General features: G+C 26.2%; 11 protein-coding genes, 1 long non-coding RNA gene and 1 pseudogene across 23 annotated transcripts; 7 read left to right on the top strand and 6 right to left on the bottom strand.

The window, feature by feature from the left end:
* Positions 1-5,118: 5,118 nt before the first annotated feature.
* On the bottom strand, positions 5,119-12,276 carry LOC113549656 (E3 ubiquitin-protein ligase Mdm2-like). 2 transcript variants are annotated; one of them, XM_026951053.1, is made up of 6 exons: positions 11,919-12,276; positions 9,911-10,003; positions 9,653-9,805; positions 8,150-8,271; positions 7,371-7,544; positions 5,119-5,594 (listed from the first exon to the last, which is right to left on the bottom strand). In XM_026951053.1, the coding sequence occupies exons 2-6, from the start codon at positions 9,960-9,962 to the stop codon at positions 5,208-5,210; spliced, it is 888 nt and encodes a 295-aa protein (XP_026806854.1). In that variant the 5' UTR covers positions 9,963-10,003; positions 11,919-12,276; the 3' UTR covers positions 5,119-5,207. The 2 variants fall into 2 exon arrangements, with proteins under 2 accessions (XP_026806854.1, XP_026806853.1); XM_026951052.1 differs by having other exon boundaries at positions 9,911-9,964; positions 11,919-12,275.
* Positions 12,277-16,131: 3,855 nt separating this feature from the next.
* On the top strand, positions 16,132-17,624 carry LOC113560942. Its single transcript, XM_026967081.1, has 2 exons — positions 16,132-16,213; positions 16,308-17,624. The coding sequence occupies exons 1-2, from the start codon at positions 16,157-16,159 to the stop codon at positions 17,622-17,624; spliced, it is 1,374 nt and encodes a 457-aa protein (XP_026822882.1). The 5' UTR covers positions 16,132-16,156.
* Positions 17,625-18,107: 483 nt separating this feature from the next.
* Positions 18,108-20,382, top strand: LOC113560952 (annotated as a pseudogene).
* A 3,961-nt stretch (positions 20,383-24,343) lies between these two features.
* On the top strand, positions 24,344-32,908 carry LOC113560669 (probable cyclin-dependent serine/threonine-protein kinase DDB_G0292550). Of its 4 annotated transcripts, none has more exons than XM_026966686.1 (8): positions 24,344-24,401; positions 24,731-24,893; positions 25,286-25,413; positions 26,322-26,473; positions 29,629-29,703; positions 29,774-31,846; positions 31,923-32,037; positions 32,736-32,908. In XM_026966686.1, exons 2-7 carry the CDS (start codon positions 24,771-24,773, stop codon positions 31,961-31,963), a joined length of 2,592 nt encoding a protein of 863 aa, XP_026822487.1. In that variant the 5' UTR covers positions 24,344-24,401; positions 24,731-24,770; the 3' UTR covers positions 31,964-32,037; positions 32,736-32,908. The 4 variants fall into 4 exon arrangements, with proteins under 4 accessions (XP_026822487.1, XP_026822485.1, XP_026822486.1 ...); XM_026966684.1 differs by lacking the exon at positions 24,344-24,401 and adding an exon at positions 24,461-24,649; XM_026966685.1 differs by lacking the exon at positions 24,344-24,401 and adding an exon at positions 24,461-24,640.
* Positions 32,909-35,219: 2,311 nt separating this feature from the next.
* Positions 35,220-36,041, bottom strand: LOC113550128. Its single transcript, XR_003404998.1, has 3 exons — positions 35,950-36,041; positions 35,432-35,530; positions 35,220-35,364 (listed from the first exon to the last, which is right to left on the bottom strand). It is a non-coding gene; the product is annotated as an uncharacterized LOC113550128 (long non-coding RNA).
* Positions 36,042-37,850: 1,809 nt separating this feature from the next.
* Positions 37,851-42,675, top strand: LOC113548395. Of its 2 annotated transcripts, XM_026949259.1 has the most exons (5): positions 37,851-38,204; positions 38,348-38,493; positions 38,584-38,682; positions 39,460-40,441; positions 42,452-42,675. In XM_026949259.1, exons 2-5 carry the CDS (start codon positions 38,353-38,355, stop codon positions 42,538-42,540), a joined length of 1,311 nt encoding a protein of 436 aa, XP_026805060.1. In that variant the 5' UTR covers positions 37,851-38,204; positions 38,348-38,352; the 3' UTR covers positions 42,541-42,675. The 2 variants fall into 2 exon arrangements, with proteins under 2 accessions (XP_026805060.1, XP_026805059.1); XM_026949258.1 differs by having other exon boundaries at positions 37,853-38,204; positions 38,348-38,682.
* A 3,076-nt stretch (positions 42,676-45,751) lies between these two features.
* On the top strand, positions 45,752-52,223 carry LOC113549434 (glutamate [NMDA] receptor subunit 1). The gene is made up of 15 exons (XM_026950733.1): positions 45,752-45,970; positions 47,592-47,843; positions 47,945-48,037; positions 48,173-48,274; positions 48,693-48,967; positions 49,075-49,188; positions 49,256-49,403; positions 49,482-49,698; positions 49,769-49,903; positions 49,978-50,135; positions 50,339-50,722; positions 50,811-50,968; positions 51,029-51,201; positions 51,294-51,547; positions 51,650-52,223. The coding sequence occupies exons 1-15, from the start codon at positions 45,773-45,775 to the stop codon at positions 51,911-51,913; spliced, it is 2,925 nt and encodes a 974-aa protein (XP_026806534.1). The 5' UTR covers positions 45,752-45,772; the 3' UTR covers positions 51,914-52,223.
* A 2,184-nt stretch (positions 52,224-54,407) lies between these two features.
* LOC113549334 (phospholipid phosphatase 6) lies at positions 54,408-56,270 on the top strand. The gene is made up of 3 exons (XM_026950585.1): positions 54,408-54,764; positions 54,843-54,942; positions 55,747-56,270. The coding sequence occupies exons 1-3, from the start codon at positions 54,627-54,629 to the stop codon at positions 56,145-56,147; spliced, it is 639 nt and encodes a 212-aa protein (XP_026806386.1). The 5' UTR covers positions 54,408-54,626; the 3' UTR covers positions 56,148-56,270.
* LOC113549333 (alpha-tubulin N-acetyltransferase-like) lies at positions 56,227-62,153 on the bottom strand. 3 transcript variants are annotated; one of them, XM_026950584.1, is made up of 9 exons: positions 61,719-62,153; positions 60,515-60,661; positions 60,271-60,439; positions 60,063-60,207; positions 59,969-59,999; positions 59,833-59,905; positions 59,704-59,765; positions 59,483-59,629; positions 56,227-56,360 (listed from the first exon to the last, which is right to left on the bottom strand). In XM_026950584.1, coding segments are annotated over exons 1-9 (873 nt in total). In that variant the 5' UTR covers positions 61,817-62,153; the 3' UTR covers positions 56,227-56,359. The 3 variants fall into 3 exon arrangements, with proteins under 3 accessions (XP_026806385.1, XP_026806384.1, XP_026806383.1); XM_026950583.1 differs by lacking the exon at positions 56,227-56,360 and having other exon boundaries at positions 58,917-59,629; positions 61,719-61,845; positions 61,935-62,153; XM_026950582.1 differs by lacking the exon at positions 56,227-56,360 and having other exon boundaries at positions 58,918-59,629.
* A 4,457-nt stretch (positions 62,154-66,610) lies between these two features.
* On the bottom strand, positions 66,611-70,073 carry LOC113548079 (alpha-tubulin N-acetyltransferase 1-like). 2 transcript variants are annotated; one of them, XM_026948746.1, is made up of 9 exons: positions 69,930-70,073; positions 69,679-69,795; positions 69,421-69,567; positions 68,808-68,976; positions 68,598-68,742; positions 68,480-68,510; positions 68,234-68,306; positions 67,418-67,479; positions 66,611-67,300 (listed from the first exon to the last, which is right to left on the bottom strand). In XM_026948746.1, the coding sequence occupies exons 2-9, from the start codon at positions 69,771-69,773 to the stop codon at positions 67,159-67,161; spliced, it is 864 nt and encodes a 287-aa protein (XP_026804547.1). In that variant the 5' UTR covers positions 69,774-69,795; positions 69,930-70,073; the 3' UTR covers positions 66,611-67,158. The 2 variants fall into 2 exon arrangements, with proteins under 2 accessions (XP_026804547.1, XP_026804548.1); XM_026948747.1 differs by having other exon boundaries at positions 67,159-67,300; positions 69,964-70,054.
* Positions 70,074-74,986: 4,913 nt separating this feature from the next.
* Positions 74,987-77,139, bottom strand: LOC113548208 (coiled-coil domain-containing protein 51-like). 4 transcript variants are annotated; one of them, XM_026948966.1, is made up of 2 exons: positions 76,960-77,139; positions 74,987-76,103 (listed from the first exon to the last, which is right to left on the bottom strand). In XM_026948966.1, exon 2 carries the CDS (start codon positions 76,028-76,030, stop codon positions 75,203-75,205), a length of 828 nt encoding a protein of 275 aa, XP_026804767.1. In that variant the 5' UTR covers positions 76,031-76,103; positions 76,960-77,139; the 3' UTR covers positions 74,987-75,202. The 4 variants fall into 4 exon arrangements, with proteins under 4 accessions (XP_026804767.1, XP_026804766.1, XP_026804764.1 ...); XM_026948965.1 differs by lacking the exon at positions 76,960-77,139 and adding an exon at positions 76,576-76,680; XM_026948963.1 differs by having other exon boundaries at positions 74,988-76,103; positions 76,846-77,139.
* Positions 77,140-77,433: 294 nt separating this feature from the next.
* Positions 77,434-81,697, top strand: LOC113549306 (apoptotic chromatin condensation inducer in the nucleus). Its single transcript, XM_026950540.1, has 2 exons — positions 77,434-78,260; positions 79,381-81,697. Exons 1-2 carry the CDS (start codon positions 77,771-77,773, stop codon positions 81,279-81,281), a joined length of 2,391 nt encoding a protein of 796 aa, XP_026806341.1. The 5' UTR covers positions 77,434-77,770; the 3' UTR covers positions 81,282-81,697.
* A 1,866-nt stretch (positions 81,698-83,563) lies between these two features.
* On the bottom strand, positions 83,564-85,113 carry LOC113548224 (thyroid transcription factor 1-associated protein 26). Its single transcript, XM_026948990.1, has 3 exons — positions 84,803-85,113; positions 84,201-84,333; positions 83,564-83,901 (listed from the first exon to the last, which is right to left on the bottom strand). Exons 1-3 carry the CDS (start codon positions 84,882-84,884, stop codon positions 83,664-83,666), a joined length of 453 nt encoding a protein of 150 aa, XP_026804791.1. The 5' UTR covers positions 84,885-85,113; the 3' UTR covers positions 83,564-83,663.
* Between the last annotated feature and the right edge of the window lie 20,220 nt (positions 85,114-105,333).

Raw genomic sequence — 105,333 nt, forward strand, 5'->3', positions numbered from 1 at the left:
ATTGTATATTATAATTTCATTAGTTATTGTAGTCGTTAATTTTACAATTATTATAGTGTAAAAAATAATTTGTAACAATATAAAATTTTAAAATCAAGAATATTAATTTCATAATTCTAATTACTGTAGGTACACACATCATTTTAACTTTGTATTGCACACTCAAGACTCAAAATTTAATAATACAAACAATTTTAGTCCCTGAAATATACAAACAGCAACAACTAACTACAGTATATTTAGCAATGGAACATACTAAACTCTAGTAAGAACTAAGAACAGTAAGGTGCCACTCGCAGTATAGATTAAATTAATGATTAGAAACAGTACATTTTCAATTTTCTATCGTAATTTTGACGAATATACAAATTAAACATTAGTACATTACACATTTTTATATTTTATGCAGTGCTGGACTTGGAAGAAAAGTAGAAGAGGTAAGTACTCCAGCTACTTTTAAAAAAGTAGCGTCCCTAGAATTTTAATATAACTTACATAACCATGGGGTGTTCACCCTAGAAAGAAGGTTGAAATAAAAAAAATATATAAGTTGAGGTCTCTAGACCTCCCTCAAGACAAGCACTGCAGATTTTATGTACCTACCAATTATATTTACTTAAACATAATATAAAGAAGGTATACGCTTTAATATAATTACTAAAATTAATAATTAGTATTATTTTAAATTTAATTACCTACAGGTAATCGTTAAACCAGTGATCAACTAAAAACAAATTACCATATAATATTATTTAAGTATTTAATATGAATAATAAATAAGTATAGGTATATTTTATTAAGAAAAAAATCGGGGGTACCAGGGCAACTAAAAATCATTATTTTTCATTTAAATATGAAATTTCTATAAAATTGAGCATTTATATTTATGACATTTATATGTTTCTGTTGTAACAACTTACGAGTAACCTACTAACCTTGTATTAAATGATTAAGCGTTAACTATTAAAAATGAAAATATTATATACATTTTTACTTTTCCTAGTTTTAAAAATGTTGATATTTTATTTTCGAATATTTATAAAAATTGATATATATATATAGATATGTATTTTTAATATTTTTAAATTGCTAAATGCTATTATATAGAATAATTAAAATGGGATCTTTTATTATTAAACTTAGAAAAAAATTCTAGTAATTAAAAATTTAAAACACGTTTATAAATATTTGTGGTGAAAAATTCGAGTATCTATCTTTAAAACAAAAAAAAAAAAAACATCAAAATAGTAAAGACTGGTTTGTATACAAATTTCCGTTTTCCCCAATTTCTTTTTGTTTTTTTTCTGATTTTTTTCGACAAACGGGTACTGGGAATTTATATTTTCAATTCTTATTTCTTAATAAGTAACAACTACATTATAAGCTTTAACCTCATCGACACTTCTCTTTATACGTAAATAGGAGGTACGTCATCATGTGACGAATTGTGATCTAGCACTCTATATATGGCTAAGTATTACAACTTTTGTGTTTGTCTGTCCATTCATTTTTTGCATGCAGCTAACGGTCAATTTATTGACCTTCTTACCTATGGTATTTGCACCACAAATCGATGCCTTGGAAGAATAACCGTTAGAAAGATAGCGCGAAGCAATTTATTTTAGTAGATCAATAATCCAGCTTTAAGCTTTGTACTTTGTATATAGGTATAGGGGACGAAAAGGATTTTGTCATGTTTTTTGTTTTTTAATGACATATTTCAATTTTCTTCTACATTCAAACATTTCAAATCCATAGTTACGCGCAAATGCCACATTTATTTTGCATTTTTTTTTTTTTTATTGCCGAAAACTATAAATATAATAAATGGAAATAAACGCATATACACATAGCAATATAGGTACTTTAGTGCCTAATTGCAAGCTATATAGCACACCACCCTGACTATTTTGTGACGCTACTCTATAATTTGACTAACCGAAATACAAGCGTCGTGTTCAATAAAACACGCAACAAAATCAAACCATACCTAATGTTACAATTACGTCATTTCTGTGATCTCTGTAGTTACTCGATTTGTACTTGGGTACCTACTACCTACACATTTTTGGTATCCAATACTGTTTGGCAGTAGATACCTGTATTTAACTTTGTATAATGATATAATAACGTATTGCTCGTTATTAATTAATGTGTTAAAAAAAAATTAATTTAAATTCATTCGACTACGATTGTCATTAATTATTGTACGAATATAATATAATATGTTGGCAGTTTTATATACATCCTGCAAGCGCCTTAAATTATTTGCACGTACAATTAACACAGTAATAGTATTATATCGTATTACCAAATATGATTATCTACATGAATGCGTAAAGGATTAAATTAGCTACTGCGAAAAGCTACGCAATCCTTGATTACAACAACACATAAACGTAGGTCGGGACTGGCTGAGGAGTGAATATTCGCGGACTAGTTGCACGTGCTTAGCAGCTTGGCTCGGGCTGTAGAAAGGGCGTGTTTCCCAGGGTCATTATTGTTTTTCTTTTCACGGTGATAATCAAATAGGTATGGGACATTGCAGGTCTGCATGAATAATATAATAGAACGCAGTTGTTTAAATGAAAATAAATATTAAGCGATTAAAGCAAACAAATTAACATATTTTATTTTTTGTAGATATCTATACCGGCTATACATTAATATATTATACATATTACTATATTAGCGTGTATTGAATTACAGACTATATATTATGTAGATTTTTAGGTATTATTTTATTTTTAACGTTTTCACTCGATTTCGACCAATTAATATTTCTATTCATGTAGAATTAAAAAACTGATTGTTGATTGGGTACATTCAATTTACACGTCATGAATATTTAAAATACCTACATAATATATTGTTATTTGTTGCTATAGCCTATACTCCTATAGCGGCTATAATATTCTGTCTGTACACCAACGTTGCGAAAAGCACTGACACAATTCAATTATATATATATATGTGGCCATATGGATACAAATTCATGGCAATATGGCATGTTTGAATACTTAAGTATACAATATAATTATAAATTATAATGCATAGTGATGGGTAGAGAGCCTTTATTATTATCAAGGCTCTCTAGTGCTGGGTGTTGCGAGCATTGATCTCGTTTCGCACACCCGCTCAGCAAACTTTTATAATATAACATAATTATTATTTGTTATTACAAATTTTATTATTTTAATATTGAACGCAATGATAAATTAATAATTAAATGATTAGAAATTATTGAAAAAAAAATGTTTACTGAGTGGAGTTTAATTTGGTTTAAAACATTTCAAACACTCGATTTTGATTCAAGATGTTTTTTAAACTAATTTTATAAACATATATCTACCTAATAGATTTTCTATGGATAGAAACGTAGAGTAGGGTATATTAGAGTATTTTAGTGTTTATACATTCAAGTATTATACAAAAAGATTTTAAAATTTAATTATAGGCATATTAACACAATTGTTAATACATAATTAATAGTCCAGTTTTTAATTTCAATAAATTTTATCGAAATTCATAATGAACATAAGTATTTTTATATATTATACAAACAATTAATTGTTGATACATATAATGTAATATACCATGTTTATACACAGCAGTTAATGTGCATTAACTCAATAGTATATAATATGAATTTTCATTAGACAATATCATTGTCATTAATGATAATATAAATTTATATTGGTAATAAAATATAGCTATTAAAATGTTGAATTATATTTTATTAATTCATAACTGCATAACCACTATATAGTTACCATTTTATCCATAAGGGCAAATTGGTAAATATTAAAGCTACCCATCTACCCACACATAAAAATAAAACCAGCCTTTGTATAATATTATTTTACAATATCAGTTAACATAAATATAACAGGTTATTATACAGGTCTTCCAAACCTCCAATATTTCAAGAAGCAGTTGCAAATAAACAAACAAAGAATTAGAAAAATTCTTTTATTTTTTACTAATAAATATGCCATTTTGAATTATTTAGTTTAAACATTATGTCGGTTAAGTGGTGTCTTCAATTGTTAATACATTCACGAAGCCTTTCCCGATAGTTGTCTATAACTTTTCAAGTCATTTTTGGTATAATGGCTGTCAATGCCTGGTGATTGGTTCATTAAGTGCTTGCAAGGATGCGGGATGATGATCGTACACTGTGCATTTAAATATCTCTAAAGAACTTAATCATAGGGTGATCATGTTAAAAAAATTTAATTAATTTTTTTTTTTAATCACGTTTTATTTTATTTATTTTTTGTTCCTTGCCATTATTAAAAATAGCATGTATACCACTATCCATTGATACCTTCTTCATTGTTGTACCACCACTACAACTCACTAAGCGCTATCTCTAAATACAGGAGGTTTTTTTGCTGGACCCTGTACCTATGTTGTATTACTTAACTTATACTACTTACTTATAGGTAACTTCTTATATTTAAAAACCCTATGCTAATATTTAATATTATCTTCCCAGTTCCCATATTATACATAACAATAAACAATATAGGCATACAAAATGCATTTTGTTACCTATGTGCTGACTCTTAAAATTAAATCTGTAAACATATCTATTATATAATAATAATTTATCATACTGAATTAATATCAAAATTTAATTTATTCAATAATAATAGTTAAATATAAAAATATTTTTATATCCTAACTGTAATTTGTAAAATTATTGTCATATTTAAAATTATATAGGGCCACTGCCATAGAAACTATGTTTGTTGCACAACTGATCATTTTAACTGATAAAAATAATTTTTCATATGCAATGATAAATCAATGAATTTAAATTTAACACATCCACAATAGTGACTCATTTGACACCTAATTTACAGAAAAGTTGTATTTCTACTTGCCTATCTTTTTTTGGTCATTGCATCAAATCTACATTAATATTTGTTTAATAGTAACGTTGTTATATAAAATAAACTTTAAAATCTTTATTTTCTGGTTAAAAAAACATTAAGATTAAACTTATTAAAAAATTATATCACTAATGAATAAATATTCAGAAATAACACTTCAATTTTACAAATTATAATATATTCAAAAAATAGTTTTTAAGTATATAATATAGTAGTTATTAAAAGTATAAAATACATTAAATTATGTAAGCACATTAATATATTTATAAAAACATACATAGGTAATACAATTAAATTAAAATAACATTAAGCATGGACGGCTTTTGTAACATATCTAATTTTTAAATTGCAAATTGGACATTTACCCGATCTACTCCATATATGTTTGGCACATGTATAACAACAATATACATGTGCTGTCTTACCATGGTTGAAAATACCGTTTTTGGGTTTCAAAAAACAAATATTACAAGTGTTTGTGGTGTTTTCAAATGCATTAGATGTATTATCTTGAGATAAACATAAGGTAGAAATACCCAAAGAATTTAATGACTCTTGAGAATTTGAGGTTGAAGATGATTCTTGACAATCTCTAGGTAAATAATTTTCTACTGTGCGGTTGGTCATGTTATACAAACGTTTGATGCTCTTTGGTTTAGGATTTGGTGTACTCTCAAAGAATTGCATTCGATGCTAAAAAAATAATAAAAGTGGAAAATTTAATTAAATATTTTGTTTAAAATTAAAATGTTATTTTAATTTTTGTCTCATAAATTAATATTAATACAATAAGACCCCAATACTCAATAATATCCAATAAATTAGCTATTTAATTTAACTGAATGTTAAACCTAAAACTTGAAATTTAATGAGTGATAAATATATTTTTTGATAGCATTTCATTATGAGATAAATGATGGTCATAAACAGTTATTAAAATTTGAGGGTGGTTTCTGGTAGCAAAGTGGATCTAGTTGGTACTTATATTATGAATTTGTTTAGTATCTTTATAGAAATTTATCATAAAGCTTAGCTTAAAGAAGATAGATAATCAATAAAATGTTATATATATTTTTGTTAAAATAATTATGTATATTATATTCTTTTTCGTTCAATAAAAAAAAAAATTTTAAATTTAGTTTTTTTATTCTATAAATATTGATAAAACAAAATTTCACCCAGTTAAAAATCTTGAAAATTTAATACGTTTTAGGTAATGATACCAAAAATAAAAAACACAATTTTTTAAATTTAAATAAAATTAGATATTTAAATGAAGAATAACAATTTCAGTTATTTTGTTATAATTTAAAATTATTATTTATATAAACATTTTTACAAATACAGTAGATCCTTGATATTCTGGTACATTTTTAAAATATCTAGTAATAATTTTATAGTTGGATTATCACTAAAATATTAATAATTCAGTGAATTTTTATATTTACATTGTACAAGCATAGTTTAATAAAAGTGTAATGAAAATAAATACATTTTTATTTTTGTACAATTTATATTTAATCATACATTTTTTTTCAATTATTTGGCAGTACATATACAAAGAAACAATTTTTGCAAAAATTAATTCAACCTACTATATTACTTACAATAAAATAAATAAATTAATAGCAATAAAAATATATCATAAAATATAGACTAACCAACTGTATTTGCTCAGAAAAATGTTACATGTACAATGATTTATCATTAATTTCAATTCTAATTACAATGGCTTTCTCAATGATGAGGATAGTTAGGGTTACCAAACGCCCGGATTTTACAAACTGTTTAACATGGTTGAAATAAACATGATACAAAAAATAATGTCAAATGATAGATTTTCGTGTTCATTCAGTATAAATGTATGATCTGTAATTTCTATTTTAGTTCATATTTTTTCCCGGAATGTCACAATAAGCGACTAGGTACCCATTATTATCGCAAAAAAATTGTTAAAATAACACATTTAACCTAATAACTCTTATGTAGATATTTTATTCATAGATCTAAATAATAGATCTTCAATTCACCCCCCTCCTCTGAAACAGAATTAATGCCCAGATTTGGTTTAATAACATTATAGTAACCCTAGGTATAATGTAGCAGTTACCAATTCCCCCTTTTTAGCATGCAATTTTTTGTTTGTTGAATATTTTGAGTATGAGTTTTTTCCTAGAGCCTATTATAATTCATAATTATTTTTTTTAAGTTTATTTATCTTCAAGTATTAATAAATTAATCATATTTTCTTCTCATTCCAGCCCTTCTTATATCAAACCTAGCCACTCTTACAATTCCTGGAAATCCCCCACAACAATTACAGAAAAACAAAACAAAAGGTAGTGTTATAACTGAGTGGTTAATTCTCCAATTAACATAAAAATAATCTTGTATCACCAATTTTTATTATACTGTAGGACTGTAAATTTAAAAAAATATATAAATTTTAAATTTCATAATATAACTTACCTTAAAACACTGATTACAATATTGAAAATAATAGTTAGAATTTGGTTTTTGGCATATACAGCATTTTTTAAAAATTACTGGGAATTTAAAATCTGTTTCTGGAATAAATACTTTTACATCTGTATCAGGAATATAACCATTGTCTATGTTCAGAAAGATATCGTTATCTGAAACCTAAAAATTAACAAAGTTATTAAAATAATTAGTTATAAGGCATATTTAAAAATATTTTAGTAGACATAAAAATAAATAATCTTTTTAGAAAAATCATTCAAACTAATAATATTTAGTTAAAAAAAAAAAATGTATACAATTTCAAATTGTTAATGAAACAAATTAAATTTTAAAGAATCCTGTAATATGTATACTTATGAATAGGGCTCAGATTTCAATACATTTGCATCTTTTTTTTTTGGAATCTTACATGATCGCTTAAAAAAAAAATTTGTTAAAATGTATTTTTTAAAGGAATTTTCCTTGTATTTTAAAGAATTTAAGTTCATTCCCTACATATGAGTTATGTAAACTCAAAACTATTAGGCGCCCAGACAATTATTTTGCCACTTTCTATTACATATATCTATGGATCTGTGTTCTCTGATTACAAGATAATATTGTATACTGTGATAGAATAACAATGTTAAATTTCAATATTAGAGATGTATATTATGATAAATATAAATTATTTTTAATTATATCTCATAGTTGCTATTTAATAATGCAGGCAAATTTTAAGAATAAAAATAGTTGTAACTATTACAATAAGAACTAATACTTACTACTTCACTTTCTGATTGACTAGAACTTTTAGAGTCACAATCACTTTGACTAGAATCTTGACTATCACAATCACAGTCACTGGGACAATTTGATGAAAAATCAAGAATATCTGCTACTTCAACTAAAAAAAGGTTGAGTTAATTAAAACTTAAAAACAAAATACATTAAGTTAAGTTAAAAATTGACGTGGTGCATGAATTGTCTATTTTGATGAGCTGTAGTGAATTAATACATGTTAATTCTTATTTGATACAGAAAATACAACCAAGTTTCATTCTTCATCATATCAAATCTATACTTATTGAAATTAATTATAAATTATAAACATTTATAATTAGTTCTTTATTTAGAAATTATTGTTCAATACTAAAAAAAAATAAAAAAAATTGAGCATATTATTTTTGCATTCACAAACATTGAGTAGATAATAGTATATTAATAAAAATTGTATAAATATAATATTATTATTACAATTTCCAGTTAATTATAATAATGTGAATAAAAAAAACACAAGTTTTGAAGATAAAATGTATACAGTTATATTAGTTAAATGATCAATATGATCAATCATAGTTTATAGAATTCAATATTTTTTTTTCAATAGGTTAACTAATATTGAAATAATACTTAAAATAATAATAATACAAATTACAGACAATTAAAAAATAATCCATGTATTGCCAATATAATATTCTCATAAATAATGTATATAACACACATACATAAATATATGTATACATATAAATGTGCATAGATAAAGTTTAAATCAATATGAATTTAAATATTTTGAGCATTAAACCTAATACCAATCTTATTTTATTATTAATTATCATAATATATTATTAATGTTAATAGGTTAAAGCCCGGATTAAGACTATTTATCATAGAAGGCTTATTTCTTCAAATCAATGATTACTATTAAAAATCTATGTGTAAAAAAATATTGAGGTGGAAGTTTGTGAAATTATTATTACTTTATAAAATCTAAAATTATTTAAATATTTTAAATGATGAAACTTTAAGTAGTCAATAGTATTTAAAAGATAGTCCTACTATTTGTTTATTAATTTATTTTAAATCTTAAAAGTTGTAAACTTAATAGTAAATACATATTTCCATAGCCTTAAGATTTTCAAGTTATAGTAACATTAGATACTTTAAATAATCATTAGTAAAATTAAGTATTTCAACAAATAAATAAAAAATTAAACTTCTGTTTTATTACACCCATAAACCATAACAATTAATTGTTTATAAACCCAACTATAAATATTTTTGATTCTGTTTTTATTCTATTATCAAATCCCCTTCACTTAATCCGGGCTATAGGTTAGTTAATTAAAATAATAATTTTTTTATTTAATATCTAAAATTATTTACTACAACTTAAATAGGTGATATAATTTATCTTAAATCACACAATTGTAACACTTCACGTCAAATATAAAAGTTAAATTTAGGACTTTAGAAGTCAACTAAAAAATTTCTATAAAAATTATTACTTGTAGCTTTGGATTGGGTACTATCAATACTTTCAGATTGATCTGAATCATTTATATTTTCAAATAAATCATCGGGTGATTTTAATTTGTATGTATACAAATATCTTGACTTTTTTTTGTTAACCCATGTATCACCCATGTCATACTCATCATCTATAAGTAAATTGAAACAAATTATATTATACTTAAACTAAATAACTCTAATATAAACTTATTCCTGGGAAATTACACTCTTTTCAGATTGTACAATGTACGTACCACCACTACTATAAACATCTTCTGTTGGTCTTTTAAGTGTTTGGGGATTCATATCTGAAATTAATTTTAATTTAAGAAAATTACTTGAGTTTTCTGCAAATGACAAAAAATACATTACTAAAAGTTTACAGAATAAAATATGTCATAAAATCTTTTTTGTAGATGCAAATTTTCTAGGAATATTCAATTAACTCTCAAGTAATCTGAAAACATTCTGATATATACAAACTGATCTAACTCTTTTATTCCTAACTGAATGTTACTAAGATATTATCGGATATTAATGATATTATATTCATATCAACTAAAAATATTTTATGTACATCCGACAATATATTTCTTCCTTTAATTCAACATATCTGCACAGTAACTCTGGTAACTTCTATAACTCCAATCAATAAATTATATCTATTATGTTGAAAACAATAAGCCGGTAAAAATACTGCTGTTCACAATCAAAACTCAGTAGTCATTAGAGATGAAATTTTAATGAACAAACTAGAAAAGTTTTTTATTTTTTCATTTAATTTTATGATTAAGCCTATAAATTAATAACCTGGAGGTTTTTTTAAAAAAAAAATACCAAAGATAACATCTAGATAAAATTGGAAAATAAAAATGAATTGCCTTTTAAAATGTGTAAAATTATTAAATTAATCTCGAAATTAATTGAACAAAACCAAATGATTATAAGGCTTAAAACTCCAATAATAAAAAATTAAAGTTGTAACATTACATAGAGCATTACATTCTACATTTGAAAACCAAATCTGACTGAAAATATTAATTGATTAATAGAAAATAAGAACTATTAAACCATATATGGTATAAATTATGAGGATGGTGATTTATATCTCATGTTCTTAGCACACGTTTCTAATTTCACTAACTTTCATAATTCTGCATTAACTCTTTATCAATGTATCAAGTTCAACTACGAGTACTTTTCAACATCTAAATTTTTAAAACTTTTGTTCGCTTTATGATTATTTTTTTGTTTTTTCACTTTTCCACCACCCTATTTCTGTATCTTAAATAAAACTATTCTACCTATCTACTATAAATTAATGAATTTCCTTAATGCAAATTATCTCCTTAAACACCAATATGAGCTTTATCACCTAAAAATTATAATCTAAGTTAAAATTTAATTAATTCAACCTCGTAATTATAATTTTTTTTATACATATAAACATAAAGAAATATTAAAAACAATTATTATTGAATTCAAACTATTATTAAAAGAATAAATTGATAAAATGTAAAGGCCAAACATTTTTAAATTTAAAAACCTATATGAAGGATGGAATGCCAAATACATTTTTGTTTTTATTTTCTTATATAACTTAACAAAATTATTTACAATATTATGTGTCAAATATTTTTCAAAATGTAATAACTAATGACTAATTACTAAAATGGAATAGTTAATATTATATATTTAATGATAACATAAATCATTAAGTTTATGAAAATGTGGAATAAGGCATGTGAAATTTATGTGTCTAAAAATTATTAAATAAATACAATATAACTTAAGTCTTAATCATTTATCAATAAAATAAATATCTTTATATCACGGACTACTAGTAGTAGTCCGTGCTTTGTATTTTAATAATTGTTAACAGTACCACACTGTATGATAAATTATTGAAATAATGTTTGCTTAAACGAATAGTAGGTATTCTAAATAGTAAATATCTTATTATATTTTAATAGCTACATTTAAGGGTAGTAGTTTAATCCATCCGTACTTAATTAAACAAATATATAGTTGGTAAATACATATTCTACTAATGAACTAATATTGTATAAATTAATTGAACATCTATACTAATATATTTATATATGTCAATACATTATTTCAAATATTTTTAGACATACTTCATTATACTGCAAACATTCATAAATAATTTAGAATAAAGTATATAATTTACTAATGGTTCACACAGGAACCAAATACAATACCTTATAATAACATTAATGTAAATAAGTAAACAAGACTTACCTCAGAGAATATTACCTACAAATTAAGCAGTACAATAAATCTAATCAATCATTCTAGTAATTAAAGATTTTTACTGTGGGCAGCATAACACAATACGAAATAACATAATATTTACAGCACGATTTACTACATAACGTGGAAAGTGGGATACAGTAGATCATAGTTCAAACAGAAGATTAACCATTAATAACAACCAATAATACAACGATCATTGATGACAGCAAATATTAAATCTAACATATTCCTATAGCACTTGCTGAGAAGTAAGAGTAAAGACTAAGAAAGTAAGAAATACAACGTTACGATATAGTGTATACTGAAGAGTTACCAAAGACTCACGGCGGATGTGCAGATGGACCCTGAGATAACAGCCAGATTTATTATCACGGATTAAACGCATAAATCGGAGCCGACCTTAAATGTAAATGTACCAACTCTGCAATATAAAAATTCCCATTATATTACCAAATTTACGTATTTTAAAATCGTTAATTGAAAAATATTTCGTAAACGAGCTGTTTTCTGGAAAAACCGTGAGAGACAGGACGAAAGACGTTAGGGATTAAATTTATGCTCGTAACAAGCTACATACTTTGTACAATTTTCATTTTTCAAAAACGTGGTATTTAGATTTTTTTTAAAAAACATCGTAGATCAAATACTCAAATAGTTTTAAAAGAACTAAAAATTTTAGAAAATAATTTTTTGAAATAATTTAAAACGGTTCCTATTGTAAATTCTTTGTAGAACGATTTGACATAAACGGAAAATGTTTATTCCACTATCAGATGACTCATAAAACGCGAATGAAAAATGAAAATTTTGAAAATCTTGTTTATAAGTTGTACCTATTCATTAGTATAGAGTTTATACCATGATATAATGTTATCATAGTCTATATTATATGTAGACATTTGATAGATTTGAGGATCTTCTAGAAAATTCTAGCATGGGTAGGGGCGGCTCGTAGATCGTGGAGATGCAGCGATGGTGGGGCAGGGGGGAAGTTCCCTCCCCTTGAATTCCAAACTAAATTATATTTCTTACACCTTATAAATTGAGTTTTAATGATTTAAAATTGGCTACCTCCCAGTGGCGCAACTATGGAGATGCTGAAGCATCCCTAGCTTTACTTTAAGTACCCCCAAGTTCCACGTCTTTGTAATTTCAAACATCTATAGTTCTAACAATGTAGTTTATTCTATGATTTTATGACATAATAAATTCAAACACAGAGTTCTTAAAAACAGAAATGCATCAAAGAACAGTTTAAAAAACAGGTTAGATGACATAAAAAAAAATTCTAAATAATGAAGTATTTTCAAATTTATACAAGTTGATGCAATTCGCATTAACCATACCTCTTGTCAGTTCTGCAACATGCGAACGAAGTTTTTCCTCAATGAGGAAGTTGGAAAATTGGTTGCGAAGCAATATGTTACAGCAGTGCTTTTATGTATTTATGTATGCAAATATGCACTAAATATGTTTTTTTTTTTTTACATTAAGATTTTTCGTTTTTGGTTAAAATAATATTTAAAAGATAGGAAAAATATGTACAATTTCGATATGATATAATATATTAGGTATATTTACTTCAAGAATTAAAATTTACCACTAGGGATTTTGAATATTTTGATAGGTTTTCTATTACAAATGAACGACAATTATTAGCCCAACTAAGCAAAGATCTTTAATTTTTATCAGGTATTTATTTTATATTGACAACGTTTTTATAAGAACACATTTTTCAAAAATGAATTTTGAAATATACTCAAAGTTCGACATTATTGTGAAATATTAATAAAAAAATAACACTAAAATATAATAAAATGCAATTTTATTTAAAGTATGCATATATTTTTAAAAAACCTCAAAATATGGGAAAATATGTACATTCAAATTTAATTTTTAACTCGTTAGATTGTGATTTGTTATCTTATTCAGCAACTTTTTGATACACTCAGTAAAAACATGCAAATGCATGAACTTCCAGGCTCTAATCATAAATATTGAGAGAGACCTTACAAATTACATTGTTTCTAAAGAAATATTACACAAATTGACAAATATTGATAGAAAATGATATTTGACACTTTTTGTAAAGTATGTAATATAGTCAAAATAATCAAATACTATAGTAAAAAAATGAATTGTGTCTATTGCGAATATAATACCAGTATAATCTAAATACTGGGATTATATAAAGTTGGGGGATGTGGGGAAGCAAAGCCCCTCACGACTTTGTAAACGATTCATAATTGTAGCACCCCCAAGATTTGAACTCTAGTTGCGCCACTGCTGCCCCCCCCCTGATTGAAATTCTAGCTACGCCCATGAATGAGGTTATTTAAATAAAATATAAATATTTTCGTATCATATAACATAATATAATATATTATTATATTAATATAGCTATTAGCTATATAGTACAAACTTCTGAATAGTTAAAAATGTTTTAAGAATAATGTCAAATATTTTTTTATGTACCCTATGTAAGAAAATTTTTAATTATAGACCTTCAATAACTATATGAACAATGATGTACAAAAATGACAATTTCTTTATTACTTTAATATTACATACCTTTGTGAATGAATGATTATGTTTTTTACTTATATTTCATAAATATAAATTAATGTATTTGTGTTTAGTAATGAAGTGATGAATTTGTTTGACTCAATTTTAATGCAATGATTTAGGATACATTTCTTTGTTTATTTTTAATATATTATAATATTATAAAATGAACAAAGATGTTATTTGTTCAAACTTCATTAATTAAATTATTATAATTTGTAATGAATTCAATTTTTAATGTTTTATGACTTTATTGTATCGTGCATATTTTTCAGTGAGGGGGGGGGGGGCTGGACTGTTTTCTGCAGGGCCTAGAGCCCCCTTTGCCCCCCTTGGCGCCGTACATGTCGATAACCAATAACAATTAACAATTTGCCGGGACCCGCTAGCAGCGAATGTGAATGTGATGCTTGAGCGATGTTAAAACTTAAAATAAGTTGCTCGTCATAACTATGATCAGAATACAAATACTTAGAAGGGGGAACACAATAATAAATTATAATACTGCCACCGGGCGCCGGGGCAATGATTTAAATGTTTAATCGCCCGATATGCATGGATACTGGTTCCGAACTTGCGTGTGTTTATTATTTACTTTGTATGGGCCTTAACAAAAAATATTACATTTTATAATATTATTCAGTCAACTAACTGTCTATTTTTTTGTTTTTGTAGATGAAATTTGGATTAAAATAGTGTAAAAATTAATAAGCTTGTTGTTGACACATTAAAAAGACAATAAATAAAAACCGTCTATACTTTATAAGGAGTTATATAATTATAAATAATATTAGTCACAAAAATCTTTATATCAAGTAATTCATATTTCATTGTATTGTACCTATCTATTAATGAAAACAATTTCAACCACTTAGTAGAGTTCAATTATACTAAAAAATATTTACTTTAAAAAATATAAAACTTGTTTGTTTTCTTCAAATGTTTCAATATTTATTTATTATGTGTGTATAATCGCCGTGTTTGAGGAATCAAACACAGATGGTAAAAACTAAAAAGTAACACAAAAAATAGCAGACAGTTAACCAGATGGCAATTAATACAATACAGCTTTTGAGTGGGTAGTAAGGTACATCAAATTAAATGGATGTTGACAATGTATTATGTATATTGATTGTATTTTAGTATTTTGTAACCAGTAATCACCTATATACTCGCGCCGGCGAGAGAACGCTTTTCGTTGGCGCATCCAAATGACGGAGCTCCGCGGTTTCGTACCCACATTTCTCCCACTCTACCACCTAGGCGTTGACGGCGGCCAGCGTTCGGGAAGGTTAAGTGGTGGGAATGCGCGAGATCGGACGAATTTTGGTCGCCGCCCAAAAGCGTTCTCTCGCCGGCGCTAGTATAGGTACTCCCTTAGTCCGTTCCGAATAAGAGCACACCAGGCGACAGACGAAAACCGGTCGAAACTCGCGCATCTATCACCCTCCATTCACCACTACAGTTGGAAACGTCACTGACTGTTTCGGCGGCGGCTGGTCACGTTGGTTATACGGAGCGTATTGTTACGTCGTTTTTAACGTAGTACACGGTTTGTTATATTCTGTGCTTACATCTTATACGTGATTTTGTTGTTGGCGAGCATAAAGTTTTTTTGAATATTTTTCTTTTTCATTTGTGCATTTCTGTGTAACATTATGGAGGGAAATACTGTGAAAAATGATTTACCAGTAAAGAAAAATCCAATGGGAAGGGTAAGTACCTATCTAAAATCAGTTAATAATATTAGTTAGGTAATATTTGTATAATATACATTATTAATCATATTTTTTTCATATTTTATTCCAGCCTGTTTCATTAAAACAGCGCATTATGATTGTAAATGCATACAAGACAGCATTACAGAAGAATCCGAAGATAACTATCAGAGGGTCTCGAATACTTATTTCACAACAACTTGGCATCGGACAAAGGACAATATCAAAAGTCATTAATGAATATAATTCCCATAAAACGGTGACTTCTCCAATCAAAACATGTGAAAGAAAAGGCTATAAGGATTTGTACGATGAATTAGAACTAAATATAGTGCGTCGACATGTACGTTCGTTTTGGTTCAACAAAACTAAACCTACTTTGAACAAAATACTACAACTTATAAACAGCGATGAGAGTATACCAAATATTTCCCGAACAAATTTACAACGACTGTTGAAATTTATGAATTTCGTATACACGAAACGAGGTTGTAAAAGCGCCTTGTTAGAAAAGGACGAAATAATTTTATGGCGTAGACGGTATTTGGAAAGTATACGTAAATATCGTGAAGAAGGACGACATTTGTATTATCTTGCTGAAACATGGGTCAACGCAGGAAATTGTTTGAGTAAAACGTGGATAGACAACACAATAAAATCGTCTAGAGATGCATTTCTTCAAGGTCTCACGACGGGTACACCAAATCCATCAGATAAAGGCAAGCAGATTATGGTTCTCCACATAGGGTCGGAAGACGGCTTCGTACCAGGGGGCCTATTGTGTTTAGAATCAAAAAAAACCAATAAGGATTATCGTGAAGAAATGAAAGGCAACACATTTTATGAATGGCTGAAGGGCATAATACCACGACTCAAACAAAATTGTGTTCTCATCATGGACAACGCTCCATGTCACTCCGTGAAGACAGAACAAATTCCAAATACTTCAACAAGAAAGGCAGATATCATTAAATGGTTAGAGGACAAAGGTAAAGTAATTGATCGCCCTATGGTGATAACTGAATTACTTGACATGGTTAAACAAATCAAACCAAGATATGATAAATATGTAATTGACGAGCTGGCTCAAACACACAACCGGACAATATTAAGACTCCCGCCTTATCATTGCGAGTTAAATCCAATCGAACTGGCGTGGTCTTCAGTAAAAAATTACGTGAAGATGAACAACATCACCTATAAATTACCTGACGTGAAAAAATTATTATTAGAAGGTATAGAACGAGTTGACGACACTATGTGGAAAAATTTTATTGAGCATACCAAAGCCGAGGAAGAAAATTTCTACAAGATTGATTTCATCGTAGATGAAATGTTGTCTACAGAAGTACAACCTGTAAGAATAAACATTGACGATACGTCTTCAGATTTAGAAGTAACTGATTAATATTTATTTTTTTATTTTCTATATTTTAATTTTTTAATTTTTATCTATTGATATTGTGTATGAATAAAAAAAATTACGTATTTAATAAATATTGTTCTTTGTTTGTTTAATTATATCTATCCTGTATCTATTAAAAAATATATAATAATAATATGTATCAAGGTACCTATAAAAAAAATAGATATACAAGTAAAGGGAAAAATAGCGTTAGAACCGGTAGCAAATTTATATGTTCAGCATGTGTCTATTGAATTGCTGACTATAGTCAATTCAAAATAAGAATCACAGTCGGCAGCTGACTACTGCGCATAGGCGTGGCAACAACACAGCAGGCATACAAATAGATTAGGACAAACGGGTACCCGCAGGTGTTGTCTGACCGCCGTCCGACGTAAACTGGTCGCCGCCGACTGTGTTTCTTATTTTGAATAGACCATACCTGTAATAAGAAGACGTCATACCCGTATGTGTTGTCTCTGTCTTATGAACGTAAGACATAGCAAATTTGCGTTCAATCAATTTTATGCTGTTAGCTTTAATATTAGAGTTAATTTACCTATTATCAAACTTAAAGGTTATAATATTATTTAGGGCATCTTTGAGCTTTCATTGATATTTTAATTTTTAAGCGAGTTACGAGCATTTTTCGAAGGGAAATTGTAGCAATTGGCCTATTAGTGAATGAGGAAGAAATAACCTTGTACTGATTTTTCGAAACTTTCAAAAAAATAACCCAATTTCAGCCAAAACTCGAATATATTTAATGGACAAAGAAACGAAAGAAAGAAATGTTTTTAAGCAAGTCTTTTCTGATTCAGCACTTATTTTATTATGTTTATTCCATATGCTAAGAACTTTTAATCGGGAAATTACGTGTAATAAATGGAATATCAGACAAAATAAAAGAGATGGTATTAAAAATAGTATTCAATATTTATGTTGAACAATCTATCAATGAAATTAAAGAAACACTCACCAGAGACAAAATAGGAGTGATGGTAGGAGGAGAATTGATATCATTTCTAAGATTCGCTGATGACATAGCAAGAAACTAAAACGATATTAAAAGAGCGTTAGAAGAGATAGCAAGGTGCTTCCAAAACTATCATCTCAACATCAACTGGAAACCAAGGTAATGATGTGTCAAAAAAAGAATCGTATTCATAGATTAAGAATTAAAATTGATAACTACACTCTCGACCAAGTGGAAAGCTTTAGATACCTAGGTAGTATAATTAGCCAAGATGGAAAATGTACTATGGAAGTAAAATCAAAGATCGCTCAAGCAAAAACAGCATTTATGAACAAAAGAAACCTACTGTGATCTAAAAACATGAGTATACGTATAAGAAAACGGTTGATAAAAGTATATGTGTGGAGTGTCACCCTTTACGGATGCGAATCATGGGTACTAAACAGAGCGGAACAAAAGTTCCTTGAAAGTTTCGAGATGTGGTGCTGGAGAAGAATGTTGCGAGTCAGCTGGACAGAAAGAAGAACTAACGAAAATGTTTTGAACGAAATAAATGAATCCAGGAAGATACTTAGCACCATATAAGAAAGAAGATGGAATATGATTGGTCACGTCTTAAGACCCAAAGAAGAGCTTCTGTAAATCATAATAGAAGGAAAGATAAATGGCAAAAGAGTACGAGGACAACCAAGACGTCATACATAAAAAGGATGATTTCCGATGCGGGTCTAGCAAATTATAAGGAGCTGAAGAAGCTAGTTGAGAATAGAGGTGAGTGGAGAAATTTCGGAAAACTGCAAAACCAACCTTAGGGTTGATATATAAAAAAAAAAGTATTAAAAAAATAATTCAAGATATACTAGATATTGTATACTGTAAGTCAGAACTGCAGTATGACAATTTATATTAACATTATAAGACTGTTGACTGTAGCACTAAACCACCAAAAACTGTCATTGAATATTATAATAAAAACTAACATGGTATACGGGATGAATTATGGGTTATGGACATGACTTAAATAACAGGGAATTCCGTAAACAAAACGAACAATAGATTAGAAAGTTTCAACGGGAAACTGAAATCTGCTATTTCTTGTGTTTCCACTTTGGAACATTTTGTGAAGAAATTATTCGTTGTTCTCAAATGTGTTAAATTAGAACGCGATAAAAATGCTGTGAAGTTAGTTCAGAAACATTCTATTTAAATGCCTATTAAACTACGAGTATTATGCTCTTTTAACACCATACACATTCAATTTTTTTTTAAAACAGTTTGAATATGAAGACGAAAATAATGCTCTTAAAAATACAACAAAAAATACCTGCAATTAATACCCACGAGACTTCCGTGTCGTCATATTTTAAAAGTTAAAAATCAATCACTGACACCTTTATATGATGCTGGTTTATGTGATAAAAGATGGACGAGAGATTATTATTATAAAAATCAAAGAGTTTTTAAAAATGTTGAGGTTGCTACATTATATATAAAAAAAAAATCCCAACTACTCATGAGAAATTCCGCAAAGCGTCATTAATAGGAGCGAAGATTGCTGACCTAATATCACAATCATCAAATGTTAATTTCTGCATAAAGATTGAACGTTTTGAATTTACGTATAACAATTGGTTAAAAGTACATGAAGTATCAATTCAAGTGTTATATACTTATACAATTGTATTTGATATATATTTATAAATTGTATTAATAATATAAATTACTGTATAAATACAGATAATGATGACGAGGAATAACTTAACTTATTTAATGCGTTGTGTTTAATGACAAATAAAAGGTTTCCCAGTATTGTTGCATGTCTTCAGACAATATAGTACCCAATCAATCTTTAAAATCCATAATTGTTGGTTGTTGGACAAATATTTTTCCAAAAATTAAGATCGGCGTAATTAATCTAAATGGATCATAACACTCTATTGATGTCTGTTAGCAATGTGCGTTTTATATTTTTTGGTGGAGTCCATGGTTTCAATATGAAACAAGAGCAATCTGCGGTGGGTTCTCACATTATTTCCAAAGCATTAACTGCGTCATTTTTATTAAGTTGTATACATAATTGGGATCACTACCATTACTTGGCAACTTGTTGAGGATTTCCGCTGAACTTATACATCACTTCTCAGTTTTCAATGACATACAGCCATTATTCAAAATATTTGAAACATTCTTTAACAACTGAAAACATTCTTCTATGGTTTCAACACAAGTGAGTAAATCATCAACATAAAATATAAAAATCGTCCTTTATAGCTCTTTGAGCATTTTTACTGGGAGCTGTGGACGCTAATTCAACCAAATAACGGATCGACAAATAAGGAGCTGACTTCGTTACATAGATGACGTATGAAGGTTGTATTCTCTTAAAGATTCAGCAGGACTTAAACGATACCAAATCATTTGCAATAATTAATAAACGGATAAATAGAAATAATAAATATAAAACAATACAGCCCTCCTAGCCCAACATTATAGAAAAATTATAACAAGTCGCTATTGACGCTGTACATACATTTTGTAATCAATAATATGTGGCCCTTCTAGCTGGATCAATAATAAATATGAATAATAATTTTACAAATAATAATAAAAAGTTAAAAACTTACAATTTGTGGAGCATAGACTGGCCAGCTAGTTTCCTATAGCTATATAAAATGACAAATAATAATAACACACGTAAATACGTATATATAAAAATCAAGTGGCGATTAGTGCGAACTTGTAAGTTACAACTGTTACAAGTTGTAACTAATTATAATATTCAAGTAGTTATTTATTATATACCTACTATATAACATACGTACATGACGATTCACGCCCACGTTGTATAAATATAATAATAGAATATAAAAAATAATGAAAATTTAAACAAAACGGCGATTTGCGCACGTAAGATAATAATAATTTATTAATTGACAATAGGAATATATTAATATATAAGTATAATTAAATAATGTCGCGGCGATTCGCGCACACAGCTAATACAATAATGGTGATTAGCGTTCATAATATATACATCGCAAAAGAATAATAAAAAACGGCATATCGGCGGTTTATAAAGAATAACTTGTTTTGGACGAACTTTTTGGGGACGACAGGTGGAGAACAACAAAACGGGCGACCGTGTTAAATTTCGCACACCAGTGTAACGGCGGCGGCCGATAGCGCGTCGTCGTAATTTTAAAATTATATAATTCACAAATGAGTAATGACAATAGTAAAATATAAAAATAAAATAAACAAATATAACAAAAATAATAATTAATGTGTATACGTGTAACGTGTGACTATGTGAGTGTGTAACAATCGTTGGCTGAGTGGTAGTGGCGGAGTATTACGGATTAACAATATATAATTTTATTATACTCCGGGTCTCCGGCCCACGAGAGATCAGTACCGCCGGAGTATAAATCATAAAAATACACCCCGGGCGCAAACGCATACATTATTTAAACATTTACAAAGAACGAGACTATAAATTGATCGCCTTAAATCAGGGGTCACCAACTGTTGGACCACGAACACTTTTTTTACGGACCCTTATCCGTGGAGTAAATTTTAAAATTGTCATATTATAAATAAATAAAAATTATAAGTCTATCATATAGAAATTTTAAATTAACCTGTATTGAACAAATGCATAAATAAATCAATATAAATACTAATTAAAAGAAAAAAATGTATTTATTAACGTGTGTAAATTATTAAAACTGTTAGGGACCGCAGCCTGCAGTGTGGTAATTTAATTGAAATTAATTGATGACCCCTACGGTCTTGATCTAAATAATCAAGATCACGTTAAAAAAGAATCATTGGAGATTCTTCGGAACAATAGTTACCACAAAAAACTCTGTACGTGATTTGTACCTGATGAAATTCATTACCACAGATTTAAAAAAAAAAAAAAAACACAGAACTGACTGTGCAAATAAAAAAGCAAAATAAGAGGCCATAATCTGATCTGTCCAGACTTTTATAGTCCCAGTGTCGTCCAATTCAACAAACACTTCAGTTTTCATAAAAGGGTTGATGACACTGACCTAAGTATTTACGAAGATGAGTTGACATAATTTTAAGAAAAATATGAAGACATAAAAAAGTAATTTTAAAGACAATTACAAAAAGCTCAGTTTTATCTGTAAAAGGTCTGTAACATGGATATTTAAAAATATACATGAATATGTATGTGATAATGTGATACAATCATTATACAACTGACCGCTTGCACCCTTAGATCTGGGGTCTGTGCTCTATGGTCATAACAAACATCGGTATAAATGCAATTTAGTTTCCACTCGATTTTTTGCTTCCCGAAATGTGTGTTTTAAAGCACTGAATACTGAAAGTCTAATTAAAAAATTCTCGCAAATCATTATTTTGGAAGTTCTTTCTTTCCAAAGTTTACCCTATAGTTTAGCCTGCATGCGCGAAACGATGTATACGTTGCTTTCCTACGTTTTCGTATTAATATTAATGATTATGATATATAGTTTTTACCATGTGACCTATATGAGTTGGTTTTGCATAACAAGTCGAGGGATATTTTCGATTAGTGGAGCGGAGCGACGGTGCCGAGGAGCGTAGCGACGAGTGCCGATACACGAGTAGTCACTGTTTAGGGATATTGCAGTGGCGTAGCCAGGATTTTTTTCCGAGAAGTGTTGATCAACTTTTGTAAAGTACAAATTAAGATTTTTGTAGCAATTATTTTCATAGACTATTAAAAATTAAAATAATTTTTATATTTTCTTGATATTTGGGGGGGGGGGGGTGGCTACAGCCCCCTCAGGCCTCAGCACCCCCCCTGGCTATGCCACTGGGATATTATGATATCGAGTTGTGATATTGTGTTAATTTGTTTTATTATTATGAAGGATTTATTCACGAAAATAAAACATTATTATTTATCAGTTTTATTGCCTTTTGAAAGTCGTTAAATATAATAATCTAAATTCTAAGTATAATCTAAATTTTTCATCAAAACTACTTTAGATAATAATATTATAACAAGATAAAATAACATAATTAATAAGAGCCAAGAGGCGACAAATGACAATCCAATACGAAAACGTAGGAAAGCAAAGTATACAGCGTTTCGCACATGCATGCGTAAATGCGTAAAATCGTAAACTTTGGAAAGATATTACTTCCAAAATAATGATTTGCGAGAATTTTTTAATTAGACTTTTCTATTCAGTGCTTTAATACATATATTTTGCTAAGAAAAAGTCGAAAAAATCGTGTGGGAACTAAACTGCAGTTGTTCCCAAACTTGTCATGGTCGGTTGGCGATTAGATAATCGGCAGATCACGTGACATACCTGCACCAGACCGGACGCATTTTGGTCGTACATTTTTCCAGACTTATTTGGAATAGTCGTAGACCTTTCACCTTTTAGTATAAAGTCTAAGAATAAACACTTACTAATTGGAAACCGAATATTTGGTAAAGTTGCTTATCTATCCGAGTGGCGCCGCCGCGACGAAAGTTTTCAATTGGTCGCGCGCAGCACATTCTCAATGTCAGATATTATTGAATTACGCTTGACGCTTCATAGTGCCCCCCCCCCCCCGGATGTCGATATTTACGTTTTATATAATAAGAGAAAAAGAAGAAAAATAATTTCTGTATTAACTGAATATTATGTTCAATTCTTTTTTCTTTAGTTAGTAGTTATTAATTACTATAATATTACTATCATGATAAAACTATATCCAAGGTAGTTATAATATAAAATTTGCCGCAAAAAATACTCGTATTTCATTGGTTTTGGTTCCATCCACAGGTATAATATAAAACGTAAATATATTTACGTATTAATATCTGTGGTTCCGTCTTATGCTGACCAGTGACCATGTGCATTTGATAGTGCTGGCGATAGTTAATAACAATCATTGTAATAACATCACGGTTACTATATTTATATAGTGACGTTAAACGGTTTTTGACTCTAATTCTTATGTTATTGTTACGTGCTGGAGACCTGTAAAAATATTGTAATCTATGGATCTTAAACCAATTTATGTTAATAATGTAGTAACTAATTTAAATAATTCATGATTAACATTTAATTAAATGTTTGTTTTTTTACGTTAATTTGTTCAATAATTATAGTGTTAATTGAACAAAAATAAAATAACGTTCAAGTTCAACCATGGAGCGGAAAAACGATATGTTAGGTGTCGATGATATTGTGTTTATGCTACTTGAAACATTGAAGTCTAATGGCACATTCGATGAAATCCGTAGACATTGTGTTACTGATATTGATGCTAAGGTATAATATTTAAACAATTAAAATGTTTTATAATGTTCGCTTTTAAATTTAGAATTTATTACCTTACTATATTAACTACTATAACTAATTAATATTGTAAAAATTGTTTTGCTAATAATTTTTAAATTATAAAATAATAGTATAATTATTAATTAAGATAAAATATACATATATATTATTGATATTAGAATCACAAAAACCACTTAAGTACATTGTATTCTAATAAAATTAAATATTTTATTAGCTTTTGTTTGTGAAATATGTGTAATAATTTATTAAATGTATAATTGTCCTACTTTGTATACCTACTTATATGGTTTTATAACTAATTTTTATTTTATAAAATTATTGTATGGCATTGATAATTATCTGTTCTTTGTTTGTTCATACAGCCAACTTACCAAAACTGGAAACAACGAATAGAATCAAATGTCAACAAATTTTTGAGCAAAGTAAAATATACTCCCGAATTAAATAAAACCACTGTTCGAGAACAACTTCGAAAACATTTACTTGATGGGTATGTATTTATAGTATAATAATATTTATAGTATATAAATATCAATTTATATTTTAAATTGATATTTTTCACTTGTTTTTAAATTGATTAATAGTCTTGAAATGCTGAAAATGAAAAAAAAAGAATGTTTTTTTTTCTTTTTAAATTGTGATAATTAAAGTTACTATAAATAAAATCATTAAAATAGTCTTATCAGCTCTTCATTTGTTAAATATTTGCTTTGCATAATAAGCAGTAGCGTGTGACTGTGCGAGGAATTTTGAAATCACATAAAGTTAACAAGCATATACTCCACCACCTACTATTTTTATCAAAAAAAAATTGCCTTACTGTGTTTAACAACTATACTTACAAAACAATTATTTAAAAGTATTTCAGATTAGCATATTGTCTAAGTGATTAATTATTTAAATAAATCAGCATATCACTATTGTTCACAAAAATTAATTATTATAGTTTTTAAGTAAGCTTCCATGCAGGGGCGGCTCCAGATACTTGGTTGGGGGGGGCCTTAGTTTTAATTTTTCTTATGATTAGGTTTTTCATAATATATACATAATATAGATAGCACGTACATACAGTCATACTTACATACTTTTACGTGTCTATGATAGTCGATGGTATAATATGTTTTTAGCTTATAATTTTTTTTTCAATATACAATTTTTTTAGAAATATAGGCCTAGGGGGGGGGGCTCTAGGGCCCCCTCCCTGGAGCCGCCCCTGCTTCCATGGAACACCACTAATGTACAACCAACCCCTTAAAGAGCACAACTGTACTTGGTAATCAGTCTGAATGCCACATGAATTTTGTATATTTATATGATATTATATTTACTTATTCTTCATTAATTTAAATTTCTATCAAAGAAACAGTATGTCTATTATAAATAATTATGTACTTTTAGACATGAGATTCAAGATATTGAAGAAGGAGCTGATAGAATACTTATTCAAATACTTGCGCCTCGTACACTAAGTATTTTTGAACCTAAAATAGCAGTTGCTGTTGATGAATACTTGGGAATTAAAAATGATGCTCCTCCAATTGAACTTAACAGTATGTCTATCATTATATTTTATAATTTTTGTATTAAATATAATTTATGGCTTAGTATGTAGACATGCCATTCAAAGAACATATTTTCTTAACCTGCAATATTGTCTTTCAGTCATGATCATAAATTTAGCCCTGACAAAATATATACAATATACATACAAATAATACAGTATGATTAAATTATACACATCTCAATCATTAGTTAATGTCTTAGTACTTTTAATAATTTTAATTGTATCCTTATGGAATAAAAATAATGTCAATCAATAAGAATTAAATAACTACGACATACCTAGATCAAGTTATGGTACCTATTTAGTATTTACTGTTTGGACAATACTTTATACGTGCTCATTTACGAAAATAGTATTATGATTGTTGGGTTGTAATGGCAACTTGATGATGACGTGTTATAAATTATAATTTTCCTTTTTTTTTACTTATTTTGTAACAACTTGAAAATTACTGAATGTGTTAGAGACCTGGTTATAATTTATTATGTTAAAAATTTCAAGAGGATGTCATACCCATACTATATATTGAATTTATCAGAGACACCAAACCTTATCAACTTAAACAGAGCAAAATAAAATTATCTATTCAATATACCCACCCTATACCACTTACCATAATAATAAATGTCTTTTATCTTGATTAGCCATAGCTACTTTTTAAAGTATTGTACTCTAACAATAAATAAATTTGTATATACACCATAAAGGGTTAAATACATATAACAAATATTATATTTTATTTTATGAAATTGTGATACATTACAATATATGTGACCAGAGCCATCCTGCAGCAATATATATTTGATATATATTTCTTATCAAGAAGTTGTTAGAACAATATGTATTTCATGTAATATTATATATTTATATGAATTTGTTAAACAATTTAATAAAAATACAATTGGTACCTTATATTATTACGTAAGTAACTATTACAAGCTTAAAATGCCAAATTACTAAAATCTTTAATTCATTTACACTCATTATAATAATTAAAGTAAATTTAATACAATATAATATAAAGAAAAAAAACCCAATACCTATGTCTAACAAATATCTTTTTTACCCGATTTTACTGTAGCAAATTTATTTACAAGTTGTTCTTAATTTCTCTAAGTATTTCAGACTCTCTGCTCAGTATTGAAAAATCTGAAATTTTCTATTAATCTAAAGACGATCTTAAATAATTTTTTATTTTTTTCAAGACTAAAAACAAAAGATCGCCATTAGCATTTGAAATTGGTAGAATGCAGATAATTCTTAAAAAAATTTCTATATTAGGAAATTATGTTTCTAATGATGATATTAAAGTTTTATGCAATGCAATAAATGATTTCTTATTTTCAGCTGAAATATTTTCCATTATACTTTTAAATTGTATTAATTCTTCTCTCAATTCACTTTCTAAATCTATATTATTAAATTCAACTAGGTTGCTATTTTTTTTTTCAAATGTTATCTAATCACTCATTTTCAATATTTAATAAAAATCCAAATTTATCATTTAATTCAGTGTAATTTTGTAGATACATTATTTAGTGCTATAGCTTTTAATTGTATATTTTAAAATATAATATTACTCGATTTAATATTGAAAAAAAAAACATGTGCTCAATATTTAATATTTGTATTACAAAAGTTATATGCCACCCTGGAGCAAAGGCTCTTTTTGCACCTATGTTAATCTGGCTCTGTACGTAATACTAATCTAAGCAAAGACTCATGTCACAGACATTGGCCGTAAACAAGTTAATAATTTTTTATTATTATTTATAATAAAACGTGTTTGTAAATAAAAGAAGATTGTAACTTATATATATTATTATTATCAGGGTATAAAATCATAATATGTTCTAATAAAGCAATAAAAAAATATTAAAAATGCAAGATCACAATATTTTTTTTGAAAGCGTTTGAAGTTCATTTTATACAAAATATAAATTTGTCCTAACAATTATATTTATATTTACGGTTTCTATAATGTATATAATTTTGATTGGAGTTTATTGAATTGGGTTAAATTGTCTTGTCTGTATCAAGAATAAAAAATATAGTTTATAGTAATTACTAACTTTACAATATTTACCCTCAACATTTTATAACAGCCTACCCACCTAAATTTTACCTCTAATAAAAAAAAATGAATCCATTGATCCACTTGACATATTATGTATTTGACGCCAAATGTACAACATAGTGAATTTTCTTTTATCGAGCTAATTTTATGTTATTTGCTTTATTATAATGAATTGATCTATTTTATGTATAAAACTTAAAAGTAAGAATAAAGTCCGTGTTTGTATACTGGATTTTTATGATATTTCAATTTTTAAATTATTATATTTATGTAGATACTTATATATCTTAATTATAAATTAAAATATTAAGAAAGCTTACATATAAACATAAATAATATTCTTACTTTTAATTGTTATAACACATCAGTCATCAATTTATTTTAATATTAAAGCTAATAACACAAAATAAGTCCTATTAAACATAAATTTTCTATAAGACTGAGACAATATATGTGGGTAAAATTTAATATTTTCTTAAAAATTTTTGTTATTTTAATTCTTGAACATTAAAATTTAAAAAATCTAATTTAAGTACAGTAAAACTCCGATTATCCAAACTAATTAATGTCAAGAGTGGTCCGGATAAGCAAATATCCAGATGATTGATATATGACATATCAAAAGTTTTATAATTGTATGAATATATTGTATGTATGTATTTATTATTAATATATATGTAAAATAATTTCTAATTAGTTAAAATAAACAAATAATTTAATTATAATATTTAACTGAAAAAGAATATATAATAATATAAGAAACAATAAATAGAAAAACATATTTTAAAAGAAAAAAGAAAAAAATAACTAACTTGGCACATTATTTATTTTATATAATACCTAACCTTACCTTGTTAATCTCTTTTCTCGCCCGGTTGATAGGCGTTTGGATAATTGGAGTTCTACTATATTTTAGTTTAGATAATTACATACCCAAAAATTATAAATTAAATGTTGTTTTCAATCATTATTTATAACAATAATAAATTATCATGATAAAATTTAAATTGTATTATAAATTAAAGAAATAATACAACTATATTAATCAAATGTATTGTTTTTAGGTTTTAAAGAATCTAGTATGAATTCAATAAATGTATCTAACATTGAAAATAGTACTGTTTTCCATCCCAAAATAGGCAAGTTCATTTTTACTTATGTACTAGTAGTTATAATAAAATTCATAACTTTATTTAAATTTTATCCCAGGTGCTGATAATATACCTTGTGATAAAACACAAAAAGATGGTAGAAAAGACTTAAGATCATACAAAAAAAAAAAATCTTCTAGTCTTTGTAAAGAGCCCAAATTATTGAATAGTAATCAAACTGATGATGAAAATGATACTGGAAGATCTTTAAAACAAAAAAGTAGTCAACACAAAAATAAAACTTCTGCATCTTACAAATCTAAGTCCTTTACTAATCATAAAAGTAATAAAAAAGATTATAGTTGTAAAGAAGTTGTAGATAAATCTAAAGGTGTTAGTGAACTTAAAGATATTGTTGACAAATTTAAAGATGTTAGTAAGCCTAAAGATATTGTTAATAAAGCTAAAGACATGGTTGAAAAGTCTAAGGATAAATCTTTTTTGTCATCAAATTCTAATTCTAATAGTTCTAGTCATAAAAGTAACCGAACAGATACGAAAAGAACTAAACGTTCTCTCGAATATAAAAAAAAATTGTCTAGTCTTTGTAAAGAGCCTAAATTATTAAACAATAATCGAAGTGATGATGAAAGTAATGCAGGAGGATCTTCAAAACAAAAAAATACTTTACACAAAAATAAAAGTTCTTCATCTGACAAGACTAAGTCATCATCCAGTAATCATAATAATAGTAGAAAAGATAATACTAGTACTGACATTGTTGATAAGTCTAAAGATAAATCTTTGTCAAAGAATTCTACTTGTACTGATGTTGATAAATCTAAAAACAAGTCTTTGTCAAAGAATACTGGTAGCTCTACCATTGTTGATAAATCTAAAGACAAATCTTTGTCAAAGATTTCTAGTAGTACTGACATTAATAATTCTAAAAATAAATCTTTGACAAAGAATTCAACTTGCTCAAGTCATAAAAGCAACCATAAAGACTCTAAAAGACTTAAACTTTCTCAACCGGCAAAAAAAAAATTACTTATCAATAATGAAAATGTTAAAGAAAATAAATCAGAAAAACCTGAATGTAATGATTTTCAAAGTTCTGATATAACAAATGACGAACAAGATGCAGCAAATGTTTTATTATCAATGAGTTCAATTTCTTATGAAAGTTCTCATAGTAAAATTATAACAGAAAATTCTTCTCCTATTTCTAAAACCTTAAGAACACCTAAATTAGAAAATATTGATCAAAAGAAAATTCTACCATCTAGTGATAATGACAATATTAAAGACAATTCTCGATTAAAATCAAAGAATTTAAAAACATTACAATTACAAAATACTGTAAAAAGTGTATCAAGCCCTGATGGCCATTTGTTTGAAAAAGTTTGTTCTGTTGATATTGAAAGTAATGAAGTTAGTGTACCTGTTATTGATAATGTATCAATAAATATAATGTGTGAAAAATTAGAACAAAAGTCTAACAATGATACAGACATAAAAATTAATGATTCAGCAAATACCTTATCCAAACAAATATTACATGAGAAAATAGAAAATAATAGTGTAAAAGTATTGGATGATGACAAATCACATCACTCTTTCAAAGGATTTTCTGAAGCAGAAACTATTCCGTGTAAAAACTATAAACTACTAAAAAATGTGATCAAAACCTTACAAGTAAAGATAAATAATCATGATGTGATTAATGATGGATTCAAAGGTTTTAGCAGTGTAGAAACTCATCCATGTAAACATCGAGATATTGTTTATGCTGAGCTTATCAAGTTGAAAGATAGTAAATCTAGTTCAGACTTTATTGGATTCTCTGAAGAAGACGCTCAACTGAGTATTGGACATAAATATGTTATACAACAGCTCGAACTTGCCAAAAAACAAAATAATGTAGATAATCATCAAGAAAATGTTAAGTTTGGTGGGAATGGAAACATGTTTAATGAAGTTATGACAGAATATGTATATAAAAGTAACAATGATAATGTTACAACATCAAAAGAAATCTATAATAAACCAATTAATGATACTAAAAAAGATTGTCCTACTGTAAATAATAATCACAATCATGACGATTGGATTGTTCAACAAGAAATGAAGTATAAACTTTTACCTGTAAAGGTAAAACTTGAAAGACTAATGGATTATAGATGTAATAGTGAGTATATTTACTGTTAAATAGAAATTGTCATAATCTAGATTTACTATTTTCAATTGTAATGTATTTTTTTCAGATGCTAAACGTGTGTCTGACTCTTCACAGGTGCCTATATGATAAACAGTAAAAAAATAATATTTAATAAAAATCATGTCTTCGATTTTTTTTTCATAAAATTAATTGAAAATAAGGTATGAAATATATTTAAAAAATATTGTTATTTGTTTAAATCAATTGTAATTAGTAATTATTCTGACATTTTTATAATATTTAAAATTATTTATTTTATTGTTTATAAAATATAAATAACTTAGATTAATTGAAGAGAATTAAAATTTACCTTTTTAATCATCTAGGTAAATATAACCAGGAATATCAGACTATTAATTTTCTGAATGCAGGTTATTTAACTTTGAAATCATCCATAGAGGATTTAAACATATACACTGAATTACCTCATTTCTCCCCACTATTGAAAATTGTTTATAATTCCTAGATCTATAATCTATTTTTATATGACTCTAATCTCAAAACTATTAATTCAAAGAAGTAATAAATATTTTGGTGCATTTGGTTTTGTGCTTAAGTATCATATCCTACAAACTGGTAATACTGTGAGTTTGTGAAACCAATGCTTATATGAGAATTGGCTAATCAGTTTAAAAAATTCTGCCAAATGGAAAAAAAATTCATTTAAATTTTCTTGCAGTAGTTTTTCCATTCAACAGTCTTTAAATATCACTCTATATTGAACAGGGCAAATACGCATGACACATATGGCTAAAGCTATAAACTAGAACGGCTAGAAGTACATGGTCTATAAATAATGGATTAAATTTTTAATTATTATTTCAATGTGTAAATTATTTTCTCTTTTTTTTTTATTTAGGGTCAAAAAGAAGTATTATTGTTTAATATATATGGTCAACAAACAGAACTTTGAACCTATTTCAAATATGGTTGTGTGATTATTCCTTACCTTTTCATTACAATTAAGAAAAGTAATAAACTTATTATTGAATATGTTACTGCTTGAAATAGTAAATTTAATAATTAAATAAAAACAAGATGAATAATATGTGAAATATTTTTACATCTATGCTTTCTCACTATTTGTTTACTTATTTAATTTTGACTTGTACAATTTAATACATTACAAACATTGTATATTATTATATAATAAAATATTTAATTTTTGTTAACTCATTTAAAAAATTGTTTTTTAATTTTATTATATTGTAAAAATGTTTAATTTTATTTATTATTATGTTTAATGTCATACTATCTAATTACATCTATTTAAATAAAAATTAATCGTGTATACTGTTTTCTTTAATCTTTTTTTTATATTAATTACGCTAGATAAGTATATGAAAAACTTTAATTTTTTTAAATTAGTTTTCTTTGTCATAAATTACATTAATTATAAGTCAACAACTAACTATTAAATGCAAATACTCAGTAAATATCAAGTACTTTAAAATAAATATGTACACTGCCTTTTAATAATAACTATTGTTTTAAAATACAATTAGATTCTCTAAAATAATTTTATTGTTTTGATCATTTTGATTATATGATTTTTTATAATAAATTATGCACATTTTTTATCATTTTTTTATACTAATATGTATCTAAATAACATGTAATATTATGTAAATACTTGTAACTTGTCAATTTATTTATTAATTTTGAAATAAAATATATAGTTAGTATTTGTAAATATTATATAATATATGTTTACTATCGCTTTTTTATTTATGCATTTTGTTATTTAAATTATTTACTTTTTTCAAATTATTATTTATTTAACAATATTGTTATGGAATTAATTTTCTTTTCTTATTAAAATAACAATATCATTAATGGTTGAGTATTTATTATTCATTGACCATTGTGATTTCTTAAAGATTTTTAATAATACATGAACAGATCTCATTCAAACACTAATAAAATTTTCTATAAGGTTGAGCTTGAATATAAAATACAATTATCAATTTTTATATTTATTTTGATGATTGATGTATGTATTTGCTTATAAATACCTAGTTATAATAATGTTATATTATATTTTTATATTTATTATTATTACTATCATATTATTATATGATACTCAGATTTTTTCAACATTTAATATGACAATTAAAACTAAGTAAATATGTGTAAAATAAAAATAAAAATAAATTATATCATATTTATATAACTTCAGTACCTAATATCATTAATCATAAATTATTATAGTATTCATAGTCAATACTAATATCTAAGTATTTTGCAGGTAAAATGTGAATATATCTACTTTATTTGCCGTAAGTTAACCTATTTGCTCAACGAAAATCGGTCGCAACCGTGCAGGATGTCAAATCTTTGGAGTGCTAGTAGTGATAATCACCACTATACCTGGTGTTTACGTAATGATTTGATTATGTTAACAAATCCGGCGGCTCAGTATGAATGCACGTCAACTTACGACGAATAGAGTATAAAATACTAAGAAATTTAGTAATATATTAAAAAAAGTAATATATTTTATTTGATTTTATTCTGCTTGTAAGAATCACTTTAGAAACCATTAAGTCATTAAATATTTACCTAGCCCAAAACTAATTAATTTAGGAGTGTTAAAATTCCACCATCTAATGTTGGTAATATCTAGTTAAAAATGTTCTATTAAAATATTAAGTATACGCAGTGGTCGGGACGCTACTGTTTTTTTGTAGCATGCTAACGCTACTGCTACTCCTTTCAAAAAAATAGCTTGTTATAGCTAAAGCTAATTTTTATTAAATTTAGTGCGCTATTTCTAAAACTTGTAAAGCGTACTACTTTTTCACTAATTTTTTTTTTTTAATTTTCTTGATTTATTTAGATGTTTACTTGAGTACTTGGACATTATTTGTTAATACCTACCATTATTTTCTTGTATATTTGGTAGACAAGTTAATTCAATGTATCTCATGTATTTTTGTAACAAAACTAAACAAATAAACGTTTTATGAAAATTAGTAGTTAGTATGGATTTTACATTTGGTCACTGAAAGGGATTTGATGCTGTAAGGAGATTAGAAATTAAATAGAATTGTGATTTACTAAACATTTTTTAATTATGTATAGATATAACAAATAAACTAAACAATATTTATTTAAATTAATAAAACAAATAAGTAAAATATAACCAGTCTTTTGGTACTGAATCAAGTCCTTGTATGAGATCAAAAAAATATTTACATGATTATTAATTAACTACTAATCTTAATACCTATCAAATCATTGTATTATACTATTATTATTATACTTTAATAACAATTGATGTTCAAAATTATCATCAGTCATTCATGATATTTTGTTTTTTAATACATCCTTTCCAAAACTGAATAGTCTTTCATCTAATGTACTGGAAGGTAGATCTGTATTTTAACGTAAGTAAATTTTTTTTTATAATTGGGAAACCAGCCAAGAATTCTGATGATTTCAAACAATTCAAACCCTCATTAAAAAATCTATCCAATTCAGCGAATCTAAGTGAAAATAAAAATAGTATTATTATTTTTCTCTACTAATACATGTTCATTTTTTAAGTATTACCTGTCCTCTGCAGCACTATTGATGTCTTCAAAACTGAAAAACCCTCTTTTTTGACTATATTACTGTGAACAATTCCAATATTCTCCACTGGTAAAATTTCTAGTGGTAAAAAAAGGTTAAATTACAGTGTTAGGTTAGGATAACTGGATATACTTAATTAAATCAATGAATGCAATCGACATCAAATGTAAAAGTATAATATAACATACAAGATTATATAACTATTAAACATCTTGTGCTCTTTATTGTCTGTTTTCTAAGTTTACTAGTTTTTATAGTTATATCGTTACATGTGTAGTTGAGGTGTAAGGATGACTTTTTAAATTCAGTCGCGATTAAACAACAAATATTAATGAATAAACGCAATTGGTTACAAATATTATAGGATTGTTATATTCTGTGATTACACGGAAGAAAAACATATATTGCAGTTTGTACCGCTGCGAGTTGAAAGGTTACCATGTAAAGACATAAAATTACTATATAACTATGTTAGTCTGTAAATAATGTTGAAATACCTGAAGAACATCAAAAATCAGCAGTAATAAAAGTAGATAAAAGAGGATTAAAAGTTGAAAAAAATTTGGATCCAAGTGAAAATAAAAAAAACTATTACCAAATCAAATTGATTATTTAAATAAATGTAAGAGAAAAAAAATATCATAAAGATAAAAGACATAAAAAGTTGAAACTTTTAAAATAAATTGATACTCCGTTGCGACAGCACGTGGCGTGCAACACACTGGTGACTGGTCACTAACACTGAAAAAATGATAAAATGCCGATCGGACATATGGATAATAATATAATGACTTATAAATAGTTCTGTGCTTATAATATTATCCTTGGAATCTGGATCGGATATCGAAATTACCGAGTGAAATAATATGATATCGAAACAAAACATAATATATACATATATAACTATAACCCAACTCGTTATCGTAAATTTCAGTGTGTTTTTAAATTATAAGACTTAGTTTTAGACGATTTTATTGACTTCCTACATAAAACACAAGTAGTGATGTAATTGCATTTTGAGTCCATTCCTTTATACTTAAACAACTTATTAAAAGCAGGCCACGGTAATTCAATACATTGAGTTGTTTTATTATATTAATATGACGTACACGTATATTCGGTGGCTTCAGGCTCCGTCATTTTTAATTCAACTATAGGTACCTTTTCTGGATTTAAAATGTTTATTGAATACTTTAAAAAAAAACAAATATAGTTGCAAAAATAGTAATAATAATCTAAAGATGATAAATCTGACTATTTAAGTATTCATAAGATCAGAATCATTAATGACCAAAAATTGTAATCATTAAAATTGAACATTTAATTTCATCTATTAAATAAAGAAGATGAAGTGAAGGTATAGCAATAAAAAAATATGGGAGGAGTAACTCAACTCCCTACAATTATTGATCAAAATGTTCAAATAAATTCAACTATTTGATTTCCGAAATTTTAATACTAATACATTTATTTTTAAGAAATATTATTATATAATTGTTGTTATGATTATAATAATAATAAAAATTGTATAATTATGAAAAAAAAAAATTTTTCTATTAGTGGTAAATTTCTATACAGTCTTTTTCGGGAATTCTATGGAACACGTTTTCTCCTAATAAATTTGTAAATAACCTTAATAATTTTAGAGTCTATCTAATTTTAAAATTATCAAACTAGATACTTTGTACAAAATTCAATATATTTCGTCTCATAAAAAAATAAAATTAATTGTTTTAAAAGACTACCTAGTACAAAATCTTCTGGTCATGGTTGTATTACAAATTGACTAAAAAATTACCAAATAAAGCAATCATGTTTATAATTACTCTTTTTAACGCATGCCTTACTTATTTACTTCATCTTATATTCACCGCATAACTAAAACACCGATTACCTAAAATTCTTATAAAACAAACCGAACAGGCGAACAACTATAAAGCAATCAGCCTATTATATGTCTATCTAAAATTTTTAAAAGATTTATCTACTATAGAGGAAAAACTTAAATTATCTATAGACTTCACAACACACCTTTCACACTTTCACAGTTCAACAACTTCTAAACATAACCGAACATATAAGCAATAAATATTATATTCATAATTGAAAATATTTGCTAAAACGCCCTTTGCTACTTTATTTAAATTTCGGCGAGTCATTTTAGCGTACGACATTCGCGCCTTTGCGTAGGCCGTTGATGCGATCTAGTGGATACGGAACGAGTGTATTTCATATTCCCAATGTCCAATTGTAAACAATTAAAAATGTTGAATTTGATTTCGGTATTTGATAACTAATATCTCAGAACTCAGAACTCATGACAGTCGCGATCGCACCAAATACTGAATTCTACTGATTATAATTTATAATCATATAAAAACACTTAAAACACAAAAAACTAAAATGTAATTATTATATTATATTGTCATTTATGTTTCTAAATTTTGTTTTATTAACTATTAATTACCAACTATCTGTAATAGCAGATTCGGTATTAAAATCTAATTAGTATAAATGATTTTTTTACCTACTTGCCAAAATAGTATAGCATAACAAGTATTGAAAAACTTTTGGCGATGACTATTATGTAAATAGATCTTATAATAAGTATCACTAGTTAAATTGGAAACATTTCATAGACAAAATCATGGACAAAATGACAGATTATTTAAAATCAAAATTAATGTGTGCATTTAATATACCTTTATAAATGGTTTTTTGGATGTTGGATAAATTGATAGCACATTTTCAGGTAGTTTTTATAAAAATTGAAGTAGTTATAGATCTTTCATCTTAAATCTTAATATATTGCTTTAAATATTACTGCATTAGCTTTATAAGTAAAATAATAAAGAGATAATAGTTTATATATATATATATATTCTTTTTTTATAGATAAAATGGCATTAAATTTTGAGTCTAATGTACTTAATTCATTTGAGAATATATCATCTAAAGTTTCATTTTGGAACATTGACTTACCTAAAAGTCCATGGGATGTAGATGATGATTTAGAAGACTTGGACGTATTGTGTGAATTGGTTAGAAATCAATACTTGAAACGTCTCCATCAAACATTGCTCAATAATTTAAATGTTACTAATAGTTACCAAAAAAAACCTGTTAATCAGATTCAACATTGTATTGATATATGTATGGTTGAATTGGAAAAGCAAGCTTTAAGACGATGTATGATTGCTAGTATTTATCGTGAAGGCATGACTAATTTGGTATGTTTTTATTTCTGTATTGCTATTTATTAATTTTAAACATATTGTTTATGTTGTTTGTGTTTATACCTACAAATATTGATTATCTTTACTCAAATTATTGAATTACAGTGAAAACTCTATAACGAATTTGAAGGGACCAAGAGATTTCTTACGTTATAGAGAGGGTATAAAAATTATATAATAGGTTATAAATCAAACCAAACATTATAATGTAATATTTACGTTATGTAGAGTTTTTCGTTATAATGAGTTTCATTATAAACTATAAAGAGTTTTTACTGTATAATAATATATTAATTACGTATTATACTTAAGCCAATGTTAACTTAGTATAGCCTCTATTTGATAAATCAGATTGTACCAATTGTGGTAAATGAATAATACATTATTATCATTAGGTAGTACATATGTTGCTCAATAGGTAGATAATTATAAGGGGATAATGTGGGGCATGTCCCGTATATCCCTATTTAAGTTGTAAATACCTGTTCGGCCTCTCGGGCTGGTGTTCTATATATACATACCAGCTTTGCGGAGGAAGGTAGTTCCCAGACCCTGGAAGGCTCACCATATTGTATAAATTGTATGATTATTTTTTTATTCAATAAACGATGCTGAATGGGGGCTAAGCAATGTGAAAATAGTTTGGCTCTTATGTAGTGATTTACAAGGGGAAAAAAAGATAGATAATTAAAAAAAGTATTTATATTTAATTTAATATTAATAGATAGATAGTTAAACTAACATAATAGTTAATGTTTTTTATATTTTTAGATTAATAAAGTCAAGACTTGCACAAAAAATTCAATGCTATATGATTTACTTAAACAAATTATTGATTCAAACAATCAAATGCCATTATGTGAAAAATTATTTGGAGCTGAGAATGTAACAAACAAATCAGTGGGTATTGATGTAAGTGTTAATACTGAACAAAAATGTAATAAAGTTACATCAACACAGACTGAAATATGGACAGATCCAGACAATAATTTACCTGTTCATTTTCCTGTTAATAAAATAAACACAGATCTGGTTAAAGAACCTATTTTACCTTCTAGTTCCTATAATTTGAAATCTAAGATCTCTGAATCAAATATTTTTAATAATTTAAATTCTTTATTAAAATCATCTTGTTCTTCAAATTCCTCTTCCGATGCTCATATGGAAGTAAATTACAAGTATGAATCTTCTGAATTTGAAGATTTACAAAGGAAAGACGAACAAGAAAATTCTACATCAAATGATTTATTAAGTATAAATGCATTATTAAGAGATCTTCAAGATTCTCCTGAATATGAACAACAGTCTTCAAAATTAGAAGAACGTTTAATTGCCTTAGGGTTAGCAATTGAAAATAATAATTCCACAGAGAATTTAACCGACTTAACTAAACCAATTAATATAAGTCCTGATATTATACGACCTGATAAAATAAATGAAATTCTTTCGGACAAATTTAAAAGTAAACGAGTAGCCAAATCATATCAATTACGAAACAGTATGAATAAATTGCCTCAAAGTCTACAAATAAGACTGAACCAAAAATTTAAAGACTTGTTTGGAAATAGCCATTCTTATGAATGTGATCCATTATCTGAAGAAGAAGAACGTATTATAGCTCATAAAAGGATTGTAAAAATGGTTGTCGAATTTATGACACCTTATTACAAAGCACACCGTATCAACAGACATTTATTTAAAAATCTTGCTAAATTAATCTCTAAGAATCTTATGGATCGAGCATATGACCCAGGTAATTTTGTCTTTAGTGATAGTTTGTTTTATCTAGTTATTAAATATTAACGAAACTTTATAAGATTTGACAAAAATAAAGTATCTACTTAATTAATGCCACAACTATATTGAATGTGATTGTATAAATAAACATAGAAAAAAAAGTAGTAATTTAATTATTTATAAATAACTTTTAAGCTTATAAATGTGGGAAGAATTAATCATGTTTATGCTATATGGTAATATAGTATAATCAATGTGGCATAATGGCATACCATAAACACAACCAAAATAAATTCAATTTAGTTTGTACTATATAATTATATCTTTTAAATATTTTGTTATTACAATTTGTGTAATCAAAATCAAATAACTGATTAAGTGAATTATAAAATTATAAAAAAATGTTGGTATATGGTCACTAAAATGTTATACTACACTTCCAAGCAGTTCCAAATTTTCGCATAAGCAAACTAAACAGCTGCCTAAAGGCCCTTAACTTTCAAGGCCTAGGTCCAAGTTCAAAAACAAAAGTCACATAAAATGGATCAACGCGAAAAAATATTTTGTGTATAGAATATTATTTATTTATTATTTTAAGGCTTAGATAGAAATAGGCTTATATGTATATACAATTATGAGGTAGGTAGTAACTTGAAAATTATTATAATGTTATATTATAATACTATATTGTTAAAAAGTGATGTGTATCGGTACCGTATTTTATAAATCTTTAAAAGAAAATTAAAAAGAGTTTTTATTAATATATTTTAAAAAAGGTTTCTTCTTTAGTAGCTGTCTTCTAGCCCTTAAGTTCGGCACTGCTTCCAAGACGTGTACATTATATCTCTAAATATAGTATGAGACCTTATGTACAGCAATTTAGGAAAATTTTGGTTTCTAAGTTGGATGATGTTGGACTGAATCCGAGTGTTTTTAAAAATTTAGTGGGTACTTAAATAAACATTAATAGACAAATTAGGACATTTTCACTTGTTTAGTATAATTTATATTTTTTAAATAGTAAAAACTATTTTTGATATCATATTTGTATAGACCTATTTTTTAGTCATATTGATTTAATCTGATATGTATCTTAAAATTGGTTTATAGTGATTTAATTTTCATTATAAATACATTTTTTAAACTTATTGAATGACAATTTTATTGAAAATTTAACAGTTTATAACATTTTTAGTTTCAATTATTATTTTATGGTTGCAGTAATTGTAACAATTAAGTAAGACACTATTTATATTTTAGTACAGACTACAAGAAAATTTTACTAAAAAAAATACCTAAAAATGTATTAAAAATAAACATGTTGTATGAGTTTATACATTTTAATAAATCGAAAAAAAAAAATATTTTCTAATATTTAATTTTAAATACTTCTTATTCTCTCTATTGCTAAATCAAAGCCTTTGGTGTTTAGTCAAAATAACTTGAAAAATAGTCTCACCAAAAATAGTTTCAAAAAAATATTAAATTGTACCGTGCATATTCCTATATATTTATAATACAGGGGGTAGTAGTTTGCAAAAAAAAAGTTCTGATTCAATATAAATTTATCTGGTATAGAAATTGAGTGATCCCTAAATTAGTGAACAAATGCAGGAGTGGCTTGTTATAAGATACTAGGAGTGACTGTTTCTGCCCCAAAAATGAAAAAAAAAATATTTTAAGTTTAATAGGTTTAATAATAATTCATAACAGAAGATTGAACATTCAAGTAAAAAATTAGTTTATTGTGCATCTATATGACTATATTATGAATTGTAACAGCTAATGAAAAATTTGACTAAAGAAGAACCTAAAAGGCTAAAATTATTACATTGGTCCTAGTAAATTTAGTTGGTGGGTGGGTGGTTATTTTGAAACTTGCTCCTTGAGTTATGAAGACATAATGTCACCACTGACAAATGGTATATATTTATGGTATTAATTTTGAAAAAAATTATTTATTTTATTACATATACACTTTTTTGTATATAATATTAATATTTGATTTTAAAATTAAATTTTTTAGATGAAAACACAGTAGCCAATGGAGTTAATGAATTTTTTGCTGGAAATAGATGCATTAAGACAGTTGAAGATATCTATATCAATAATTGAATACCTAATTGCTTCAATACATCATAATTAACCAATTTACTACAATGATTATTTTATTGTACACATAACACATTTATGATTTTCAATTACTTAATGTTTTTTTTTTACTTAATATATACATATATTATACATTTATGTATGTTTTTTTTTTGTTATGTGTAATTTAATTATGAACTATTGATTTTTTAGTAATCTTCACTTTTAATAGCAATATATTTTTTACTATATTCTATAGTTCTATACTTTTATATATCTTATACTCATTTAAAATCTTTAGAAATGTGAGATTCCTATTATTTTTATTACTATAAAATGTGTCAAATATATGAATTATGATTATGATGCATCACTGTTTAGGACCTTGATTAAGGTCAGGGTTGAGTTATTGATGACAGTTATTTAGATAGCTCACTTATACAATTTTTATTTTTGAACCTAACTTATAATTATTTTGAGATCAAGAATAAACTAAATTAGGTTCATTTATAAGTAGTTATAATACATTTCTGTATCTTAAATTAGGCCATAATTAACCTCAGCTGTATGCCAGTCAAATGTTACTAGAGTTAAACAAAATATTATGGATAATGTTAGTAATACCTATTATATTTTATCAGTGTCAATGTGTATATCTGAAATGGTTAATATTTAATACTTTTTCAGTTACAAATTCTAGTATAAAACATAACATAATTCTGTTGATGGTATTAGTATTTATTATCATTATGTATGTACACATTATACAGTGTACAGCATGATTCTTTATTGAATAAAATTTATTTCAAAATCTATGAACATTTTTGAATATATTGTTTTACTTAATTTCCAGTCGAAATAAAACATTTTTTATCCGCAATGTAATAATGGACAAAGTTCTTGATATATAGCTAGGTAAGTATCTATCTGCTTAAAAAATAATTAACATTTTTCAAACAAATTTTTTTTTTTGATTTTTTATTTTAAGGTCAGTCAACCTCTATTTCAATAAATATTAATTTATATTTTTTTATTAGTAAGAAGGTAGGTTAAACTAATTTGTCACAAAAATATGGAATTTGGTACAGCTTACAGCATAGCTAAATGGTTACCTAGTAGGTATTTAATATTGATATCATTGATTATTATTAATCATTCTTATAGGTAATAGGCAAGTAAATAGTCAATACTACAATATAACTACACTATGATGGTTCATAGTTTGAATATTGTTTAAAATTAGTCTAAATATTTTCAATATTTTATTGTACAAAATAATAATACTTATACGTAATGGAAAAAAGTTTCAAATAATAACGATTAATTTTTTTTTTAATTTTAACGTTTATAATTTATTTACTAAATCACTAAAATAGTAAAATCGTTATTTTTCGTTAAAATATACTTAAATTTTGAAATTTTTAAGTTTAAACGTTTATGAAAAATGCAAAATAATTTAAAATATTTTAATAAATATTCAGCTATTTCTATACCTAGCTGATGAAGTGATGGGTATTTATTATAACTAACGTCATAACTAATAAATAGTTATAGTACTTAATCATTGATTTTTAAATGATATTTGTGTAGACCGCATAAATAAAATGAGTATTGGTCTATTTAATAATAAAATTGGCTTTTGCAATCACAACGTAGGCTATATTTTAAGTTCTAAAAATCATTCAGAGCCGTCCTGATCGGTGCATACTACTTGCATAGAAAATATTATTAGTAGGTGATTTGCGTCTCATTAAAAAAGAGTCCTAGTCTATTTGCGCCCCAGAATAACTTTTTAGACAGCTTATAGTTGCATGGTTGCATCCCAGCATAAATAAAGCATAATTATAACATAAATTAATTATTACAAACTATTATAAAACAGAATATATTAATTACATATGATTCCACTAGGCACATTTGATTATATTATACATTCAGTGGTGGATTAACCACTAGAACGGCAACTTATAGGGAGTGGCAAATGTATTATGTTATTTTATTTTTATTCTAAAAAAAGGGGAGCGGTAAACCCAGAACGTGCTATAGGGTGCCGAGAAGGTTAATCTGCCACTGTACTCGAATACATTAAATTATCACTTCACATACAATTGTACTAATTATTAATAGATTATATAAAAAAGCATATTAAAACAATTATGTATAGTCAAGAAACTTAATGACTTAACATAGACATAATATTTATGAACGTAACTCAGTCAAGACTGTTCCCAAAACGCGCGAGACGCAAGCTTAAATGACAGGAGGTGACCGAGTGGCGAGCACCCATAGCCCCTCTTCCCTGAATCCGGATTTGAGACGCAAGTTACCTGTTGAATTTGCTATCTGCAAAATGTACCTTTTAGGGGACGCAAGTAGTATGCAGCCTCTCTAAAAAGGCTTTAATCAAATGTTCTAATACCTATAGCCTATCGTAATATTATATTATTACCTAATACACATAACACTAATACATACTTAAATACTTAATAGTTATTACGTATTATAATAATAATTTAGTTTGTATAGTGCAGTATTAGTAGCGCAGCGGTCTGTATGTGTATATAATACAGGGGTACCTAGGTATATAACGCATTAACGCGACTAATAAAAATGATGCAAGTAGTATAAAATCCCCTGATTACAAATTCACAAACTATTTTTTATTACCCACGGTAGTCGTCTCAAAATTAAAAAACAACTAACCCTTTACGCAAAATTATCTTTTTTAAATTATCATTGTTTAGCAGTTGACCTTCTCCTAAATTAGACGTATGACTGGGTAGTTTTAATCGTGTGTACTATAAATTATGAATAAAATAAATGTAGGTACTTGTTTAATATCAAATAAATATATAAAATTGTTATAATTTTGAAGATTCGAATTAAATTTTATTTCTACATTTTGGTTATTAAGTTTTGTAGGTATGGCTATACCGTAATCTGATCAATATATCCCGACAGGATAATATGCTGTTGCTATAGTTACAGTCTTTCTCAAGCATGCTCTGTGGTCCATTATAGACTTGTAACTTTTAGTTTTTTCCTTTACACAGTCACACATTTACAATACATACTTATCATAAGATGTAAATTACAATATAATCGTATTATTTTTTTAATAATTAGCATGATAATATGTTTAAATATACATATATAATTCTAACGAAAATAACAATAAATGTATCAAACAATAATTAAAAACTAAACTTAATATTTTGGGCGTACGCAAAAAATTACTTATCGATTTTTTGAAAAAATGTATAAGATATTTAAAGTTAAATTTAGCATGATGAAACTAATTTTCAGTGTTTTTCTGTTATTTTTATTTTTTATATTTGATTGTAAAAGCGAAAATTCAGAAAAAGAAAATACCGATAATAATCCATATGAATTTCACATTGGTGGAGTTTTAAGTAGCAATGCAAGTGAAGACTATTTCAAACAAACAATTGAAGTAATGTACAATTTATACTTAATATGCGTTATGAATAATTTTAGTATAAATAATATAACTAATAGTGATTCACGGATTTGCGGTCAATACGTCTTTATCAGTTTAATATTGTGTATTTTACTAACGTGCATGCGTGGTATATGTATATAAATCTCAAACAGTAATCATTATAATATTTTTACGTTCTTTTTAAATTCTAAACAATGAATGTATTTATATTATGATGTGTTTTTCTTGTATTTGAAGACACTTTTTACAGTAGAAAAAAATAATTCGCAAATTCCTTAAAATCAATTATTTTTTTCTGATAGAAAGTGAATTTATAGTTGCTACTTTAGGGGATCAAAAATAAAAATGTCCTAGTACTTTTTTAAATAATTGGAGGGGGGAAAGGAAAAACGTGAATATTTATCCAAAATTAATTTTTTCTTTTGTTGTAATACAAAACGAATAACTATTTATACTTTAGACTTTTACCAAATGTCTGTAGTTTGTATTGGCATTTTATAAACATGTTTTAGTATTAAAAATAATTTGTTTATTTTCGGTTTTTTTATTTAATAATTGTAGATAAAAAATGTTTACTTGGTAAAAATAAAAATCAAGGTTCTTCATAAATTGTTTTAAATGTAGTTTAAAAATATTAAAAATATTTAGGCACATTTTTTTTTTTAGTGAACAAAATAAAAATGATTTATAAATATAAATAATGTTATTGAAAAATCTATGACGAGAAAAATATTTAGATGAGATAGATAATTTTTTTGTCAAATGTCGACCTAAATAAAATATTTCAATGACATTAAACTGTATCTATGTTTAATATTATAATCAATATTAATTTACATTTAATTGCTATTTAAATAAAGCATGATATTTAATGTAAGTATTTTAGTATTTATAATATTAAGTTTAAAAGAATAAAGATTTCTAATAATTATAATTTCTATATTACCTTTTACCTATAATTATTATAATATATAGTTTATACCTACCGGCTTTAATTTTTTAAGACTAAAATTTATTGCTATTTAATATTTTATGCAGTTCAAGTTAAGCCCATTTTAGTACCTAGATATATAGAATATAGATACTTAAACAATATTTAGTTTTATGCGAAATATTAGCACTTCTATAAGTAATTTAACTAGGCACTAAACCACTAACTTATCTTTATTTATAATTTATATTATATTGTCAAAAGATAAATGTAAAAACATAATGAGCTTTTAATAAGGTATTTACCATTATATTTTTGTTTAGATATAATACTTTCATATTCAAATGGAATTAGGCAAACGATATTTTTATTTAAAGATAGGTCTTATATAATAAGTCATCACTTGCGCCTATTGTACCATTTGTACCTATTGTGCTATTTATACTTTGTATAAAATAAAAATCATCATTTATACGAAAACTATATGCATATAATAAGTGTGAGTTTTATTATAAATGATATGTCCCCAGTAATTATCGAGATATTATATAATATATTTGTTAAAATCTCATAAAAAAAAAAATAACAATAAGTGTAAGTGTATGATAATTTTTTGGACGCTTATAACTTATAAGTAATAGATATGTATATTCATGTCACATTTCATTGTTGTTCTTATAGCATCTCAACTTCAATACACCATTTATGAAACCTGGTAATACTTTCTACGCTCATTCCATAAAAATGGATCCAAATCCAATAAAAACCGCTCTCAACGTTTGTAAGCAACTTATCGTGCGAAGGGTGTATGCTGTTATTGTTTCTCATCCACAAATCGGAGATCTGTCTCCAGCTGCTGTATCATACACCAGTGGCTTCTATCATATACCCGTGATTGGAATTTCGTCTAGAGATTCTGCTTTTTCGGATAAAGTAACTACAATATTTATTATACTATAATATTAATTACGTCAACTTGATATGCATTGCTGACTATTGTTGTGTAAATCTGAAACTTTATTAATTTGTTACAGAATATTCACGTATCATTTCTTCGTACTGTTCCACCCTATTCACACCAAGCCGAAGTATGGGTGGAATTACTCAAATATTTTAATTATTTAAAGGTATATAATATAAATATGTGTTGTTACACGTCATTGTGCGTAGTTTGAATTTATATATTAGGTATATACTGTAAACATTGTTATTTAGTGTTATTCGGTTAAGTTTTAATAATTTTGACATCATATGTTCTGTAGGTAATATTTATCCACAGCTCTGATACCGACGGTAGAGCGTTTGTCGGCAGGTTCCAAACTACTTCGCAAAATCAAGGAGAAGACATCGAAAAAAAAGTCCAGGTTGTTACTATAATAAATAATAATAATCCGATTGAAAAAATATATTTTACTAATAATATGTAATTTAGTAACATAACCGTGTCAATTTAATAGAATATAACTTTAATATTTTCGTGTTAGAAGTTTAAAACATTATTGCCTGAATATTACAATATTATGTCGATATACCGCAGCAACTTCCAAATCGTCCTACTGTAAGCCACGCTGGTCATAAACGACACCTAACTATGTGGTGTCTATATATTATGTAGTCTAAAAGTCTAATCCCCGCCCCCATTCCCACGATAAACGTAACTGCTGTAGCATACAAATAATATTGGATCAGTTAATATATATTATATAGACTCTAAATAACAATATTTTATGCAGTAGGCATCTAAGTGGCTAAGTGTTTTGAGTTTTCTTTCGAATGCTCTAGGTAGAGGCGGTTATCGAATTTGAACCGGGCCTGTTTCATTTTAATAATCAATTAAATGAAATGAAGAACGCACAAGCCAGGGTGTATTTAATGTACGCAAGCAAAATAGATGCAGAAATCATTTTTAGAGATGCGGCCGATCGAAACATGACCGAGGCTGGATATGTGTGGATAGTAACAGAGCAAGCTTTAGATGCCAATAATGTACCGGAAGGAACAATCGGATTGAAATTAGTTAACGCCTCTAACGAATTAGCTCATATTTACGATAGCATGTACGTATATACATTTTTTCTAGTAAAATGGAGTGTTTTTTTTTTTATATGTATTAATTTGAAAAAATACAAATTTAATATATTCGTTTTTATTTGGTTTACTACAGATATATATTGGCTTCAGCGATTACAGATATGAACCGTACAAAAACTATAACACCACCGCCGGCTGATTGTGATAACTCTGGTGCTATTTGGGATACGGGCAAGACTCTTTTCGAGTAATTTTTGCTAACTATAAAAATTAATTTATTTAGCATAAAATGTAATTATTAAAAATTTCTTTAGATATGTAAAAAAACAAGTGTATAAAGATGGACACACGGGTAAAGTAGCTTTCGATAATAACGGCGATCGAATATATGCTGAGTATGATATAGTCAATGTCAAAGAAGTGGCCAATAAAGATGCTATTGGAAAATATTATTTTAATAATGTAAATTAATAAATAATAATAATTTACCTAATGATATAATAATAATATCGATGATTCTAAATATTCAATTGATTTTAGGAGCTTAATAAGATGAAACTACGGCTTAACGAATCTAACATTATATGGCCAGGACGTTTAAAGAAGAAACCTGAAGGTTTTATGATCCCTACACATTTAAAAGTATTAACAATAGAAGAAAAACCATTTGTGTATGTAAGACCATTAAAGAAGGATGATGGAAATAGTTGTAAGACAGATGAAATAATGTGTCCGTTGTATAATACTTCATCTAAAGGTAAATTATTTTATTTTAAAAAATTAAAAAAAATTGGGTAATAATTTGTATTTATTTATTTTAATTCTAGAACCAATAGTATACTGTTGTAAAGGATATTGCATTGATTTGCTTGTGGAGCTGTCTCAAACAATAAATTTTACGTACAGTTTATCATTATCACCAGATGGACAATTTGGAAACTATGAAATAAGAAACAACTCAGGTGAATACTTTCATAAAATAGAAAAACGTACAATGTTAGATTATATATATTATAACTGTGATAAATAACTTTAGCTAGTGGAAAAAAAGAATGGAATGGTTTGATTGGTGAAATAGTTTATGAAAGAGCAGATATGATATTAGCTCCTCTAACCATTAATCCAGAAAGAGCAGAATTTATAGAGTTCAGTAAACCATTCAAATACCAAGGAATTACTATTTTAGAGAAGAAGGTAAATTATTTATCTTAGATATTGTGTATAATAAAAAACACACTAATTATTATTTATTTTTATTTTTTAATATTTTGATAAAATATTCAAATTAAAAAATCCTTGTATATCTTTTAAAATAAAAATACCTCAACAATTAAAACGTACCACAATGTTTTTGTTACTACTTTCAAAATCATGATTTTTCATTTTTTATGTTTTAGCCATCAAGGTCTTCGACTCTTGTATCGTTTTTGCAACCATTCAGCCACACGCTTTGGGTGCTTGTTATGGGTTCTGTTCATGTGGTTGCGCTTGTCTTATATCTACTCGACAGGTTTTCTCCTTTTGCTAGATTCAAGTTGATTAATGCCGACGGAACAGAAGAGGATGCACTTAATTTATCAAGTGCTACATGGTTCGCGTGGGGAGTGTTGTTAAATAGCGGTATTGGCGAAGGAACACCAAGGAGTTTCTCAGCTAGAGTACTAGGAATGGTATGGGCTGGATTCGCCATGATTATCGTTGCATCATACACTGCCAACTTGGCCGCTTTTCTTGTGCTCGAAAGACCCAAGACTAAACTATCTGGAATTAATGATGCTAGGGTAGGAAGAAAGTATTTAATAATAATAATAGTCTAATAGAAATGGTTATCAACTACTTAAACATAGCTATTGATTTGTTCTATAATAGCTTCGCAGTACAATGGAAAATTTAACTTGTGCAACAGTAAAGGGATCCGCAGTTGATATGTATTTTAGACGTCAAGTGGAATTGTCAAACATGTATAGGACAATGGAAGCCAACAACTACGAAACTGCTGAAGATGCAATTCGAGACGTGAAGAACGAGTACGATCATAATATAAATAATTATCATCAATGTTTATTGAAATTTAAAATGACTTTCAGTAAGCTTATGGCATTTATATGGGACAGCAGCCGTTTGGAATTCGAAGCTGCACAAGATTGTCAATTAGTCACGGCTGGCGAATTATTTGGACGTTCTGGGTATGGAGTTGGTCTACAAAAAGGTTCACCTTGGTCTGAATCAGTTACATTATCGATTTTAGACTTCCACGAGAGTATGTCTATGTATATACGTATTATATATAATATATATAGTCTACATAACTATAAAGTAGATACAGTTCAAATCTCGATATTTTTTTATCAGGTGGTTTCATGGAAAGCTTGGACGATAAATGGATATTTCAAGGGAGAGTAGAACAATGTGAAGATCAAGAAAAAACACCCAATACTTTAGGATTGAAAAATATGGCTGGTGTGTTTATACTCGTCGCTGTGGGTATAGTGGTTGGAATGGTTTTAATCGTCATCGAGATAGGCTACAAAAAACATCATGTACGTAAACAGAACAGATTGCAGTTAGCCCGTAATTATGGACAAACGTGGAGGGCTATAGTTCAAGTTAGTGTAAATTGTTATACTTGACGGATGGTTAAATTTAGTAAAATGAAAATATATATGTGTATGTCTGTAAATAATGTTTATATCTAATGTTCTATACAGAAACGAAAAATGATGAGAATGCAAGGTCGAACTAGTGGTGTTGGAGCACTTAGTCTGTCGGTTGAAGCATTGCCGAGAAGCGTTCTAAATATACAAAGTCCAATTCGATCAATTGAAACATTACCGAGAACTTGTCGCAACTCACCAAGCCCAACTCGAGCTTGGTCCGGTCGACAAATGGTACACAGAAAGAGTGATGATATTCCTTTACGATCACCAATTGGAGGTCCTCCACAGTTACATTTTCATAATAATCTCATGTAATTGGCATTATAAAAATAATTTATATAGTTAATCATAATTCAGATATGATAAAGAAATTAAATCTACTTATCAGGATAGATATATGACATATTAAATAGGATTTAATATATAAATTACATAAGAATATTAGTGTTTTGTACCTGTATACTAGGGATTACGGAATAGGGAAAATATAGACGACCACATTATATAATTCCTAGTTTCTCATATTTCATTATAATATGAAACATAATTTATGCTACCATTGCTACCTATTATTAATTTAATTTTTTGCTATATAGTATTTTGTTTGTTTAAATTTTATTATATTTGTTATTATTGTTATTAAATGTATATATCATATTTATAAACATACTCGTATACACACAGATTTATTGTATAATATATATAATATATATTACATATTTAAATACCTATAATCTATATACATTATTATATTTAATTATTTGAACATAAATATTTTATTTAAATGCGATATGTTTAAATGTTAACGATTATTAAAGGTATCTACTGAAGAGTGAATAAATGAAATGACTTTTTGAACTTTACAATTTTACTTATGAATTTTAAATACTGTGAAATCGTGCGAATTCTGACGATTTTCATCTATCTACCTAGTACCATTAAAATTTAAAATTTTACTTAAAAATGAATTTTAATATTAAAATTAGTTATAAGGACTTAAATGAATTCCTGTTATATCAATTCTTACCCATTTATTAAGTTTTTCAAACTTAGGTATACATCAAGTTCTTTTTATACATTTATTTTATATGATGAATTTATTGCAAATTCTCTTGCAATGGAATAAAAATTCTCGTTTATCATTTCATACAAAAAAAAAGGGTAACACTAGAATCGGACACTATTATCTTTTCAGGCACAGCATTATCACGGTACTGAGACCAGACCAGACCAACTCACTGCAGCGCCGGCTGTGGGTTTTTTGCCGCCCAAGGCAAATCTAATTTACGCTGCCCTATGCAATAGTTAATTTTTTGAAGAGGAGCTAGGGGGTTGAATAAAATATGGACATTCATTTTAAACTATGAACCCTTATTTTATTAAAAAAAAAAAAAAAATGTTTTTGCTGACCTCAATTTTCTTTACAAATTATAAAATACTAATAATAAAATTAAAATAAATGTTGGGTATGAAATAGAACAAGTAATATTTTTGACCATTGTTATACATTCATTATCGTTACCATAGATCAGCAATATGTATTTAATCAAACATTAAAAAATATATTAAATAAAATTAATTTTATGAGCTTTTTCTTGGGCAAAACCCGTAAGTAAATTTTTTAACTCCAGATCTTTTATTACTTCTTTCTTAACCTTGGTCTGACCAAGTCACTTCTATCTCTTCATTTACAGTACCGTCATTGGATCCAGAAATTTTGGTAATATTGGATATGCTATTAAAATGGACCATTGAAATGTCAGGTACCCACTTGCAGCCAGTGGCGTATCCGCGTATCTATGATTTTTTTTTGGAGTGGGAGACCAAAATTGTTTATATTATTATACACCATATTACATAATTTTATAAACACAATATTTAGAATTTGATGTTAGGTCTTGCGATTATAATATAATTGTCAAAGGGGTCGTCCCTCGGGTCTCTCATTGAAAACGGATTCACATACTATCCGCAGTGGCTTCAACTACAAAATCTACATCATAAAACACAAGAAATAGTATTACCAACTTTCACTTTCAAATTTTTAATTCATTAAAACATTAAATATATAACTTTACAATTCCACACATTCCTATGTAAAATACACGTATTTACAAAAAAGAAAAAAAAGATGGCTTAACGATAAAAAAAAATCAAATGTTAATGAATAACATTGAGACATTTTATGTAGTATATTTTAGTGATATCATTTTTTTAAGATGTAAATAAACGTCAGTGTCAATTTGAGTTAAAATTCTGGAGGAATTTTAAAACTATATAAGTCCCAATAATTGGCCAAATTCCCAATACAGAATTAATGTAACTATGCAAGCCATATCTATATTCCTTTTGCCGAGGAAATGTGATTACCTCATACATACTAGTATACAACTGGTGCTGAGGATTTGGGTGTTTGCAGAGAGGCATGACACATTTTCCTTTGTGCCGACCATAAATATGTTGAAAAAAATAATTGTACACATCCACTCAGTGAACGAAATTATTACGATGAGTTAAAAGTATGAATATTATCGACAGCATTGAACACGGCAGTAATGTACTTATTTTGCCTATACTATACGCCGGGCAACACTTTGTTTGACAATAATATAATATTATTCATATTTATATTTTATAAACACATTTTTTTTTTTTTTTTTGTCAACATTTACCAAATTGTGCGACAGAATAATTAGTACTACAGTAGGTACTATAATACTGAGAAATATCTTAGTAATTCATGACTCATGTACCTACAATGATTCGATTGAAATTAGTTTTATGATAACTGATAAGAATGATAATGTTATGGTTGTGTTCAAATAAAATGTATAGTTTATTATAAGTAGGTATTATTACCACATAATAGATTACTCTATGATCCCCATACACTATACAGTACACGAAAAGCCATCACTGCTATCAGTTATTAACTATTATAAATGATCGGTTATATTATTTGTTAATTAAATATCAGGTATTAAATTCTTCATAACTTTGCTGAATTCCGTTTATAAAAAAAATTAAAATGCCTCAAAAACGGAATGTACCGGCGCCGATGAAAGGTATTTTGGACATCGACTCAAAACTTACTTCAGTCATCTGTAATACAGTTTCCAAGTTTTTGCCTGTTCGTACTTTTACCACTTATTACAAAGGATTAGAGGTAAGTACTTATATAGTTTGAAAAATATTTTTCGATTGAATCATAACTATTAATATTTACTATCATATTAAATTTAAGTATTCATGTCATGGAATTATATGGCTCGCCTGTTGGTTGACTTTCATTTGGTTTGCTTGGTCAAGATCTTTATTTCAAATGCAAGTCAACTTTCTTATTGGTAAGTTAATTCAACATTTTAAACTAGGTCTTAAAGGGGTATTCTTATTGTATGTGCTTACATTTAACAAAATTTCTTATTTATCTTGTAAAACACTATGCATATGTTAATAATTAACGTATAGTATGAGATAAGTATGGATTAAAGACCATTCTTTTTGTATGCTCTGAAAATAGAAGAATAAAAAATAAAGGATGTCAAAAATAATTCTGTATGCAGAGTGCATATCACAAGAATACCCTCAATGTATTCTTGTTGTAAAATCATCTTTTAGACATATACCCATTTTTAAAATGATTTGTTTACATACATTTTTTATAATTCTAATAATCTTTTAAAGGAAGTAAGAAAAACTGAGAGCATCTAATAAATCACTTATCTTAATTTTTTTGTAATTTTACAGATTATTTTTAATATTCATATTTCAATATTTTCTTAATACTAGTTTGTATAAATTTATATTACATTTTAAACATTCCATCTATTCAATATTTTAATCCATTTCATATCAATCTCAGTTTCTACCATTAGGCGTTAGTTAATTATATTTTTTGTTTACCTATTGATTATCAATTTTAATAATAAATTGTATTAATGATAACCACAGTAGCGTATTAATCTGACAGACACACTTCGAGATTAAGTGTTAACTTATATTTATTTTAAAATACTAATTTCAATATAATTATTTATTTAAAAATTCCTGTACTTTGAACATATATACTTTTTACATTTAAGTTTTTAAATAATACATGAATTACATGGAAAATAGAAAAATTATATATATTTTTTTTATACATTTAGGATTATTCATTGATATAATTGCGGTCGCCATTATCAAAGCATTTGTTCGTCGCCGTCGACCTGTAGGCAACAAGAATGATCAATGGGTCACAATTGGCCCTGATGTCTACTCTTTTCCGTCAGGACATGTGTCAAGAGCATTTTTCATATTGTTTTATTTTTTTAAATTGTATCCGTTAAATGAATTTATAGTATTGTGTTTATGTGTTTGGGCAGTAGCTGTGGCTTTTAGTCGAATACTTTTAAGACGCCATCATTTATTAGATGTCATAGCTGGCAGTATATTAGGATATTTTATATCATTAATTGTATCTTTAATTTGGATCGACCAAAGTACAGCCGAGTATGTGGTTTCATATGTGTCAGATGATAAACTAGAAGGTGGAGAGTATCACGTGTAAATTTTTACCAAACATTTATGAATAATATAATATATGTAAAATCAAGAAATATATTGTACATTTTTAATAGACTGAGAAGCTGTTGAATATTTATTAAAATGCATACCCATGTTAATTAATGTAAATAATAAATTATATTTATATTTATGTAATCGTGATTGTTTCAATATTTCTGAATTATTATGATGAATGTACATTCATGGAGGATTCTATCTGTAAAAAAATATATTTGTTAAAATAACATTTACAAAAAAAATGACTACATTATAATTTATATGACAAAAGTAAAAATGCATCATCAAATAAAATCAATTAAAATTCTGTATTCTACTAATCATTATTCTTATTTAAAAAAGATAATCTTTTGATGGTTTATTAATTGATTTAACTAGATGTATTCTTAATTCTTATACAAAAAGAAACATTAAAATACAAAATATATAAGCCCATTGAAACATACCTTTACACAAAAACAAAAGCTAAATATGCATGTTTATTATTTAATTGTAAAATATGTATATATGTAAGTAATAATGAATTGTATGAACTCCATTTATTAGCAAATTATTGATAAATCTATATATTTATGTAATGGGGAAATAGTATTGAGAATAATGAGAATACATGATATAAATATTTCAAAAAAATTATGATTTTTTATTGTAACTATACGATTGCATCTTCTTATTATGCCTACATTCCTATGTGTTTATATCTTTATACTTTGTTTTTAATCAAACGAGCTAAGTACAAATCATTATTTACTCATTAATTAAATATGAATAATTTCTGATAAAAAAATCAATAATTTCTTCATTTCTTTGTATTATGTAACTAACTAAAGTAATTACTCATTTTTATGTATATTGTTATAGATGTTAAAAAGTAATGATGTTATTATGAAAACTGAAAATTAAATTATAATTATACAAGTAATACAACTCGTGTAATTATGGAAATGATATGGTTATAGATCCTTGGTTTTTATCTCGCTAATTTTATTTTGCATTACCAATTATCAATATCTCCAGTTGTTTATTCAATAACTTTTAATTTCCAATATGTCATCATATTTGAATGCCAATATATTACAGACATAATTAGCTTATAAATTATATTATTCTTAGCAAAAATAAACCTGATAAAAGTATTGTCGATTGATAAAATTTCCTTATATAAATAATAACCCCCAAAATAAATTACTTAAAACCACAATCTAAAGAATTTATAGATATTATATAAATTCATAAAGATTTTCTAATTACAATTTGAAACTATTAATAAATATATATATTACTTAAAAAATGTTACTTATATAGACTGTATTGTGTTTAGTTGACAAAATAATAATTTTAAGACTTGGGTACATAATTTATTTTTGTATTATTTAAAGGAAATTATAATGTACATAAATAAATATTACACAATTTAATAATTAATATCAGCCAAACTAGTTTCTAATCACACCATTGCTATAGTTAGATAGTATATATGTTAAACAGTGGGTATGGTTATAGTTTATCCACTTTATTAAGAAAGTTAAATGGTAACAAAATTATTTTACATTTATATTTCATACTATAACTCTTCTTTTAAATAGAAATTAACAATTATTTGTATTTATATTAATATTCTATTCTATTATTCAATAGCAATTTTAATTTCAAAAATTAAAAATTGAATACAAAATATACAAAATGAGTTATTCTTCTATTAGTTACCCCATAATAATTTTTAAGAATATAAGGTTAGTATGTTATGTAATTATTGAAGTAACTGAAGTTTATTTATAATCATTTTATTTATTAAACTTAACAATTTATTATTCCTAAAAAAAAAAAAAAAAATATTCTGTTTACAAAAGCAATTATAGAAACCAATACTCTATTCAAAATGAGATCATTACTCAGTGGCGATCAATTTTCGTCGGGTGATGGTCAGACAATATTTGTTAGTCAACTACCCTGAGTCAATTATCTGAATGCATGTTGTGTAGTAAAGCAATGCCCAAAAGCACAACTCGGCCACCAGGTAATGATCTCATTTTGAATAAACTAAATGTATAAATCTATTAGTGTCATTCTTCAATTGTCTTTTGATACCATGTTTTCCGGTAAAATGCAATCTAATAATTATATTTCAAGTTAGCAGAAACTTATTACTAAAAAACAATCATTGACACAAATTAATTATGTAGCCCAAATAGGAAACAAAAATTAAAGTTTACTACTTACAAAAAACTAACAATTTTAAGTAAATAATTTAATTGTATTATAAAATAAAAATATATTATTAAAAGTCCAACACAGTTCTTATGATATTCATAATTTCTTTATACCAACATCTCCTATGATTTATGTAAAAATACACCATACAATTAACAACAGTTTTTAATAGAAAAAATAAAGTATATTAAATAGAAATTATATATTTTAATGTATTATTTATAAACATAAATAATAAATTATTATATTTTATTTAATACATGAGAAATTAATAAGGTCAAGGTCTTAAAAATAATTTAGTAACTATTTATTAGAACATCAATACAAACAAATTAGTTGATATGATTGTTGCAAAAAAAAAAAAAAAAACATTATCTAGGAACATTATTATAGAAAATTCAATACATTTCTATAATTGTATTATTGCAAAAAGGAAATCTTATAACAATATTAATAGTATCAGAATTATGATTAATAGTTTATTTTTAAAATAAATTCTGTCAATTTTAATTCATTATTCAACATACAAAAACATTACACTATTATTCTATAGAAAATACATTTTCAGCCTTTTAAAATGAAATAAATTTTCAATACAATGACCTTACATTGAGTAACGACATAAGACAGTCAACATAAAAGTATACAAATCTTCAATTAGTTTTTCACAACAAAAAATTCACTCAACAATTTTAAAGTGTTAATATTACATGAAGAATGCGTGTTATTAAAGTTAAATATTAAAATGGTTAAAAAAAATTATAAAAATATAAATTAATTACGCATTAGCCTTATTGACTAACAACCAACCTCACAACCAACTAAAAATTTGAGGAATAAAATAAAAATATTGTGTTATTATTTGTATACCAAATATTATTTTTTAAAGTTGGCTGTATCAAATGTTATGTTTATTAAATTAGTATTTTGTAGTGAATGACCATTAGTGCAATATTTTTTTAAATTTTTTTCTTTTTTTTAATTCTACTTTATAATTGCAGTCATATTTAGGATTAGTATAAATTAACAAGAGTTAATAGAATACAGTAATAAATATGTAACAAATAATAAGCTACCACCTATTAGAAAAGGCGAGGTATAAGTGATTACCATAATTGAGTATGAAAATTCTTGAGATCTAATTTTGGATGAGTGTGGTTTGATGTATGTCCATCACCTTCATCTACAACGTGATGTTGCACTTCAACATGATGTTCTTCTTTATGCTGTTTATTTTCTCGCTGTTGATATTCAACTCTAGATATAATAAAAACAATATTAATTTATACAATATTTATAATAGTTAATTAATTATTTTTATATTTTTCTACCTATTGGCATTTTCATTTGAATTTCCATTTTGAGTCTCTGTTGGTTTTGCTCCGTATAGAATCTATAATATAGTATAATAATTAACAAATGAAAAAGAAATTTAATAAATTAAGAATTAAATTTCATACATTTGCCATGCAATCTTGTTGCCTAGCTGCGCCATGACGTCCAAATGTTGGTTGACTTTTATATCCACTTGATCTATAACAAAAATATGAATGTATACATAATACAACATTTGTAATAAAAAAACCATAAACTTACCGATCACTACCAGTCTCCTTATCAGATGAAGCTATATAAATAAAAACAAATAATAATTAATTCACTTATAGAAATATAAAAATATTATAAGTACCATTATTTTCGAAGAATTCTTCAAAAATTACAAAATTGTTTCCTTGATTAACTAATTTAGATAAGTTGAAATATTTCCATAAGAATTGTAAAAGTTTATTTGTAGGTTGATCAACAGCTAATTGGCTTGCTTGAATTTGATTATCCTAATGCAGTATAAAAACATAAGTAAATTGGAACAAATGGAAATATTTTTGAAATTTTAATACTTTTAACATGTAATCCATAAGTTTTATTCCATATCCATGACGTTGTTTGGTTTCATGAATATAAAAATCAAGTAAACAGTAGACCATAGCTTCAGTTCTTGAACCTTTTTTATTAAACAAATACAACTTTTTCCATCCCATTTTCAACAAACCAACGACAACAAAATGTCTGTAATAAAATTAATTGAAATATATTAAAAAGTTTATTAATAGTTATTAATTTTCATTGATATTAGTTAATTACCCTGGTGAAGTTTGTTCTGTCATTAAATATAGAATATGATCTGAACGCATCAGTTTTTCAGCTGAAGTAATTGGAGATTTTAACTCTTGAGCAATTCCTGAAGCTTGCCCCATTTTATCCAAAATATTAGAAATAATCATTTGCAATCTATAAAAATGATTTATATTTTATTTAATATATTATTTAATTCAACTTCATTTCTTAGAGTATTTATAAATAATAAATAGCTAATCACCATATTATCAAGTTGCAATCAAAATTGGAATAACCCTTAAATTTAATAAGGACTATTAATATATTATCATTATTATTTTATTCATATTTAATTTATCTGATAAATTTTAATGATAATTGATAATAATAATACATATTGAGCATTACAATAAATCATACATATTTATTTTGACATAACAAATAGTTACTTATGTGCATTACTATGCATTTAATATTCATTGATTATCTAATAGTTACTAATCATATCAATAGTTCAAAAACATTATTTTCCATGTATACTTACATATATTTAATAATAATTGTTTCCTTATTTTTATAGTTTATTAAAATATATAATAGGTAAACATATAATATATATAATGAAATGATTAATTATATTTCATAAAAACAATTATTAGATTTTACTATAAGAAAAATTATAAATAAAAATATATTTAGAAAGCTTCATATGTGATTGACTATATATAGTAAAACAACATTTTAAGCCTGATAGATTTATAATAAGTACAAGTAATGGTGGGTATCAAAGAAAATCCTGTTTCGTAAAATATTGAAAAAAATGATCATGACTGTTAAAATAATAATATTTAAGATGCAATTAGAAAGACACATTAAGAAATACAATATGACAAAGGAATATTATTAAAACTATGCATGCAAAAATCCAAGTATCTAGAGGCATGCTTTATATTTCAATAATGGCTATTGGTCGATTTGGGAGTATAATTACTCATTAGAATTATCAATTTGTATGTAAAATATTACAATAATTAAGACCACTCGAACCAGAGTAGTCAGAGTACTAACAGTTGTTAATACTCTGTTACAATGTCTTAAGGAATATTGACAAAATCACTGTGATCTTTAACTAGGATAATAAGATTATGTTATGTTGTATACAACGCGTAACACGCATAGTAGATATTATAATAATAATTGATATTGCACTATAATACATTGATATACTAACTCTGGGTCCTCTTTCTGGTAGCCGACTGGCAATAGTGTATTGTCGATTTTGATGATCTGATCCCGGGCGATATTGCTCAGATCGAATTGGAATTCCATGATGTTGATTTTTTTAGTTTTTAGGTATACTGTTGAAATAAAATAATCGGACTGACGAACGTCGCTTACGATAGTTTTGAGCAAATATAAAAGAGAATCGAATTTCCCGTGTACGTACTGCGTAAGTGGATTATATAATAAGATGAATTATTGTTGACTGTTGAGTCGCAAACGTTTAATAATGGACGAAAATAAAATGCGTTACCAGCGAGAGGTGAACAAACAAAAAGAGGAAGTGGAACCGTTACCTGTGGATTTCACGGACGACACAGTAAAACCACAGAAAGTATATTATAGTCAGTACAGGTCTACAATTCTACAGAGTATTGAGCGTTCCCTTTACGGTTTACCGTTATACATGCTTACGTGATAAAGAATAATTTAAACACGATAAACGGCAGATCGTGACGGTATCGCCAACATTAAGTTTTTGTTGCCTACACTGTAAATAATTTTTACCACCATTGTTTAAAAAATAAATTAGTACATAATATTATTTATAATAACTCGGTAATTATTCTCGTACGGAATTTTGATTTCGAGAATTTCTCAATCATATATTCATATAAAAAGTAAAAACATGTTTATTTAAGAATTATAATTACTATAGAAACTAAAATAAAATGGGAAAAGGGGTTTAGATCGTAAAAGATTACGGTCAGGGCCGGATTAACATAGATGTAAAAATAACTTATGCTCTAGGGCGGTATTTTTCATTTAATTAAATAGTACAATTTTTAGACATGAAATTTATGTTGTCTTAATAGATCCTTATTTATAAGGAGTATACAATACAATTTTCTCCAGGGTGACTATGGCTCTTTATTCTGGCTTTGTCTACTGTTATTCGTTTTGGAAATACAATAAAATAAGAAAACTGTTATTTTACGTATGGTAAAAATATCCAATTTTTTTTACATTTTTGAGCTTCATTTGCTCTTAAAAAATATTTGTATAATTACAGTCAACATTATTGTATAGTTTTAGTAATAAAAACGTATGATAAATCTTTAATTTTCTTATGGAAAATAGTGTTTTTAGTTAAGAAAAAAAACACAGATCGTTATAAAACTACTAAATTGGTCGTTCAACTTTAAAATACTGAATATATAAACTTCATGATAATGAACAATATGTTATAGTAACTATCGATTTTTCTGGTCTGTATTTAACAAAAATACTAAAATAACCATTGAAAAAATCGTATAAATAATTGTACTAAGTTTTATAGTTATTTTATCGATACAATCTACAGAGCAATACAAGTACACACAATGTCATACCAAATTAAGTTTCAAATTAGAACTGTGTAAGAAATTAATTGCGTTAAATAAAAAAAGTACATCAAGCCTTTAATAAGGTTATAACTAATAATAGGAAATCAAAAGTTGTAGGTACCTATGCTAAACTCTTATTATTTAAGAAGTAAATGTATATTACTTATAAAATTATTTTATGATTATTAGGCATTTAAAACGTATTTAGGCATCTTTGATTAACATTCAAGATATTTTTTCGGAATTTTAAAATTCCATATACTTTCTTATCTTATATTTCTCCCTTATCCTATGGTTTTTAAAATATGCATCAATAATTTAAAGACCACATCAAAACCATTTCATAGATCATAACGAAATGGATCTTACAAAATCACTGTAAAAATTGTAATGTATATTTAGTTGCTTAAGTAAAACTCCTTATGATTATTTTTAACTCCAGTAGTCTGACCATTGTACGCTGATTTTAACGACAAATACTTTATTTTATTAAATTTAAATATTTATTATGTATTATATTATTATTATTATTTATTATGTATATAATTTTATAGTAAAAGTTGGATAATTTAATCTCGTATAATTTAGATGAAAGGTTAGGTACTCGTACTATCCAGTAACCTAAAATATATTATTAAGGCTATACTCATTTAGTCTTTTATTAAGTATATTATTAGTATAATTGTGTAAGAGTAGAGTAAGAAAGACCGGGGCTTGAATTTTCAGGGCCATATAAAAACTCAAATTGGGGACCCTTATTAAATTGTTTTATTCCCTCCTTATTTTAAAAGTGAAAGTCTTTTTCTCCTAATAACAAACATATTGCTTAGCATAACCGGGTCATGTAATTTTGGCACTCTGTAACTTTAAAAAAAATAGAGTAGCCTAAAAACGTTATTACATTGAAAAAAAATATAATCCTTCTTTCTATACTAGTTCGTAGGGTTATGATATTTAGTTCAATATAATATAGATTTCAGACCATTATTTTTCAAATATTAATGGTTACCGAGTATTATGAACTGGTCGAGTTATAGAAACTAGAATAATTGTTTCAAAAATTATTTTCCTTTTCAATACTTACAATTTGAACCATTTTTAAATCCATAAGTATACTTACAAGTATGTGCTTATCAATATATTAACACAGAGCACAAAATATATTTTTTTAACCAGGAGTTCAAAATCTCAAGCTTCTGAGAGAGGCCCGTAAGTTTAATATAATGTAATATTTACAATAACACTACAATTTTACAACCAACGCTCATCAGAATCTAATATTTTAAAATTCATGCTCATCAGTACATGTTATATTTATTTATTTCCTATTTGGCTATGTATTATATTAAACAAATTAAAATTACTTAAATTATCACTTAAGTTAAAATATGTATACCTTTGTTGATGTACGATAGTTGATAGCCAATTAACAGTTCAGGTGGTTGCTGGTCGTAAAATGCGATGACAGCCGAGAGGCAAGTATAAAATAAAATAATAAAATTCGACTGCAACATTACGATGTCAACAAAATAAATAAGATAGGTTAAATCATTTTTAAGGAGTTAAGTACTGAATTGGTTTAAAGGTACAATATTATTCGAAATATTCGATTATGTAATTTATATTTATTTTTTTATTGATTTATTGGTACATGTTGAAAAAACTTAAATAATAATTATTACTATTTATAATACATTAATTTCATTCTTTATATAGATATAAGCTACGGAAATAATTTGTTGAATAGGCATTATATATACAATATTCCGTAGGACCTGTGGGGCACGCCCAACACCTCACTTACACGGTACCAGGGAGTAAGACACTTTTTTATTATACAAATTATTAGTAATGACGTTAAATCGATATTGTTTCTTTTATTTTGTTATTCTATATCAAAAAAGGCATGCAAACTATAATTCAAGTTATCATAAGGTATAAATACCTAATATAAATAGGTTAATGCTTGTTTTTATACATGTATTATTTTCAAATTTGTCTAAAAAGTAATGATATATTTTTAGTTCCTATATATATTGCTTAAAATGGAGAACGGTATATAGTCGGAACCTACATAATTTAATCATTATAATATTATATATATTATTTAATATACAAGATGATTCACTGAGAGCATGCTTTATCTTATTTTTACCTTTAAACATAAATTTATTCAAATACTATTTTGTTTTAATTTTTAAACAAACCTACAAGAACGAACCATATTATCAAATGTTCATACTTTTTTACCAAAAATTATAAATATTATACATATTTTAGGTGAAACCGTTATTAAAGACTATTATCCTTAGCACCAACTTAAAATGATTAATAGCACGGACATTCATAATTTAGATTTTTATCTAGATATCTACATCATCATTATTCAAAAAATTAACAGTTTAAAAATTTAAAGTAGAAAAAGTACTTACATAGGACTTTTTAAATCGCAAAAATCTAAATAATTAAAAATATGGTTTTATAGTATTTTTTACAATAATAAATCAAAAAATTAAAAAATGCATTTTTAAAAGAGAAGATAAGGAGGGGCATGTAAATCATTCTGTGTATAGGTATATTTATAATAATTTTTAAATCTAAAATCATCTACATGGCTATATGTATATTGTATATTTTTGGTCATATTTCACATAACAATTGTGATTTTAATAAGTGTCTGTATGGTTATACCTTCATTCTATAAAATTTATAAATAAAAGAAAGGTATTTTTTAAGATGTATAAATAATTTATTTTTATTTTAGATATGTAAATTATTTTTGTAATTTTAACTATAAAATTAAAACTAACTTTTATTTAATAGATTGACCATTATAATGACTGGTAACCAATGATTTAATAAGCTGCTAATACATATATAACTGATTGTCTTATAATCTTGCTTACCTATCTATATTTATTATTTATACATGTTTGATTATAGCCTATGATAATTTATAAATTAAATTTAAAATACCTACTTAGTACATGTATCCAGGTGGGCTGGCTTGATAATAATAACCATCAATCATACATATATATAATTATTTTGATTGTTGAAAAATATGTAGTTATTAAAACAAATTTAATTTTATTAATAAATTACAAATTAAATAAAAATAAATATTATTTATAATTTTTAAATAGGTATTGCAAAATTGTTTTTATTTAATGTTTGAAAATTAGGAAAAAATTATGAATTATAATATATATATACCTACTGGCTAATAATCTATTTTTATATATTTTATAAAACATAATACTTACAAAAATGTATAAGTCTAATATTATAATATTGTAACTTGTAAGATGTTTAATTATTCAGTAATTCATTTTAACTTGATAGGTTACATCTAACTCAATATTACTTTGATTTTTGATATTCATACAAAAATTTATAATTTTTAAAATAAAAACCATGAGACATCTAGCCACCTGGTAGGTATAAACTATATGTTTGAATATATATGATTATTATTAATATAACAAATTAATAATTAAATATTTCATCATCAATATTATAAGATACAATATATTACATAAAACATAAGTATATGAGGTATCCTACTTTACAAGTGTTAAAATTAAAATAATTATAATTTAACATATCTTGGACAACAATAGGTAACATGAAAACAAATTAATGAAAATTAAATCACAGATATATATATCTAACATCTATATAATAAAACTAAAACATCTTAGTTAATAGAGAACTATATAATATTTTTAAGGAAAAAACTAAAAATTATAATTGCATAATTAAGACATTAAACTAACTGTAGAAATATACATAACATAAAATGAAAATGTTAAGTTAATTGGGTAGGTACTAGCATGTAAATAATGTGATACCTACATTTTAATTATCTATCAATACTGTTAATTAGAGTATGGTGTGTACCTATTATATATTGTATTTTTTTTTTATTAATTAATTTACATTTTAATGAAATAAATAATTGTATAAAAAGTTTAAAAAGCTCCTTATTTTAAAGATAATAAGTCTAATAAGACTGTTAAAAATGCAATTATTGATATAATATCTGATATTTATAAAAGCTTTTTACCACAAATGGGAATGATAAAATTTGAGATCCAATTTTGGCGGAGCACCTTTTTTTCCATTAATTGTGTCATTTACATCTTTTTCTGAAGGAAGAACCGTGACAAGATTTGGTTTGTTGTCCTTGAATTTATTATTGATGCTGTTTAATATGTAAAAAAAAGTGTAATAATTAAATAATTATCAAAATGTAATTGTAAATGGAAAATTAGATGAACTGTATATAAATAAAAACCAGGTACTTATATTAGCTACTTACATATCAGCATTAGCAACGTATTTGTCATTCAATCTAGTTGCACTACCAGCCCCATGTAATATCTAACATGAAAATAAATGTTAACATTTTTTTTTTTTGTTAAAACCATACTAATATAAATACTAAACTATATTTAATATCATAGGCACCACCAGGAATTTTGTCAGAGGGGTGCATTGTGCATAGTATACGCTGATTTATAAATAATACTTAAATTATTTAAGTTAAATATGAATAAATATGACAATACCATTCAATTTTTTTCATTGTTTTCAAAATTTTTTTTTTGTAAGTGCACCCTCCCTGCCCCTCTTCGCGGCGCCTTTGTTTAATATTTAATATATTTAAATATACTTTTGTTTGAATAGTTTAATTTTAAAATTCCTTCTCATTTTATCATAACCTAAACTACATAGGTACCTTAAAAACCTAGTAATCATATGAATTATCCAACCTACTTATTGGCGTTTACTAGGGAATGTTTTTTTATATTACAGATCTCGTCCAAAAATTCACTGATTTTTTAAATTATTTTAAATAATTGGTGGCTTATTATAATATTTAAAATTATATATATATAATTTTAGAAAATTTCACTCAATTTTTTTTATTGTACATGTCTCTGGTTCTGCTAAAAAGAATATATCATTCATGCTTTTTTTTAATAGTCTTCATAAAATCATAATTAAACATATTTTTTCAATATCTATTTAAATTTAGTATGCATTTATTTTATATTTATAGCCCTATTCAAATTTGTAATATTGTTATTAATTTATAGTAATATAAATTATTTAAATAAATAATTATCCATACATCAGACATGGAGTCATTGTGTTTATTTGCAGCATGGCGCCCATATGTAGGTTTGTTTCTGTATCCATTTGTACTGTAACATAAAGAATCAAATACAATAATTGTTAATTTTTATAAAAGGTATTTTACATTATAATAATAAATACATTTTATAATTAAATTATTACCTAATAACTATAATAATAGAATAGGTAATGATATCATAAATAGGTATCTATTTTTTTTTTTTAATAAAAAATACCTTACCTATCATATTTATCTTTTAGTTGTGTTAATCCTAAAATAATAATAGAAAAAATAGTTAAAAATATGTGATATGGGTAGCCATGATATTAGCAATAATAGTTTATTAACTATACAGTACCTGGAGTATCAAAAAATTCTTCAAATATTACGAAATTGTTTCCTTGATCTACTAACTTTTTAAGTGAATAATGTTTTTGCATAAATTGTAACATTTTTTTCGAAGGTTTATCTATAGCTAATTGTTTTGCTTCTAACTCATTATCCTAAAATGTAAGAGCTGTTACAATATTATGTTAAATGAGTAAAGAAAATATTCAAGTCATATTACCTTTAACATGTGTTCAAATAGTTTATTTCCATATCCTTGACGTTGTCTAGTTTCATGAATGTAAAAGTCAAGTAAACAATACACCATGGCTTCAGAGCGAGAACCTTTTTTGTCAAAAAGATATAATTTTTTCCATCCCATTTTCAAAATTCCAACAATAACAAATGTTCTATAAATGTTATATTAATGATTACTGATTAGTGTATATTGTAGGTAATAGTGTTAGGCAATAAATATTTTCTTACATCTAAATATATAATATCAGTGGCGGTTATCCTATAATTGAGGTGTAGCGCCTGCTACACCTTTAATAATTAGAGGAGGGTGGGGTGGGTTGTTTATTTAATTTTTTATAAGCGAATAATACAGAATAATACTTGATATATTTTAATAGTGTAATAATAAATTAGCAACTATTTTTTTTAACATGTTGAATAAACTATTCAGTAAATGGAATGTTTTAATAGAAGAATATTATTGGGAGTGGGTGGTTATTTCTTATGTTCCGCTACACCTATATTTTTAAGGATAGCCGCCACTGTATAATATTACCTATATGCACTAGATACTATAGGTATCTATTAGGTATTTATTATAAGAATAAAATACATACTCTTCATTCGTTTGTTCTGACAATAAATAAATTATATGATCAGATTTTGATAATTTTTCTGCTGTTGTTATAGGCATTTTTAAATCCTGTGCTCTGGCAGATGCCTTACCCATTTCGTCAATAATCATTGCAACTTTTTTTTGTAAGCTGTAAAAATTATAATTATTATTTATTCAAATAATTTAGAGATAAAATATAGTAGTATAATATGCAAATATGCTGGTAACATAGTTTTAAATGCATGATTTTTAATCATACTTTTCATCGTCTTCGAAGCCAAATGGTGTCAAAGAATGATCAATTTTCACAATTCCTCCTTCAGCTAAATCTTTTATATCAAATTTAAATTCCATTTTGGTTGGTTTTATGAAAAATCTATACAACATGATAAATCTCAAATAAGTATGGATATTCAATAAAAATAAATAAATCAAGTAAATATTTAAAAACATTGAACCTAGATCGGTTTAAAAGAGACATAGGTAAATATAAGATATTTAATAAATTACCTATATTATTTAAATGAATAGTAAAAATACGAACTGTCGCTGAATTAACGTGGGTAGGTATAATAATAGTGCTATAGCGTTGACGTACTAATGCAGAATAAAACTAAATAGTAAGTATAGTAGAGACGGCGGCGATATGCGAATTTCGAGTAGGGCTGTCTAATTTATTGATTTTCTTCTACAGGGTTGTGCAGCAGCGCTGCTTTTGCAGATGTTTCTATACCGCGGTAACTAAATTGCCATTACCACACATTCTATCATTGTGCTTTTCAACAAAAACAATTTTGTTTTTTTAAGAATGTAGTAAAACACAAAACCAAATAATAATGCTGAATATATTTGTTCTCTTAGACATACCGCGCAACCAAATAAAATTTCTAATAGGCTAGGTAGGTACTTATGTTTATTAATTACCAAAAATTGTTTGTTGCACTTAGCCTTTCAACTTAGGTATACTCTTTTATGTATACATTTCATTCTTAAACGATTAACAAACTATTTGAATAAGTATACATAAACGATAAGCCTATAACCTTGTCCTACATGTACATGGTGTGTACTAATTCTATACAAATTGGATTTCTGATGTCTCTAAGAAACCATCACAAACAATAATTTAATTTTTTTTCTAGTTCAAGTCAATGGCGTATTTGAGGGGGGGAGGCAAAGGGGGCATTCCCCCATCGTTCGTATTTTTCCTATATAATACATTAATTAATAGTTTATTTAAAAAATTTTCTGTTTGATAAAGATTGTAAATCGTTATGAACCATACTTAACTTAATAAGAATTGTATGCCTATTTAGTTAATCAAATTTAAATTATTTTCAGTTTGTATAGAAGAAAAATTAATTTCACCCCCCCCCCCATGATCATTACTCAAATACTCCCTTGGTAAACTTAAACGTATTAAAAGTTTTAATATCGGTATGGATATTTAATAAGTTAGTAATGTTCAAGTGCAAAGTTTTAATTTTGACAAAATTGGAAACTAAACTCTTCAAATGAATTGTTCTTAATAATGTTTTTTTATGGGAAAAAAATCCAACTTTTCTGTAAGAGGTATTGCCTATATTCTATTTCAAAGTGCAAAAATGTATACATCTAAGTATTACCGTGTTCGGCGAAAGGAGTTAAATACTCGTATATTGTATATTAAAGTTTAGATCATTATATTCGAACTTGGTGTATTATTTAATTATGTCTATATAGTGGCAAACTGGCAATTATCGTATAATATATCTACTGTAAGAATAAAAAAATAATTAAATAAATACATTTTGTTAATATGTCGTGTATAATTATTTACCTTAAAATTAAATTTCACAAGTTAAAAAAGCATAATTATGTAGGTATATTTTATGTTTTAATTTTTTATTACTATACCTAGGTAACATTCTGCTTCCTATTTGCACGTCTTATAAGTCTAAAAATGTATTCTTTCTATATTATTAAATCGGAAATGGCGAATATATTGCATATTTATATTTTATTTATGTATTAGTTTATTTACGATATTGTCGTCATGATATCATTTATCGAGTCGCACCTAAAACAAATAACATAAATAACAAATCGTATATTCTTCGTGTATAATACTTAATACTACTTTGTATTAGTAAACTTATTACACTATTACTTCAATCGGCGGTGGCAGCAAGCTCTTTTTACAAAAGTCAAAATGACATAATCACAGATACCATTTCTTATATCAGTGCGTGTATGTTTGGTTGTATCTGTAAATCAATCATATTTAATTGATTTCTGTTTTAATAAATTTAAAATGTCTATAAATAACTAAAAAAAAAGTCAAAATATTTGAATATTATACCATACCTAGAAAATGATATTATAGAAATTTAGTGGAAATTTGAAGTATCTACGGTTTTAGATTTTGAGAGGAGCAATGAATATTATATTGATTTAATGACGGTATGTTTTTTTTGTATGCTATCATATTTTGATACATTAAAAATATTTCGATTTTAAACATTGTTGGTGGCTTATAATTGAAAATTGGTTTAAGTTGGTACTTCAAGTCATAAGGGGTCAAAATTAAAAAATTCCCAGTACTTTTCAAAATAATCGGGAAGAACAAAAATTAAGGAAAAACGGAAATTTTCATAGAAAAATCTTATGTAATATTATTTTATATGTCTACGCAATTTTCACGTAAAATCAGTATTTAATAAAATTGATTTTTTTTTTTTGTAACTTCAAAAGTTCAAAACAAAAAATCATATACATAGTCCATATAGGTATTTGAAATTTTCATCAATATATTATATTACTATTTTCTTTACACATAATACAAATATTCAAAATACCTTAAATTTAATTTTGACCTCTACACAGTACAATTCGATTAAATTTTCTATCCTTAACCACCTTTAAATTTTAAAATCTGATAATTTTATGGAGTATATTTATTAGTTATCATATACACAGATACGAATAAGAGCGGTTACACATCTTTGTAATTTTAATGCATGCATCGCGAACGGAATCTAAAAAATTAAGAATAGGAATCGGTAGATAATATACTGGATATGTACTAAGAATTTGCATAATTATGAAAAATTTTTTATTGAAGTGTAATAAGAATTTTAAGTAGAATACATTTTCCAAGAAATCGTGAAATTTTGTGTGGGGGCGACTTTTCAGGAAGTCAGGATATTGAGATATATAATTATGTAGGTGATACAAGATTAGGTAACTTTTTTTTTATTGATTTGAAGAAAGTTACAATCTGTGGTGGCATTTCACTAATTTTGATAAATAAAAAGAACAACAATGACATGAAAGTTTGAATAGGAAGAAGGACCTCTCCTACAATATTATTTAATATTTATTATGTTATTTGACGTTTTATTTTCTTTAACTGACCTGCAGTATTACAATAACTCAGGGTCTAATAGGTCATGTGGCCAATCTTTGTTTAGACGACGGGTGATGATCTTTTGATAGCTGTAGAGGACTCGAGACATTTTATGAATTAATGGATTAGGGTGGTTTTTTAGTTTGCTATGAAATTATTTATAATGATTTATTGCAAGTTTTCTCACAGTTGGTAGTTGAAGGTCTTTATGAAGATCTACTTAAGATCTTGATTTGTTGTGTACTAGGGAGCATTTGTGATAGTTCTTAAAGCTATTGATTGGAATGACTATAATGGTCTAATATTAATTATTAGATGGTTTGGCGGGTCCCCATATTTGTATCCCGTACAACCAAACTGTTTTGAATTCTGAATGTCTGATAACATTTTTTATTTGCTAGACTGATTTTTGACTTCAGGATGGGGCGAAGTAAATGGAGCCGTATGTTTACTTGTTTGCGTTTTAATTTTATGTGGTATAGGAGTATAAGAGGAGGACATTCGTTACGTCGTACTGTCGTAATTAATGTGAAATTTACTTGTAGGTACTGATTTTGCCTTATTGATTTATACAGTTACAATTGTATCCTCCAGTTGTTAGCCCAGATAGAAGGTAATTATAATATTTAAGTGTGATGTTGATGTGTGATTACAAATAATCAGTGGCTATATTAGCATTAGAGTTCGAAGCTAGGATTGTCGTATCATCGGCGTAAGTTGTAAGAATAGTGTTGTTGGCTGATGAAATGTCTGAGATATAGACGCTGAAGAGTCGTGTAAAGGGGATAAATCACTTCCTTGAGGGATATAAGCTTTTATTGGGTTAAGAGGTTATGTTCGGCACTTTCTTTTTATAAAACATTCTTGTATTCTTTCCTATCCTCAATTGTGAAAAAATATTTTTTTTTTAATTAGATTTAAAGAATAACAATATTATGATTTTTATTACCTAATATGTACCACTATGATAGTTGTGCTATCAAAAACTATAAATAGTTTAATATCTAATCTGTAAACATGAATATTAGGTATTTCATAATTTTACAAATGGCATTGACTCGTGATTCGTGATTATTAATAACTGATTTTAAGGTTTTCTTTATTTTTAATTTATTACACAAAGCATTTTCAATTAATTTTTTATTCATCATATACAGTATGTTCAATATGTTTGGAGACAGTCATTAGATTAATTGAGACTGATAAACGATAATATGATACAATTATAATACAATATTATAATGACTAATAAGGTTATTACATATTTTACACTTTAAGTTTAAATGTAGGAACAGTAGAGTTATTGGTTGTTGATCTATGTAGGTATTAAAATAAGCATACACAAATTAAGTATTCAAATTTTTTGAACATCTGGAATAATTTTTTTCTTTTCTTCGTAAAAAAAATATTTGTTATTAACATAACATAGGGGGTAATGCATTACAGTGTGAAAAAGTATTTTTTGTAATTAAGAATTAAATTAAAATGTTTAGTTTTTATAATAGGCGGTATACGAATTTTATCTATTTATAGAATTGTAACTAAAACATTTTTCTGAATTAAAGGACTAACATTACTATAAACTTGAAAATTATGAGCAATTTGCAGGTTTAATGTTATAATATAGTTCTTTCATCTGGATTATTATTTGTTTCCTACATTTTTATACTTAAATTGTAAAATAATAGTGTATAGTAGGTAAGTTTAGTTACTTGAAGATATTGTTCTAACACAGTGGTTGGCAACCTTATTGGACTTTCGGAACACATTCACAAATTAAAAAGTCCACGGGCCGGACAAAATAAAAATTTTATATTCTTAAATTATTTAATGTGAAAAAAAAATTTAAATAATAAAATGTAAAAAAAAAATGTTGTTCTAGAATTTAAAGCGGCCCGTATACTTTAGCTGCTGCGGGTTGCCGACCACTGTTCTAACATAATCTTAACCACAAATAGACCTACATTTTCTGCATCATATCTTCTAAAAATTATATAATATGCTAAGTTGGTAGTCACTAACTTTATAATTGAGAAGAATTTGCAGAAAATTTGGGTGACTAAGTTCCACCAACTTCTTATTTGTGCTAATAACTATAATTATAGATAAAATAACACAGTAATATCCTTATTAAAGTATATTTTAATCTATGCTACAATCAAAATTTAAATCATATGTTCAATCGTTTTGAAAATTTTTATGCTTATCAGATTATTTTATTATCACATATAAATAATACTTACAAGTAAAAATTTGGTAACACCATTGATTTGATATTTGATTTTGAAATATACTCCAAGTAACACTTAGTAAACTCAATACTTAACGGAGACATTATTTATTAGAAAATAAAAACTAATAACAATAATAAAAACCAAAACTTAAATATAATGGATTAAAACAATTTTGATACTAAATAAGCTGATAGAGCAACTATAGTACAATTAATAGTTGTTAGAATAATAACATCACGGTCAGTATATTTCCAGTCTGGCTCTACGGTACTTATTAATTTATTTGAGTTTAACTGTGCTTTTTTCAACATTTTATTTTGTTTTTGAACTTGTAATAATAAATGTTTTATTTGATCACTTTTATTGGAATTTGATGAATCCAACTTGGCATCTAACACCATTCTTTTAAATTCATTCATTTTCCATGCATTGATTACAGTACTTCCAATTATACCAATAATAGTACCAAGAATTGAGCCAACAATAGATACATATTTAGTTCTCTCCGCTTGTATTCTTTCTCGGTCATGACTGTCTTTCAAGGTGGTAGATAGCAATATGAAGCTATCTCTTTCATCTTTTTCACAATAATTAACCCGATCGATGATAGAATTTTCTTGTTTTAATAATGCATGCTCTTGTGTTACTAATTCAATGTATCTATCTTCTGATCTAGAAGTATTTATAAGTTCATTCCGTATGTCTTTTAGTTTGTTTTGAATTGTTCTTAGTTCTACTGATACATCTCTTCTTCTATCTTGAGCTTTCATAAATTGTTTTTGAGACTCCAACACTCTATCTTGGGCTACTCGAACTTCACTTAAACCAGTGACCCGTTCATACCATGAAACAACTTTATCATATTCTGGACGATAAACTGCAAGTCGGTTATATAATTCAGTTCGTGAACTATTTGATTTAGAAATTTTGTTTTGTGCTTTTTCCTTTAACATTTGTAAAACCGTTTCTACTTGCTTTCTAAATTTCATGGTTTTATCAATATTTCAATAAGTCACGATTTATTTGATACCCACTGATAGATTTTGTTGGACCAGCATACTTCTAAAAATAAGGAAATTGATTCTCAGAGATTGAAAATAAACTCTTATTTAAATTTTACACTACTAATTATAATATGTAAAACCTAACATAAAACATAATCCAAAAAATTGAAAGTCAATCTTAATTGTAAATTACGATGAACATTACATTACTTATAATTCATATTAAGTGGAAAACATTGAACTATATAAATATAATGGAAGAAAAATGTTTTCATTATAAAAACATGTATACATTAAGCTAAATTAAAAATAAGTGAATATTCAAATTGTTGTTAATTTTACATTTTATAACAGGTATTTTTTTACTCTTGCTGTTATGTTATTTGTAGAGTGCAATTAGATTTATTTAAATATATTGGTTATTAAATAATAATTTATTCAATTGAAATATTTTTTTTCTGTTCTAAATGTCTATCTAAAATGTATTTATTAATATTATAAATAAGAGATTAAAGAATTAAAAAATAAACCTTATTTCCAGAAGTAAATACTGTCACAAAAGATTTGATGAAGAAGACTAATTAAATGATAATAATATTAAAAACTTTGAACACTAGTGAACTACCCAGTTTATTTTTAATTTTTATATAGATTTTTTTTATCATGGGTGTAACAATTAACATATATATTAAGATAATTTAAGTACATATGATTGATTAAAAAAATATAAATATGTCTTGCTTAAAACCTATTTATAAATTATTAGCTTACATACTTGTTTAAAATAAAAAAATTGTTACCTAATTTAATTTAATATAAATAAATTAAAAGGAACGGTGATTTACAAATTCAAATTTTTAACTTTTAAACTGTATAGAAATTAGTATTACAAGTACTAATTATGAACATGTTACTATTTGTATATTGAAGGCTTGAAGCATATGAAGCACTGAATTAATGAAATTAATTTAAGTATAAATTTATAGATTATTTTTTATCCTTATTCCAAAAACAATCAAGACATCTGATTGAGACGATTGAATGATTCTGATTCTGATAGGTACGGTTACGGTATTGTCGGTATTATGATTTATGCCTTACAATAAAAAATCGAGTCGTGTTATAAATTGACCAATGGAATTAATAGACAATAGTAGATTACAGTTATCAAATGTTATTTTGACATGTTTGCCAACTGCTTACACCATCAAATTATTGTGATATTTTTTTTCAATTATTACCAAAAAAAAAATTAAATCTAATTTTGATGTATTTGATTTATTTTGATTTTTATAAAATCAGTATGTTCTGTTTGTTTAATTATTTTTGACAAAATTTTTTTAGTTAAAGTACAAATTAAAAAAAAAAAAAAAAAAAATGGAGAAAGTTGATGTCGATGAAATGTGTTTGTGTTGATAAACGATTAAAATGGCCGCCGTTTCGTTTCGAGTACAACAAAAATTTGGTGCTTATTGATTCGTTTTTTAATTTCCAAAACATAAATTACGTTAAGTCTTCGTTTAAATGGATCGACATGTGGAAAAACCTTTTTGTAAGTTTTGTACTATAAAATAAAGGACATCAAATTACCGTTATGCTGTAGTAAGTACTGTCAGTGATTTTTTTTTTATTTGAAAATATATGTTGTGAATGTTTATAATGTCCCTTGTGCTCGTGGGTATATGATAGTGAACCATTCAAAAAATATTGTCATAAAATCGTAAAATGAGCAAAAGAACCGGTCGCAAGCCGAAACGTGAACGTACGTCAAGGCGACGTACCAGGCGTCATTCTTCTACGTCTGAAACATCTTCAGAAGATGTGCCACCCCCCAAAGTTGGCAAAACCCGAGCTACTAGCAGAGTTGATGAGGGTGAAAGGAAGGTTGCATTAACTATAAAATTGCCAAAGCCAGAAAGTAATGATTGCAATGAAGAGAACACCACTGGTATGTGGAAAGTTGAGTGTTCCAATGGATCTGATGGCGATATTCAGAAGTTAAAGATTAGTTTGAGGCGTTCGCCTAAGGATTTATTAAGAGAACAAGCTGCTGAAGCTAAATGTTCAGCTGAAAGAAGAGAAAAAGAAGAAGCCGCTGGCAGTTCAACAAATCCATCTATATTGGATGGTAGCGTTACAAATTATTTAGAACAGTTTGGTAGTACCGTGGCTGTTGAAGAAAGTGAACAAAACATAATTGATTCTAGTGAACAAGGTAATGTTTAAAGATATTTACATTAACACTTACTACAATAACCTAATTTAGGAATTTTTATTATTAGGTATGTTTTAGACCTAGGTAGTGTGTAATTAATAATTTAAAAAACATTATTCTACTATTTTTTTTAATAAGACAATAATGTTTATATTTTTCTTGTAGATTAGTCAACTATAAATGTTTTTTCATATCACAATTAAATATTTAATATAACATCAATTGTAATGATTACTAACAATTTAAACTGTTTAGAAGTTAATTAATGTGTTTAACCAAGTATTGATAAATAATATTAGAAAAATTAAGTTTATGCATTAGTTTTTTATTGCACTAAAAAATCTTATTATACTGCTTTCATATTTTACAGTGTTTGTTAGTATAATTTTATATATTGAATAATACCTAGGTGTTTAATATTAATAATATTGAAATAATTAAAATAAATTATGAGTTTATTTATATTAAATATGCCATTTAATATTTAATTATATAATTTTTGAATCAATGGAGGTATAAATAAATATCTCAATAAATATAATAATGTATTTAGGTATATTCAATAAGAAATAATATAAATACTTATTATTGAAAATTTATTAAATACATTGTGACGGTGTTATAAACATTTTTACTTTCAATTTATCTACTGTATAATAAAAACAGCACAGAACAAATATTTGTAGTTTTTTCATTTTTATTATAAGAATCTGAATTTGTTCTATAGTTAACAATAAATATAAATAGTAAAAACTTAGAATTTTTGTCATACTAGTTAATCATTTGTTTTAATTTCTACTCAAATTATGTGTAAATTGTATTTACTAATATTGCATCAAATATTAATGCTAGTATTTAATTTTTAATTGTTCTTTTTTTTATATTTAATAAAATTTAAGTACCTAATATTTTATCAATTTAACAGTAATGTTAATTCAAGAAATTGCTTTGAAATATTAATATTAAATTAATCCATAAATATTATCCATATTATATTAATACTAAAGATGTTCTTGATGTTTACAGATTTATCCACTAATAAACTAACAACTTTATTAAACTTAGATTTTCTAGTTTTTAAAAAGATAGTAATTCTAAACCATTTTATTTTAATTTTCAGAACAAGTTGTTATCCCTCCCAATGAACCATGCAATCAAGAAAATATAGATAATGACCAGATAGACAGTGTTGAAGTATCATCTGAGTTTATAACACCCAATGAAGAACCTATTGTAGAAAATATATCTACTAATGAAGAACTCATTGATGCAGCTAATGAAACTATAGTTGAAGAAAACAAAATTCATGAAGAAGTTTTAGAACCAGCTGCCATTATGGTAGAGTCGATTAATCCTATGAATTCATCTAAAGATTTTCCAGACTCTACAGTCCGTCCATCTGTTGATGAATGTAATATTTCAGAACCTATTTTAGAAGAAAATTCTGTAAATATTTCAGAAGTTGTTGATATTCCAATAGCTTTAAGTGAAAAGATTCAGGATATTGTACCAGAATCTATTGAAAGTGTAGTGGATGAACCAAATACATCTGAAGTCTTAGAAACAGTATCAAATGTTGAGATAAATAAAATAGCTAATTCCCCAATAGAAGAAGAGATTAATAAATCTGATTATATTAATGATTCAGAACAAATGGAAGATGTTGTACAATTAACTGTTGAATCACCAGATTTAGTTGACGATGAAGATCCTAAACCAATTGATGAAGAATCTAAACCAGTCTATGAAGAAGAATTCAATTCAGTCAAAGTAAATGAAACTGAATCAGTTAATGAAATAGAACCTATACCAGTTAATGAAAATAAATCTAAACTAGTAGATAAAGAAGAAACTAAACCAAATGAAGAATCTTATAACATTCTATCATCAGATATACCCAATTTAAAACAGGTTGATGTTGAAAAAGAATTAAATGAAACGCCAAAACCATTGTCTTCACACCCTAAACGTAAATGGGGGTCTTGTAAAACAAGAACACCTATAACGATAAGTCCATTTACTTTGGGTATTATAATAGAATCTAATGGGGATTCTATTGCTGATAATGGTGAGTATCGATCAGAGGAAGGAGAAATACAAAGGACAGATTCAGACGAAGAACAAGAAGTCGAAGAAGGTATGGAAATCAATGATACTATGTTAATTGATCATGAAGCGGTTGATTATGAAGCACCAGAAGAAGAAGAAAAATCTTTTATAGATAATGATGATAATAAATCTGATAAGTCATTAGCAGAAGAAAAATACGAAGTAGAGCCGAAAAAAAAATCATCTGTAAAACGTACAACGACTACTAGCGTAATTCGTATTACAAACCTTGTTAGGCCATTCACAGTTGGTCAACTAAGAGATTTGTTACAAAGAACTGGAAAAATTGTTTCTAATGGATTTTGGATAGATTCAATTAAATCTCAATGTATTGTTGAGTATGAAAATGAAGATCAAGCCATTGAAACTGTATATGCACTCAATGATTCTCAATGGCCTTCAACAAATCCCAAATTTTTAAAAGTCGTTTTTACCAATAAAGAAGAATTAAATAAAGCATTAAATGGAACTCACCCAGAACGATTAGATAAACAAAAAGAGTCAAAAGTAGAAAAACTTAGAACACAGGTAGATAATCATTTTATTTTACGCGAATGGGATAGAGGTAAGTTGGAAGATATGAATGGTGAAAAAGATGATAAACCTATTAAAAGGAAAATATCTGATGATCTTCATGCTACAAAGGATAAAAAATTAAAGAAAGATGAAAAAGATCTACATGATAAACGTAAGAAGTCAAAATCCAAAACACCAGAACGTATTCCTACAAAAAGTTTAGACGAACTTTTTCGAAAGACCAAAACTACTCCAACTCTTTATTGGTCTCCTCTTTCTATGGAACAGATTGCAGAGAAAGAAGATCAACGGCGTAAACATCTTGCAGAGATGGAACGGTCTCAAAAGACTGACCGTAGGAGAAGAGATAACCTTCATTATCCTAAGAGGCGTTAGAATTTGTGTATTGCAAGTATTTTATATTTTAAAAAGAATACCTACATTTTATACAAATCGGTAAAACCTTTGAGTTATGTCACCATGTACCAGAAGGTTAACTCATTACACATAGTAAAAACCGCATAATTATTGTAGGCTAATTTTTTCATATACTGTATTTTTTTTTTTTAGGGATATCACAATCCACACTGTTTTTATGATATTTTGATTATAATTCGTCTTTACGTTAAATAATTTTATTTATCATAATAAAGACTGTATAAAATAAAATTACCTACTGTTATTTTTGTATTTACTTGATGTTTAAAATTCATATTAGTTCATTTTATTGTTTAGAAATAATTTTGCCTTACAACTAAGGTGTAATTGTGTTAGCAATAACATTAATTTATATTTTTCATGCTTGAATTAACTTCTGATAAATTTATGTGTAAACAGTTTGTATAAAATGTTTTTAAAATCTATTAAAGTTTATATTGATCAGAAAATATAATAATAATAATAAAAAAATAAGTGACAATTTATGAACATAATTTGATTTAATATACAATATTTTATGGTTAAGTTAAAATTTATTAATGTTGGAATTTTTTTTTTTTGTTTCAAGGATTCAATTTTATTAATTATTAGTATAATTATCAATCTTTATGACAAAAGAACAATGGGCTATAATAATATATTAAAAAAAGACTGATTATTAATGTCAGGATAAGGAAAGTTTAACTTGTTTTTGGGTCCATAATGTGTTTTTGTTAATATTATTTTTGTTCATTATTTTAATATGTCTGCTATAATATTAATTGCTGTAGTAGACTTCATAAATACAGTTATTTAAATCTAATAATTTTAACCAATCTAATTTTACAGAAAATAAATTGTTTTAGAATTATATTCCCAATGTTTGCACTCCTGTGCATACCAAATACCTATCGTTTGGTGATTCGTCTCAACATTGTATTTTGTTATATTTTCTTAGATAAAGTTATGGTTAATGTATGGTTAACCTTTGTTTTTATCTTATTTAATTTTGTTATATTAAGTAAACAATTTAACAGTTTAGTATAAAAATTAATTAACTTAATGTGTTCAAAATAAATTTTTCTAAATTTTACATCCTTGGATATGATTCAATATTATACGTTTTTTGTATTTATAAATAATATTTTTAATATATGAAATTTGATGATAAGCATTAAGATTTCGTCTCATTAAAAAATTACAAAGCAACAAACATATGTCAATTGAAATACAATTACATACTCCATTAGCATTTAAAACTTTCGCAGATTTGTACATAAGGGCTTTACTATACTGCCGGCATACAAATGGTTGACTTGGTACGGATAACTGATGTGTGTTATTTGGCTGTTAACTAACTAAAACTAGTAGTTTCAGAAGTAAACATGGAATTTAGGTAACAATTAATATTTGTAATATTTCAATTGTGTAAATATAATTATCAATGAATGTTAAGTATGTATCATAATTTAATAGAATTAATTATTGTGATTCCGCAAACCAATTACAAAATTTGAAAGTAATTTAAAAATGAGCGGATTAATTTGTTTTCAGATTTAGTGGTGAAATAAATACAATGCCTATTTTCTTATCATTGTTTTGAAAAGTGATGACTTAAATCTTGACGTATAAACTGTTTTTTAGCAAAAAATTATTGAATATTATAGCAATAGCGTAGCTGAAGCTTAATTTAGATGGGGGTCTACTTAAAGATTTTTATACACCACAAAATATTGTGAGGAATTAGGCTATAACTGTCATTAAAATATCACCAATAAAATAGCCCAAGGGGAGGCCATACACCCATGTCCCCTCAGATACACCACTGTATTATAGTTGCATTCCTGTACTAATAAAAAATACAAAAATTAAAAAATAAAATGTATTTTTTAATAGTTAATGAATATTTTAATACAAGTAAGAAAATTATTTGATTTTTGATTATGACAGACTATCCTGAAAATATTAAATTGGTATAAGGGCTTCCAGTTTTTACAACTCTACTTTCGAGCATATCTTTAAACCTTAAAATATTGTTTGTATTTGTATTTTAATATAATGTTAAATTGGAAATTATTCATATGTTTATGAAAATTTAACAAAATGAGAATTACAGTTGAACACTGAACAGATTAAGAATAATTTTAACTGAAAACCTGATGGATGAATTTGTATTGTTAAAAATCATTTATCTTTTTGTATTTTATTTTAAATAGAATTAATTCATTTTTACAATTGTATAATAATCATAAATGTCAAAAGTTTATTTGGCTTAAACAATTTCAAAGTTGGCAAAATACAGTATTTCACAATATAAAAGTATTTTTTATTTAAAATTATAAATAAAAGTGAAAACAATAATTATGTATTAATGCTAGCTTGTATTTTTTCTAACAATAGTTCCAATCTTTCTTTCATAACCGGTTGACCTTTTTTTGTTTTTTTTCCAAGTTTTTTATTTTTAAACTTCTTTTTTTGTTTATATTCTTCTAGTGCTTGCCGAATTTCTTCTTTTTTTTTCGATGCTTCAAAACGCCTTGCTTTCTTTTCCTCTTGGATTTGATTGTAACGTTCTTGTGCTTCTTTGTATGGATTTGGCCTAAGAACAAAATACCATGTTTATAAATATTTTAACATTATACACATTAAATAATAATTTGGAAGCCAGTATAGGTAGTTAAATCTTGAGTTTTATATTTAATTAAATGTCGATATGTGTTGCACACAATGTCCATAAATAGTAAACAATTAAATACAAATCAGGATCCTAACAAAAAAAAAAAAATAATAATAATAAACCTTTCATATCATCAAGGGACTTAAGATACTAAAGTTAAAAAGAAAGGCTGGTAAGTAAGTTTATTTTTAGCAATTAAATATTTAAGTTTTTGTTTTTACCTCTTTTGCTGATTAGTAAGATTGATATCTTCGCCATTTGATGTGTTTAAAGGTTTCTCAATACCAGATTTGTTTAACTCTTTGTAGTAATCACGAATTACAGCCTTTTTACGACGCTCATTCCATTCTTGAACTGAACAAAAATAAAAAATATATGATATTAATATAAACAAAATACAAAGAAGACTCTCTTAGGAATAATTGAATAGATCTTTTTATGGATGTTTTTGTCTTATTTCAACAGTTTCCTAGATAATATACAATTAAATTTTAATTTTTTTTTTAACACTAGTAAAGAAATTTAAATTTTTGTTATTCATTGGACATAATTTATAATGCTCAATATAATAATAGTTTTAAAAGAATAGCAAATTATGTGCAAAAAGTTAAAATTGGGCATGAAGATAAGAAATAAGAATACTTATCTAGTGGATCAACATTTTGAAAATAATTGTTTTTTCTAGTCTTTGTATTTAATTATAAATAAATTACATATTATATATATAATTATATTTTCTGACTTCTGTTTGTATCATAAATATAATTTAAAAAAATGATTCTACATATTATCGAATAATTAATACTTTGGATATTATACTTACATTTTTGTTTATTGCTATATTTTTTTGTTCTCCATTTTTTCTTATCGAATGGTTTCTTTGTTTTTTCATCTTGAGACGACATGATTTAATTTTATATTAATCAGTTCAATAAGTTTTCTTTTTTTAAAATTAAGACTTATTCTGGTCAGCGAGTTGTCAAACTCAAGTATTGGCTAGTACTTGCAGTCAAGGTAGCAGTCAATCACCAGTACTCACTATAGTCGCTGCAGTTGTATATGATTTAAGAATTAGAGTAATATAACATTATTTGTATAAAATGTATACGATAATTCATATAATATGTACTTTCATCTATTCCGTGATATTATCACAGAAACAAAATGAGATAACATTTCAAAATGATATCGACAACATTGATAAGACGTTTTCAGTATTCACCATCGTGGTGTTCACTTATAGATTTCATTTCAGTTTTTTGCTGTAGATTCAGTAGATAGTTCACGATGTAGCCGATGTAGGTAATAATGTAATATTAAATATATTTATATTTAATCAAAATCGCGATATAGCGGTGTGAATAGATTAATGTTATAATTAGTTGCTTAAAATTAGCTCAAATATTTTGAGAATATAACTGTTTGCACCTAGAAAATAATGATATAACTAGACGTATTGATGTGTTCAGCGGTCCTATGGCCCTCGTTTTGAGCTATCCATGTGTTAGAACAATTTACCTCTAAATATAATTTTTAGTTTAATCTAGAATCTTAAATTATTTGAAAATTATTTTTCAAATTAATTTCATTGATAAATCCCTGAATTATTTCAATTTCCTATTTCTAGGTGCTAATACTAAACTAGGTACCTACCTTGGTTTCTTAGACCTTTGTGAGCAAGTATCAACGTGAATGCCATTTTAGTTTTGACCCTGTCATAGACTACTTCACGATAAAATGTTTTTTCAATGAATGTTATAATAATAATGAAATGATTGTTTTATAAGTGTTATATTTTGATAACTAAGAAAATAATGTCGCTTGCCTCGTTTCATTCACACCAACTTCAAGAAGACAAATCATCAATGACGTAGTTATTAGGCGAGGGATAATAAGGATAGATCCGTCTCCACTCTCCACGAGAGCCTTTCTTTATGTTATAATTTTGTAATATTTCATAGTGTAGGTACTTATGTAGTTTTGTGCAAAGGTATTCATGATATGGATAGACGATAGTCGTGGTCATAGTTCAAAAGCGCTGAAGTGCACCTTATCTTACCTACTGACTACTACCATTTATTAAATATTTAACCAATGCTACTACCTATTCAAAATAACAATTGTAAGTTGTAACTTGAATAGTTGTACTACGCTTAATAAAGTGATTGTGATGATAACAAACTCAAAATGACCATTACTGGCATTATTACTACTATATAATAATTATAGGTATTATCTACATTGCGTGTTTCCACCATTACCATCCATCTATATCATTAAATCCTTAGAAGATTCTAAAACAACCTATAGTATTTAGTTCAAACTTGGAATAATAGATTATAATATTTGTATTGAAAATCCATTTCAAATTCAGATATAATAATAATATGTAGTAATTAATATGCATTATATATACATTAATTAGTCGAGGGTGAAGAATATTAAATATTATATTATGTTCTGTAAAATGTTAAAAATAATTTTGTTAAACATTGATAATTTTAATTAGTGTTGTCCATGATTGAAATTTGACCATAAACATCATTTTATCTGTAAAATTAACACGCTCTAAAATATTTCATTTCATTTCGCTAAATTGATAGGGTACATAAAACACTGACAAGTTAGTTTGATGTACTGGCTCTTATGTTTTTCTTTTTTAATTCATATGAAGGTTTTTTTTTATGGTAAACAGGTATTTCATTTCGTATTTTAGTTTTTGTGACTATATGCTATAAATATCTGGTCATGCCGTCATGGTTTTTGATATAAATATGAATAACAAACAATAAGTCAATAACTAACTATTATTTTCTTTTGCTATATAAATTAGTTACAACTATTTCCAGTGGCGCCGATTGCCGAAGTAAAAAAAATATGTAGGACAAACATTTAAAACAAACACCCACCACTACATAATTAGTTTACATTTGAAGTTTGATCAATATTTCTTTAATACAATGAAATCAGTTATTTTCTCAGATAATAATATAATATTTTCATGAAACTTCGTGGCGACGGGGATTCACAACCCACCCATCAACAATTTTATACATAGGACAATCGTCCTACATTAACATAGTGTTTGGCGCCATTGACTATTTCATATTATACGACTTTGCTGATAAAATTATTTTAGTTTTATTTTATTGGACAGATAGTGCCATTGGTATATTTCTATTTTCGTATTTTACTTACTTTAACGTGCGTAAACTTTTTTTTTTATTAGGTAATATTAATTCTACTATTTCTACTCTACAATATCTTTTTAATGATATATTTTTTTCTTACGTATATAGCTGTATAAGCGGAGTTATTGGTGTTACACACAAAGTTCTCAAGTAGGTATATAATATGCATAAATAATACTGTACGGAATATCAGGTAATATTATAAATGGATAAATATTTAAATGATATAAGCTTAATTAAGTCAAGGTCTAGTAATTTTATTTTTCTTGTAAATATCATCGTTTAAAAAGTATTTGGAACTTTATTTTATCATAATTCAAGTGTGGATTAATTTACTATGTTTATTTTTATTCAAAGCCATGATGAGGGGCTAATTCGATTTATCAATTTTTAAAAACGATAATTTTATTTGGAACTTTTTTTTATCAACGTCCGATAAATCATTGTATATTTATATATTTGTTTACAAAACACGATTTCGAGAAGAGATGAGGTTCGTCAGCTTATATATTTTTAAGGATATTCTGTATTTTAGTTTCTTAGCTTAGTTATAAATTTACTTACCTACCTATTAGTTTTACAACGATGAGTGATTTTTATTATTTCTGTGTCTGATATATATATATAATATTAAGCAGTAGTAAAAATACTTCAATTTTAAGTTTGAGGAAAGTTGCTGGTAGCGAATTGGATTTTGTTGATTCTTTGGGAGGGAAATTAAAATAATTATAAATTAAAGTTAAATATTTAATTTCTTTAACTTAAAATTGCGGTGTTCATATAATACATCCAAGTGATTTATCCCAAAACTCTACCCCAAACTCCTTCAATTATGTGTCATAACTTTTTTTTTTACAAATTTAGCACCATATCAACCATTATGGCGTGCCAAATTGATATTTTATAACAAATTAATATTTTAATTTTGCATCCGACGTTGAGGGGGTAGAAATTCGTATTTATTATCGAAATGCGGTGTAACCTTGATTATCTGTCATTCTCTCATCCATCAGCTTCTTTTATACGTTATCCACCGTCATAATGATATCGCGAGAATAATATAATAATAGCAATCATAAATAGAATATTGTACGTCCGTATTATGAGTATACACGCACTTATTTTAGTTATTTTTATCAATAGATAAGTTATATGTTCTATCGTGTTTCGTGCAAAATAATATCATCATTTATGTTCTACTATTATGTATATATTATATTATTATTTATTTTTATGTACGTAAACTTGATACACTACAAAAACGGTACTTAGTTGTTTTTGTGCATTCGTCATAATCGTGCGTGTGTGATTTTTATGAAATAAAATGTTAGTATTAACTATTATCTATTCTTATAATTTACTCATTGTTTGTCATTATCTATTATTATATGTTTCATAATATGCTAATATTAGAATATATTATGTTTTAATTTGAAATTACTTATTATAAATCTGTATTAAATATTATACATGTACATTATGCTACACTGTTTTTGTTAAAATTGTAATTGTAATTTTATTTCGTAAATAAAGATTGTTATTATTAATATTATTATTGAATAGATAATAATTTGAGAGTCTATATCATATTTTTCCATCTTGTATAATTGATCTAATATGACGATGACTACAGTTAATAAGGATCGTGTCATTAAACAGAAATTTTATAATTTACGGGCATCAACAGCATATTATATTAAAGCCCAGTAGAATTATTTCTCAAATTGTTGATTTTAATTTCTATTCTCGCATACCTAAAATAATTAAAATGTTTAGCGAAAAAACAATACTAATAAATAATCCTAATATATCTAGGTGGGTACTTGTATATAATAGGTATATTATTATTAAAATAGAAAAATATTTACGTTTATATGATAGATAACAACGCGAAAATACATGAATGGACGAGAACAATTTATTTATTCACGTAGAACACGTATATTATAAATTACGTATGTTTTTGTTTATGAAATTATAGGTGGAAACAGCGAGATAAAGAGTGAAAATATAATATAGACATAGTGGAAGTATGTTTTCCATAAAGAATCGATAGAAATTTTGCACTGTTTTTTAAAACCATTCAGCCATAGCGTGGGTTTACTATACATGTTGGGTATAAATAACAGGTAAGTATAGGTACTATAATCTATTAAACTGAATTATAAATTATAACAATTACGCTATCGTATACATAAATATTAGAAAATATAAATTCTATTTCAATATTATTATGTATGGTCGCTGCTAGGGTAAAATATATTAGAGTCTTAGAAGCCTAGAACTTTATGCATATTTTCGTGGAACATATGGAGATACTTCTTTTTTTGTAACCAAATTGATACATATAAATATTAAATTAATTAATATATATAATAATAATTAATAATAATACCATTAATTAAATACTTAATGTATTATCATGTATTTGTTATTTGTTAATTCATTTAAAATGATTTCAATATTTCATCAGCAATTATTGTATTAGAAATATCTCTTTGTAGTTAATATATAAGTATAGAATTAAGTAGAATTATCATTATTAAAATATATTTTTTTCTGAATACCTAATCGAAAAATAGCTGGATTAAATAAAAAATACGAGTATCATTCTTAAGCTTAGAACATAATAAAGGTTTTTATCAATAATTAAAAAATAAATCATAATAAAAACAAACTTTTCATATACTTACCATCAAGATGTAGGCTTAGATCTTCAGATTTTCTTAGTAATTGCAGCGTGTACATATACATTTGTACTTATAGTTTTTATAGTAGGATGATATGTATTAATGTAGGCAAATTATTACAAAAATCATTCAATACAGATTGAAGTATATTATCGGATAGTTTTTTTTTAAAGGTTTTGCTGCAAGCAAAAATATTACAATCACATTAAAATGCAGATGAAACTTAAATATAAGTATGTATAAATTTGCAATTGCAATCGCTACTTTGCAAGTAAAAATGCCATATACGATTAAAACTAGTCAAACAACTAAGTACAAATAAAATTTGAATATTAAAACCACAGACTATAAAATAATGATGACGAATTCACTTCATAGTATTTCTCAAATACATATATATATATATATATAGCTTGATACTGTTATACTTAGAAAGTAATTGATATTAAAAATAAACATTAAAGAAATTAAAAACGATATATCATGTACAAATTTATATAATATAATATTATTTTAATGACTTCATCTCTAAAATACTGAATAAATGATTCGTTTCTAGAGACACAGTTTTAAAAAGCCGTGTACGGAGTTAAAGTAATATAATACGCTGATGGTTAGTGGTTGACACCGCTGTATATCCCGTGGCGTGGTGTGCACCATTGCGGATAATAACATAAATTTTTATTTATATATATTAATGGACCACATTAATACGACCAGACCACATTATAAACGTATAGTAGTAAAAAATAATGTCTAAATATTGCTTTATTTCAAATCATCTAGATTTAAAGAACAAGAACTGTAATACACAGTCGTTTATTCATTGCCCGGACTAAGTGCTGTAATGTTTTTCCGGAATTGGGCAAAATTTACCCGTAACGCATGTACTATTATAAAAGAAAATATAATTATACGACTATATCGTCGTTACATTTCTCTATATTATGTATTATATGGACTGTAACGTTGTTAATAAATTAGGAATATGTGAAATCTTAAAATTAGGAACTATATGACATTACTTTATTACTGGTTTGCGCTAAATATCTGCGGTATAACCCTCGGGAATTATTAATACCATTATATTGTATGTATAATGTATAGGGGTATCTCAGAATTTGAACTTGTACACATTTGTACACAGTATACTATAATTTATAATAATATACGAATACTCTTCTATCCGAATCATGTTTATGCGCAGAAATTTACACACCACTATTTGAATATGTTATGGAAATTAACAATTCAACTATTACCTATAAAATACTTACATACATTTGCTGTTTATGATTTTTAAAGAAACAGATATTTAAATTGTTTTATTATTTTGAGTCTTTAACTAAAACATACTAGAAATAAAATGAAGATGATTATGTTATGAATATGAAACAGTACAGTAATTTTTCACAATCGTACAAGAAAAAATATTTATTACGAAAACACTAATTGGCGGCAGCAATAAGCACGCCAAAATACTCGCAATATTGTTGAATATCAATGACCCACGTTCTACGTGAATGTTCAAATTATTATTATAAAATATATTCCAAAAGTGAAATTAATTAAATACGAAAATACACTGTAATATGTTGGTAAATATAGTCTATACGTGGATACGGTAATACGACTTCTCTAAAAGGACCTGTTCATCCACTAATAATCTTGTCTATAATACAAGCCATATGCGTTTAAAGTATAAATGCATTTTGTTTATGAAGTCCATCAAACGACTTAACAAAAATTTCAACATATGAACGAACAACCGTAGCTATGGACCCAGAATATTATGAGTTACATTCAACTGTTGGCTTATAGCATTATTCTAACTAAGAAACTTTTCAAGTTTTAGTTTTGTAAGAGTCTACGAGAGACTTATAAAATATTTTAACAGAATGTTTACCAAAGTTTGAATTGAGAGAGAGTTCTAATAGTTTTTTAAAGTTTACATGATAATATGTCACTGGTTATATTTACAAGGTCTTAAGGAAATTAAAGACTAGTGCAAAGTACATAATATATTCATAAATATATATACATTTATAAACAAATATAAGATATAACCGATACATATTATGTAGTAGAAAATTATAAATTGAATAAATATAACCTAAATACAGTTTGTATCTATTTTTGTTTTAATAAAGCGAATATTTATGAATATTATTATTAATTTTTTAATATTGATTAATTATATTATATTAGTATAATATTAATTAATATTAATTACTTGAAATTATTATTATTATATCATCAGAATTATCATCGATTTCTATTCAAAATAACATTTTATTTAAGCAAACTTAACGTATTAATAACCATTAGGTATATAATATTTGTATCCTAAAAATATTGATATTTAAATAAATTAATAAAATAGTAATAATAATAATATTTTGTACTTATCTACTAATTTTTAATTTGATATATTTGACATATTTATAATTTTTATAAATTATTAACATCTTAAGAAATACTATTGTGCATAAGAAATGGCTTACTATTGAAAAATAAATAATATTATAATTATATAACTACTATTTTAGAATATAAATCAAATTGTATACAGATGTTCTAAAATTTAAAATTAAAAAAAAAAATATTAATTTCAAATAACAGCAATAAAATTTATTATTTACAAAATTGGGCTGAATTTATACTTCATATTTTTACAAATAGCTGAGTAAAATTCGCAAACGACCGTTCTAAAAATATTTTTAAAAAGTCGATTACTTAATTTAAAAAAAATGTGCATTATATTATTAATATTTCACGATTTTGTCTTGTGCATTGATCAAAATTACACATTATTTTAAAGAAATGTATAATACCAATATTATAATATTAAGGTTTAAACTAATAATATTACGTATGTTTCATAGCAAAAATAATTTTTATTAAAAATGTTTAACATTGCACGCTTGGTATTTTTAAAGACGGCGTTTTATATAGGCAATTTAGGGGCTCGTGTGCGGTGAAACCAAAATATTATTATGGAATTAAATTTATCATGTATAGCTAGTATAACAATATTAAATAATTTAACATTATAATAGATTTTATACTACTAGTATTGTTATAAATTTATACTATTATTATTATGATTATTTACAATTATTAATTAAAAAAAAAAAAAAAAAATACAAACAAAAAATCCATGAAATAATTTAGCCAACTGCGATATCATGCGAATAATGTTATTATAATATTAGTATGTATAGAACACGACGGATGTGATCATCTCCTCTATTCATCTCCTCTCTATTTGTGATTACTGCTTTACATGCGGGTTATTATTAATTATTATGTGCGGTGTGACCAAAATCAGCGGGGTGAACAGACGTGGTGTTTAGCTATTCAACCGGAACACCCGTCGAATAATTTCGTGGAAGGGGGTGGGGGGCATGGCTTGTTGGAAATATTGACATGGCGCTATCCTCTGGTCTGTGGTCGTTTTATTCCGGTCACAAACCCGTCAAAACCGAAAGGAAAACAACAGCAACAACAGCACCTTTTGACACGTCATTACCGGAGATTTTCTTCGATGGCGTGTGATATGTACACAGCGCGCCGTAGCCGAAGACAGGCGTCGAGTTTCTGACGTCTCCAAACAATCGGCGACGTGCATGTAATAATGCCATGGGGTGGCTGTGGATCTGCTTCAGGTCCCGGCGATGACGGGAAAATTGTGCGGTCAAAACACGCATTTCCCACGTGACGTACGTGGGGGTTTAGTAATAGCGTTATGTGTGACACATCACATTATTACACGGGAAACGAGAATGATTTCATCGGAATCCTCTCACTCTTTTTTTTTTGCTATACATAAATAGAGGTACCTATATTATATAATACGTCCTGGAAATGTTTTGATTAGAACTAATCTCGTCGCATTACATCCAAAACGACTTCGTAGTAAATATACAGTATGGTTCGTCGGGCGCGTCTGCTCGTCATATTAATCATTATGCATAAATCATGCAATAATTTAAACTTCGAATTTAAAATTTCTTTATTAGTACCTACGTGTCAGATAGGTAGATGCCATATATTATCGTAAACTTAGATTTATTATGGTATAAAATTATTTATTCCTATGGTGATAAAAACTTCATTTGTTTTTCGAATCGGAAGTTCCTTATTTCACTTTGAATTATTTAGCAGTTGATTTTTTTTTTTATGATCTTATTTCATATTTTTTATGTAAGTAGTTTTTGAATTATTGTAATTATTAATTATTACAATTATTTTTAATTATACAAGTTCATATATATGTTAATCAGTACAATATTACAATATTATTTATGTCATATTTTTTTTAATAAACGACAAGCTCTTATCTGATTTTTTATGACGGTAGGAATGTATATTTCATACACAATTGTTTTTAGTATATAAAGTTAAAGTATATACTACATAATAACTCGGAAACGTAATGGTTTATTTTAATTTTGATATATCAACATTTTTAAAATAAAATCATTTGATTAACAATTCATGGTAAAAAAGGAAGGTTCTCACTTTTATAAACAAATACAACCTTTAAATACAGACTAGTTATTATATTCTGTAAGAAAACCTAAGTATTTGAAAATATTGTTTTTTTCGCAATAGGTATACTTAAAAATGCTATAAATTGGAATCCGAATACATACACAATTAAAGAAAAAATGATGAAGAGGAGCATGCTTGGTGAGTTACCAATTAACATTCATCCGCTATATTTATATCATATAATACTTATTAAATAGTATGTAGAATATTTATCCAGTGTTATCAATATGACAACATGACGTGCATACGTAGGTAGGCACCACGGATTAACGACGAACCCACAGCGATTTACAATGATAGTTATTTATAAATAATGTTTAATATATAAATGCGTGGCCGTGTGTTCAAAGCAATGGATAAATGTTTTTTGATTATTTATTTTTTGTTTTTAAATACGATTAATTTGTCAGCAATTTTTCTACGCGCATATTACGCAACACAAATTTTATATATACGTACGTTCGCCTTGCGTAGCGTTCAGGGTTACGCGGGATTAAAATGGATAGTGCAAAACCGCGGGTCAAAAGAGTCGGTGTATGGCTGGCTTGGTATATTGTCGGCTTTGTGTGTACATAACAACCATCACGTGTAAACCGTATATATGTACATAGAATAAATATATATTTATACATGCAGTATACGCGTTTAATACCTACTGGATTAATATTAGGTTTGTTGAGAGCAAACTCGATTTTAATCTTACAGATTATCCAGTTGATAGCCAGCTTATAACACAGTATATATACGTATACTAAATACCGTATATTTGTATAGAAAAACCGTTTTGAATTGAAATGAAAACCCGCACAATAACACCCTGTTTGTTACGCACCACTCAGCAATGTTGCACAAAACCCAACAGTCTTAATACTCAAATAATGTACCACTATACTTATAGGTGTAATTCATTCATTGTCATAATAGATCATTATATAATATTATACCAAACTGGAAGTGTTAACAATGAGGTGTGTGAAATTGGCTGGAAAAATTGTTTGTTAAATTTTGCCTATTAATCATAACAAATAATTTATCATTAATTAATTATTATATACAAGCTCGGATTGAGAGATTCAATACTTGACATTTTTTTTTATGATCTTGGATTTTACTACAGATTTTTTTATTGAGTTAAATAACTAAGTATTGAATTCTGCACACACATTAAATTCATACTTTAAGAAATAAATAATTACCATGATTATTTTATTCTTTTCACTAATATGAAGATTTTAAACGAAATAATTTTTTGCAAAAGACTAAGTATTGGAATATTTTATAGTTCCATAAAAGTATATTTTGGATGTTATAACAGACCGAGCTGATCATTTATTTGTTACCATCAATGATCAAGGCGTTCTTTAGATTTTTTTTATGCATACAAAAAAATAATTGTAATAAATGCCTTTTTTTAAGGGGATCTTGTTGTTAAAATGGGCATAGATATATAAATAAGTAATAGAAGACTAAAATTATATATTATAACGAATTAACGAATAAGAACAAAGTTAATCTCAAGTGACTCGTATTATATGTAATAAATACTATGATAATATGTGTATAAAAAATAGTCTTTGTTTATAATTAAAATGTAGCTAATGCAATTTTTTAAAATGTCGAATCACATTAAATAATGTATTTTACAATAAACAAATATTATCTTATAAAACATAGTAATTTATTGAACTATTTAAAAAACTTCTAGTTACATTTTAGTTTTTGTAAATTTATTTAGTGAAGTATATTTCTTTTTAATTACTCACAAAAATAATTGATTATGTACAGAAGTATATCGATTTATTTGGTAAGTAAAACTTACTCTAATAATAAATAATATTTTTGTTTAATTTATATTTGTACAAAATCATTGGTCAACATATTTTTTAACACGAACAGATTTGTTTCATATTGAAGTAATTTTATAATACCATTTAATTGAGTATATTTGAGAATATTTAACTTTTTTATTTTGTCGGTGTTCTTTTTATTCAATTTTTCAAATCATTAGAGGAAAATTAACGGAAAACTGATGTTTTGCATATTGAGTTAATGAAATGTTAAATCAATGTTCTTATTAATTGTTATATATAAATTTTATAATTGTATTCTAAACAAATTGATTATATTATTAAAATTCAAAAGTCAAACATTTAAACTGCATAAGTATACTAATTCTATAATCAATCATGTATTCTCTTCTATCTTAATCATTTACGAATTGTTGCTATTGACGAGTCAGTTTATTGATGTATTATTATAAAGCCCATTGTTTACATTATTGTGTTTTTTATATTTTTTGTCATACAATATACATATTATAGTCGTACTATATAAGCTCTATTATTTAATTAATTTTATCAAAAACAGTGTGATTAATAATTATAATGATCTTAACCCGTTCTGTGCGAGGTAAATTTTTCTTAAATCCTCGTTACTTCTATACATATAATATAATAATTAGGGAACGGATTTAAATGCTCTAGAAAACAAGAAAAATACGATTTAATGCACTCATAACAGATTCTTTTTAAAAATACACTAAAAGAATGCTCTTAAAATTATTTTTAACATTGAAATAATTTGTTTAATTATATAAATTCTTGTTCATAGGTATTAATTATTCATTTATAATATTTCGTATTATTCGCACGTATGATGTATATATATATGTATATACCTAAGTGTCTAATAATATTTAATTTTATTCTTTTAGAACGAATGTTAATTAAATTTTTATCGAATTTTATCCGTTTCTATACAAAAATGTCTTAAAAACATAAAAATGCAGTAAAAACGGAATTTGTGTTTAAATCCGTTCTCTAATAATAATGATATGATGTATACCGGAGACCGAATTTATTCAAGCCACCTCGCCTCTTCACAAATTTAAACACCTCTGTTTATCGAACTCACGTCATGTCGGACTTTGTCCGGAATTTAATATCTCATGTTATATGCACGGGCGTATTTATTACATCGATGTCTTGTGACGACTGTACGGTAAGGTTTGTGGGCGGAATCGCGTTTTCCCGCGGCCACCGCTGCAGTAATAGAGCGAAAACGATTAGCCAAAGTAGGAATGTCGACGGGAAGCCACAGTTGCAGCTGATATTTATATTATAACACATATTATATGGTATAATGACACGGCGGCGTCGGGCTGTGCGACCTGCAACGACACGTCCAAATATTGTCATTACTATTATTATACTGGTGGTGCTGCAGTGTCATTACGAGCTGGCCAAACGGTCTCCCGGTTAAGTCCTACAGCGGGCCGTCGTGTATACGTGTGGCGGCGGTCGCGACGGGACGTCCGCCGGGGCAGCGGGCACCGTACACGAAACGTCCATTGGTACCAAGCCGGGACGACGGTCGTTTCGCCAGACTACTGCGGAGTCCGCGACCCGCGTAACAGTCTCCGTGACCCTGCCGATGTTATATAATAGGGTTTCGTTCGGCGATACACGTCCACCGGTCTCCATATACACTCGCCCATGTCGTCGTCGTCGTCGTTGTTGTTGTTGTTGTTGCTTCGTCGCAGCAGACCGGGGCACTTACCGCACGATAACGATTATAATGTTGACCGCGGTGAGGAGCGCGTTATTACACACGCGCATATAATATATATATATATATATATTTATATTATGTATATACGCGTGTCCCATACGAGTCCTTGTCGCGCGAACACGGTTACGGTGCTCAAGGTTGTACTGCTGTGATTATATTTTTGAAACATAATAATTTGAATATCACATGTGACGAAAAATAGATCAAAATATAAAAATATTATAAATATATATATATATGTTGAGACTACTTACTCGTTTTCGATGTTACTAATATTATATACATTATTTACTACTCCAATACGATCGTTACACGGCGCGGGTCAGCGATAGGTACATCGTATGTATGTACATGAATCGACGTGATGATATTTGCATGCAAAACTTTTACTCTCATCGTCAAATTTAAGTGTCATACATTAACAGCTAACATTAACTGTGTAGCTCGTTGTATAGGTATAATCAAAACGGTATATAACCGCCTACGTGCGCTTGTTCTGTACGTTTTGCCTGTTTATTTTAAATAACATATTAAATGGTTTTTGTCGGGGAAATCATATTATACTATACGATACAGCTATAGCGATTCGGTAACATATATATATAGGAACATAGGAGGCATGACAATAGAGATATTGTATACGTTTGTGTGGTGCGTTCAAAACAACTCATTTACAAAACGGTGTCGCGAATACAATAACGATATTGTCCGGCGCGGACGACCAGAATGACTTTTTATCGTTGCATATCATCAAACCCTAATGTATATGACTTTTAAACCGTATGAACTGACGAGTTCGTGCGGGTAATATACGGGTCGATAGTTTTGGTATTCGTCGAATGATTTTTTTCTCGCACAAGAAAAACGTTTCGAGCCTCGTTAAAAATCAACTGAAAAAGTATTACATAATTATAGTTTCATTAATAATATTGTATCAGATGTGCGTACATAATAATTAAGATGTATATTATTATTACACCGACAACCGTCGTAACACATAATATTATAACAACACCAAATCGGCAAGTGTAATAAATACTTTCATATAAACGATACATATTATATACATTAATATGATATACGTTTGTTTCTTACAAACATTTTGTAGCTGCTGTTCACGAGGAAATTATTTATATATATATATATATATAAAAAAAATGTATTAATAATAATTTTTAATCAAAAAGCAACTACAGCGTGTAGTACTTAGGTCTCCAGAGGATCTAAACCATGTATTGCAGGATTTTAAGCGATTTCGGTATTTCACGTTGGATATAAATTCTCGTTTGCAGACTATTACAACCGTGAGTGAAAAATGATTCAGAACGTCCATAAAAATAAATACTCAAATAAAATACGCGTAATAGAATTTAATATAACTATTAAAAAAAAAATATTTATTTTTTGATTTACACAGGTAGTAGTAGTATGGTTTCCTATAAATTGTGATGTATTCATTACGGATATTTGTTGTAATATAAACACTTGAAAAAATTAACTCGGAAAATGAATGTAGCCAGTTAAACGGATCACTCTATATGCAAAGCATGTAAATCAGCATTCGGCGATTATTGAAACACATGTAATATATACAAATATATAATAATAATAACATCAAATATACAAACATATATCCAGAATAATATCGTAGTAAATGTATGGGCCTCGACGACCATCGATGACGTATTAGCATTAGTTTGTAGTAGCGACGAGTTAATCACCAAATTAATCCAACGTGAACAATGCCATAATTAAACATACGATTTCGCCATATTTGTTTATGAGTTATATAGCACATCACAGGGTTGATTTTTTATACGATAACGTTTGTAAAGAATATACATAAAATATCAATACCGAGAACAGGGCGTATAATGTTTTTTTTTTTTGCATAAATGTTATTTACATTTTGAGGTTGAATTTAAACGGTGATTTAATATTGACGTATGCGTAGGCAGGAAGTATAGTGTTATGCCACAGTTTTTGATCACGATCAGAAATTATTTTAAATTGTGTTATACACGTTTGTTTAATAAAATTAACCGGCTATATGCAATTAACGTATCAACTAAATATAGTTCAGACCTATAATAATTGATACACTAAATATGACGGAGATCATTAGTTAATATTTTTGAAGAAAAACTTAAAATTTTTAAAGTTTGAAGACACCTCGATATTTACATATTACACCAATACCGTCGATTGAAAACTGTAATCGAAAAAAAGACGTTTAGGTTCACGCCTTGATGCACACGCGTTATCAATAATCATCAGTAATCTCGTGTATACGATCTCTATTGCAAGGATACTTCGAAAATTATTGGTTTACACCTATTCTGCATATGAAAACCTTAAATATTTATAAAGTTATGACTATACTCGTTCTAAATAAAATTTTTATATATTGAATTTTATGATTAAAAATGCATAGTTTAGTTTAAAACGTTACTATTTTTCATGAAAATTAATGTTTTCTTTGAAAGAATTGTCTTATACGATATAACTAATTTATCGGGAGTGGTAAACTGAGTCCCAAATAATTGGGTGGATATTGGGGCTAGGTAAATTGAGTCCGGAAAACTTTAACGTGCTAGATAAACTGAGTCCCGAGTAATAATATTTTTCGAAAGAATAATTTATAAATAACAACGATGTACCTACATAAAAATAAAAAGGCTCTACATTCAATGAGCACTGTATAGTGACTAGTCACCAATTAAAATGAAAAAAATTATTATTAGAAAATTTTTTTTTGATACAAGAAATGTTGAGATATGAAAATAAAAATATTTCAAGATTTGAATTTGTTAAGAACATATCAAATAAATTTTTACCATGTACATAATAACAATAAATAGTAATCAATAAAAAAAATTGACTTGAATTTGTATATTATATATTTAATTAATTGTGATTTTTATGAACAACCTAGTGAATTATATTAGATATTAAAAACAAAAAGCATATTTTTAGCCACACCAGTTGTGTTAACATAACAGATAGTACTAAGCATGTAAAAGTGAGAAAGTAAATGTTGTTTTGGAAACTAAACCTATTATAACCAGGGAAGCAGAGACTCAGTTTACCTTATGCCTTTTTAAATCCGGGACTCAGTTTATCACAAAAACGGTATTTTGGACTCAATTTACTTAGCTAATTTATTATGCAACGACAAAACGGTAATTTTATTAAAGAGGAAGAAAAATATTTATATGATATAAATATATCTCTCTTATTAATAAGGTAGTCCAATAGATACCCGAATCCTTTATCTAAAATAACTAATATATTTAACTCTTTTAATTGAAATATTGACCGCACAAATAAAAAAATAATTTCCTTAACCTAACTGCAGGAGCAGGTATAAAGTACAAGTGATTTATATATGGTGGTCTTAAATCTGAAAGTTTAAAGAAGTCTCAAGATCATATTAAGTATGTTTAAAAGATATTATGCAGGCGCTTAGTACACGCCCAACACACATTGCAAATCGACGAGCATATTATTTATTGTAGCGTTCGTTTTATATCAATCTATATATTATTAAATTGATCGACGACAACAGCCGAGTGAGCAAAAAAAAAAAAAAATATGTTTGCAAATAAATATTATATTAATATTCTCATATGTTATTTCAGTTTTTAAAGTATATTTATTTAAGTAGATATAATTTAAATAATAATAATGTTAAAAATACGTATTTTGTATCAAAAATAATATTAATAAACAATAATGGTAAGAATATTAGGTATGTGCTCACACTGTACAGAATATGTTAAATACTTCAATTACATAGGTGTCTAAATTAAAAAAAATTGAAACGTGTTTCACATAAATTGGTAAAATAACATGTTAATATGTTATATTTTTTATTAAGTATTTAATTGAAAACAAATATAATAACAAAATATTTCATCTAATTTTAAACATTTAAGAACTTTTTGAGACCAGAATTCGTTTTATAAGTTTCATTTTTGCATATATATTTTTTTGAAATTGAGTGAAGATGAAGACATTAACAAGCTTAAAACAAATGAGTCATAAATATTTAAGTGTTCTAAATAATATCATATTTTTGAATACATTTAATGATATTGACGAATGATAAATTAATAATTGCAAACTTGTTTCATCATATTATATAAAATATAAGCTTGTATACTATAAACAGTCTTTTTTCAGATGAGTATTTAGTAAAACCTATTAACCATAAATATCTGGGAAATTTATTCAAGAACTTTAGTACTCTGTACTTATATTAACTCCAATTAATTATCTATGGCTATATGTACACATTTTTAAGTGACAAATAATATCATCTGGATTCTCGTTTAATGTAAAAATATAATTTAGATAAATAAATATATTTTTTATTACTATATTTACCTAAATTGATAAATTGAATCTTATTTTTCTTTATTCGTATTATTATGTTCAGAATAAATAAATTGTAACATTATTATTTATTTTTACATGCCTAATAAATTCAATTTTTATGCACACTTACATTGATAGTTGATCTGATCATGATTTGGTATACTGATTTCAATACTTAAATATAAATAATATATGCTAGGTACCTATAGTAGTATTAAACATTCGTGCATGGAAAATAGAAAAAATTAATTTTAAACGATGAATTATCTATCAAACAAACAAAATAATATTTTGTTTTTGTCTTTTTGGATTAGAATTTCCTGTGAATATTTACCCACATATTTTTATTTATGCAAATAATTGTGTAAAAAAGTATGGGATTCAATTATTGATATAATAATACCATTTTTATGAATGTACATAAGAAAAAAAACCAAAAATTTGTTTAAGCATTTTATGGATTCAGGTATCTGTATAATAAATAATAATTTTTTTAAATGTAAACTATTGATTAGAAAAACAAAATAAGACAGTATTTTATTATTAAATGTTATTTAAAATTCTGCAATTTTTTATAGTTGTTTAATACTTATATAATTATTATCATTATTCTATTATACAATAGAGAAACTATTTAGAATGGAAATTCTTAAAGATGACGTTTAAAAATAAATAATTGCAATTTAATAATAATAATAATAATTTTAATTCGTGTTTGTACTTGTAAAGAAGATATCTCAGAAAATATTAATTAGCAACATTTTTAGCACATGAAAGCATTATATTAAAAATATATCCATCTGTTAAAATCAGTGGTTATAAGTATTTTCTCTTTGAGTTCCGGTTTTGATAAAATAAAAACATTTCAATAAAATAATGTTGTTTTAGATTCTAAACGGAGCGAGGAATGTATATTTGTGTATATATTTTAAACAGAAAAATAATCAAAGACATTTTCAAGAAGTGTACTAATTAGTAATTAATACTTATAACAACTATTTGACATAAATACAAATTAATTATAAGACAATTTTTCAATAATTAAGTTAATTATAAGAGCTCTAATAAAATAGATACAACATATAATAACTAATAACTATGTACTCGGAAAATAGCAAATACGGGTTAGTGATACTTAAATAAATATTATATGCTATGCCTGCCAATAATATATTAAAAAATCTCATTAAATTTATAACGTACAGTTTATTGAAATAAAACTAAATATAATATTATGCATAAAATTATCATTTAAATTGCAGTACAAATATGCAGTATATAATTGTTCTATCGTCTCTTAGAATTTGGTTAGATATATATTAAAATGTATTAAAGCATATTGTATGACTGATGAACTTAAGGTTATCTAAAATTATTTTTATCTTCTCAAAAATAAACATAGACAATGTGCATATGATATTAGCGTGGTCTTGAATAGTTTACCTATATAAGCAAAAGTTTAGTTATATACTCGTATTTTACTTTTGTATCTACAAATTACAAGTTATTTGTTGGGCTTTAAAAGTGTTAGTTTTCAGGATGATGATAAAAAGCGTATTTATACAAGTATAATAGTATTTACGATGGTTTAGAATGCTTAGATTTGTATATAATTTTATTTCTTATATACATCAGTTATACTGATTTTTTTTACAAAGCAATTTTGTCAAACACATTATTGTAGGCTCGGTGGTCTACTTTGAATAGATATTGTAGTCTCAATAAAACAATTTTTGATCAAATTAACATATTTTGTACAATAATATAATAACTATAGGCTATAACGTATATTTATTTAGTATTTTAGATGTTACACAAATAAGTATGAGTATATTAAAGGTCTATGCATACAATTTTTAATTATTTTTCTATTAAAATTTATTTATTATTTTTATTAATTATAAACATTTTTAACGTTGAATTCAATAACCGTACGTCTTATATACCAACTTAAAATAAAATGTAGTAGCTAAACACTTTAATGGGTTTAAACCAACCACTTTTGTAAGGTTGTTTCATTCTAGGTTCACTGTTTATAATTAATTTATAATTTGTTAAAATTAATTATTTATAATCAACTATTTATACAGAAAAAAACATGTATTTTAAACACATTAATATATTATTGTATATTGATGGTACATTGTGTACATGCTTAAGTATAAGTATACACTAACTAATCTTCTGTTGTAACTTAAAGCTTACTTACTGACTTTATGCTTATGATTGTAGGTAATTGATAATTGTACTATAATATCTGTAATTATGCTATCTGACAAGTCTGTAGATTAAAAAAAATAACGTGCGGTATTTTATTATTGCAATGAATCGATGAAGTTTCAGATTTTGTTTTTATTTTGGAGTCAAAATTAAACGTGTGTGGTGTTCGTAAACAACTGGTTTTTAATTTCTTATATTTTCTTTCAGTTGTATTGTTGACGCATTGTTGTTTAATTACTGAATTATAGTAATTAATAATAATATTACCATTAACTCATCTAATTAAACCTTTCAATTATTTTATGTACTCACCATATTTGATAGATTGTTTTTTTTTGTAATATTTTATTCTAATAGAAAAATAATTTAATAAAAATCTAAATTTGTAGAGTTTTTTGTATCAGTATTGATTATTTTTCTTTTTTTATTATAGTGCCACTGTTAAAACTCAAAACAGTGGTTGCAGTGGTTTTAAAGTTATAATTCATAATAAAAAAAATAAATTATGAACTGTTAAAAGACATTATATCTTACATAACTTTGAAATGTTTTTGAGAAATAAAAATACGTAAGTATTATGATTAATATTCAATTGAAAAATATATCATTATTTTAATGAATAATTATAAATAAGTTTATTTTTTATTTGTTATCTAAATTTGTATGAGAAATGAAATATATTTTTTGAGGCTTATTATTAATTAAATATTGTAACTATATTGTATATTGTATAGTTATTAAAAATA

Source organism: Rhopalosiphum maidis, chromosome 1, assembly GCF_003676215.2.
Source record: "Rhopalosiphum maidis isolate BTI-1 chromosome 1, ASM367621v3, whole genome shotgun sequence".
Taxonomy (NCBI): Eukaryota; Metazoa; Arthropoda; class Insecta; order Hemiptera; family Aphididae; genus Rhopalosiphum; species Rhopalosiphum maidis.

Excerpts from the sequence above, each read along its gene's own strand:
- LOC113549656 (XM_026951053.1), bottom strand. The coding sequence starts at position 9,962 with ATGAATCCCCAAACACTTAAAAGACCAACAGAAGATGTTTATAGTAGT. Across the intron at positions 7,545-8,149 it reads GTCAATCAGAAAGTGAAGTA|GTTTCAGATAACGATATCTT; the intron begins GTAAGTATTAGT and ends GTTAATTTTTAG. Across the intron at positions 5,595-7,370 it reads ATTGTAATCAGTGTTTTAAG|CATCGAATGCAATTCTTTGA; the intron begins GTAAGTTATATT and ends TTATTTTTTTAG.
- LOC113560942 (XM_026967081.1), top strand. The coding sequence starts at position 16,157 with ATGGAGGGAAATACTGTGAAAAATGATTTACCAGTAAAGAAAAATCCA. Across the intron at positions 16,214-16,307 it reads AGAAAAATCCAATGGGAAGG|CCTGTTTCATTAAAACAGCG; the intron begins GTAAGTACCTAT and ends ATTTTATTCCAG.
- LOC113560669 (XM_026966686.1), top strand. The coding sequence starts at position 24,771 with ATGGAGCGGAAAAACGATATGTTAGGTGTCGATGATATTGTGTTTATG. Across the intron at positions 24,894-25,285 it reads TTACTGATATTGATGCTAAG|CCAACTTACCAAAACTGGAA; the intron begins GTATAATATTTA and ends TTGTTCATACAG. Across the intron at positions 29,704-29,773 it reads TGTTTTCCATCCCAAAATAG|GTGCTGATAATATACCTTGT; the intron begins GCAAGTTCATTT and ends ATTTTATCCCAG.
- LOC113548395 (XM_026949258.1), top strand. The coding sequence starts at position 38,353 with ATGGCATTAAATTTTGAGTCTAATGTACTTAATTCATTTGAGAATATA. Across the intron at positions 38,683-39,459 it reads GTGAAGGCATGACTAATTTG|ATTAATAAAGTCAAGACTTG; the intron begins GTATGTTTTTAT and ends TTATATTTTTAG. Across the intron at positions 40,442-42,451 it reads GGATCGAGCATATGACCCAG|ATGAAAACACAGTAGCCAAT; the intron begins GTAATTTTGTCT and ends TAAATTTTTTAG.
- LOC113549434 (XM_026950733.1), top strand. The coding sequence starts at position 45,773 with ATGTATAAGATATTTAAAGTTAAATTTAGCATGATGAAACTAATTTTC. Across the intron at positions 48,275-48,692 it reads ACATCGAAAAAAAAGTCCAG|GTAGAGGCGGTTATCGAATT; the intron begins GTTGTTACTATA and ends CGAATGCTCTAG. Across the intron at positions 51,548-51,649 it reads CGTGGAGGGCTATAGTTCAA|AAACGAAAAATGATGAGAAT; the intron begins GTTAGTGTAAAT and ends TGTTCTATACAG.
- LOC113549334 (XM_026950585.1), top strand. The coding sequence starts at position 54,627 with ATGCCTCAAAAACGGAATGTACCGGCGCCGATGAAAGGTATTTTGGAC. Across the intron at positions 54,765-54,842 it reads CTTATTACAAAGGATTAGAG|TATTCATGTCATGGAATTAT; the intron begins GTAAGTACTTAT and ends ATTAAATTTAAG. Across the intron at positions 54,943-55,746 it reads GCAAGTCAACTTTCTTATTG|GATTATTCATTGATATAATT; the intron begins GTAAGTTAATTC and ends TTATACATTTAG.
- LOC113549333 (XM_026950583.1), bottom strand. The coding sequence starts at position 61,816 with ATGGAATTCCAATTCGATCTGAGCAATATCGCCCGGGATCAGATCATC. Across the intron at positions 60,440-60,514 it reads ACAGAACAAACTTCACCAGG|ACATTTTGTTGTCGTTGGTT; the intron begins GTAATTAACTAA and ends ATTTTATTACAG. Across the intron at positions 60,000-60,062 it reads AGAATTCTTCGAAAATAATG|CTTCATCTGATAAGGAGACT; the intron begins GTACTTATAATA and ends TTATTTATATAG.
- LOC113548079 (XM_026948746.1), bottom strand. The coding sequence starts at position 69,773 with ATGGAATTTAAATTTGATATAAAAGATTTAGCTGAAGGAGGAATTGTG. Across the intron at positions 68,511-68,597 it reads AGAATTTTTTGATACTCCAG|GATTAACACAACTAAAAGAT; the intron begins GTACTGTATAGT and ends TTATTATTTTAG. Across the intron at positions 67,480-68,233 it reads ACAATGACTCCATGTCTGAT|ATATTACATGGGGCTGGTAG; the intron begins GTATGGATAATT and ends TTTTCATGTTAG.
- LOC113548208 (XM_026948966.1), bottom strand. The coding sequence starts at position 76,030 with ATGAAATTTAGAAAGCAAGTAGAAACGGTTTTACAAATGTTAAAGGAA.
- LOC113549306 (XM_026950540.1), top strand. The coding sequence starts at position 77,771 with ATGAGCAAAAGAACCGGTCGCAAGCCGAAACGTGAACGTACGTCAAGG. Across the intron at positions 78,261-79,380 it reads AATTGATTCTAGTGAACAAG|AACAAGTTGTTATCCCTCCC; the intron begins GTAATGTTTAAA and ends TTTAATTTTCAG.
- LOC113548224 (XM_026948990.1), bottom strand. The coding sequence starts at position 84,884 with ATGTCGTCTCAAGATGAAAAAACAAAGAAACCATTCGATAAGAAAAAA. Across the intron at positions 84,334-84,802 it reads ATATAGCAATAAACAAAAAT|TTCAAGAATGGAATGAGCGT; the intron begins GTAAGTATAATA and ends ATTTTTGTTCAG. Across the intron at positions 83,902-84,200 it reads CTTACTAATCAGCAAAAGAG|GCCAAATCCATACAAAGAAG; the intron begins GTAAAAACAAAA and ends TTTTGTTCTTAG.